Genomic DNA, 144,179 nt, shown 5'->3' on the forward strand with positions numbered 1-144,179 from the left:
ACAGCAGGCTCAGAGAAATCTGTGGAATTTTCCAGGCAAGAATACTGGAATGGATTTCCATTCCCTTCTCCAGGGGGTCTTCCTGATCCAGTGATGGAACCCAGGTCTCCTGCATTGCAGGCAGATTCTTTACTGTCTGAGGCATCAGACTCCGCCTCTAATCAGTTTATTCTGAGTTAAGGAAGATTTCCCTGAGTAAGCTTGACCTAATCAGTTAAGTCCTTTAACAGAGTGGCCAGAGGTGGAAGACTTGAAATAATAAATCCTAACTCTTCATTTTTATCTTTGAGGAAACTACCTGCAATAAATCCTATAATTACAAAGAAACTGTATGAACTATGTAAGTTCAGAAGAATCCCACAGTATTCAGGTGAGACCACTGCCCCAGATGACACCCAGTCTGCAGGCTTATTAGATCTGAAACAGTACCCAGATAAGCAGTACCCAAACTCCTTATATCAAAAGGCTGAGAAATAATAAATGAGTATTACATAATAAGGCTTTCTTATTTCTCCTTGATGTTCTCTATAACTCTACATTCAGTTGGGTATATCTTTCCCTTTCTCCTTTACCTTTCACTTCTCTTCTTTTCTCAGCTATGTCTAAGCCTCCTCAAACAACCATTTTGCCTTCTTGCATTTCTTTTCCTTGGGGATGGTTTTGGTCACCAACTCCTGCACAATGTTCCAAATCTCTGTCCATGGTTCTGCAGGCACTCTGTCTGCCAGATGCTATTTCTTTTCAGCACATCCTGATGATTTAACACTTTGCCTTTATCCTGTAAGGTTTTCAATGCTTTAACATTTATTATTAGTATCCTTAAATGTTAGTGAGTCTCTTTTAAAAATTATTAGATTTTCCAGTTTTATTCTATTCTTATATTATCTGTCAACTGATAATCCCAGTTTTTGTATATTTATTTTGATGTCTTAATCATTTATATTTTTAATATAATCCAACCTTTAGCTTTCTCTTTATTCTGCTTTTTCTGTGCTTTCTCCTTTTTTAGCTATTTATTTATTTTAATTTTTAATAGATTTTTACAAGTTTTAGGTTCCAAGAAAAATGAGTGGAAAATAGTTTCCATATACCCCCTGTCCCCTCAGTTCAGGTTCCCCAACCATCTCCCCCACTAACAACCTGCCCTCCAGAGACTTACATTTGTTATAACTGATGAATCCATGTTGAAATTTCATTGTTACCTATAATCCATAGTTTACATTAGGGTTTACTCTTGACATTACCTATTCTATGAGTTTGGATAAATGTAGAGTAGTATGCATCTACTATTGTAGTATCATACAGAATAATTTCACTGACATAAAAGTCCTCTTTGTTCTGCCTGCCCATCCCTTGCTCCCCCATAACCACTGATCTTTTTACTGTCTCCACAGTTAATTTTTCCAGAATGTTATATAGTTGGAATCACACAGCCTGTAGCCTTTTCAGACTGGCTTCTCTTATTACTAATATGCATTTAAATTTCTTCCGTGTCTTTTCATAGCTTAATAGCTCCCTTCTTTTTAGCACTGAATAATAGTCCATTGACTGGATGTACCACAGTTTGCTTATCTATTCACTGACGGAAGGGCATATTGATTGCTTCCAGGTATTAGCTACATTGGATAAAGCTGCTCTGAACATCAGTTTGAAAGGTTTTTTTGTGGACATTTTCAGCTCCTTTGTGTAAATACTAAGGAATGAAATTGCTGTGTTGTACAGTAAAATGTTTGTCAGGATTGTAGGAACCTGCCAATCACAAAAGATATGGGATATCACAGTGGATATCCCATTTTGGATCCCTTCCAGTTATGACTAAGCATTCCTATTGCTAACATTTGGTGTTGTCAGTTCTGGATTTGGACTAGTCTAATAGATATGTAAGGGATATCACTTAAAAAATATATATATATATATATATATGTTTCCCTGATGTCATGTGATGCAGTTTTAAGAGTTCTTCGTATATCTTAGATAATAGTCCATATCAGATGTGTCTTTTGCAAATCTTTACCCCCAATCTGTGACTTTTCTCATTTTCATCCTCAGTCAGTATATTTCATACAGCAGTTTTTCATTTTAATGATGTAAAATTTATCAATTCTTTCTTTCATGAATCCTTGTCTTTGCTGTTATATCTAAAAAGTTACTCCTTGTGTACAGGTCAAATAGGTTGTATGCTATCTTATAAGAGTTCTTTAGCTTTATGTTTACATCTAAGATGCATTTTGAGTTGACTTTTGGAAAAGGTATAAGATTTATGTCTAAATTCATTTTGTTTTTTACATGAAAAATTTCAGTTTTTCAATCATCATTTTCTGAAAAGACATTTTTTTCCCTCCATTTTTATTGCTGTTGTTCATTTCTCAAAGATTAGTAGACTAGATTTATGCTGTTTTATTCTGGGCTGTCAGTTCCATTGATATATTTGTCTCTTCTTTCACCAATACCACATTGGCTTCATGACTATAGCTTTACAGTAAGTTTTGAAATTGGGCTTTGTCAGCCTCCAAACTCATTCTCCTTTGATATTGTTTTGGCTATTCTGTGTCATTTGCTTATTGTTTATTTTTAGTAATTTATAGCTTTAGTTTTTCTGTACCCATTATTAAATTTTGATTTGAAAATAATATACTACTATTCTCAATCCTACTTGCTTAATTTCCTTTTTTATTAGTTACATTTAAAATCTTACCATACTGGAAAGTTTTTACCAATTAAAAACTCAAACACCTTAAATTTCTTAAGGGAAAAACCTACAACCAAGATCTACCCAACAAGAATCTCATTCAGACTTGATGGAGAAACCAAAATCTATAAAGACAATCAAAACCTAAGAGAATTCAGCACCACCAAAACAGCTTTACAATAAATGCTACAGGAAAGTCTCCAGGTGGGAAGCATAACAGAGGAAAAAAGCCTTCAAAATAAACACAAAACAATTAACAAAATTGTAATAGGAACATACATATCGATAATTACCTTAAATATAATAGATTACATGGTTTGACCAAAAGACACAGACTGGCTGAATGGATGCACAACAGGACCCATATATTTGTATCCTGTTGACAAGAGACCCAATTCAGACCTAGGGACCCATACAGACTGAAAGTGAGGGGGTGGAAAAAGTTATTCCATGCAAACAGATATCAAAAGAAAGTTGGAGTAGCAATACTAATATCAGAAAAAAAATACACTTTAAAATAAAGACCATTACAAGAGGAAAGGAAAAACACTACATAATAATCATGAAATCAACCCAAGAATAAGATATACCAACTGTAAATGTTTAAACACTCAACATAGGGGAAATCAACAGTAACACAATAGTAGTGAGGGACTATATACTTCACTTACACCAATGGATAGATCATCCAAATAGAAATCGAAAAGTAAACACAAGCTATAAATGACATATTATGCCATATAGGCTTAATTGAAATTTATAGGGCATTTCACCTGAAATCTGCAGAATATACTATCTTCTCAAGTGCACATGGACCATTCTCTGGCATGGATCACGTTTTGGGTCACAAATCAAGCATTTGTAAATTTAATAAAGCTATAATTGTATTAAGCATCTTTTTTGACCACAATATTATGAGATTAGAAATGAATTACAGGGTAAAAAAAAGTGAAAAAAAATCCACAAACACATGGAGGCTAAATAACTTGCTACTACATAACCAAGAAACCAGTGAAGAAGTCAAAAAGGAAATAAAAAGACACTTAGAAAAAAAAAAAAAAACAACAAAAACACTATGACCCCAAACCAATGGGATGCAGCAAAAGCAGCAGTAAGATGACTACAATCCTACTTCAAGAAACAAGAAGTCTCAGATAACTGAACCTTAAACTGAAGCAAAAACCCAAAGTTCGTAGCAATAAAGAAAGAAAGAAAGAAAATAAATCATAAAGACCAGAGCAGAAATAACTGAAAAAGAAATGAAGCAATGATAGCAAAGTTTAATAAAACTAAAAGCTGGTCCTTTGACAAGGAAAACAAAGTTGATAAACCTTTAGCCAAACTCGTCCAGAAAAAAAGTGGGAGAACTCAAATCAATAAAATTAGAAATGAAAAAAGGAGAAGTTACAACTGACACTGAAACAAAGAATCTTAAGAGACTACTACAAGCCACTATATGTCAATAAAATACAATATGCAAATAAACCTGGAAGAAATGGACAAATTCTTAGAAAACTACGACCTTCCAAGACTGAACCAAGAAAAAATAAATAAATAAAAAAAATACGGGCAGACCAATCACAAGTAATGTAATTGAAACTGTGATTAAAAATCTTCAAACAAATAAGACTCCAAGAGCAGATGGCGTCACAGACTAATTTTATCAAACCTTCAGAAAAGAGCTAACACCTATCCTTTTCAAAGTCTTCCAAAAAACTGCAAAAAGAGGAACACTCCCAAGTTCACTTAGCAAGGTCACCATCACACTGATACCAAAACTAGGCAAAGATATAGCACACAAAAAGAGAAAATTACAGACCAATATCACTGATGAACACAGATGGAAAAATCTTTAGCAAAATACAAGCAAATCAAATCCAACAACATTAAAGCGATCATACACCATAATGTGGTAGATTTATGCCAGGGATGCAAGAATTCTTCATTATATGCAAATCAATCAATGTGATACACCATATTAATGAACTGAGGAATAAAATTCCATATGATCATCTTGATAGATACAGAAAAGCTTTTGACAAAATTCAACACTGATTTATGATAAAAAGTAACTGAAAACTGGGCAAAGAGGGAACCTGCCTCAACATAATAAAGTCCACATAAGACAAACCCACAGCAAACATCTCATAAATGTTTCTCAAAAACAGAAAGCATTTCCTCTGAGATCAAGAACAAGAAAAGTATGTCCATTCTCAAAACTATTATTCAAAATAGTTTTGGAAGTTCCAGCTACAGCTATCAGAGAAGAAAAATAAAAGGAACCCACACTGGAAAAGAAGTAAAATTGTCATGTTTGCAGAGGACATGATACTGCCCATAGAAAACCCAAGAAGGCAATCAAAAAACTAGAAGAGCTAATCAATGAATTTAGTAGTCACAAGATACAAAATAAATACACAGAAATGTCTTGCATTCCTATACACTAAAACAACAAAGATCAGTAAGAGAAGTTAAGGAAAGAATCCCATAGAAAACTATATGATATGATTTCATCTTTTAAAGAAATCAAAAATGATACAGAGAGATGGAGAAATATACCATGTTCTGAGATTGAAATAATTAATATTGTGAAATTGGCTATACTACCCAAATCAATTTTGGAATTCAATTTTGCAGATTCAATGCAATCCCTATCAAATCTCCAATGGCATTTCTCACAGAAATAGTACAAAACATTTTACAATTTGTATGGAAATACAAAAGACCCTGAATAGCAAAAGCAACCTTGAGAAAAAAACAAAAACAAAAACAAATGGAGCTGAAGGAATCAGACTCCCTGACTTCTGTATTACAAAGCTTCAGTAATCAAGATGGTATGGCACTGGCACAAAAAAGAAATATAGAACAATGTTAGAGGATAGAAACCCAGGAATAAACCTGTGAAGTTATGGTCAAAGGAGTCAAGGATATACAATGGAAAAAAGACAGTCTTCAATAAGTGGTCCTGGGAAAATTGAATATCTACATGGGAAAGAATGAAATTAGAACACTCCCTAACACTATACACAAAAAGTAAACTCAAAATGGACTAAAGACCTAAATGTAAACTCTTAGAGGAAAACAGAACACTGTCTGATAAACCCAAGCAGTATCTTTTTCGACCTGCCTCCGAGAGTAATGAACATACAAACTAAAATTAAAAAAACATGGGACTTACTTACAAGCTTCTGCACAGAAAAGGAAATCATAAACAAGATGAAACAACAACCCTCAGAACAGAGGAAAATATTTGCAAATGAAACAAGTGACAAATGATTAATCTCCAAAATACACAAACAATTCATGAGGCTCAATATCAAAACAACAAAACACTGAAACAAACAAACAAAAAACTGGACAGAAAACCTAAAGAGACATTTTCTCCAAAGAAGACATACAGATGGCTAACAAACACAGGAAATAATGATTAACACCCATAAGTCTTAGAGAAATGTAACTCAAAACTACAATGAGGTATCACCTCACACCTGTCAGAATGGCCATTATCTAGGAATCCACAAACAACAAATGCTGGAGTGGATGTGGAGAAAAGGGAATCCTCTTACATGTTGGTGGGAATTGATACAACCACTATGGTGAACAATATGGAGGTTCCTGAAAAAAAAAATCTAAACTAAACATAGTACTACCATATGACCCAGCAATCCCACTCCTACTATATACCCTGAGTAAACCATAATTTAAAAAGATGCATGCACCTGTTGTTCACTGAAGCACTGTTCGCAATAGTTAGAACATGGAAGCAACCTAAACGTCCAAGAGAGGAATGGATAAAGACGCTGTGGTACATATATACAATGGAATATCATTCAGCCATAAAAAACAAAATAGTGTCATTTGCAGAGACAAAGAGAAAAGATACAGATTGATATAAACAAGGGAATGGCAGGGTTTCTAAGCATATGAACATGTATTTAAGTAGTTAGATTGGGAATGACAGGTAACTTTAGTTAAACCTTGTGACAATGAGAAAAAATATTTTCTACTTATAATAATTGGTTACATCATTTTCTGTATGTATGAGACTGATCCTTTATTGAATCTGTAACTATAAATGATATAGTTATTAGTTATATTAGTAAAAACAAAATGGATGGCAAACTAAGACAGGACATCTAATACCTGAGAAGGTAATAGGATGAAAAGAGGAGGCTCTATGAGAGGAGTTGTGATTGGGAAGGGAATTGGGTTGATAGAAATTAAATCTCTGTATGCTGGATGCCTTTCAGAAAATCATATAGGTTTTTGTTTTTAATAATGCTTCTCAGTTAAAAGATGCTTGTACTAGTGTTCATGAAAAAGATGCCTGAACTTATGTGTGATTTATATCTGTTTGGATTTGATTTGAGACCTAGTAATAATATAGATTTAAGAGTGCTCTTTGGGGCTCAAGTCAAAGAATCAGATCAATGGCAGGCAATGGAGCATTTGGAAGGGGGTAAGTGGGACCAGATCTCTGAGGAAAGGGCAGACAGAGACTGTTGAATATAAAGCAGTTCCAAATAGAAAAGGAATTAGTGTAAGGAAATAAATCATGGTATAGGAAAAGTAATTATGTGCTTTGGAGGCAAACTAACCTAGACATACCAAAGTTTGAGCTACATTTTTATTAGCTTGTGAAATAAGACATTTTGCTTTTTTGTGTCTTATTTGCTTTATAAAATTGAACACACAAACAAGCAATTATGAAATCTACTTCACAGAGTTATTGTAAAAACTATTGGTCTATAGGAGAACAATATGCTTGGCACATAATAAGGACTCAAAATTATAAATTTTTCTTATCCGTAGTCCATATTAATATTAGAAAACCCCAGTGATGAATATATGTAGCCTAAGATATATATCTGTTTCTCTGCCTTTCTTCTTCCACCTGTTATATCTACATATTTAACCATATATTAATATTCATATTTTGATTGTGGAAATTTTCTCAAGTCCTCTACAACAAGTAGCATTTGTTGTTTTTGTTTTTGTTTTTCAGGAGGAATGTGAACCTCTTCGAAACAGTATTTAACATGGTTTTAAACCTTTGTCTATAATATATAGTGTTATTTTTATCTCTGGCCATAAACCTGTGCTCCTACTATGCACATTTGCTTTGTTGTTGTTGTTTGGTCACTAAGTTGTGTGCCGCTCTTTGTGACCCCATGAACCGCAGCATGCCATGCTTCCCTGTCCTTCAAGATTGATCTCCTTGCTGTTTAAGGGACTCTCAAAAGTCTTCTCCAGTAGTTCAAAAGCATTAATTCTTTGGTGTTCCACCTTCTGTTTGGTCCAACTCTGACATCCATGCATGACCACTGGAAAGAGCATAAGTTTGACTATACACACTTTTGTTGGCAGAGTGATGTCTCTGCTTTTAACACACTGTCTAGGCTTGTTATTATATACATAAAATTCATTTATTTATATAAAGCAAACATGAAATACCAAGAATATTTAGGTTTGTGAATCAAATATATTCTTGAATATCACCCCAGGTAAACAACAAATGATCAAATACCTACATCTATTAGTTGGTTTTCAGTTAGAAATTTTACTGACTTAATGTTCAGACTTGGTTACTTTTTTGATTCATCTAATGGAGTAAAATAGAGTAAGAAGTCTTTGCCACTTCAATTTGTTGCATAATTTTTCAAATTAAGATTCTCTTTTAAAAGGGGAATGACATTGTAATTGAATACTATGTTTACTCATTACATAAAGTATGCTGTGGTGTCATTACTAAACTTGCTTTTGATTTTCACAAAGTTGAGCATTTATATAATTATTAATAAAAGCAGACAAAGGAGAGGTAAGAAATGAGAAGTTAGATTTGGTGAGTAATAATTAGTCATTCAAGCTAATACACAAAAGTCAAAAGTACTTATAGAAAACTTATAAAGATTATTTTCTTCTCTATTTAATTGATAATATCTATAAGAGAAGGTTTTAGTTATTAAACTAAGTGAAAAATCATGAATGCAAATTTCTCAGCAAGATAATTTGTAAAGTCAATATCATGCTGAGTAGCAGTAAGTATTACCAGTACATTTGATGTGTATCATGATTCTCCACAAATTACAAAATGGCCTGTCACTTTAATATTTTATTATTAATAACTAGTTAGTATATTTTTAATATAATAACAGTAATGTTTTATATAATGCTGTTTATTCAATACATTATAAACTCATTTATGATTTTTAAAATGTAAAATAATGATGCTAATTGTTTTGCTCATGTATTTATTCTTTAAACATTTATGTGCCTAGTATTGGACCTGGATCCAAGAAGCTCTCAATTTATTGTAAGATATTGACATTGACAAAATTCAATCTACAAACCAAGCTTTTCACGTCATTTGGCTAGGTGGTAGATGTGGTAGACTGAATTGTTGGTTCCATGTCTTTACCTCACATTCTTGCTGCAGATGCGTGATAGGCAGAATGACTTCCTTGCCCTTTACCTTGGCCTTAGCTATATGCTTTGATTTTTGTCAACTAGAGATTAGAAGACTCAACATAAGTGGAGGATTGGAATGTGCATATATGCCTGGACTGTTTTGCTGAGTTCCTGACATACCATGAGAACAACACACTTCATGTCTGTCTCTTTACCTTAAGCTCTGATATGAGACGTGGAGCATATCTGGACTTGAGCTATAGCCTGAAGCCAATCTGACTAGATTCAGTCAAGCACTGTTGATAGCAGCCAGATCCCATCTGACACCTATATCTCTGAGTGAGAAAAACATACATTTGTCATTGTAAGCCATTAACTATTTGAGAGTGTTTGTCATACATCATTATTGTGAAAATAATTTATATAGAGTTTAAGAATTAAGCAAAATAAATAGGAAAACCTTAGTATATACCAAAGATTCTTAACTGAGGAATATTATCTTGATCCCAAGAAGACATTTGGTAGCATCTAAAGACATTTTTGCTTGTCGCAAATTGAGAGGTTAGCTACTGGCACCCAGCCTGAGATATCAATATGCCCAGAATGGTCATTCTTATTTTATAAATTTAAATTAGATATTGAAATAATTCAAACATATAAACTTATAAAAATGTTTAGTTTTTAAATACACAAATATGAATTATTGACTATGGACACAGTATAATGATGTATATATAAAGATTAAAGGCAGCAATTATAGAATCAGATTTTGAATAGATAATTAGAGTGATCTAAGCCTGTCATTAGTTTAACACATATAAATAAATTAAGTCAAATAATACAGTGTTGATGGGGAAGGAGGCTTTAAGGTTAAGTTTTGAGTCAAATTTTCTACCATAGCACTTATTATAAGTGCATTATTTTTGTCTATTTACTGTGTCTTTCTCCTTTATGTCTGACACCCATAGAACTACCGTGTATATTTGTGTTTATTATAAATATTTATATACATACTGTATCACAAAGCCTGGACAATAGCAAGTGCACAAGTTTGTTATTGAATAATTGAATGAATATTTGCCTATATTTCTATTAAATCTTTTTAAAAAGATGTTTAGAAAAAAGATATTTAGGAGTCAGTATGTTAAGTAATGTAAATAATTAATCTACATAATAATTTCATTAAGCACTGACTTGAAAATATTCAGAGAAAATTCATATTTACTTATTTATTGCAGTGTCTGATAGAATGTTTGAAATGATTGCATGTGAACTTTTGTTGAGGTATTTACTGCTTGGAACCATTAGAATTCCTTGTAGGTTGTTATTTTATAACCAATCCTAACCAATTCTAATTTTTTTTCAGTGAAGTATCATAATGAACAAGTATTATTCATCATGAATTTCTCTTGCAAAATTCAGATCAAGGCATATTTTTTCCAGTTTTGTTGGAAAACTAGCATATATCACTATGTAAGTTTAAGATACACAGCACAATGGCTTGACATACATATATTGTAAAATGATTGTGACAACAGGTTCAGCTAACATCCATCTTCTCGTATATATACAAAAAAAAGGAAAGAAAAAGGAAAAAAATCTCATTTTGTTTTTCCTTTCTTATATATCATACAACAATTTTAGCTGTAATCATCACACTGTACATTACATTCCTAGTACATTATGTACTTTATATTCACCTCCCCGCATTCCACCATTCCTCCTCCTCTGACCCCGTGCCTCTGGTAACCAAGAGTCTGACCTCTATTTCTATGATTTTTGTTTTAGACTCCAAATACAAGAGATCATGCAGTATTTGCTTTTATCTGTATTGTTTAGCCTCCATTCGTCTGTGATTTTTATAGTTTTATTTTCTTGTAATTGAGTTCTAATTTCATATCATGGTGGTTCAAAAAGATGCTTGATATGATATCAATTTTCTTAAATCTATAAAGGCTTGATTTGTGACACAAGATGTAATATATCCCAAAAGAAAGTGTCTTTTGACACTTTCAGATGGAATGTCCTGTAAATATCAATTAAGTCTGCTTGGTGTATTATATCATTTAAAGCTTTTGTTTTCTTACTTATTTTCTTCTTATGATGTCCACCAGTGTATGTGGGGTGTTAAAATTCCCCACTATTATTGTGTTACTGTCAATTTCCCCTTTTATGGATGTTAGCATTTATCTTGTGCATTGAGGTGCTGCTACAGTGAGTTCACAGTACTAGGTAGGAGGGCATAAAAACATTCAAACCAGGATCTGTTCTCCTGGGAGGGGACTTAGAGAAATAGGAAGATTATATGAGAAAAGATCAAGTCTAAAGAGTGAGTGCTTCAGGTCTCATTGCACACTCTAGTCCTGGGGTTCTATATTGGGAGGACAACCCCCCTTAGCTGATTGGAAGGATTCTGGACTAACAGGAGGGCCTTGGGAAGCCTAGACTCAACTTTTAAGGAGTATATGTGCATTGGTTTGCCCCCAGGCAGTGCATAAAGTGTGGCTAGAAGACTGCTGAAGTTGCCGCTGAGTTTTGCACTATTGCCTTGGTGCATGCCTCAGTCTGAGCCGAGTGAATACCTCAGCCCTGTTTATTCCACATTGCATTGCAGCACTGGATCTATGGCTGGGAAGAAAGCTTGGCCGTGGAACACAAAGGTAACTTGGTTCAGAGCCAGCCTCTGGGCAGCAGTGGCCATTTTAAGTTCTTTGCAAGCAGCATATCAGATGCACCTCAGAACTCTGATAGCAGCAGGTCAGCACAGCTCATAGACAAATATACAGAGAGAGTCCATGCAGCCCCATCCTGCCCTGAAGAACAGGTCCATAGCAGGGAGAAGCTGGTCAGGGCTGGGAGCTGTGGCCAGCCATGAAGCACAAAGGGGGCTTGGATCCAAACCTTCGTCTGAACAGAGTGAGGGGTAAATATGCTCGTTATGCAAAGGCAGCACATTGGAGACAGCTTGGACTTCAGTCCGTAGCCAACACAAGATGAGAAGCTGCACAGGCTCCCATCCTTCAGTGCTGTCCTCTCCTGGGGCAAGAGTCGTGGTGATAGAAGGGGAGAAAGCACGCGCTTAAAGGGAACAAAGCTAGCCTGGGTCCAATCCTCAGGCCCTCTGCTCCAAAAACTTGGGCTCAGATCCCATACCTGATAGAGTGGTGATAACAGTGAGCAGAGAGAAAGTCCTGCCTCACACCAGGCTCTAGTTCTAGTCCCTTAATCTCTGGCCCCACCTAAACCAAATTTATAGCTGCTAGCTAGCTCACTGTGAAGAAAGACATGATTTGTGTCCTTGTAAAATCTAGCTCTCCCACCAAAGGCACTGGATACACAAAATGTGTTTAGGAAAGCTACAACATAAGGATACTACTTTAAGACAACAATAGATAACTGATTTCACTTAAATTGACAGAGACAGAGAAAGTTACATAAAAGAAAAAGACAGAGGTACTACTTTCAACTGAAAGAGCAAGAGAAAAACCTTGAAATGATAAATAATGGGACAGAAATAAACAAGTTACAAATAAATAATTCAAAGCACTAATAAAAAGAATGTTAACTGAATTAGGGGAAATAATAGATAAATGCTGTGAGACTTTTTAGCAAGGACCTAGAAAATATTTTTAAAAAGACCTAGTCAGAAATGAATAATTTAATAACTGAAATAAAAAACACACTAGAAGGAATGAACACACAAGTTATCTGGAAGATAGAATAATGGAAATTGACCAATCAGGACAACAGAATGAAAAATAAAGTTTAAAAAAAGTGATAACAACACAAATTACCAGTTGCATAACACTAAGCATTCCAAAACTCACTTTATAGGAGTCTCAGAGAAGAGAGAAAGGGAATGGAAAATATTTTTTGATGAAATTATGGCTGAAATTTTCCCAAAACTGAAGGAAAATGATATCCAAGTACAGGAAGCACAGAAAATCCCACACAAGATGAACTCAAATAGCCCCATAGCAAGACATATAATTAAAATGACACAAGTTAAATGTAAGAGTTAATTCTAAAGGAAGCAAGAAAAAACAAAGAGTCATAAACAAGGGAATCCCCAAAAAGCTACCAGTTTCTTTCTCCTACAGAAAGTTTTCAAGGCAGAAGGGAGAGACATGATAATATTCTAAGTGTTGAAAGGGAAAACCCTGAAATCTAGAATATTCTACCTCACAATGTTATCATCTAGAACTGAAGGAGAGATAAAAGAACTTCTCAGACATGCAAAAGCTAGAAGAGTTTACCAAAACTAAATTGACAGTAAAAAAAAATATTAAAGGATCTTCTCTAATTGGAAAGTACGTAATTTTTGCCAAGGAAAATTCCTTCTAGAAAAGATAAATATACAATAATGGCTGAGGTTCAACCAACAAAATAATCTACTACAAAAATACAAAAAAAAATATTTTGAAAGCAACTGTAACTACAATAAATAGTTCAGAAATATATATGAGGATGTAAAATATAACCTGAAAAACATAAAATGTGGAGAAATGGAGTAAATTATATCAATATTTTAGGATATGTCTGAACTTAAATGGCTCCCAGTTTAAGACAAATAGATATACTTATAGGACAACATATATGAACTCATGGCTCATGGTAAACACAAATAAAAAACCTATAATAAGGGACTTCCCTGGTGGTCTGATACTTAAGACTGTGCCTGCCAATGCAGGTGGTATGGGTTTGATCCCTGGTCCAGGACGATTCCACATCTTGTGGCAGGGCAACAAAGAACATGGGCTGCAGCTAGTGAGCCTGTTTGTGTCTGGCAGCAATTAAAGCCCATGTGCCCTAGAGCTTGTGCTCTGCAATAAGTCACCTCAACAAGAAGCCTGTCCCCTGCAAGTAGGCAGTAGCCTCTGCTTGCCAGAACTAAAGAAACCCTGTACACAACAAAAGCAACCAAGACACAGCATAGTAAAACACAAACAAACAAGCAGAAAAGCCCTACAAAAGGTACAGAAAAGCTATGAAAAAAAAATAAGCATACTACTAAAGAAAATAATCTTAACACAAGAGAACAAACAACAGGAAGAATAAATAGATAGAAAAGAAGTATAGAAACAACCAGAAAAAATTTATCAAGTTGCAATAAGTACATACATATCAATAATTACTTAAAATGTCAATGGAATAAATTCTCCAATCAAATGCCATAGGGTGCCTGATTGGATAAAAGAACAAAACCTAGCTATATGCTGTGTGCGAGAGATGAACTTAAGAGCTAAAGACACAGACTGGAAATGAAAGGATTGTAAAAGATAATTCATGCTAATAGAAATGACAAGAAAACTGAGTGGCAATACCAATATCAGACAAAAACGATCTTAAAGCAAAGGCTATAATAAAAGATAAAAAATAATGTATCATGTAAAGGAATCAATTAAAAAAAAAACAGTGTATCACACTTGTTACATATATGCATGCATTAATGAGCATCTAAATATATAAAACAAATATTAAAAAATATAAAAGAAATTGACAATAATACCTTAATATAAGGGACAGTAACATGTCACATGCATAAATGGATAGATCATCCAGACAGAAACCAATAAAGCAACAGGGTTCTTAAATGACACAATACACCAGCTAGATTTAATTGGCATCTGTACGATATTAACATCCAAAACTTGCAGAATACACAGTTATTTTCAAGTGTCCCTGAAATAGTCTCTCAAATAGATCATATACTAGGCCACAAAACAAGTCTAACCAATTTATTAGGGTAGAAATTATACCAAACAGTTTTTCAATCATAATGGCAAAAAATTAGAAACCAACTATACAAAGAAAAATGAGAAAAGAACAAACATATGAAGACTAGGCAACATGTTACTAAATAACCAAAGAGTCAAAGAAGAAACCAATCCAGAAATCAGAAAATAACTTGAGATAAATGAAAGTGAAAACAGAACTTTCCAAAACCTGTAGGAAGCAGCAAAAGTGGATCAAAGAGTTAGGTTTATACTCACAGAGGTCTGGCTCAGGAAATAAGGAAAATCTAAAATAAACAGCCTAACAACCTCCTAGAGTATTTAGAAAAGGAAGAACAGAGCACAAAGTTAGTAAAAGGAAGAAAATAATAGAAATTAGAGAATAAATAAATCAGAGACCAAAAATAATAGAAAAGATCAATGGAACAATATAGCTGCTTTTTTATAGATAAAACTGATAAACTTTAGCTATGCTTACCAAGAAGAAAAGATAGAGGACCCAAATAAAATCAGAAATGAAGGGAAAAAAAATCACAATTGATATCACAGAGATACAAAAACAAATCATAAGAGAACACTATGAATAATTATATGCCAAAAAATTGGATGATCTAGAGAAAATTGATACATTTTTAGAAACACACAACCTGCCAAGAATGAATCAAGAAGATACAATTTGAACAGATAGATCATTAGCAATGATATTTAATTTGTTTAAAAACAAACAAACAGACAAAAAAAACACCTCCCAGCAAATAAATTCTAGGACTGAATGGCTTCACAGGGAAATTATACCAAACATATAATGAGCTTATACATGTTGTTCTCAAAATATTTCAAAAATTCAGAAGGAAAGAACACTCCCAAATTCATTCTACAAGTCCACCATTATCCTGATACCAAAACCAAACAAGACATACAACAAAAAGGAAATTGCAAGCCAAGGTCTTTGAAATATATATTTTTAAAAATCTTTAAAATATATTAGAAAACCAAATCCCACAAGATGCAAAAATGATCATCTACTACAAGCAGGTGAGATTTATTCCATGGATGCAAGAATGGCTCAATATTTGTGAGTCAGTTAATGGGCTACATCATATTAACAAAAGAAAGGATAAAAATCATATAATCATTTCAATAGATACAGCATTTGACAATGTTCAACATGCATTCATGATAAAAATTCACAACAAAGTAGCTATAGAGCAAATATAATATAAAAATAAGTTATTTATGCTAAGCCCATAGTTAGCATAATTTCATTGGTGAAATGTTGAAGCATTTTCTCTGCCAATAAACAAATACATAAACAAAACTAGGATGCCCACAAGCAGCACTTTTATTTAAAATAATATTGGAGGTCCTACTTACATCACTCAGACAGAAAAAGAAAATAAGGCATCCACATTTGAAGAAAATAAGTAAACTGTCACTATTTGCAGATTACACAAGGCTGTATATAGAAAACTTGAAATTCTCTATCAAAAAACCATGAAATATAATAAGTGAATTCAGTAAAGTTGCAGGATACAATATAGAGAAACATCTTGCTTTTCTATAAAACAATAATGAACTAACAAAAATAGAAAAGAAAAAAGCAATTCCATTTAAAAATCATATAAAAATGATGAAATATCCAGGAGCAAACTTAATTGAGGAGATGTAAGACATATACTCTGAAAATTATGAAAGTTGGATAAAGGAAATTGAATATAACACAAAGAAATTAAGAGATATTCAGTTCTCTTGTATTGAAAGAGTTAGTATTGTTAAAATGGCCATACTACCCAAAAGAACACACAGATTTAATGCAACTTTTATCAAAATATTCACAAAACTAGAATGAATACTCCTAAAGTTTATATGGAATAAGGAAACACTCCAAAAAGTCAAAGTAGCTAAGAAAAAGAACAGTCATACTCTTTGACTTCAGACTATAGTGCAGAGCTACAGCCATCAAAACATCATGATACTGGCACAAAAGCATACACACAGATCAACAGAATAGAATAGAGAGCTCAGAAATATGCCTACACAACTATGGTCAAGTAATGTATGACAGAGGAAGCAAGACTATGCAGTGGTGGGTAGACAGTGTCTTTTATAAATATTACTAGGAAAATTAGAAAGCTACATGCAAAAGGATGTGATTAGTACATTTACCTCATATAATATAAAAAATAAACTCAATGCATTAAAGACCTGAAATCATAAAATTTGAAATCATAAAAGATCTGAAATCATAAAATTCCCAGAAGAGAATATAAGCAAAACACTCTTTGACAAAAATGTAACAATATTTTGTGGGTCTGTTTCCTAAAGCAAGGAGCGGAAAAAAAGCAAAATAAACAAATGAGATCTAATTAAAATTAAAAGCTTTTGCACAGCAAAAGAAATAGTCAAAACAGAATGGCAACCTACTGAGTGGGATAAACTATTTACAAATGATATGCTTGACAAAGAGTTAATATTCAAAATCTATAAATAGTTCATATCATTCAGTATTAGAAAAAAAATGACCAAATTAAAACATAGGCATGTGATCCAAATGGGCATTTTTTTTTTTTCAAAGAAGACATACAGACAGCTAACAGGTACGTGAGAAGATGCTCAACATCACTAGTTATTAGAGATGTAAATCAAAGCAACAACCAAATACTCCCCACACTTTTCCAGAAAGTTATCATCAAAAAGCCTATGAATAATGAATGTTTGTGAAGATATGGGGGAAAGAGAACTACTGAACAATCTTATATGTGCTTAGTCGGTTAGTCATGTCTGACTCCTGCAACCCCATAGACTGTAACTTGCCAGGCTCCTCTGTCCATGGGGTTCTTCAGGCAAGATTACTGGAGTGGGTTGCCATTTCCTTCTCCAGGGGATCTTCCTGATCCAGGACTTGATCTTAGGTTTCCTTCTTTGCAGATTATATTCTTTACTGACTGAGTTACAAGGGAAACCTGAATGATCTTAATGAAAAATTAAACTGATGCAGCCACTATGGAAGATATGGAGTTTATTATAAAAACTAGCAATAGAGCTACCACGTGATCCAGCAATTCCACTCTTTGGTACGTAACTAAAGAAACCAAAAGCACTAATTTTAAAACGTGTGCCCAGCAATGTTCACAGCAGCACTACTTATTGTAGCCAAAATAAGGACCAATCCAAGGGCTTGTTGGATTGTATGTGTGTGTGAGTGAGAGAGAGAATACACAGCCAAAAAAATTAATAAAATTCTGCCATTGGCAGCAATACAGATGGACCTACAGAATGTTATACTTGGTGAAATTAGGCAGACAGAAAAATATAAACACCCTATGATATCACTTATGTACAAAATCTAAGAAATAAAACAAAGGAATGTAGGTAGCAAAACAAAAACAGACATACAGATATAGAAAACAAATTAGTGTTAGGCTAACACTTGGAAGAGGGAAGAGGGGTGGGGCAAGATAATGGAATGAAATTAAGAGATACAAAGTACATGCATGAAACAGAGATTCATAAGATATCTGTCCAATAGACAATAAGCAAGAACGATATATTGTACAGTACAGGGAAATAGCCAATTATTTTATAATAACTTTTAATGAATGATCTATTAAAATGCTGAGTTACTATGCTAATAGGTAACTATGCTGAAACTAATATAATATTTTAAATGCACTATACTTTATTAAAATAAAACAAAACAATGCAGGGATTCTTGAACATTTTAGCATATAGACTTCATCCTGAGAAGCCTGGATTTTTAACTGGGTGATACCCAGGTCTTCTAGCCAACATAAACTTTTCCATGTTCCTATATTTTATTTATTTGTTTATTTCCCCATTTATTTTTATTAGTTGGAGGCTAATTACTTTACAATACTGTAGTGGTTTTTGCCATACACTGACATGAATCAGCCATGGATTTACATGCATTCCCCATCCCGAACCCCCCTCCTGTCTCCCTCCCCACCCCATCCCTCTGGGTTTTCCCAATGCACCAGCCCCGAGCACTTGTCTCATGCATCCAACCTGGGCTGGTGATCTGTTTCACCCTTGATAGTATACGTTTCGATGCTGTTCTCTCACAACATCCCACCCTCGCCTTCTCCCACAGAGTCCAAAAGTCTGTTCTATACATCTGTGTCTCTTTTTCTGTTTTGCATATAGGGTTATCATTACTATCTTCCTAAAATCCATATATATGTGTTAATATACTGTATTGGTCTTTATCTTTCTGGCTTACTTCACTCTGTATAATGGGCTCCAGTTTCATCCATCTCATTAGAACTCATTCAAATGAATTCTTTTTAATATCTGAGTAATATTCCATGGTGTATATGTACCACAGCTTCCTTATTCATTCATCTGCTGATGGGCATCTAGGTTGCTTCCATGTCCTGGCTATTACAAACAGTGCTGTGATGAACATTGGGGTACATGTGTCTCTTTCAGATCTGGTTTCCTTGGTGTGTATGCCCAGAAGTGGGATTGCTGGGTCATATGGCAGTTCTATTTCCAGTTTTTTAAGGAATCTCCACACTGTTCTCCATAGCGGCTGTACTAGTTTGCATTCCCACCAACAGTGTAAGAGGGTTCCCTTTTCTCCACACCCTCTCCAGCACTTATTGCTTGTAGACTTTTGGATAGCAGCCATCCTGACTGGCATGTAATGGTATCTCATTGTGGTTTTGATTTGCATTTCTCTGATAATGAATGATGTTGAGAATCTTTTCATGTGTTTGTTGGCCATCTGCATGTCTTCTTTGGAGAAATGTTTAGTTCTTTGGCATATTTTTTGATTGGGTCATTTATTTTTCTGGAATTGAGCTGCAGGAGTTGCTTGTATATTTTTGAGATTAATTCTTTGTCTGTTGCTTTGTTTGTTATTATTTTCTCCCATTCTGAAGGCTGTCTTTTCACCTTGTCCCTAAAATTAAGAACAAGACAAGGGTGCCCACTCTCACCACTACTATTCAACATAGATTTGGAAGTTTTGGCCACAGAAATTAGAGCAGAAAAAGAAATAAAAGGAATCCAGATAGGAAAAGAAGTGAAACTCTCACTGTTTGCAGATGACATGATCCTCTACGTAGAAAACCCTAAAGACTCTACCAGAAAATTACTAGAGCTAATCAATGAATATAGTAAAGTTGCAGGATATAAAATTAACACACAGAAATCCCTTGCATTCCTATACACTAACAATGAGAAAACAGAAAGAGAAATTAAGGAAACAATACCATTCACCATTGCAACAAAAAGAATAAAATACTTAGGAGTATATCTACCTAAAGAAACAAAAGACCTATACATAGAAAACTATAAAACACTGATGAAAGAAATCAAAGAGGACACAAACAGATGGAGAAATATACCATGTTCATGGATTGGAAGAATCAATATTGTCAAAATGACTATACTACCCAAAGTAATCTATAGATTCGATTCAATCCCTCTCAAGCTACCAATGGTATTCTTCACAGAACTGGAACAAATAATTTCACAATTTCTATGGAGATACAAAAAACCTCAAATAGCCAAAGAAATCTTGAGAAAGAAGAATGGAACTGGAGGAATCAACCTGCCTGACTTCAGGCTCTACTACAAAGCCACAGTCATTAAGATAGTATGGTACTGGCACAAAGACAGAAATATAGATCAATGGAACAAAATAGCAAGCCCAGAGATAAATCCACAAACCTATGGACACCTTATCTTCGACAAAGGAGGCAAGGATATATAATGGAAAAAACACAACCTCTTTAACAAGTGATGCTGGGAAAACTGGTCAACCACTTGTAAAAGAATGAAACTAGAACACTTTCTAACATCATACACAAAAATAAACTCAAAATGTATTAAAGATCTAAATGTAAGACTAGAAACTATAAAACTCCTACTCCTAGAGAAGACCATAGGCAAAACACTCTCCGACATAAATCACAGCAGGATCCTCTATGACCCACCTCCCAGAATATTGGAAATAAAAACCAAAATAAACAAATGGGACCTAATGAAACTTAAAAGCTTTTGCACAACAAAGGAAATTATAAGTATGTTCCTATATTTTTAAATTCAATTATTAAAAAAAATTAGTATAAAATCAGTTTGTATCCCTACAGGTAATTTAAACAAAAAAATTGAATATATATATATATATATATATATATATATATATATATATATATATAAATTGAACGTATGTTTTAATTCTTTTATTTTTTCTGGGCTAATTAATTTTTAGACCAAATTACATTAAACTTTTTAATTATAAAGTTTAGATATTGGCTTATGTTCTACAAGTTCTTTTAGGATTTGAAGTAGCTCAACTGGAATTCCATCCCTGTCACTAGCTTTGTTTTTAGCTATGAAAGTGCTACACTCAATATGCCAGCAAATCTAGGAAACTCAGCAGTGGCCATAGGACTGGACAAGGTCAGATTTCATTCCAATCCCAAAGAAAAGCAAGGCCAAAGAATGTTCAAACTACCTCACAATTGTACTCATCTCACACATTAACAAATTAATGCTCAAAATTCTCCAACCTAGGCTTCAACAGTATGTGAACCATGAACTTCCAGATGTTCAAGCTGTATTGAGAAAAGGCAGAGTAACCAGAGATCAAATTGCCAACATCCACTGGATCATCAAAAAAGCAAGAGAGCTCCAGAAAAACATCTACTTCTTTATTGACCACTCCAAAGCCTTTGACTGTGTGGATCACAATAAACTGCAGAAAATTCTGAAAGAGATGGGAATACCAGACCACCTGACCTGTGTCCTGAGAAATCTTTGTGCGTGTCACCAAGCAACAGTTAGAACTGGACATGGAATAACATACTGGTTCCAAATCAGGAAAAGAGTACGTTAAGGCTCTATATTGTCAACCTGTTTATTTAACTATACTCAGAGTACATCATGAGAAATGCCAGGCTGGATGAAGCACAAGCTGTAATCAAGATTGCTGGGAGAAATATCAATAACCTCAGATATGCAATGACACTACCTTTATGACAGAAAGTGAAGAACTAAAGAGCCTCTTGATGAAAGTGAAAGAGGAGAATGAAAAAGTTGGCTTAACACTCAACACTCGAAAGACTAAGATAATGGCATCTGGTCCCATCACTTCATGGCAAATAGATGGGTAAATAATGAAAACAGTGAAAGACTTTATTTTTGGAGGCTCCAAAATCACTGCAGACAGTGACTTCAGCCATAAAATTAAAAGATGCCTGCTCCTTGGAAGAAAAGCTTTGACCAAACCTAGACAGCATATTAAAGAGCAAAGACATTACTTTGCCAACAAAGGTCCATCTTGTCAAAGTTATGGTTTTTTCAGTAGTCATGTATGGATGTAAGAGTTGGACTATGAAGAAAGCTGAGCGCCGAAGAATTGTTGCTTTTGAACTTCGGTGTTAGAGAAGACCCTTGAGAGTCCCTTGGACTGCAAGGAGATCACATCACTCAATCCTAAAGGAAATCAGTCATGAATATTCATTGGAAGGACTGATGCTGAAGCTGAAACTCATACTTTGGCCACCTGATGAGAAAAACCGACTCTTTGGAAAATACCCTGATGCTGGGAAAGATTGAAGGTGAGAGGAGATGAGGATGACAGAGGATGAAATGGTTGAATGGCATCACTGACTCAACGGACATGAGTTTGAGTAGGCTCTGGGAGTTGGTGATGGTCAAGGAAGCCTGGCGTGCTGCAGTCCATGGGGTCGCAAAGAGTCAGACATGATTGAACCACTGAACTGACTGACTACAAGTTCTTAGATAACCTATGCAAAAGGTGAATGAGGATACACAAACTTATGATCATTAATAGAAGAAGCAAGAGTTCCTCAAACCTGAGAAACTTGTATAGTTTAGAGGGAAATTGACACATCCAATGCAACACAGGTACAAAGCAGAACTGAACTACTCTAAATGTTGGGAATTAAAATTAAGCTATTAAATTAGGTTTCAAGTTCCTTTTTAGTATAAACTATAACATATCTTAACATATCATGCCATTCAGTATATAATAATAATCCTTTTGAATTCAAATTAGCTGGCTGAAACATCTCTTCAGTTTTAATCTGGAAGTTAGTGGTAACAGAACTTGAAATAAAATCAACTTGTTTATACTATATGCACTCAATATATGTTTACCTCTATGATTTTCATACATATATTCAAGAAAATAGTTTAAATAGATGTTTTTTACCAATGAGTATCTACGCTGCTGCTCCCTAACTACACTGACCTGAGCCTTCAGAAGATTCTAATAATTACATAACTAAATGCCCTACTTTCAGGAAAGGACCCTGACAAAATATACATTCACAAAACCCCTTTTGTTACCTACAGATACCATAAAGAAAAGTGAGAGTGATGTATAAGCACAGAAGTGTATCATCAGAAGTTAGATGAAGAATGCATTTTCTATCCAACTTTAACTGATGAGAATAAATAACTGGGAAAATGTTATAAAAAATAAAATACCAATATAAGTCTCTGAAAGTAACATGAGGGAAGTATGAGGCTCATTATTCTAAACTCTGTGAGAGAGAACTAGAATAAATCTTGGAAATCATGCATTATGTGGTAACTTTTACAATTTTATGCTTCTTTACACTTTTTATTAATTGAATGAAAACTTCTATTTACTGTGGAGCACTGGGCAATTCTGACAAGCAGTGAAGTATTCTGCTTCTCAAAAGAGTGAATAGTATTTCCCTTAAAAATAGATAGAAATAAAAAAAAAAACTCTATTGCTAGGCTGTTAAATCTTGAACCAAAATTTTAAAAATTATTGTTCTGAATAACCCTTTTAACTTAGAATCATTAAAAACTGGTCGATAGGTTACAACTTCTGATCAGAGGAAGTGGCTGCTAGACAAATACTTCTTAACAATCTGACTAAATTGCAGCATGACATCATGAGTCAGTGTATAAAGTCAGAAAGGGTTTAAAAAACTATCATACTACAGTGAACAAACATACCTGTGGTGACATTTCTAAGTGCAATATCTTCAACCTAAGTAGTGTCCAGCTAGGGTAATAATGTGTCTGACTATAACTGAACAATAGTATACAATTTATATTTAATGTTTAATATTTGTGTACATTTTTACTTCATATCAGCATGGCTTTACAAAATATAATGGATTTTGAGTTTGAGGACATCATCTGTGTTCTAATAAAGAAAAAGTGAAACTCTCATTAGACAATGCATTTAAAGTACTTCAGTGTATTATACTTACAATGTAACTATCAGGGAAAGGCAATATATTATATAGAAAGCAGATTTGCCTTTTGTAAATTTGAATCCAAAATTATAGTTAAAGTATTTTGTTACTTTCAGGGTTTTATAAACCATTGGTGGGCAAACTAAAGCCAATAGGCCAAACCTGATGATCACTCTTTTTTATATAAAAAATAAAAAGTCATTTAAAAACAGTCATGTCCTCTACCACTACTTTCCACCCAATGATGTTGCTGAGTAGCTGAACCAGTATCTGCGTTTGGCTGCTATAACAGACTGGGTTGCAACCCACAGAGTCAGTAGCTTATAAACAACAGAATTTTTTTTTTCTTTCACAGTTCAAGAGGCTAGAAACCAATCTGACTGCCAGCATGGTTAGATGAGGGCTCTCTTCCAGGTCTAGGACCTCACCAGGTCCTTTATCCAAAGTACTCAACTCCTAATAACAACATATTGGGAAATTAGATTTAAGCACACGAATCTCAGAGGAAAACATTCAAATCATAGCAGGCAGAGATGATATTGTCCAACACTGAAAATTTTTACTACCTGTCTCTTTAGAGAAAAAGTCTGCTGACACCTCTTCTAGGCCAGTAGTTATTTGGCCTTCTAGGTAGGCAGTAGTTATTTGATACATATTTTTGACTGTAGAAAATTATAATCATTCTCAAATATTACAGTTTAGCAAATTAATTGTGGTTTCTTAGAATGCTGCAAAGTTATTTGAGATTTAGCTTTTTGTACCTAGTCTACCAAATCAACTTTTGCAACCAAGATAAACATGTAGAAAATAAACAAGTTCAATGAGAAAAAGTCAGTAAAATAGTGTTTGGAACAGAACTGAAGAAATACATAAGGATTATAGGTACAACTTGTGGTAATGAAATAACTGCACAGTTACTAACAGATAAGATTTTGATATCATCAGAATTACTGAATACCAAAACTTACTGATGAGTCCAGTTTTCTGTTAGAGAAAAATGGCAGTATGAGATCACCTAAATGCAATCAATCTAGATGGAACTGAACTTTTGTATTTTCTTTGATTTATTGAGTTATTTGGTCAGTATACATCCGAATGAGAACTTTTACCCAATCAGTGATCTAAGGACTAATATCTACCTTTTTTTCCTCTAATATCTTTCTCAGATGTCCCCAAGATGCATTATGTTAGGAGTCATGCCACGCTGCATGCTCTACGGATAGCAAATCCATCCGTGTTACATCTTCTAAAACTACTGTTAGTTGTGTTTTCAGTTTCTTTTTATATTTCCTTAAGTCTTCTAAGTCAGAGTGATTTGTGCATCGTGTTCTTTAGTCTCTTGCTTCTGCTGTCATCTTCTGTCTTAGTGGCATGCTTATGAGGATGGTGCTATTATTAATCTCACTTGCTTGCATTGTATGGAGTCATTATAATCTCACTGGAAGAAAGAGAACAGAGTGATTCAATTATAATGACTTTTAATGGATGAAGCTCATGCATCATGCTGTTTATCTCTTTTTATTTTTATTTTAACATTTTACTTTTTAAAATGTTTTAAACAAAATTATAAAAAATCAATATAATTTACTCTTTTTTTTTGCAATTATCAGTGTTTTTTGAGGTATGTAATTCTCACATAGATATATCTGTCATATAAAGAATATTAGCATTTCTACTTTAGGTCAGGATTCTAACCAGATTACCCAACTGATTCTCCATAATTACTTAAATGAATAAGCCCAATATGAAAGTCTCAATATTTTTACATTAAAAAGACAAAATGTGTTGCAGTTCACTATGATAAAAAAAAAATTACAGTGAGGGTTCCTTAAAACCCTCTTATGAAAAATATTTTTAATTATAATTTTATCTATTTCTTAAAAATGTAGGCATACAGGACTTTGGTCTCTTCATTAGCTTGGAACTAGCTTAAATAGTCTGAAAGCAGATATTTTGGAAACTGTAATATTTATAAATTTGAGTTCATTTCCAATTTTGAAATGGGGCCAAATTCAACTGTAAGTAAAAAGGTTTCTATCTTACATTTTTGGTTTGTCAAAAAATTAACATGTTTTACTGCTATCACACAGGACTCTGGGCCAGAAAGCTATTTCATTTTTAATCATGCTATTATTTTTCTACTTGGAAAGATGTGAGAGCAGTGAAAATATTCTTGCAACAATCAACCTGTCAGTACATTTTTCTACTGATGAGTTTAGATTACCATTGACACATTGATATGTCTGTATCTGAGTCTGCTTAGTAGCATAGAATTATTACAGTTGTTCTGTTGCCACAGGAAGGTACACATTATGTCCCTTTGCTACAATGGTCCCATCTCAATACACAGAAACTAACTCAGTCTACCTAAATCCAAGGGATGGAGAAAAGGCTCTATGTACTATTAATGTATGGACGTGAGAGTTGGACTGTGAAGAATGCTGAGCACTGAAAAATTGATGCTTTTGAACTGTGATGTTGGAGAAGACTCTTGAGAGTCCCTTGGATTCAGGAGATCCAACCAGTCCATCCCAAAGGAGATCAGTCCTGGGTGTTCATTGGAAGGACTGATGATGAAGCTGAAATTCCAATACTTTGGCCACCTCATGAAAAGAGTTGACTGATTGGAAAAGACCCTGATGCTGGGAGGCATTGGGGGCAGGAGGAGAAGAGGACGACAGAGGATGAGATGGCTGGATGGCATCACTGACTCAATGGGCATGAGTCTGTGTAAACTCTGGCAGTTGGTGATGGACAGGGAGGCCTGGTGTGCTGCGATTCATGGGGTTGCGGAGTCAGACAGACTGAGTGACTGAACTGAACTGAACTATTAATGTAATGCATGTTCTTCCTTGTAGTATGGAGAGGCTCTGAATAGCAAAGGCTAAATACTTTTGTATAAATTAAATTTCTCCCTATAACAAATCTTTACTCTCAGTACCTAGTTGTAATTCAACAGAAATTGGCTAGAAAAGTAGGGCACATTTAACTTTATAGTGATAGGTTATTTTTTAATGGCTTTTTGCGAGGACTTTCTAAAGAAATACATAAGGCTAATGAAGTGAGTAAGTATCATAAATAGAAATGTAATCTTCTCAGGGTACACTGTAATTAATAAGTTATTTGATAAATAACTCAGGAATCCAAATTTGCTGAATGTTAATTCACAGGTTGAAATCATGACATTGGGCATTACCTGTTTCACAGACAATCATTAACCTACGTGTCTCAGAAGTCAGTCGGTCTCCTTGTTGACTATACACAAAGTTAAACGAGTCAATAGTCTTTAATAGTCCTAACTCTTCTGCAGATTGCCCTAGAGATGTTTCCCAAGGAAATGGTTGAACAAATGGAAGTTTCTTAAAAAGACTCATTTGTAAACTTGTATAGTTCTGACCAGTGAAAAATATTTGGTATAGGTTATGTAGTATTATGAACTGAACTGAACTGATGTAGTATTATCTGCCACTGGAAAAGTAAGCAATCAATATATATTGTCAATAATAATTGTTACTAATCATTACCTTAAAAGGCCATCTGAAAGAAGATTTTTATTAAAAAATATCAGTTTTCTATGCTTTGTGTAAATTTTAAATTAGGATGAGAGGACTTCACTTTACATCTTGGTTGAAATATCTTTTTCCATGTTTCAGGTTGGAAAAGGAAGTTTATCTAAAGATCTATGCTTTTAAATGCATATACTATGTCAGGCATAATGTTAACATATTTTCATTATTTTAATTTAAATTTTAGGGTAAAATGAAAACCATTAATGTCTGTCTAAATGAGATTTAAGATGTAGTGTTAATGCAAGGTGAGAAGAAGTTTCTGTTTCTGGTGTTTGCCTTCTCATCTTTGTAAACTGTCTCCTGACTCTAAGTATGTTCACATTTAGCAACTAGTCTTGGTTCCCAGTTCTGTGGAAAATATCAAGCTCTCAGTGCTACATTGGACTGGGGACATAAATCTGGCTTCTATTTAAGAAAAAGTATCTAATGAAGCAAGTCAGGAAACTCAGAAGACAAAGGCAAATGAATATCTAAGAGCACCTATTGTGGCAGGGCTAAGGTGAGGATTTCCGTCATGGGTCACAACCTTGCGGAAAAAGGGACTTGTGCAACTCAGTGAAGCTATGAGCCATGTCATGTAGGGAATCATAAGACAGATGGGTGGTGGTGAAGAGTTATGGCAAAACGTGGTCCACTGGAGGGGGAAATGGTAAACCACTCCAGTATTCTTGCCTGGAGAACTCCATGAACATTATGAAAAAGCAAAAGGATATGACACCATGAAATGAGCCCCTCAGGTCAGAAGGTGTCAAACATGCAACCGGGGAAGAGCAGAGGTCAATTACTAGTAGCTCTAGAAAAAATTAAACAGCCAGGCCAAAGCAGAAACAACATTCAGTTCTAGATATGTCTGGTGGTGAAGGTAAAGTCCAATGCTATAAAGAACAATATCACATTAAAACCTTGAATGATAGGTCCATAAATCAAGGTAAATTGGATGTGATCAAACAGGAGACAGCAACGAAGAACATCAACATCTTAAGAATCAATGAACTAAAAAGGACAGGGATGGGGTAAGTTAATTTGGATGACAATTATATCTATGACTGTGGACAGAATTCCTTAGAAGAAATGGAATAGCCCTCATAGTCAACAAAAAAGTCCAAAATTCATTACTTGGGTACAATCTCAAAAATTACAGAATGATCTTGGTTCATCTCCAAGGCAACCAGAATAACAGGAAAGTTTGGTCTTGGAGTACAAAATGAAGCAAGACAAAACCTTACAGGGTTTTATCAAGAGGACACACTGGTCAGAGCAAACAGCTTTTTGCAGCAACCCAAGAAACAACTCTATATACAGACATCATCAAATGGTCAATACTGGAATCAGATTGATTATATTTTTTGCAGCTGAAGATGGAGAAGCTCTATACAGTCAACAAAAACAAGACCTGGAGCTGACTGTGGCTCAGATCATCAGCTCCTTATTGCAAAATCCAGGCTTAAATTTAAGAAAGTAGGGAAAATCACTAGGCAATTCAGGTGTGACCTAAGTAAAATCCCTTATGATTATACAGTAGAGGTGATGAACAGATTAAAGGGTTTAGATCTGCCTGAAGAACAATGGATAGAGGTTCATAATGGATAGAGGTCACTGTACAGGAGACAGTGACAAAAACCATCCAAAAGAAAAATAAAGGCAAGGAAGCAAAGTGGGTGTCTGAGGCGGCTTTACAAATAGCTGAGGAAAGAGGACAAGTGAAATCCAAGTGAGAAAGGTAAAGATATACCCAAGTGAATGCAGAGTTCCAAAGAATAGCCAGGAGAGATAGGAAGGCATGCTTAAATGAAAAATGCAAAGAAAGAGAGGGAAACAATAGAATGGAAAGACTAGAGATCTCTTCAAGATAATTGGAGATACCAAGGGAACATTTCATGCAAGGCTGGACACAATAAAGGACAGAAATGGTAAGGACCTAAAAGAAGCAGAAGAGATTAAAAAGAGGTGGAAGAATACACAAAAGATCTGTACCGGAAGGGTCTTAATGGCTTGGATAACCAAGGATGGTGTGGTCACTCACTTACACTCAGACATCCTAGAATGTGAAGTAAAGTGGACTTTAGAAATCATTAATACCAACAAAGCTAGTGGCAGTGATGGAATTCCAGTTGATCTAGTTCAAGTCCTAAAAGATGATGCTATGACAGTGCTGCACTCAATATGACAGCAAATTTGGAAAACTCAGCATTGACCACAGGACTGGAAAATATCAGTTTTCATTCAACCCCAAAGAAGGACAATGACAAAAATATTCAAACTACTATACAATTGCATTCATTTCACATGCAAATAAGGTTATGCTCAAAATCCTTCAAGCTAGGCTTGCTTCAGCAGTACATGAACTGATAACTTCTAGATTTACAATTTGAATTTCAAATAGGCAGAAGAACTGTGCACAGATCATATTGTCAACACTCACTGGATCATGGAGAAAGCGAAGAAATTGCGGAAAAATGTCTACTGTTTTATTGACTATGCTAAAGTCTTTGTGTGGCTTACAACAAATTGTGGAAAATTCTTAAGGAGATAGAAGTACTAGACCACTTTACATGGCTCCTGAGAAACCTGCATGTGGGTGAAGAAGTAAGAGTTAGAACTGGACTTGGGAAAATGAACTGGTTCAAAATTCAGAAAGGAGTATGATAAGACTGTATTTTGTCATCCTGCTTATTTAACTTTTGTGCAGAGCACATCACACTAACATCCATACTAACCATACACCATACTAACATCCATTCATCATACTGACATAGCATACATCCATGCTGGGCTAGATGAATCACAAGCTGGAATCAAGATTTCCAGTAAAAATATCAATAATCTCAGGTATGCAGATGATACCACTCTAATGGCACAAAATGAGGAGGAACTCAAGAGCCTATTGATGAGGGTGAGAGAGGAGAGTGAAAACGCTGGCTTAACACTAAAAAAAAAAAACAAAAAAAAACTAAGATCATGGTACCCAGTCCCATCGTGTCATGTCAAATAAAAGGGGAAAATGTGGAAGCAGTGACAAATTTTATTTTCCTGGGCTCCAAAATCAGTGCAGACAGTGACCACAGCCATGAAACTAAAAGATGCTCTCCCTGCTCGGAAGAAAAGCTATGACAAACCTAGTATATTAAAATACATAGACATCACTTCACCAACAAAAGTCCATATATTCAAAGCTATGGTTTTTCCAGTACTCATGTACAGATGTGAGAGCTGGTCCATAAAGACAGCTGAGTATTGAAGAACTGATGCTTTTGAATTGTGCTGAAGACCCTTGTGAGTCCCTTGGACTGCAAGGAAATCAAAGCAGTCAGTTCTTAAGGCAATCAGCCTTGAATATTCATTGGAAGTACTGATGCTGAAATTAAAGCTCCAATACTTTTGGCATCTGATGTGAAGAGCCAGCTCACTGGAAAAGACCCTGATGTTGAGATAGTTTGAAGGGAAAAGGACAAGGGGGCTGCAGAGAATCAGGTGGTTAATTAGCATCATGGAGTCAATGGACATAAATTTGAGCAAACTCCAGGAGATGGTGGAGGAATGAGGAGCCTTGGGTGGTATAGCACATGAGGTAGCAGTCAGAAACAACTTAGCAACTGAACAATCACAATAAAGATGGGGACCAGGGTATTTTCTCTGGGTCCTTAAATCCTATTATGTTGATTATTGACACGTGTACACTCAAAGGTTCACTCAGGTAAAACTATTTCTGATTTTATTTATATGATCTTGAGTTTTTAAGCCTCCTTCATATGCAATTTTCACTGCTTAAGGAGTACAATTAAATATTTAACCATTTGCACTTCCTATATGTAAACCAGATCTTGAAATTTAATATCCTAATTTATATATTTTAAAATTCTATCTCAGTTGTGAAAATCTGTAGCACAACAAGCTTTATTAGACTTTTCATAGGCTGTTTTAATACTATACAAATTTTATTTTCAAAGGATATTTTATCTCCCATAGGATTGCGTGTATCTCTATAGCTTAAAGGGTATTCATATTGTAAGTACCATGTTCAATAACTAATGCCTTGGTATGCCCTCACAGTTAGCTCCTGGAATGAATTTGGGTGAAGTAATACAAAAAAGGTGAAGAAATATAGCACTATTTGAAAAAGATACAGAGATTTTTGTAGCCCATCCTTCAATTGGGATATTAAATAATTTGCCGGAGCCTGCCGGCAAACGAACCGGTCACGGGCACAATCGCCGAAATACCTAAGAAATAAAGACTCAGAAAGATGGGGTTGAGAGGGACGGAGTCAGCTCTCGACTGAAACTGACAACTTTATTGAGGAGTAACATGCTTATATATGCTAACAGGACTCGCTAAATTTAGATCAAGGACATGTATACGTGCAGAATCGCAGACATTAGTCTTCGCTCAGGAATTTTATCTTAACTCTTTAAGACTATCAGAGCAAGGGACTGGCGTCTTAGTAAGATTACAATCAGTTAAAAGATTATCATGATTACAATCAATTAAAGATTATCTAAAGATTACCTAGACATAAACCATACACAGGAGCCTGATAATCTTGTCAGGAAAATGGGTAAAAGGTCGCTACAGCAATTTCCTTGAGGGAGGTGAGAAAGGTCAACCTGCACTTTAATAAATCAGGGGTGGCGGGACAGAGAGGGACCTCTTGATCTCTCTCAGGGCCAAGAAGGAGCCTGAGCAGTCAGGCTGGCTCCCCGCAATAATTCAGATCACTATTAAGAGAGCAGAAACTGTAAGTTTACCCTAGTCAGATGCTGGTTGTGGTAAACTCAATTTGTTGACAGGAAGAAGGTATACTGTTTCACTTTAACATAAAGAAAATCATATTTCCTCTTGTTAAATCAATGAAATGAGCCATTAAATGACATATTTCACGTAAGACTGTGATTGTTTCTTCTGCCTACGGTCTCTCCTCTGTATTTGAAGCTAAATGGTAGAAGCAGCAGGAGGCTAAGGAAAACTGTAGTCAAGGATGTGCTCTGAGCAATCAGTGGACTGCTTTGACTGGTCAGATCAATCAAAACAGCCTGTGCATAGTGAAACACCCGAAAATAATTGTAGAGAGACTGGCAATTTGGGGAGTATAATTGCCAAAATATGTTCTGTTGTTAATTTTATATTTCTTGAAAGGAAAGAGAAGAGAGAATTTGGCTACAAATTTAACCCTCAATCCAGGGAGGGATTAAGATATGCTGTTCTAGCCAGTAATTGAACTCATGAGTCATCAGATTTTTTGCAATCAACTATTGATATATTGCTCTTCAATTTTCACTCAGACTATGGATATCTTTATATTTGTTTTTCTTCACTTTAATAGTTACATTAATATTTCCTTATGTTCCATTTAATTCAATGGAAGTCTTATTAGTTGGAGACAGAAATTAAATCATTGCTGTTTGATCTTCACTTAATTCAGACATAATGATTGTTCAAAATACCTGATAAACTTCCGTTGTGATAATTAAACATTCAAACAATCATGTGAATTGTATTAAACTTTAAATTTATTATAGTTATATGCTTAGTTCCTTACGGTCCTTTTGAGTACTCTTTCCACAACAGACAACTGTTTGGTTGCTGAATTAGTAGACATGCTCTGAAAGTTAATTTCTTTTCAAAGGGAAGAAGATAGCTCAACTTTTGAGCACCAGTGTTACTTTTAGGGCAAGAGTAAGACCAAATTAAAATTGATTTTACATTATGTATCTAATGAAAGGTATATATTTCTAAAGGTTTTTGCTGTAAAACTTGGATGTTCCATTATTATTACTGATAGTTAGATGATAAAGTACTATGTGGTGTTTATCCAAATCCATAACATGACACAGCTCTTTTAAAAATCCCTTTGCTTGTTGCAATACTAGCAGTCAATTTAGTAAATGGTGTGGATACCAACCACTTATTTTTTCTCATCTCATCATCTTTGAAACCCAGAACCTACTTGAGCACAGAGCAAGGTATTTTCTACTGTTAAATTAGGAATATAAAAGTCTGTGACTTGTTTCACATGTAGAAAAAGTGCACCAAATGAAAATGGATGATTGCTGATAGTTTCTTTCTGTTGTTCCCTCCATTAACATTCCTTGAAATAATGTGTGTGATATATCCAGAATGAGAAAAAATCCTGTGGGTCAGGAACTAGTAAACTGTTTAACCAAAAGACTTGAACTAGACAGTTTTTATTTATCATTTGAATTTTAGGTGACAAAGACTCAAATTATTGGTCAATATAGGGATCTCACAATATGGTAGAGATCACGTGATGCCTTTACCAAATCATTATGTTTTACTTTTGGAAAATCAGAGACCATATTTCCCACGCTTGCATCAAGGTAGAGTGTAAGAAAAATTCTAATCAATGGAATAGAGCAGAACTGATCTCCATTCTGTCTTCCATTACAGATGTCTAAATGCAAGAGATCTATTTAAGGACTCTGAGGTCCATGGAAGGTGAACCCCTTGGAACCTAATCACTGAATCACTTTATGAACATCCAGATGGTTCAATGCATGCTTCTTCATAATTATTACCAGAACCATTGAATGTGCATCTTCCAATATGTCATACCTTTATAAGTAGTCTATATTTAATTAAGAGATTAAATTAAACAAAAACAAAGACAACCCCCGTATGCATTTGCATAAAACATAGAATTAATATCACATGCTTATGTACACTTTGAAGTTTATTAGGCAGACAAAATCTTTAGATATTCATTTATTGTACTATAAATTGTAAGTTATGGTATATAACTTATATTAAAGAAATATCTACTAGTCCTCCTTTTGTTATTTACTTATGAGTAAATAATGAGCATATAATGAAAGAGTATATACTATTATTCTTTCTGTTATTTACTTATGACTTACTGTTAGAATTTGTTTTAGGGATGGAACATTCCCCAGATCTTACAACCTCTCACTTCCTCAACTTGCTCACCACTTTATTAAATATCTGATTTTTGTTCTTCTTTGAGTTCCAAACCCAGGCTATAATTAGGAAAGGACAATTGGTACTGTGTCCTAGTTCACCTAAATTTAGAGTGTGCAGGCATGAAAATAATAATTTTAAAGAGTTAGTACCTATTTAGCAAGAATGATTAGCTAAAATAGCAAGTTACCAGATGGCACACATGGTTAATAACATCCATCTGTGAGCCACATCATGAATAACAGAGTTTATTTGAGGGCACATTAGTGCTACTTATACCAATATTAAAATAGATTGTCACACCTCTGATAGGCCATGCTCTACCTGAAGTGTATTGCACACTTGTACCTTGAGTCTAACCCTAGCTCATAGCCCAACCTGATAAGTTTCTGTTCTTGGAGGAGGGAGGAACAAAACATAAGATTTATAGGGACAAGGAAACCATCTTTTCACAACCTCTGTTGGTCCTACTTTGTATTCTTCTTTATGACTACCTATGTTTAAGTCTTATCTCTATTTCTTGCCATCTGCGTGACTTAGACAAGCAAGTTAATGTCTCTGCAGTCAAATCACTCCCTCTTATTCCACATAGAAAATGGGGTTGATGATAATTATATCACCTACCTATGAGGGCAGTTGGAAAGTGGAAATATTCAATTTTAAAGTACTTAGAACAGATTTTTGAACATAATAAGCATCATGTTGATTTGACTGATTTAACATCTGTGACCGGCTTTGTTCTACTTCTAATATTTAAATAGAATAGTTGGCTGTGTGAAATCTGTAATATTTTCTAACAGTGTCATGAGTTAAAAGTTAACTTTTAAATGCGTTCTGCAATATAACAAAAGGCATTAGCATGTGACTAATCTGGTGTAAATTGGCAGAAAAATATAATGTGAGCTGTAATCCAAGTGAAACAAGCTTGGAGATCATGGACTCTATAAATTTATATATACTCCATAATAGAGATGCAGATTTATTTTTATCCTGCTTATGATGTAAGCAATATCCTCTGTCACTACAGTCCATTTGATTTAGTTCCTGCCATGAAATACACTAGAAGCAATGAAAAGTGAGTGGTACCTAGGTGAATTGCCAGAGCCTTCTTCAGGTTTCCAGAATAACTTAAACTTGTGATACAACCAGAAATATCAATATCACCTTGCTTTCAACTACAGAGTATCACCATTGTCATAAAAAGCACAGAGACTGAATGTGCATGCAGGTGGAAAATTTTTCTTTTAAGTTTGGAAGGCTATACTCTATAGCCATTCTCTTTAACTATAAAATAGGCTATTAAAATAAGTCATAAAGCACTCATCAGATTTGAATAAACTTAAAAATATTTACTAAGGGGTATATATTAGAATAGTATTTTAGGTTAGTATTTGTCTTTTACTTGGAAATCACATTTAAAAATTTTTTGACAGCATGTTGCTTTTTGCCTATAAAATATTAAAGTTATTACTTTAATTTTATATGTAAAATCACACATTTTGAACTTTGAAGCTTTCAATGAAGCCTCAATTCTGTAGAACAAAATGAAAAGTAGTCTCTCCTTTCTAAAACAAGTATGGGTCACTGTTCAGTTTGTGATTTCGAGGAGTGATTTCTATTTTCTTACTGTAAATATGAAGTTTATAATTTAAAAACAGCATGAATGAATGGTCTGGGTCCATCTAAGGTACATATTATGTAGAAAGAAAGTATCGGGTCTTAGGTAAAATAAAGGTAAATACACCTGTGAAAGAATGCATGTGTGTGTGTGTGTGTGTGTGTGTGTATTTAAATTTACTATTCAAGTTAAGTAAAAATTATTTCTATAGCTCCTCAACTCCTTTTCACCTTTCTCTTTCTTTACCTAATTTACCTCTATCTTTGCTCTTTCATCATAAAAAGATTATAACTTGGACATATTCATTACAAATGTTTGGTGGCATATTGCTACTGTAACTTTAGCATAAGTGGATGGAAATACACCAAAATGTGTTCTCTATATATCCTAGAGATATTTGTAATTGCTGTATGTGATAAGGCTAGAAAATCATGGAGAAACAGTAAGACGGGATTTGATCTGACTGTGTTTATAAGCAAATTGGTTTTATTTCCTAAAACGTTAAGAGAGAGGTGAAAGGAAAAAAATAAGAAAGCCAACTAAAGTATCTAACTAATATAAAAAAAGTTCTATAATATGGGATGAATATTATAGTCAAATTTAAGGTAGGAGGAAGGATAAAATGCTTTTTTTTAATTCAGTGACCTGGTATAAGTTAGGGGAGTCTAGGTTATAAACAACCCCAACACCTTGCTCACTTAATATAACAAAAGTTGATCACTTACTTCTGCATAGCCTGCTACTGGTTTTTGTGACTCTGCAGGGTACTGCTTTCAAAACATGCTTTCATGGTGACTAAGAAAGAAAAGTCCGTGGAGATAAGCATCAGCTTTGAAATACTCACTTAGAAGTAACACATACCACTTTGTTCCTTGTAAAAGTAGGGCCAAAAATTTTATTAAAGCAAGAAGTTAAAAGGATTTCTTCATAGAAGTCTAACTAAATTTTTTGTGTTTTTGTTGCTGTTGTTGTTCTGTTGCTAAGTTGTGTCCGACTCTTTGCGACCCCAAGGACTGCAATACACCAGACACCCTGACATTAACTATATCACAGAGATTGCTCAAATTTGTGTCCATGAGTCACTATGCTATATAACCATCTCATCCTATGTAATCCACTTTTCCTTCTGCCTTCAATCTTTCCCAGCATGAGGGTCTTTTCAAATGAGTCAGTTCTTTGCATCAGGGGCCAAAGTACTAGTGCTTCAGCTTCAGCATCAGTCCTTCCAATGAATATTCAGGACTGATTTCCTTTAGGAGTGACTGGTTTTGATGTCCTAGCTGTCCAAGGGACTCTCAAAAATCTTCTCCAGCACCACAGTTCAAAAACCCCAATTCTTCATCACTCAACTTTCCTTAAGGTCCAACACTTACTTCCACACATGACTACTGGAAAAACCATAGCCTTGACTAGATGGACGTTTGTCAGCAAAGTGATGTCTTTGCTTTTAGAGATGCTGTCTAGGTTTGTTATAGCTTTCCTTCCAGGAAGCAAGCATCTTTTAGTTTCATGGCTGCAGTGTAAACATTCACAGTGATTTTGGAGGTCCATGTCCAAAAAAATCTGTCATTGTTTCCAAATTTTTCCCCTTCTATTTACCATGAAGTAATGGTACTGGAGGCCATGATCTTAGATTTCTGAATGGTGAATTTCAAGCCAGCTTTTTCACTCTCCTCTTTCACCTTCATCAAGAGGTTCTTTAGTTCCTCTTCACTTTGTGCCATTAGAGTGGTTCAGCTCAGTTCAGCCGCTCAGTTGTGCCCAACTCTTTGTAACCCCATGAACCGCAGCATGCCAGGCTTCTCTGTCCATTGCCAACTCCCGGAGTCCACCCAAACCCATGTCCATTGAGTCAGTGATGCCATCCGGCCATCTTATCCTCTGTTGTCCCCTTCTCCCCCCCACTTCAATCTCTCCGAGCATCAGGGTCTTTTTAAATGAGTCGGCTCTTCATATCAGGTGGCCAAAGTATTGGAGTTTCAGCTTCAACATCAGTCCTTCCAATAAATATTCAGGACTGATATCCTTCAGGATTGACTAGTTGGATCTCCTTGCAGTCCAAGGGACTCTCAAGAGTCTTCTCCAACACCACAGTTCAAAAGCATCAATTTTTTGGCACACAGTTTTCTTTATAGTCCAGCTCTCACATCCATACATGACTACTGGAAAAACCATAGCTTTGACTAGATGGACTTTTGTTGGCTAAGTGTTGTCTCTGCTTTTTAATATGCTGTCTCATTTGGCCATAACTTTTCTTCCAAAGAGCAAGTGTCTTTTAATTTCATGGCTGCAGTCACCATCTGCAGTGATTTTGGAGCCCCAACATGAAAAAGTCTGCCACTGTTTCCATTGTGTCCCCATCTATCTGCCATGAAGTGATGGGACTGGATGCTATGATCTTTGTTTTCTGAATGTTGAGCTTTAAGCCAAGTTTTTCACTCTCCTCTTTCAATGTCATCAAGAGGCTCTTAGTTTTTCTTTGCTTTCTGCCATAAGGGTGGTGTCATTTGCATATCTGAGGTTAATGATATTTCTCCCAGCAATCTTGATTCCAACTTGTGCTTCATCTAGCCCAGCAGAATTTCAGAAAAATATCTACTGCTTTACTGACTATTCCAAAGCCTTTGATTGTGTGGACCACAAAAAAACTCTGGAAAATTCTTCAAGAGATGGGAATACCAGACCATCAGACCTGCCTCTTGAGAAATCTGTGTACAGGTCAGGAAGCAGCAGTTAGAATTGGACATGGAACAATAGACTGGTTCCAAATAGGGAAAAGAGCATGTCAAGGATGTATATTGTCACCCTGCTAATTTAACTTATATGCAGAGTACATCATGAGAAATTATGGGCTGGATGAAGCACAAGTTGGAATCAAGATTGCCAGGAGATATATCAATAACCTCAGATATACAGATGGCACCACAGTTATGGCAGAAAGCGAAGAACTAAAGAGCCTCTTGATGAAAGTGAAAGAGGAGAGTGAAAAAGTTGGCTTAAAGCTTAACATTTAGAAAACTAGAATCATAGCGTCTGGTCCCAGCATGTCATGGCAAATAGATGTGGAAACAGTGGAAACAGTGACAGACTTTATTTTGGGGGGCTCCAAAATCACTGCAGATGGTTATTGCAGCCATGAAATTGAAAGATGCTTGCTCCTGGGAAGAAAAGTTATGACCAAGCTAGACACTATGTTAAAAAGCAGGCATTGCTTTGTCAACAAAGATCCATCTAGTCAAAGCTATGGTTTTTCCAGTAGTAATGTATGGATGAGAGAGCTGGACTATAAAGAAAGCTGAGAGCCAAACAACTGAATCTATTGAACTGTGGTGTTGGAGAAGACCCTTGAGAGTCCATTGGACAGTAAGGAGTTCCAACCAGTCCATCCTAAAGGAAATCAGTCTTCAATATTCATTGGAAGGACTGATGTTGAAACTGAAACTCAAATACTTTGGCTACCTGATGCAAAGAACTGACTCATTGGAAAAGACCTTGATGCTGGGTGAGATTGAAGTGGGGGAGGAGAAGGGGATGACAGAAGATGAGATGGCTGGATGGCATCACTGATTCGATGGACATGAGTTTGAGTAAGCACCAGAAGTTGGTGATGGACAAAGAAGCCTGGCATGCTGCAGTCCATGGCAGTCTCAGAGAGTTAGACACGACTAAGTGACTGAACTGAGCTGAACCACTCTAATGGCACAAAGTGAAGAGGAACTAAAGAACCTCTTGATGAAGGTGAAAGAGGAGAGTGAAAAAGCTGGCTTGAAATTCACCATTCAGAAATCTAAGATCATGGCCTCCAGTACCATCACTTCATGGCAAATAGAAGGGGAAAAATTTGGAAACAATGACAGATTTTTTTTTTTGTGTGTGTGTGTGGTTTGGGGGAGGCTCCAAAATCACTGTGAATGTTTACACTGCAGCCATGAAACTAAAAGATGCTTGCTCCTTGGAAGGAAAGCTATGACAAACCTAGACAGCATCTCTAAAAGCAAAGACATCACTTTGCTGACAAAGGTCCATCTAGTCAAGGCTATGGTTTTTTCCAGTAGTCATATGTGGATGTGAATGTTGAGCTTTAAGGAAAGTTGAATGATGAAGAATTGGGGTTTTTGAAGTGTCATGCTGGAGAAGATTCTTGAGAGTCCCTTGGACTACAAGGATATCAAACCAGTTACTCCTAAAGGAAATCAGTCCTGAATATTCATTGGAAGGACTGATGTTTAAGGTGAAACTCCAAAACTTTGGCTACCTGATGCAAAGAACTGACTCATTTGAAAAGACCCTCATGCTGAGAAAGATAAAGGCAGGAGAAGGGGACAACAGAGGATGAGATGACAGATGGCATCACCGACTCAATGGATGTGAGTCTGAATAAGCTCCGGGAGTTGGTGATGGACAGGGAGGCCTGACATGCTTCAGTCCTGGAGTTGCAAAGATTCGGAGATGACTGAGTAACTGAACTGAACTGAAAAGGGGGGGGGGGGGGAACAAAGAGATTGATTGGAGGCATTCTCCTTTGCTATAAATTTGAGGAAATTTGAGGCCCCTCCAGTGCCTTCTGGAGGCCATGAACCAACTTCATTCATGACTTGTCAGTAATGGGCATGCCTCACACAGTTCGCTGCACTTAGTCACTTGTTAGATCAACCTGCGCTCCCCATATGCACAGGACCGTGAGGGGCATTCTCATGTCCACTGAAATATCTTCCTCACTTATGTTTCTTTGAGATACAAGGCCACATGTTGGAACAATAGAACTGGTAATTAGTTGTTCGGAATTCCACATTCCTAACTTTGTCAACTTGGAGAGATCAGTTTCTTTTTTAAAACGTTCAGATGAGAAACTATCTAAGGCATCGATGAATTTGGTGAACTGCGAAATTTCTCTGCTCAGTTGACAGGGCAATACCTGGAAAAGGGAAAATTAAGCTTTGGATGTTTCATTTAGAATCATTCTTATGTTTATGTTTTCCAGTGGATGGCAGCTCATCATAATCTTTTCCTGATTCCCTACTTACCTTTTTCTTCTCCTATAGAGACTGTGGAGATTAATATTCTCTATCTCAGGTTCCCTTGTAGGCATGGGAGATTTATGAAACAATTCTGGAAAATGAAATATAAAGGGATTATTTTTGAAAAGATTTAGGGCTGGTAAAAAGAAACACATATTCCTAAGTGCTGCCCCTTCCTCTTTCTTTTTGCTCTGAATATAGAAGGCATATCTCAAACTGAAATTGCCAACTTGAACCACAGTGAAAAATATGTTAACAAAAGTCATCATGCAAGGGACAGTATGATGAAAGATAGATCACTGAGAAGCCTAATACACACCCAAGTATTTAGCATTCATACTTCATTCCATACAAATACTTCCCCCTACAAATTCTATCCCTAAAGCGATTTGACTTTGTTCTCAACCAGCTGATATTTCTATATGTATTTAAATTGTTATTCACTACATCCAAAATTACCTTTTAGGTGACTAATTCCTTCAATAAAAAATATATATGCATTTTGAGTACATAGCTAGCTAGTGTGATACATAAATAAGTTAGGGTATTAAAAGCTTATAGAGCTAATGTAATATATTTGTACTTTAGAGGGCCTTTTGGAGAATGGACCTTATCTCTAACACAGTTTTTTAAACTGTTTTTAAAAAAGGAGGCATCATTTAAAAAATGCTTCACTTCCCACCAAGATGTAGTTGTATATTTTGCATTTACGAGGACTCATTCTAGAACCAAAAATATTTATCAGATTTCTGAGGCTTCTATGTTTAAAATAGTTTATTTATATGAGTTTTGCTTGGGTTGAGTACACTGAGTCAGAAATATGTTTTTGAGGGAATTAGAAATGGAAGTAAAAAAAAAACAAATTTCCAGAAGTTGTAGGTGTTATGTTGGAAGTGTTTTGTTTCTCTGATAGAAGACTTTTTTTATTTTTAACTGCAATTCAGGATATTTTTATTTAAAAATTTTAAAACTAACAAAGGACCAATTACACCATCTGTTTTAGTTTCACTCTAATGCAGATTTTCTCTCCATTTCTTTCTCTTTATACAGAAATTCTGTTTGACACCTTGTGCTTAAGTACATGTCTGAGTTAAAAATGTAGTTTGTCTGACTTCCTGTCAAACCAATATTTATTCACAAATATCTGTTTTGTTTCTTCCTTACATAAAATCATATAGCACTTTTCCCATGTGAAGAGTTGGCTAGTTGGTTGAAATATGAGCTGCCAGCTGGAGCTTTTTACAATTTTTAGTATGCCAGCTGCTTTCAGGCTGGACAAATTGTTCCCTGCCTTTAGTTATACTTTTTCTTTCTTTCTTTCTTTTTTTAATAGAGTGTACTCCTTTTGTACTAATTATGAGAAGAGAGGATATTGTATCTAACATTCTGCATTTACATGTTTTAACTGCTCACTTCACGATAACAATAAACTTCTTTTGAAGCTATTATCCTGATGAACAGTTCCTGAGATAAAGGCTAGCCAAATACCTAACATGTGTCTTTTTGTAAGATAAATTTCAAGTGCCTTAGAATAGTTCATTGGAAGTTCTTGTTAAGATGCGACATCTTAAGAAGACAGACATGAAATAGCTGGACAAGTAGGTGAAGATATTTTACTTAAATATTTGCTGGAAAGGTAGACCATGGTATTTACTCATGAAGGTTTATTTTGTGTGGAGTTATTGCTTACGATGGGGCTTCCCAGGCGGTACAGTGGTAAGGAATCCACCTGCCAACGCAAGAGATACAGGAGACAAGGAACAGGTTCAATCTCCTGGGTCAGGAAGATCTCCTGGAGTAAGAAATGGCAACCCACTTCAGTATTCTTGCCTGGAAAATTCCATGGACAGAGGAGTCTGGCAGGTTACAGTCTTTGGGGTTGCGAAGAATTGAATGTGACTGAGCATGTACACATACACTGCTGCAAAACTGCAACCTTTTTACCTGTCCCTGCTGTTATTCTAGGAATATGAAGCTCACACCTGCCTATCTTGATTCAGTTTTGGACGACGATACAGTGAATCAGAATATCACAAGTTATTTGAATATATTTTTGAAAAAAAACTTGACATGTGAATTGTCAGTAAGAAAAGTCTCAGTATATTCAAAGTGTACTAAGTTTTCTTGTCCATTTGTACGTCTTCTGTAACAATGCTTCTGTGGCTGTTATTTAGTGACAGTTGGTACACAAGCTAATTTTAGCAGTGATTAAATAGAAAATTCTTAGTCTTCATATTCACCCAATAAATACCCATTACCTTAAAGAGGCTTACAACTGTATCTATTAGCAATAACACTTCTATTCATTTAAACTGGAAAAAAAAATAAAAAACTAAGATTATATAAACAACCCTGAGTTTGGAAATAAGGATATTACTGAGTAGCAAGTTGAAAATTTTAGAAAAAGATGTTTCTAAATCTTGTATGATTTAGAATATAAAATCTTATACAAATAAGGACACAAAAAATAATGTCCATTTTTGATTATGAAATATTTCTCCAATACATATTATCTAAGTGATCCTTAAAATAATTGAAGAACTATTTCTTTCCCTTTAAATGCAATCTTTTAGCCAAAGAATTTACCACAGGATACAGTATTCACATAGTAATTCATTAATTTTTTTATAGTAATTCAGTAATTCACTCCTGCATTCAGACACATTGCTATGTAAACAGCTATGGACATCAACTGTGTACGTACCCTCAAATAAGTTTTACTTCAAGGTTTTAGTTGTTGCTTACATTGTGTTAATTTAAAAATTGGATAAATGATTGAGGTAGTACTTTGGGGAGTGTATTATTATAGATCGAATTTACCTTATATATACTTCAGATAATTAACTTAAGAGTTGATAGTCTTCTTTATGCTGCTATTCAGAAATTGAGATTAATATGATACTACCTTGAAAATTTCTAAAAATCATGAGAACTGGTTAAGTGGAGGTAAAAAAGAAACTTGCACCTAATGATACTTTATTCTCTCTTTAGAAATTTTAAAATGCAGGATATGTTGTTTGAAACTGTACTGAATCTGGCTGGATGTGTGACAAAAAAAGGTTCGCATTTATTTTGCTAGGAAGGAAAGTATGCTCTGAAGTGATCCACAGTTGCGATGTAACTTTATGACTGTTGTTGCTGTTCTTCAATCGCTCAGGTGTGTCTGACTCTTTGTGATGCAGCACGCCAGACTTCCCTGTCCTTCACCATCTCCCAGAGCTTGGTGAAACTCATGTCCATTGAGTTGGTGATGCCGTCTAACCATCTCATCCTCTGGCATCCCCTTCTCTTCTTGTCCTCAATCTTTCTCAGCATCAGGGTCTTTTCCAGAGAGTCAGGTCTTCGCATCAGGTGGCCAAAGTATTGAAGCTTCAGCTTCAGCATTACTCCTTCCAATGAATATTCAGGATTGATTTCCTTTAGGATGGATGGGTTGGATCTCCTTGCAGTCCAAGGGACTCTCAAGAGTCTTCTCCAACATGACAGTTCAAAAGCATCAATTGTTTGACGCTCATCCTTCTTTACGGTCCAATTCTCATGTCCATACATGGCCACTGGAAAAACCACAGCTTTGACTATATGGACCTCTTTAAGCAAAGTAATGTCACTGCTTTTCAATATGACTCATACAATTATTTATTCCTTACATATACATACATATACATGTATATAATCTAACTGCACTTTCATTTTGATTATTTGGAATTTAATAAAAGTTTATTTATGGAGTATTTTTCTTGATCTAATTAATAGAGTGCAATTGAATGTATTTAAAAAATTGTTATCTAAGCACCCATGTGAAAATTTCTATCTAGACATACATTTAGATATGTTTTATTTTTCCTTCAGTTTTGGATCCATAATATATAAATATCCAACCTGCATGAAAACCAAGACTTTAAGAACTGTTATCAAATATTTGAGCTAGTATTTAAAATTCTGTTGGCAACTATATAACACTAATTGTACTTTTGAATGTTTAGACTTGCAGTGATAAATTGCAGAATACATATTTATTACTAAGACAAAAATGACATTTGCTACCGATTTATAAATGAACAAAGAAAACACTGAGATAAAAGTAAATTGTTATAAATCCTGTTTCCTGCAGACTCAGCATTTGTTGTCACCATTTATCCAAATTCTATTCTTACAAAAAATCATGCATAAACAGAAAAAAAAAACCATAACCCCTGTATCTTGGTTTATAATTCATATATGTTTGATTTAAATATACTTTCAAATTTGTAACTGTTATTGAATAAAAAAGCAGAACATACATCAGCTAGGAAGACACTTTCTCTTAGTTTATCATTTTTAAATTCTTTATATATTGAATAATTGGTCTAGTTAAATAAGCTGCTCTGATATAGAACACTTTTGAGAGACATATAAATTAATTTTAAAGGTATATATAACATATAGATGTATGTTTAAAATGAATTTTCACCAAAGTAAAATATGTATGTGGTAAAAAATAAAATTTCACAAAGGATTTTATGGGAAGAAAAAGGCTGTGTCCTCACAACTCTACCTTTCCTATCTTTCCCCACTCCTATGAGGTAAATTATTTGACATTGTTCTTATTTTATTTCTAATAATTACCTGCATAACTCTTGAAAATATACTTAGTAGTTCCTTACTGATAAATCAAATTCGGAGAGCACATGGTTATATCCTGATTTATATCTAAAAGTTATGTTTAACTTTTACCACCACTTTTCTTATCAGCATTCATATTTATATTTTGAGTTTTCCATTTACTAGGAGAGTAGCTTTAATTAATATAATGAATCTTCTCTGTCTTGTTTCACATACTTTTGACAAGGTTTTTAAGGCTCTACTTTAACAGAAAGTATGTTAGAAACTCTGTCCTTTGCGCTACCATTTCTGACAATCTCAAGTGTCACCTCTTTATACTCTATCTTGCAGCTACAATCAAGACTTTCTGTTCAGGGGACTTCCCTGGTGGTCCAGAGATTAATAATCGCCTTGCACGCAGGGGACGTGGATTCTATCAGTGTCTGGGAAACTAAGATCCCGCATGCCACAGAACAACTAAGCCTACGTGCTCCAACTACTAAGCCTGAGAGCCCTCCCAAGATTCACGACTAGAGAGTCCATGAGATGCAAGGAAAGATCCCATATGATGCAAAAGAGACCCTGAGTGCTGCAACTAAAATCTGACAGCCAAATAAACAAATCAGTAAATATTTTAAAAGATTTTGTTGATACTTTGGTTGATTCTTACATTCAAAATCTAAGATATTATGATTATTCCAATATTGTCAAGAATTTCACTAGCTTGCATCTCCTTCTCACCTAGACATTGTCTTACACCTGAGTCATACTACTGAATATCTATATTCATTTTTTCAAGTTCATTATTTGCTAAAAGAAATGGCATAGTTTCATTATTTATTTATTTTTTTACAAATATTTTTCTGTGTTGCTTGTTTTGATATGGTTTGAGTTTTTAGTTTAATAGTGTGTGTGTGTCTTAATCATCACATCTTCAAGTCAGTTAACTTTTTGTACTGCTAAGCATACTAGATCCTGACCCATGGAACTCTGCATTCTCCTGGTACATTATTCCTGGTACATTCATCCTTTTAGGCTATGCTTGAAAGCACCTATTAGGTGTAAATATTTTAGGCACTTGGGTTATATGAGTAGTTGGATGTCTACTCCATCTCCATTTTAGGACTTCTTTTTAACTGCATTTATAGCTTAGATAATGTTTTTCAAGATTCTGTGACTTCCAACTTAATGATTTTTGTTTCACTTTCCTGGAGAATATGCTGAAGTAAGGATGAGTGTATTGGAGTTCACATTTTTGAATCCAACAATATGTGAATGTGGTTTAATTCCAACCTCACAAATTGATTTGTATCTATGTCTTCTAGCCTCCAAACTTTACTTCAGAAACACCAAGACATTTCTCAGTTGTCTGTCTTCTTACATCAGTTTTTTTTTTTTTTTTTTTTTTTTCTGATGGTTAGTTTGGTAGTACTTTGTAGTGGGCTTATTTTCTCACATTTAGATGGATTTTTAAGATCCTTTATTTAGACATATATTTCAGAAATTTTATGAGACTAAAATTTTCATTCCTTCTTTGCTTTTGAAAGATTTGTTTAGTATTTCTAGTAATTACCATCTTCGAATGGCAACCCACTCCAGTATTCTTGCCTGGAGAATCCCATGGGGAGAGGAGCCTGGTAGGTTACAGCCCATGGGGTTGCAAAGAATTGGACACGACTGAGCGAGTTCACTTTCTTTCTTTTTATTGTATAGTAAGTATCAATTACTTCTGTCTCTTTTACTGCTCTCTCATTCAGGGACTTTCTTTTTTTTTTTATCATATTTTAAATTCTAAGTGTTTATTTTTGTTCTCTGATATTTACTCCTGTTTATTAAGATACTAATATTTTATGTATGTCTTACATTGTCAGAAAGCCTGAAAATAACCTGCAGAGTTTAAAAATATGCTTTCTCTAATCTCCTTAATTATGTTTCCCTAGAGGTCAGTATTTTTATTTGATTTTGATCTTTCTATTCCATGCTACTGATTCTCTAAATAGAGAACCTTTTTTATTTTCTATTTACCTTAGTAGATGGTAGGATTGAGTAGCTGCCATGTGCTTTCTTTATTGCTGTGTAAGAAAATATTTTTTTTTTTCTATACAATCCTAGAAGGAATTATTGAAGATCCTTTATGGGAGAAACTGATGAAATTTCCCAGAGTATGATTAAGATTTAACAGAGAAAGAGGTTAAAGGACTACCAGCTAGAATAGACATATGCATATGAAACAAAAGATGCTGTGTAGAGAATAACAGACAGTACATTCATATTTACTGGATACAGATAGATGTGACATAGGTTCTGAAGTTGGCATTCTGAGCAAGGCCAAGTCATGGGGCCCTTCATCTTATCTAAGTAGATTGGAAAAAATGAGCTCAGTTAGAAAGTCCTATAATTTTCCAGGTGTAAACTGACATGGAGCTGAGCTAATAATTAGTAAAGAAAGATATGAAAAAATTACTGAACTAGGCAATTGGTAGTGAGAGATGTAACTTAGGAGGTTGATAAGGAGTCCAAGCCTAAGGTCTCCTTAAGGAGGAGGTGAACATTCTTTCTTTTTCACATTATTTTGCCTTAGACCTCATTGGCAGTAGTATTTCTTGTTCAAGGACATGCTTTTTGAGCTCAGAATGTATGTTATGCGAGAAGGTCTGGGTAAAACTTCCACAGCCTTGAGCTCTGGGTTAACCCATTCCTTCTGGCTAATCTTATGCTGATATCATCCCAGGATGTATGTTATGAGAAAGGGTCTGGGCTAAATTTTCACAGCCTCGAGATATTTTTTCCTATTCTCAACAGTTAGCACAAAAGTATATAATGCCTTGGTTAAAACTAGCAAGACAGATAATCTTTCTACCCCCTTCTGATGTCTATGACAGAATTTCTTTTCTGTCACTGTCACTTGGATAAAATTTCTGCTACACAAAGCTCTCAATGACTGAGACCATCTTCAGATTGGGAGCTAAATCTTCTCCTTTGGAGATCACAAATCTGGGGAAACACCACAAGCTTTACTCTATCAGTAGTATGTGATGGAAACTGAAAACACACACACACACACACACATTTTGGAGAAAAAAAAATTACTTACAAGAGAAAAAGTGGACCAGTAATAACTTGAGGAGTGTACCTTGGGTATTTGAATAGTTAGTTTTGCTATTGATGATTATTGTCTATTCATTAAAAGAGCTTATTGAGGGTAAAAGATCACTGATTCAAATTTGGACATGTTGCATATGAGGGAACACTGAGGCATTCAGGTGGGATATATATATATAACAAATGCTGAATTTTAGAAGTTTGAAATGTTCTAACAGTAAATGTATATACTTTACATCTTCTCCTGCGAGAACTCCAAAATTGCAACTCACTGCTGAACAACTGTCAAAAGGACAACGTTGGATCCCACTAAAAAAAGACACCACACATTCAAGGACAGAGGAGAAGCCCCAGAAAGATGGCAGGAGGGGTGAAATTGCATTTAGAATCAAAATCCATACCTGCCAGAGATGCTGAGATATGTGCATACCAGGACCCAGAGACTACACAGAGACTGAGCCAGACTGGCCTTTGAGTGCTTGAGTGTCTTCTATGGAGGCATGGGTCAGCAGCAGCCTGATGTGGGGACAGGGGCTCTGGCTGCAGCAGACCTGGGACAAGCAGTGTGTATCATAAGCCCTCTTGGAGGGGGTCGCCATTAGCCCCACCATATAGCTACCAAGCAGATGACCCAAACATTGCAGAACAATTATACCAAAGAAATTCTCACACTGTTAAGAAACTTCTAAGACCTAAAACAGATTCCCAACCTGGGAATTGAGCAAAGAGGAGAATCCTCAGGGAATTTGACTATGGAGGCAAGTAGGATTTGATTATAGATCTTCCACAGGCCTTGGGAAGCAGACTCTTGAAGGGCACAAACAAAACATTGAGCACACCAGGGGGCAAGAGGAAGAAGAAGTGTCACAACAAGATATGGAACCAGACATGCCTGTGAGTGTCCAGGAGTCTGCAGTGAAGCCATGGGTTGAGGTGGGCTGCTATAGGTCCAGGAACACTGAATTCAACAGCGCTGGCCTAAGTTCTTTTGAAGAGGGAGGGAACACAACCCCACGCATCAACAGAAAATTGAATTAAAGGTTTACTGAGCATGGCCTCGCCTATCAGAACAAGATCCAGATTCCCCCACAGTCACTATCTCCTATCAGGGGGCTTCCACAAGCCTCTTTTCAGTATCCATCAGAGGGCAGAAATAATGGAAACCAAAATCACAAAAAACTAACCAAACTAACACATAGATCACAGCCTTGTCTAAGCCAGTATAACTATGAGCCATACCGTGTAGGGCCACCCAAGACGGATGGGTCATGGTGAGAGTTCTGACAAAATGTGGTTCACTGGAGAAGGGGATAGCAAAACACTTCAATATTCTTGCCTTTGAAACCCAAGGACAGTATGAAAAGGAAAAAAGATATAACATTGAAAGATTATCTCCCCAGGTTGGTAGGGGCCCATTATGCTACTGGAGAAGAGTGGAGAAATAACCCCAAAAAGAATGAAGAAATGTGGCCAAAGCAAAAACAATGCCCAGTTGTGGATGTGACTGGCAACGGAAGTAAAGTCCGAAGGTGTAAAGAACAATATTGTGTGGAAACCTAGAATTTTAGGTCCATGAATCAAGGTAAATTCAAAGTGGTCAAACAGGAGATGGCAAGAGTGAATGCTGATATTTTAGGAATCAGTGAACTAAAATGGATTGGAATGGGCAACTTTAATTTAGATGACCAATATATCTACTAATGTGGGCAAGAATCTTTTAGAAAAAATGGAGTAGCCCTCATAACCAACAAAAGAGTCCAAAATGCATACTTGTGTGTAATCTCAAAAATGACAGAATGATCTCTGTTCATTTCCAAGGCAAACCACTCAATATTACAGTAATCCAAGTCTATGCCCCAACACCTAATGCCAAAGAAGCTGAAGTTGAATGGTTCTAAAATGAGAACCTACAAGACCTTCTAGAACTAAAGCGAAAAAAAAAAAAAAAAAAAAAAGATGACCTTTTCATCATATGGGACTAGAATGCAAAAGTAGAAAGTCAAAAGATAACTGCAGTAACAGGCAAGTTTGGCTTTGGAGTAAAGAAGGAAGCAGGGCAAAGGCTAACAGCGTTTTGCCAAGAGAAAAATTAGTATAACAAACTGGTATACACTGGTAAAGCAAACACTGTTTACCAACGACACAAGAGACAATTCTACACATGGACGTCTCCAGATGGTCAATACCAAAATCAGACTGATTATCTTGTCTGCAGCCAAATATGGAGAATCTCTATACAATCACCAAAAACAAGATCAAGAGCCAATTGTGGCTCAGATCATGAACTCATTATTGCAAAATTCAGACTTAAAGAAAGTAGGGAAAACCATTAGACCATTCAGGTATGACCTAAATCAAATCCCTTATGATTATACAGTGGAAGTACCAAATAAATTCAAGTGATTAGATTTGACAGACAAAGTGCCTGAAGAATTATGGACTGAGGTTAGGGACATTGTACAGGAAGCAGTGATCAAGACCATCTCCAAGAAAAATAAATTCAAAAAGGCAAAATTATTGTCTGAGGAGGCCTTACAAATAACTGAGAAAAGAAGAGAAGCTAAAGGCAAAAGAGAAAGGAAAGATATACCCATCTGAATGCAGAGTTCCAAGGAATAGCAAGGAGAAACAAGAGAGCCTTCCTCAGTGATCAATGCAAAGAAATAGGGGGAAAACAACAGAATGGGAAATACCACAAACATCTTCCAGAAAATTAGAGATGCCAGGGGAACATTTCATGTAAACATGGGCACAACAAAGTACAGAGAAGGTATGTATATAACAGAAGAAGAAGATATTAAGAAGAGGTGTCAAGAATACATAAAAAACCTATACAAAAACAAATTTTAATGACCCAAATAACCACAATGATGTGATCACTCATCTAGAGCCAGACATTCTGGAATGAGAAGTCAAGCGGGCCTTAGGAAGCATCACTATCAACAAAGCCGGTGGAGGTGATGGAATTCTAGTTAAGCTATTTCAAATGCTAAGAAATGATGCCATTAAAGTGCTGCACTCATTATGCCAGCAAATTTGGAAAACTCAGCAGTGGCCACAGGACTGGAAAAGGTCAGTTTTCATTCCAACGCCAAAGTCAATGCCAAAGAATGCTCAAACTACCACACAAACACACACTAGTAAAGTAATGCTAAAAATTCTCCAAGCCAGGCTTCAACTGTATGTGGCCCATGAACTTCCAGATGTTCAATCTGTATTTAGAAAAGTCAGAGGAACCAGAAATCAAATTGCTAGCATCTGTTGAATCATTCAAAAAGCAAGAGAGTTCCAGAAAAAAAAAAAAAATCTGCTTTATTGACTATTCTAAAGCCTTTGACTGTGTAGATCACAACAAACTGTGGAAAATTCTGAAAGAGATGGGAATACCAGACCACCTGACCTGCCTCAAGAGAAATTTGTATGCAGGTCAGGAAGCAACAGTTAGAATTGGGCATAGAACAACAGACTGGTTCCAAATTGGAAAAGGAGTACGTCAAGGCTGTATATAGTTACTGTGCTTATTTAACTTATATACAGAGCACATCATGAGAAACGCTGGGCTGGAGGAAGCACAAGCTGCAATCAACATAGCCAGGAGAAATATCAATAGCCTCAGATATGAAGATTACACCACCTTTATTGAAGAAAACGAAGAAGAACTAAAGAGCCTCTTGATGAAAGTGAAAGAAGAGAGTGAAAAAATTGGCTTAAAACTCAACATTCAGAAAATGAAAATCAAGGCATCTGGTCTCATCACTTCATGGCAAATAGACGGGGAAACAGTGGAAACAGTGGTGGGCTTTATTTTTGGGGGCTCCAAAATCAGATGGTGACTGCAGCCATTAAACTAAAAGATGCTTGCTCCTTGGAAGAAAAATAATGACCATGCTAGACAGCATATTAAAAAGCAGACATTACTTTGCCAGCAAAAGTCCATCTAGTCAAAGCTATGGTTTTTCCAGTAATCATGTATAGATGTGAGAGTTGGACTGTAAAGAAAGCTAAACTCCAAATAATTGATGCTTTTGAACTGTGATGTTGGAGAAGACTCTTGAGAGTCTCTTGGACTGCAAGGAGATTCAACCAGTCCATCCTAAAGGATATCAGTCCTGGGTGTTCATTGAAAGGACTGATGTTGAAACTGAAACTCCAATACCTTGTCCACATGATTCGAAGAACTGACTCATTGGAAAAGACTCCGATGCTGGGAAAGATTGAAGGTGGGAGGAAAAGGGGATGACAGAGGATGAGATGACTGGATGGCATCACCGACTCAATGGACATGAATTTGGGTAAACTCCAGGAACTAGTGACAGACAGGGAGCTCGGCATGCTGCAGTCAATGGGGTTGCAAAGAATTGGGCCTGACTGAGCAATTTAACTGAACTGAAAGAAGATCTAAAGAGCCTCTTGATGAATTTGAAAGAGGGGAGTGAAAAAGATGGCTTAAAACTGAACATTCAAGAAACTAAGATTATGGCATCCAGTCCCATGATTTCATGGCAAATAAATGGGTAAACAATGGAATCAGTGAGAGACTTTATTTTCTTGGGCTCCAAAATCACTGCAGATGGTGACTGCAGCCATGAAATTAAAAGAGAGACTTCTTCCTTGAAGAAAAGCTATGAAAAACCTAGACAGCATATTAAAAAGCAGAGACATTACTTTGCCAACAAAAGTGTCTAGTAAAAGCATATATAGGCTTCCCTCAATGATAAAGAATCTGCCTGCAATGCCTGAGACCTGGGTTTGATCCCTGAGTTGGGAAGATTCCCTGGAGAAGGGAATTGCTACCCACTCCAGTGTTCTTGCCTGGAGAATTCCGTGGACAGAGGAGCCTGGAGGGTTACAGTCTATGGGGTTGCAAAGACATGAACGTGACTAAGCTACTAACACTTTCTTTCACTATCATATGCAATATAGAGCATCACGTTTGCCTTCAAGAGGCTAGTGATGCATCTGTAGTGACAGTATAAAAATTATGAAATAATTAGGGAACATTCATGAGAAAAACTGTGAAACTGAATTACACATATAATAGAAGAAAAAGAAAGGGAAAGTAAGTGACAGCTAGAGTAATCAAAAGAAGGCTACAATGAAGCAGGTTGAACTTATTCTGAATCTTAGGAAATACGTAAGATTTAGATAAACAGAAGGTGAATGAAAATCACAATAGAATAATATCCAGAGCCAAGGTTTTAAGGTGTCAAAGGGCAAGGGTCTTGAAGGATGCCAAGGCTTCTGTAGGTAGCTGAAGCCATCAGATCACAATCAAAAGCAACTGCACAAAAATTCAGCAAGAAATAACCAGAGGCACTGTGGCAGATATTCTGACTTTGCAAAGTGAAGAGTAGCAGATCGACCAGATGGGACTACAAAAACCAGAGATAGGGTAGATCTTTTCAAAAATAGACATCAAGCTACTCATTAAATTGAAAAGCAGATCCCATGGTGGTGGCAGGTTTTGAAAAGAATGAGTGAAAAGAAACATAAGCCACAGTTTTGCTTTTCAAAGCTATACTTGTACAGATGGAAAATATCTTCAAATATTAAAGATGAGAGTGCAGGACACAAAACCGAGACCTTCATGTTGCAATTTGAGTTTTCTCTGTGTTTTTACACTTCAAGTCTTAAATGGAATAGCATTTATTATTTCAAATATTATCCTTTGATATTTGATTGTATATTTAACATCTCTGATGTGCTAAAATTTAAAAGTTCACTTTAGATAATAAATCAGAAATAATATTCATGAGAAAACAGTGCTGCTTAAAGTGACTGACGTTTGAAAAATGTACATCTACTCTGCTTATTTACAAAATGTTTGTAGTTACGGCTATTTTATATCTCATAACTTTTCTTGTGGCTTATGAGTCTTATGACTTTTTTCTTTGAAGTTCTTCACTAATTTTGTTATCCCTGTATGGTTGAATTTTATAGTAGGTTATGACTGATTTTGTTGGCACTGCAATTAGATATATGTATGCCTACTTTATGTTATTGATAAGTCACCATAAAGTCTACTGAGAATTTCAAAGTTTCAATAGATTCTGTCACAAGAGATAAGAGTGAATGATTATGTATATACATAGATAAAGAAATAAATGATTATAGCACATATATGTTTTTATGAGATTAATAACCTAATGCTAATGAAATACAAGTAAATTATAATTTTTTGCCAGTCATTTTCTTTTCTCCAAACAGGAAATTATAAAAATATATAAGACTATAAGTTTATTATTTGTTAGAGTGGTCTTCATGAGTGAGCCTTAATTTAAATTAAATGAATATTAGTCCAGAACAGTGAGTAATTAAAGCCTTTATGCCAGAGTGATGAGAGGTCTTAGTTTTATTTGGTCCATACCCACGCTCCAAAGTAAGATGAATAATATTAAAATGTAACAATTAAGAATGTTATAATATATAGTATAGTATATATATATAGTATGTTATAGTATACAGAGTTAGTTAATGCTATACAGAATTAACAAATTTCCCTTTATTTGGATTATTCTAATGATTGAATGAATTATAACTATTATTCAAAAGTGTTTTCTGCTAAAATCATTATAGAAAGCAAACATAACTTTGCTCTTAGAACCTTACTAAGACCAGAAGAAAACTATACAACAACTTCTATCATAATTACAGATAAAATATAAGCCTAAAAAGACATTAACAAACAGAATCCAGAGATATTAGAAAAGAACCCTATAAAATTTGGGTTTCCCTGGCAGTTCAGTGGTAATGAATCTGCCTGCCGATGAAGGAGACAAGGATTCGATATCTGGGTCAGGAAGATCCCCTGGAGAAGGAAATGGCAACCCACTCCATTATTCTTGCCCCCTCATGGACTAAAGAGCCTGGTGAGTGACAGTCCATCGGGTCGCAAAAGAGTCAGACATGACTTATCAACTAGACAACAGCTATATAATTCCTATGCTGACTTTATTCTAATAATGAAGGGTTGTATAATGTTTGGAAATTAATATAACTCACATTAATAGTGTAAATAGAAAAATAACATATGCATAAAACACATTTCATTAAACTCAAAGCAATTTTATGGTAGATATGTTTATTTAATATATAATATTTAAGAATGTTTTATTCTGATAGAGTATCTTAAATAACTATACAGCAAATATGGTATTTTTTTGATGAACTATTGAAAACTTTCCCTTTGAAACTGGCAATGAAACAAGGGTGCCCTCAATTACCACTTTTACTTAGCAAATATTTGGGGTAATACAGCAACCAAAAGCAAAAATGATGATAAAATATAATTGCCTTTATTCTCAGGTGACATGAGAAAATCTCAGAAAATCTAAAATAGGCTAATTATCAGAATTTAAAAGCAACTTTTACAACATTCATAAGTCTATAAAATACCCAATCATATTTTCATATACTGGAAACAGATGAAAATAAAAATAAATTAAAAGATAACATTCTCAATAACAGCAAGATTTTCAGTTACTTATGACATAATCTAATGAACAACACTAAAAAATTCCACATATAAGGAAATGCACATAAAATTACTAAGAACTATCAAATAAGATCTAAACAAATGGAAGGATTTGTTACATTTATTGATTGGAAGATTCAATTTTCAAAAGCTTCCAGTTCTCTCTCTCTCTCTCTCTCTCTCTCTCTATATATATATATATATATATATATATATATATATATATACACACACACACACACACACACACACACACACACACACATTTATTTATAAAGTGAAAAGTGGAGCTGTCAGTTGCCCTGTACTGCCCAACAATTTGTGACTCCATTGACTGTAGTCTGCCAGACTCCTCTGTCTGTTGAATTCTCCAGGCAATAACTCAGGAGTGGGTAGCCGTTCCTTTCTCCGGGGATCTTCCTAACCCTGGGGTTGAACTGGAGCCTCCTGTAGTGGAGGATGATTCTTTCCCACCTGAGCCCCAGGAGAGCCCTGTATACCTATTAAACCCATTGCAATTCTTGTTAAAATATAAAGGTTTTTTCTTTATTTCTTTTTCCCCCCCAAGGGGAATTGATATGTTGGTTCTCAGTTTTAAGGAAAATCAGAGGGGCAAGTGAAGCCAAGATAATTTTTGAAATTGTTGTGCAGTTGTGCAGTCATGTCTGACTCTTAGTGACCCCATGGACTGAAGCATGCCAGGCCTCCCTGTCCTTCACCATCTCCTGGACCTTGCTCAAACTCATGTCCATTGAGTCGGTGATGCCATCCAACCATCTCATTCTCTGTTGTCCCCTTCTCTTCCTACTTCCAATCTTTACCAGCATCAGGGTCTTTTCTAATGAATCAGCTCTTTGCATCAGGTGACCAAAGTATTGGAGCTTCAGCTTTAGCATCAATCCTTCCAATGAATATGCAGAACTTATTTCCTTTAGGACTGATTGCTTTGATCTCCTTGCAGTCCAAGGGAATCTCAAGAGTCTTCTCCAACACCATAATTCAAAAGCATCAATTCTTCAGCATTCAGCCTTCTTTATGGTCCAACTCTCACATCCATTAATAATTTTGTTAGAACAACAAATTGGAGGCTGCCAGTGACATTTGGCATTCCTGGTAGATACATCATTCTAATCTTCACATAGTTTTCTTCTTTATGTCTCTGTGTGTACTTTTCCAATTTTTGTAAGTACACTTACTAAATTAGAGGCCACCAGAACTCTGTATGAAATCATCTTGATCTTTATATTAAATTTATCAGTAAAGACCCTATTTCCAAATAAAGTCACATTCCATCTTCTCTTTTTTACCCCCTGCTCTATGCAGTGGGTGAGATGTTAGTTCCCTGACAAGGGATCAAACACATACCCTCTTCATTGGAAGCATGGGATCTTAACCATGGGGTTGCCAGCAAAGACCTTAAGGTCACATTCTAATGTTCTGAGTATATGTGTACTTTGGGAGGGAAATTATTCAATCCATTATAGTTAGGCTTCAGTAAAGTATTTAAAGAAAAAAAAATTAATATACTATCAAAGTAATATTAGGTTAATACTTACAGGGTATATTAGTTTTAGCTAAATTGTTTTCATGAGACATTAAAATTTTATCTCAGGTCCCTTTTTATCAATAAAATTATATAAACAGGCATATATATGTATCTTCTTATTATATATGTGTGTAATATATACATATATATATTCTTTTTACAAAACATTTCTATCATATTGAAATATATATGAGTGTTCTCCACTTTTTGTGTTATGTTTATTTTCCTTGGCCTTTAATATAATAGATTTACAATTTTTAATCTGACAAAGTGAAAATAACAAAACTAATTTTGTGGATATTGATTGACTTCAAATAACTGTGTATATAAGCTTAAAGCCAGTGATCACAAGATAAGTAGACTGTTAATATATTTTTAATAATTCTACCTTATTATGCTATGGAACTCTGTATGATCTACAAATTTGAAATTTAAAAGTTAAAGAGGCTTTATTTCTCATATTGCAACATTATTTTAAAAAAATCTTCAAACAGATATCAAAGACACTAATCACATAAATGTATAATCACAGAATTCTTACTGATATAACCTTATTTTTAAAATCTAGAGATAGTTTAGGATTTAGTCCTCACTTTTTCACAAACCATTTCCTTTCTGTTTTACATGCAATATAATCATCATGATTTTCTATGTGGCACATTAGAATAAAGAGTTCTATCTTTAATCCATGCAGCTTTTAAAACAATCTCAATTTCTAAATTAAGAAAAGAGTGTTTTAGCATTGCTTGTTTATATGCATACCAAAATATCTTATCTTCATTTTATGATTTTTTTTGTAAGCTCTGGAGATACTAAGGCTAATTTCATCTTTGTTACATTCTTGGATAATCTGTTCTGAGGCTTTGTGTATTGCTGACATACAATGTTCAGATTTTATTTTTCCTTAATGGAGTTTGTTGTTTAGCCTTGCTATCACTAAAGCTTGTTATTGTTTATCCTGCTCATTCAGCTGCAAGGTTCTATCCCTGTCCATCATGCTCTCTAATGCCCAATGTCTGCAGTTTCTTGAAACTTTTTGTTTTTATTTACTGGCATAAGCTCTTTTTCCCCTTTGGGAAGATCATAGCTCATCTTATTAGGATGAACCATTTAAAAATATTCTTTCATGTTCAAAATATAATTTGGCATTTATAGAGAAAGAGAAAGAAAAAAGGGAAGTAAATATTTTAGTAACAATATATTTGAAATTAATTAGCAAAACCAATTAGAAAACAAATTTAGTCAGTATAGAGTTATAGCGTTAGGGAAACAAACATATAAAAAATGTTTTTCAAAATATCCAAAAAATGGTTTTTCTAGTCATCTAGTAGGAGAAGTATTAAGACACAGAACTGTCTCAGAAAATCTACACTCCCATTGGTATGAGGTCCAGTTAATAAAGTATTGTGAAATAGACTTTCTATCATCCCCAAATGCATAGATTAACAAAAATTATTTGATAAAACAGCATGCTTCAGATACACAAAAATCTTCCATTCTACACCATTTGTGTATAATTTAGCAAGTGATAAAAGATAGTCATAAGGTGAATGGCAGATGTTACAGTTATCCCATTCCATATCACCTTGGCACTCGCTATAACAGACATCCAGAAGTTTTGTTACTGCAACAGCCTACACATCTACAACTTATGAATTTCTAATAAGCATTTATCTTGACAGCAGACTAGAAATGCTAGCCAAGTGAATGTCCAGGGAGCATTCCTCATCCATTGACAGACCAGGAGAAGAATTACAGCAGCTTCCTTAGTTTATGGTTGGGACAAAATATATGTACACACATTCAATGTGAGAGCTTCACACTGGCAGCATCAGCATTAGCTAGGAGCTGGTCAGAAGTTCTAGGACCCATGCAAGACCTAACGAGTCAGAATCTCTGGGGAACAAACTTCATAAACTGCTTTAACTAGATCTTCAAATAGCCTTTGTATCTGATAAAATTTGAAAAGCATTAATTTACACAAGGAGTCAGAAAACTTTTCTGTGAAGGGTCATGCATTAATTTCTTATTGCTGTCATAGCAAATTACTACAAACTTACATGGTTTAAAAACAACACACTTTTATTATTTTACAGTTCTGTAAGTCAGAAGTCCAAGACCAGTCTTACTGGGCTAAAGTCAAGATGTTGGTAGGGTCAGTTCTTTTCAGAGGCTCTAGAGGAGAATCTGTTTCTTTGCCTTTGCCAGCTTTAGAGGTTATGTGCTTTCATTGACTGGTAGTCCTTTTACCTTCAAAACCAGCAGTGTAGGGTCTTTATATCTGCTTCACTATTTTTGCTGTCACATGGCCTTCCTCTAACTTCCCTTCATTCCTCTCATTAAGAACACTTGTGATTGCATTGAACACAAAGGATATGAGGATAACCTCCACATCTTAAGATTCCTAAGTTCATCACACTGTAAGGTCCCTTTTGCTAGGTAAAATAGCATATCCACATTTTCTGGGGATTAGGTCATGGACATCTTTGGAGGGAGCATTATTCTGCTTTCCATAAGCCAGATCATAACTATTTTATGTACTGTCTGCCAAGAGGCAAAATTGGGGATATTCTGTAGGTACCTGTATAACAAAAGAAAACTGTCTTCCACATTTTCCAGGGATGGGCCATCCAACACAGACAGTGGGTCTACTTTGGTTCAGTTGAAGAAATCCTGCAAAAGAAGAGCACCTGGGTCAAGAGGGGTACATGGTAGTGGAAAGCAGTAGATACACCATTTTTAGTTTCATTCTCCACCCCAAGAATACTCAGGAATACTCCCTTCTCATCTCACAGAGCTTTGAAAACTCAATTTGGGCAGCTGGACAGAAATAATATTACTTTCTGAGTCCCCAAAATCCAGACTAAGACTCCAATCTTGGTGCCCAAAAATTGCCAATAGAGGAATACCCAATGTAAAGCTGGCAATTGGCACAAGTCCTGTGCATCAATAAAGTGCAGTCACTGGCTGAGGAGGCAGGTACTAGGAGCAGAAGAGAAAGATGGGACAAAGAGAACATCGAGCCAGATCTCCATGGCTTATAGAGCTGGACTGCTGGAGTTGTGCCCCTGAGCGCAGGGAGTATACAAACAGATGGTGTGCCATGTTCTACCCAAGGGCTATAGTTTGCTGATCTCTACTGCACACACTGTCCCCTAGAAATCACATTGGAATTGAGCTCCAATTGCCCACAGCAGTGACCTGTACTCTCTATTCATTGCCTCCCTTTCCAGTCTCACTGCCTATTCCCTCCATGAATGCTTCCTGAGATAACTTCCCAAATAAACTACTTGCATTTAAATCCTTTCTTCAGGAGTATTGATCAGATAACACAACTAGTACATGTTATGATCAGAAATTTTTTTTTTTAAGTCAATTCCATTTGTCAAATGTATACCAATTATAAACTTGAAAATCACATGTATTAATGATATCAGCTTTTTGTAGATAGAAAGATAGGTGCTTTTTTCTCAAATATCTATGTTTTCCCCACTTATTTTCTTATGTGTTTGTTTTTAAAATGGCCCTGTGCATAGATCGGAGAATATGCAAGTGTGCTAAGTCACTTCAGTCATGTCCGACTCTTTGCGACCCCAAGGACTGTAGCTTGCCAGGCTCCTCTGTCCATGGGTTTCTCCAGCAAGAATAGTGGAAGGGTTGCCATGCCCTACTCCAGGGGAGCTTCCTAACCTAGGGGTCAAACTAGCATCACTTAACATCTCCTGTATTGGCAGATGGTTTTTTACCACGAGTGCTACCTGGGAAACCCATCAGTTCAGTTCAGTTCAGTCATTCAGTTGTGTCCAACTCTTTGCAACCCATGGACTGCAGCACACCAGGCTTCCCTGTCCAGCAGAGACACCCATAGGAGACTATAGTAACATTAATAAAGCAAAATCAACGGAGACCTCTAAGTGAAGCAACAAATAGAGGGGAAAAGTATCCACGAATATCAGAAAACTATCAACTATGACCAAAAGACCATTCTGCACTGAAATTTGTGGCTTGACCACTAATGCTTAAAAACTGTTTTAGAAGAATAAGATGATAATCATTTTTTGCTCACTTGGAGGGATATTTTCTAATGATACTAGTAGCCAGTTTTCTGCTGAATGTGTGAACATTGTCTCTTTAGAACAAAGTCAAAATACAAGTTTGGAAGAAAAAAAAAGTTTGCTTTCAACTGGATAAAATGAAGGACCATTTTAAAATCAACTTCATATTTATAAAAATAAAGTATTTTCCTGTCCTAGAGCAAAATAAGTATAAATACCAGAGATGAAATGTCCAAGAAGATAATTCATACATTTCAGTTATGACAATTTGTTTTGAGTAGAAAATAAAAGTCCAAACTTAAGCCAACACTAAAAGTAGTATGTTTTTTCAAAAATATGTAGCTCATGAAACAAGAATTCACATTGTACAAGTTTTAACTAATCAAGCTAACAGTTTTCACAACATATCCTCTTCTAATATCATAATTAGGAAGGAACATTTCATGTAGTGCAATTGTCACCAGCTAGATTCCAGTTTAACTCTAATAGCATCAGTGAGTAATAGGGCATGGAAATGAGTTTTGCAAACTGGCAGCATGAGGAACAGATTCTATATCCTCTCTCTGTTTAGAATGTGATCACTGCCATCTTAGTGCCCCTGCGACTGCTCCATTTCTCAGGTAGAAATAAGCTTAACATGTTTAAATAGTTAACATTTAAAATTAAAAATCCAAGTCTATATAGCGTCAGAGTTTAAGGAAAGTGTACAATAATTCACATTTCGTTTACCTACACACCCTTATATACACATAACTAAAATCACATGAATAAGACCTACCTATTGTGTCAATTAATAGTAAATTTCACATAGACTAAATTTCATAAAGACTAAAATATTGATTCATTCACTTTAAGCTAGTTTATTTTCTCAGATTTTCAGTGTACTTTGTTATATGTAGGTATAAAGATTAAATATTTATATTAAGATAGAAGTCTGCAATATAGGGATTTATGCAGGCATGAACAAAGATACAATGGTGGAAGTAAATATATTTAATAATTGCAATAACTATTGGACATCTGAACAGGATAATTCCCAGCTGGGAAACACTCTTGCTATTTTTCCAACCTGTGCATTCTGAGAGAGGTAGCTTTAATAGCATATCAACTGATAAAATATATTTGAGTATGAAATAAGTGAAATATTGTTTCTATAAATCAAACCATAAAAATTGAAATGTACTAAATTCTTACCTGTGGTGAGTTATTAAAGATTAATATATCTGTGTATCTCAATGGAACAGGAGTTGAATTTCAGAAAACTTGCAGGTGTATAAGATATTTGCATTTTCACAAGGGATCATGAGTAAGAAAATAACTGACAAACACTTCTCTGCTCTAAGGATTTTACGCCCAAGGAATTCTTAATTTCAAAAGGAATCAAACAATGTGTCTTTTTCCACAAGTATGACTGACTTGGTATATTGATGTTTCCTGTAGTTTCTCTATGACTTGTCAGTAATGCATAAACACATGTGTCTTTGCCTACACTTTTGGTGAACAGGCATTTTATTTGTTATTTCCATGATAATCCTTCAAATTATCTAACAAAAGGCTGTCTACACAATGGGTACAGATAATTATTTTAATTTCACTTAACATAATGCTTATCATTACTCAGTTTCTCTACCATTTTGCATAAAGAAATTGTAATTAGAGAAAGCATAGAAGCTATGTTTCTTTTTAAAACATAATTTTTATTCTCTATAGTTTGAAATGGAATTTTAATATATCTACATTATTTTCTATACTACATTTCTATACTACATTTCTCTATCTACATTAACTTCATTTTTTGAGATGTAATTAACTAAAATATCAGTTCAGTTCAATCACTCAGTCATGTCCAACTCTTTGCGATCCCATGGACTGTAGCTTGCCTGGCTTCCCTGTCCATCACCATCTCCAGGAGCTTGCTCAAACCTATGTCCATTGAGTCAGTGATGCCATCCAACCATCTCATCCTCTGCCATCCCCTTTTCTTCCTGCCTTCACTATTTCTCAGCATTAGAGTCTTTTCTAATGAGTCAGTTCTTCACATCAGGTGGCCAAAATATTGGAGCTTCAGCTTCAGCATCTGTCCTTCCAATGAATATTCAGGACTGATTTCTTTTAGAATTAACTGATTTTATCTTCTTACAGTCCCAGGGAACCTTGTACACTATATAATTATACACTATAAATTATAGTAAAATATAGTCTATGTATTTATAGTGTGCAATTTGAAAGGTTGCTCAATGTGTAAAAATGAACATAATCCAGATATTGAAACCACCTCCATAAGGCAAGGGTTTCTTTGTGCCCACTTGGTGATCACAGTCTACTTGCCTACCCTGAATCTTGCCCAGGTAACAATTGATCTTATTTCTGTCATCACTGATTACTTTGAATTTTCTACAATTTTATATACGTTGTATAGTGCATACTCATTTGTGTGTATGTGACTTCTTTTATACAAAATTATTACTTTGAGATGTATCTATGTTGTTGCATGTATCAATAATTCTTAGTTTTTCCCTCCCCTTCTCTTTTTCCCTCCCTCCTGCCTTCCTTTATCAAGTAACACTCCATTGTTAGAATTTAAAGCTATTTGTTCACCCACTCATTTGTGTGTTCGTATTTTGGTTATTATGAGTTCAGAATATTATAAATAAAGTACTCTGAAAAATCTGTGTACCTATTTTGCATAAGCATTTTCTTTTCTCTTATAAGAATACTTTAGTCAGATCACATGGCAGTGTATGTTTAACCCTTTAAGGCTTAAATCTATTTATTTGCTTCTATTTTTCCTTGTGCTGTCTGTTTTCTTTTTCCGCCCTTCTGCCTTAATTGATATTAACTGATTATTTGTGCTTCCATATACTACCTTTGTTGACTGATTAGCTATGAGTTTGGTTATTTTAGCAACCGAATATAAACTCATATTTATAGTACAAGTTTATAGTACATGTTGAAGGTTTATGGTACATACCTTTACATTTTCAAAGCTTCAAGTGATATTATACCACTTCCTTTATAGCATAAAAGCCTTATAATAGAATACTTCCATTTCTTTACTCCTGGCCATTCTGGTTCTGTCCTTATACATTTATTTCCTCAAATGATATAAACTCCATTATGCACTGTTGTTATTTTTATTTAAATAATAAATAACATTTATGTTTTTTCCAATTTTTAAAATAATTGTAAAATAGTATAAAATTTAGCATCTTAGCTGTTTTTAAGTGCAGAATTCACTGATATTAAGTATATTCATATTTTTTTGCAACCATCACCACCACCCAATTTCAGAGCTCTTTCACATTTCAAAAATGAAACTCTATAGTCACCAAACATTAATAACCCGTACCACTTCCCCTTGTTTCTACCAATCGCAACTCTACTTTATGTCTATTCCTATGATTTTGAGTGCTTTATGTACCTCATGTATGTGAAATTATACAGAATTTGTCTTTTTGTGAATGGCATTTCACTTAGCACAATATCCTCAAGCTTCATTCATGGTGTACCATATGTTGACATTTCCTTTCTTTTAAAGCTAAATAATATTCAATTGTATGTATATACCACATTTTGTTATACATTCATCCATCAGTGCATACTTCATTTGCTTCCACATTTTAGCTATACTGAATCATACTCTTAGGGACATGGTTGTACAATTAAATTTGCTTAGGTATATGCCTGGAAGTGATATTGCTGAGTCATAATCTAATTCTATGTTTAATTTGGGAAAAAACCTACTGCTTTCCATACTGGTTGTACAATTTTTTATTTTGACCAATAGAGCACAAGCATTCCGATTTCCTGGAAAATCTCTCATGCACAGTTGAGAAAAATGTGCATTCTATTGTCAGGTAGAGTATTCTATATATGTCTATTAGATCTAGTTTACTTACTTTCTACCTGGCTCATTTTGTCATTGTAAGAGAATTAAAAAGTTTCCAACCATTATGGTAGCCTGTATTCCTCCAAGGTTTCTACCTATTTGCTTCACATATCTTGGACTGTAATAATGTGCACAAATGTTTCTAACTGTTGTTGCTTGCTGTATTGAAACTTTTAAAATATATAATGGCCTTTTCTGAGTTTTATTACATTTTTTCATTTAAAATGTATTTTGTCTGGATATTGCTACAGCTACTCCTATTCTTTTATATATATATATATATATATATATACATATATATATATATATATATATACAAACACATATGTGTGTATATATATATATATATATATATATATATATATATATTATGAAGTATAGTTGGCTTGCAATGTTTTAGTGCACAGCAAGGTAATTCAGTTATACAAACACACATATGTTACTTTTGAAATTGTTTTCCATCATAGGTTATTACAAGATATTGACTATAGTTATATTCACTATAGTTCTCGATGTTATAAAGAATAACTTTGTGGTTTGTTGCATATCTATTTTTTAAGTAGAAATCAGGCATTCTATTCCTACTAATTCAAACAATTGGAATCAAATTCTTGTGACCCCATGGACTGTAGCCTGCCAGGCTCCTCTGTCCATGGGATTTTCCAGTCAAGAATACTGGAGTGGGTTGCCATTTCCTTCTCCAGATAAATTTTTTAGTGAGGGAAAAATTCATTGTTTTTTTTTAAATATATATATATTATATATATGTTATATATAATATAACATATTAATATATGTTAATATATAATATATATATAATATATATATATACATGCAAGAGCTTTTCTACTAGCTTGATAAAGGGTTGAGAAAGAACATCAAAAAATAAAAAAAGAGACACAGAAATTGGAAAGCATTAACTAAATGAAATGTGAGCACTGGATATGAGATAGCAAAAGTGAAACAAACTAGATCAAAGTAAAAGATCCTTATATTAGTTCAGCTGTTTTTAAACATAACTGCTCATTAGAAACATATCTGGAGTTCTGATTTAAAAAAAAAGCAATACCTGGGCATCTGTATTTTTCAAAAAACTTCCAAGATAATTCTGATATGCCTCTGGATTTTAAAAGAGTGATTACAGGGTGTTCTATTAAATAATAGGTTTGGTGATATAGAATTCTACTATTTTTCTGTTGACCAATTATGATGCAATGGTATTAAGTGCATAATAGTTACGTAGTCACAATAGTAAAATATGTTTATCACTTTTCACAATCACTAACCTGACAAAAAATAAAAGATAATTATAATTTCAAGCCATAGTGGGAACATGATTAACTTAACAATATGAAATAATTACATACAATTTGGGAGGGTCAAGCAGGGTAACGTGGTAAGTGGAAGTGCATACATACACGTTTTCATCCACCGAAGACGTCTATGTCTTTTGGTTGGTGCATCTAATCCATTTACATTTAAGGTGTGATCCTATTACCATTTTCTTAAATGTTTTGGGTTTATTTTCTGTAGGTCATTTTTTTTTCTTTTGTTTCCTGCCTAGAAAAGTTCCTTTAGCATTTGTTGTAAAGCTGTAAAGAATTTCTCTTAATTCCCTTATCTTGTCCTTCCCCCCAACCCATCTCCCCCATGGTAACAATTAGTACATTTTTCTATATTTGTAAGTCTGTTTCTGTTTCATTATATTTATCCCCTTTTTCTTATGGATGTAAGTGAAAACATACAGTATTTTTTTCTGACTTGTTTCACTAAGAAAAAGACTCTCCAGATACATCCATGTTGCTGTAAAAAGCAAAATTTCATTCTTATTTATGGCTGAGTAATATTTCATTATGGTGGTAGTTTAGTTGCTAAGTCGTGTCCAACTCTTGTGACCCCATGGACGGCAGCCTGTCAGTCTCCTCTGTCCATGGGATTCTCTAGGTAAGAATACTAGAGTGGGTTGCCATTTCCTTCTCCAAGGAATCTTCCCAACCCAGGAACCCAGAAATCAAACCCAGGTATCCTGCATTGCAGGCAGGTTCATTATACATATATATTATTATGAAGTAAGTCAGAAAAAGATAAATATTGCATGTTTAATTTCCTTTAGTTGTTCATCTGTTGACGAACACTTTGGTTGCTTCCATAATTGGCTATTATAAATATGCCATTATAAACATCAGGTTGTATCTATCTCTTCAAAAGTATTTTCAGTTTCTTCTGATAAATAACAAGGAGTGGAATTTCTAGATCATATGATAGTCACGTTTTTAAATTTTTGCGATACCTTCATACTGTTTTCCACTGTGACCATATCAATCAATACTTACTTCTTGTCTTTTTTGTTTTTTCTTTTGGTCATGCTGCACAACACACAGGATCTTAGTTCCCTTATGAGAGATCAAACCCATGTTGCTTGCAGTGGAAGTGTGGGGTCTTAACTATTGGACTGCCATGGAAGTCCCTTCTTGCCTTTTCAACTACAGAAATTTTGGCAGGTGTGGGGTGCTATCGGATTGTAGTTTTGATCTGCATTCCTGTTTAGATCTTCAATCCACTTGAGATTATTTTAGTACACGATGTAAGAAAATGGCCTAGTTTCTTTCTTTCTTTCCTTCTTTTTTTTTTTTTTTTTTTACAAGTAGCTGTTCAATTTTCCCAACACTACTTCATGAAGAGAATGTTTTTACCCATTGTATGTATTTGCCTCCTTTGTGGTAGATTAATTGACTATATGAATGTGGAATTATTTCAGGGACCTCTATTCTGTTCCATTAATGTATGTGTCTGTTTTTGTGATGGGGCTGTTATATTTTGATTACTATAGTTTCACACTATCGTATGAAGTCAGGCAGGGTGATATCTCCAGGTTTGTTATTTTTCCTCAAGATTATTCTGGCTCTTCAGTGTTTTTTGTGGCTCCATATAAATTTTAGGATTATTTGTTCTAGTTCTGTGAAAAATGTCATGGGTATCTTGACAGACATTTCCATAAATCTGTATATTGCTTTGGGTAATCCAGACTTTTTAACAATATTTATTTTTCCAATCCATAAACATGGTATATATTTTCATTTATTCATTTCAGCTTCAATTTATCAGTGTTTTATAGCTTTCAGAGCACATGTCTTTTACCTCCTCTGTTAAATTTATTCCCAAGAGTTTTATTTTATAAATTATTTTATTTTACTTTTTGATGACACTGTAAATGAGATCATTTTCCTGTTTTTTTCTTGACCCTTCATTTTAATATATAGAAATGCAACAAATTTATGTATATTAGTCTTGTATCTTACAACTGTACTGAATTCATTTCTATATATAGCATCATGTCATCCACAAATAGTGAGTTTCACCTCTTCCATTACAATTTAAATATTGTTAATTTTTTCTCCTTGTGTGATTGTTATGGCTAGAACTTCCAGTACCTTGTTAAATATAAGTGCTTGGACTAGATACCCTTCTCTTATTCATTATGTTAAAGAAAAAGCCTTTAATATTTGTGTATTAGTTTAGCTATGAATCTGTCATAAATGACCTTTATTACACTGAGATATGTTCCCTCTATGGGGCTTCCAAGGTGGCTCAGTGGTAAAGAATCTGCCTGCCAATGCAGGAAACATAAGACACACGGGTTCAGTCTCCGGGTTGGGTAGATCCCTTGGAGGAGGAAATGGCAACACATGCCAGTATTCTTGCCTGGAGAATTCCATGGACAGAGGAGCCTGGCAGGCTGGGAGGCAGGAGCCTGGGATTGCAAAGAATTGAACACGATTGAGCACACACGCTTCTTCCCTCTAAAGCAACTTTGATGACAAATTTTTCCAAGAATCAATGATTAATTTTGTTAAATGCTATTTCCACATCCATTGAGATGATCATCTTATTTTTATCCTTCCTTTTATTAATGTGATATATCACATAGATTTGTAGATATTTAATCATTTTTTTGTATCCCTGGAATAAACCCTACTTGATTGTAATGCTACATTATCATAATGATGATTTTTAGGTAATGATGAATTCAGTTTGCTCAGATTTTTTGAGGATTTCTGTGTCTATCTTCATTAGGGATATTGGCCTATAATTTTATTTTAAAGTCTTTTGTATTTAATATCAAGGTAATGCTGTTTGCAATAGAATGAGTTGGGAAGTATTTCCTCCTCTTCAATTTTTTTTTGGAGTGGCTTAAGAAATATAGGTTATTAACTCTTATCTAAATGTTTGGTAGAATTACCTTGTGAAACTGGTCCTGGACTTTTGTTTGGTGAGAGTTTTTTGATTACTGATTCAATTTCATTACTGGTAACTGGTCTGTTCACGCCATTCCCTTCTGGCCCACAAAATTTCTGCTGAAAAATCAGTTGAAAGTTTTATTAGGTGTTTCCTTGTATGTGGTTCTGTTTTTTCTTGCTATTTCTAAAATTATCCCTTTATTTTTATTTATTTATTTGGCCATTTTAAGTATGTTTTGATGTAGGTCTCTTTACAGTCACCTTGTTTGGGGCTCACTGTCCTACCGGGATCTAAATATTTGCTTTTTTCCTTCAGATTAGGGACATTTTCAGCCATCTACCTTTATCTCTCTTTTCTCTTAATGCAATTGCTAGTATGCCTAATGATGTCCCAGATGTCCCTTTAATTATCCTCATTTTTTTTTCTGTTTTTACTAGCTGATTTCCACTATTCTATTTTCTAAGTTGTTTATGTGTTCCTGTATATCACCTCATCCACTTTAATTCTTTCTAGTGTATTTTTCATTTCAGTTATTATATTCTTCAGCTCTTGTTGTTCTTTTATATTTTATAGTTTTTTGCTGAAGTTCTCACTGTGTTCCTTTATCTTTATCCAAAGTTTATTTTTCTTACTGTTGCTTTGAATTTTTGTCAAGGAAATTATTCATCTCAATTATTTATCTTATTTATTTCATTAGGTGCTTTTTTTTTTTTTTTTTCCTGCTAGAGTTTTATCTTGTTCTGTTGTTTGGAACACATTCCTCTGTTTTCAAACTTGTTTGATGTCCTCTGTGTTTATGAAATTTGGCAAAACAGTTACCTATCCCATTTGTGAAGGTGTTTACTTGTGTGGAAGCATCTCTGTTCAGTCTGTGTGTGCACGGTAGCTTTAGTAGATCTGAAGTGAGCACAAGCTATATCTTTTCTTTGGGTGCGCTAGTAGCCACCACCTTGGTAGGAGGTAGGGCTGGTGTCGGAGGGGCTAGAACCAGAGCCAGGTGCAAGCTAGAGCTTCTCCCAGACTTAGTGGTGGTTGCCAGCCTGTTAAGGGGAAGAACCAGGACCCAAAGGGCTGGAGCAGGGGCCCCGAGGGAATTGGACTTCCCCCTGGAGTGATGATAGTCTCTGCCTTCATTGGGGACATGACTGGGGCCCTAGGGGGCTGGAGCCACACTTTGAGCCAATACTGCTTTCCCCACGTTAACTGTACATGATAGCTGTTCCTGCTTTAGTACTGGGATCAGTGCCTCAGGGGTTTTTAGCTCGCTTTACTTTTCCCCAATGTGAGAGTGCTTGTGTGATGGCAATGGTGAGCTCCCCCTTAGTAGGAGTCTGGTGTGAACTGTGGGGTGCACTGGTGTGGTTCTAGCACCACACCGTTTTCAATCTGCTGCCTCTGCACTGCAACTGGGAGCAAGCAAGTCTGTGAGTATACTCTTCAGGAGAAGAGTTGTTTCATTACAGTTTTTTAGTAAGCCGCACTGGTTTTCAACCCAGTCAAAAGAGCTCTTCTTTTCTGTGCCAGCCCCCAGGGCTGGTGGTGCCTATTGGGAGTTCAAACTCCACATTCCTTAAGGAAGATCATAGAGCCAATATATGTGCCTCCTCTTCTGGGTCAGTTGCTAGGGTGTGGGTCCTGATTAGGTTGCTTTTCTTCCCCTCCTTCCAGGAGCTTCTGTAGTTCTTTCTTTATGGTCTTGGTTATAGAAGCATTGTTCTGATAGCCTTCAGGTCATTCTCAGCAAGAGTTGCTCTATATGTACTTGTAATTTTGATGTGTTTGTGGAGTAAATTAGTTCAGGGTCTTCATATTCCACTATTTTAATTTCCTCATTCCCCTTCAGTGGTTGATGTCACAAAATTACATCTTTAAATGTTGTGAGTCCAAAAATGAAAGTGTTAGTTGTTCAGTCATATCTGACTGTTTGTGACTCGACAGACTGTAGCCCACCAGGCTCCTTTGTCCTTGGGATTTTCCAGGTAAGAATATTGGAGTGGGTTGTCATTCCTTTCTCCAGGGGATCTTCCTGACCTAGGAATTGAACCTAAGTCTCCTGCACTGCAGGCAGATTCTTTACTATCTGAGCCGCCAGGAAAGCTCTGTGAGTCCAAAGTCATAAATTAATATTTTTCAATGCATTATTCTTTGAAATTATATAGAATACAAAAAAGGAGTTATGAACTAAAGTTACAAAGATACTAGCTTTTAGACTAATAGTTGTATTTTTTAAAAAAATGTATTAGTTTCTCAAATTATGTAGAAAACAAAAAATGGAATAACCAACCACCACTGCAAAAATATTAGCTTTTATAATTAACAAAATACTTATGTTTACTGAGATCTTTGTTTCTTCAAAATCTTTGAGTGGCTATCTAGCTTCCTTTCATATAAACCTAAAGGACTTTCAAGGACTTCACTAGCATTCCAATGGTTAAGATTTCATGCTACCAATGCAACGAGTGCCAGTTTAATCTGTGGTCAAGTAACTAAGATCCCACATGTTGTGCAGTGTAGCCAAAAAGAAAAAAAATTAAAAAATAAATCAACCTAAAGGACTTTCTTTAGCACTTAGTTTTTAAAAAAATCTATTTATTCATGGATGTGCTGGGTCTTCGCTTTGTGTGCAGGTTTTTCTCTACTTGGGGCAAGTGAGGACTGCTCTTCCTCACAGTGCTCAGGCTTCTCGTTGCAGAGGAGGGTGTCTGGGCACCTGTGCTTCTGTAGCTTCAGTATGTGGACCTCAATAATTATGGCAGGTGTGTTCTAGAGTGCAGGCTCAGTAGCTGCGGCACAGGGGATTAGTTGCTTTGTGGCATGTGGAATCTTCCAGGACCAGGGATGATTGAACCTATGTCCCCTGAACTGGCATGTGAATTCTTAAACACTGGACACCCAGGGTGGTCTTCTTGCAGAGCAAATATACTAGTAACACTCCTTCAGATTTTATTTATCTGAGAGTGTTTTACTTTCACACTTTGAAGTACAGTTTTGCTGAATATAGTATTCTCAGTTGGTGTATACATTTTTTTCCATATAGAACTTTGACTATATCAGTCCATTTTATTCTGGCCTCCAAAGTTTCTCATGAGAAATTTGCCATTAATATTATTTAGGATTCCTTGTATATGATGAGCTGCTTCCTTCTTGCTAATTTAGAAATTCTCTTTGTGTTTTTTCTTTGACAATTTGATGACAATGTGTCTTGACGTGATCTCTGATTTCATCCTAGGTGATTTGGGTTGAGTTTTTGGATGCTTACATCCACATGTTTTACCAAATATTTGATAGTGTGAGACATTATTTACTCAAATATTCTTTCTCCTTTTCTCTTTCTCCTCCATCTGGGACTCCCATAATGTATATGTTGATCCACTTCACAGTGTGCCATGGTTGTGTTCACTTATCTTTAATCTTTTTTCTGTTTCCCAGACTTGATCATTTTCTTTGTCTTTTTTTCAAGTTCATTGATTCTTTTTTCTCCTTGCTCAAAATCTGCCTTTGCAACTACCTGGTACATTTTACATTCCAGTAATTATACTTTTCAGCTCTAGAATGTCTTTTGGTTTCCTTTTAGGCATTTTATCTCTTTGCTAATATTTCTGTTTTGCTCAAACATATATTTCTTGACTTTCTCCATATATTCCTTTAGTTCTCTGAACATATTTAAACACAGCTGTTTAAAAGAGTTTATCTTAAAGCAGCCATCAGTTCTTTGTTCCAGGCAGGTTTGCTTTTTCCTGTGAACAGACCATATTTCTTTGTTTCTCTGTATGTTGTGTGATTCCTTTTTGCTGAAAATAGCCATTTGAACCTACTAATATGGTAACTCTGGAAATCAGACTCTATCCCTTTCCAAGGCGTGTATGTTTTAGGTTGTTACTGCTATTTTCTATCAGTATGGGCTGTCTCTGCTTCAAAGATCAGCCTGATGTATAAACTTAAAATATTATTGGAGAGCAGAAGAAGATGGCAGATGAATAAGATGGGGAGATTTCCAGACTCACCACAAATACATCAAAACACATCAAGATATGGAACAACCCCTACAAAGCAACTTCTAGGGGACAACAGAAGACCCCAGGGCTCCAGAGGGCAGTCTAAGCTCCCTGGAATGAGGTAGGAGAGAGGATGGAAAAATAAAAATGGAAAAGATGGAGAACTTCTGGACAGGCGCTTGTGCCCTGAGGAAGGGAGGGTATCCTGAGGAAGATTTCCCGCGCATTAGGAAACTTCCTCACATGCAGGCGCAAGGGTGTGCTGCAGAATCTCAGAAAAACAGCAAAGCAGGGACTTAGAAGGCAGAAAACAGAGAAAGCTGCACCTCGCAGCCCATGAAGAGCTCACGGACTGTGGCGGGCTTGGGAAACCAAGAGAAGCCCACAGAAGCCCCAGAGGGCAGACAGCGGGCCCAGGGTGCCAAAAGAGGGCAGATATACAAACCTCTCCAGCTCACACAAGCCTTGTTGTGCAGAGGGCGGGCCTGGCATGCCGAGAGAGATGTGACATAGGAACCTCTCTAGGGCATATAAACCGTGGGGCACAGAGGGCAGGCTGGGGAGCCTAAAGAAGGACACACAAGCCCTGCAACCTAGAGGGTAGGTTGGTGAGCTGAGCAAGCGCACACAAGTCCTGCAACGACGCAGACGGGGGTGGGGGGTGGGGTGCAGGCGGCTGGGACAAGCGCACACAAGCCCTCTAAAGCAGAGGGCAAGCTCAGGCGCCACAGGAAGCCTGCAAAAGGCTCCCTAGCCCACACAAGCCTCTGTGATGAAGAAGGCAAGCTCAGAGGCCACAGGAAGCCTGCAAAAGGCTCCCTAGCCCACACAAGTCTCTGTGAAGCAGAGGGCACGATCAGGGAGCTGAGAAAAGATCCACACAAGCTCCTACCTAGCACGCTTCCAGCTGCTGTACAGGGTGGGACCGGGAAACAGAAGCACCGGTAAAGAGTCCAGAGACAATTAGGGGGCTGCCGGGAGTGAAAATATGCTGAGAGGGCCACTTTGAAAAGGCTGAGGAAACAGATCTGTCTAACACTGCCAAAGCCAGAAGGACCGCCCAAAGACATGCTGAACCCCAAAACCTACTACTAGACACAGAACTGCCCTTCAGGGAGGTGGGATCCTCCCCCAACTAGGAAAACATCACAGGACATGAATCCAACCTCCTGCACTGGAGCACATTCCACAGCCAAGAAAAACTATAACCTTGAAAACCTTCTTCTTTTTTTTTCTTATAAATCACACTGTTTATTCCTCTTGCATATTTCTACCTTCACATTAGTCTTTTCCAGTGCTGTGGAGTTTTCCTTGTTTTTTAAAAAGAAATAATTTTAAGATTTGTTTTTCTTTTTTCTTTTCCACTCTCTTTTTGTGATTTTTTAAATTTTGTTTTTCATATATTCAACTGCTTTTCTTATACTGCTCTACAACCTGTAGCTATTCCTGAATATTTAGAAATCTTTTTCACATATGTCTATTTACCTTTGCTTTTCTATTTTTTCTTTCTCTTTTTTTAACCCTCTTTTCTATCCCTTTTCTCTTTTCTCTCCCCTATCCTCTTTTGTCTTCTCCCTTTTTTCTTTCACTCTTCCTTTTTACACCAAGTAAGTTAAATTGTTGAGCTCTCTTTGCTATATTCCCCAGGTGGCACTCTGCTCAGGCTCAGTTTTCCAGATTGACCATTAGCTAGTTCTGCTTTAAATTGATTGGTATCACTTTTGGTTTTCTTATTCACCATGTCAATCTCCAGTACTCTTTTCCTCTTTTTTTTAGAATGCTTTGGTTATGACTATGTCGTGGAAGTGTGTATATATGTCCCATTATTTCTGTAACTACCTGCGTGATCTGCTCCCACTAGAACACAGGTAGAAGTCACCCCTAACAAGAAGTAAACACAAACCACTTAACCAACCTTTCCCTCCAATGGCAAAAATCAAAAGGATGAAGGAATACAATTCTAAAGCCTGGGAAAAGGAGACCTCAAGTAGAGAAAGTTAGGGGGAAAAAATGAAAAGACAGAGAAATATAGCACAAATGAAAGAACAAGGTAGAAACTCACAAGACCAAATAAGCAAAGAGGAAAGAAGCAATCTAACTGAAAGATAATTCAAAATAATGATAGTAAATATGTTATGAGGACTTGAAACTAGAATGGAAAAAATGAAAGAAATAACACAGTTAATATAGTCACCAAGGACATAGCAGAAATAAAGAATAAGCAAACAGAGATGAATAACATTATCACTGAAATTAAAAATACTCTAGAAGGAGCCAATAGCAGAATAACTGAGGCAGAAGAATGGATAAGTGAGATGGAAGCTAGAATGGTGGAAATAACTGCTGAAGAGCAGAATAAAAGAAAAAAAGAATGAAAATAATTGAGCCTAAGAAACTGTTGGGACAATATTAAATGCACTGTTATTCAAGTTATAGGGGCTCCAGAGGAAGAAGAAAAAAAGAAATGCACTGAGAAATTTTTGAAGAAATTATAGTTGAAAACTTCCCCAACATGGGAAAGGAAACAGTCAGTCAAGTCCAAGAAGCACTGAAGGAGAAATATACCAAGACACACATTAATCAAGCTAACAGAGATTAAGCACAAAGAAAGAATATTAAAAGTAGTACTGGAAAAGCAACAAGTAACATACACAGGGAAATTCAGGCAATTAACAGCAGATCTTTCTCTACATGAGGATTAACAGCAGATCATTCAGCAAAATCTCTGCAGGTCAGAAGGGAATGGTGGGATATATTTAAAGTACTGAAAGAAAAAAGAAAAATCAATAACTATGCCCAGCAAAGATCTCATTCAAAATTGATGGAGAAATCAAAAGCATTACAGACAAGCAAAAGTTAAGAGAATTTATCACCACCAAACCAGCCTTACAACAAATACTAAAGGGACTTATATAGGCAGTAAACACAATAGAAAGGAAAGACCTACAATGACAAACCCCCCAAAATTAAAAAATGCCAATAGGAACATATATATCAATAATTATCTTAAATGTAAATGGATTAAATTTACCACCCAAAATATACAGACTGGTTGAATGGATACAAAAACAAGACCCATACATATGCTGCCTAAAAGAGACCCACTTCAGACCTAGAGACAAATGCACAGAAGTAAAAGGATGGAAAATTATATTCCATGTGAATGGAAACTGAAAGAAAGCCCAAGTGGCAATCCTTATTTCAGACAAAATAGACTTTAAAGTAAATAGTACTATGAGAGAAAGAAGGACACTACATAACAATCAATGAACCAATCCAAAAAGAAGACATAACTATTGTAAATATCTATACACCCAACATAGGAGCACCTCAATACATAAGGCAAACACTAACAGGCATAAGAGGGAAAATCGACAGCAACATCATAATAGCAGGGGACTTTAACACCCCACTTACACCAATGGACACATCATCAAAACAAAGAATCAATAAGAAAACACAAGCCTTAAATGAAATGTTAGACCAAACAGACCTAATTGATAACTTCAGGACTTTTCATCCAAATGCAGAAGAATACACTTTCTTCTCAAGTGTACATGGGCCGTTCTCTGGGATAGACCACATCTTGGGCCACAAATCAAGCCTCAGTAAATTTAAGAAAATTGAAATCATATCAAGTATCTTCTCTAACCACAATGCTATGACACTAGATATTAACTACAGGTAAACAAACAAACAAACAAAAACAAACTCAAAAAGCACAAACTCATGGAGCTTAAACTATACATTACTAAATAACAAAATGGTTACTGAAGAAATAAGAAGGGAAATTAAAGATTCCTAGAAACAAAGGACAATGAAAGTGATGACCCAAAATCTATGAGATTTGGCAAAAGCAGTTCCAAGAGGGAAGTTAATAGCAATACAATCTTACCTCAAGAAGAAAGAAAAACATTGAATAGACAACCTAACTCTACATCTAAAGCAGATGGATAAAGAACAACAACAACAAAAATGCAAAGTCAGCAGAAGGAAAGAAATCATAAAGATCTGAGCAGAAGTAAGTGAAAAAGAAATGAAGGAGACAATAGCAAAGATTAATCAAACTAAAAGCTGGTTCTTTGAGAAGATAAACAAAATTGGCAAAGCACTAGCCAGACTCATCAAAATAAAAATAGAGAACAATCAAGTCAACAAAATTAGAAATTAAAAAGGAGAGCTTACAACAGACAACACAGAAATACACAGGATCATAAAAGACTATTATGAACAACCATATACTAATAAAATGAACAACCTAGAGGAAATGGACAGATTCTTAGAAAAGTTCAACCTCCTAATACTGAACCAGGAAGAAATAGAAATTATGAATAAGCCAAATATGAACACTGAAATTGAAACTATGACAAAAATATTCCAAAATACAAAAGCTAAGGGCTGGATGGTTTCAAAGGGGAATTTTACCCAATATTTAAAGAAGAGCTAATATCTATTTTTCTGAAATTCTTCCAAAAAATTGGAGAGGAAGGAACACTTCCAAACTTATTCTACAAGGCCACAACCACCCTGATAACAAAACCAGGAAAGACAATACATACAAAAAAGAAAATTACAGTCCAATATCACTGATGAAGATAAGATGCAAAAATCCTCAACAACGTTCTAGCAAACAGAATTCAACAACACATTGAAAAGCTCATACACCATGATCAAGTTGGGTTTATTCCAGGGATGCAAGGTTTCTTCAATATACATAAATTAAAATATATATATATATACATATATATATACATAAATCAATCAATGTAATACATGATATTAACAAATTTAGATAAAAACCATATGATTATCTCAATAAATGCAGAAAAAGCCTTCAACAAAATTCAGCATCTATTTATGGTAAAAATGCTTCAAAAAATGGGCATATAAGGAACCTACCTCAACATAGTAAAGGCCATATATGATAAACCCACAGCAACATTATTCTCAATAGTGAAAAAACTAAAAGCATTCCCTCTAAGATGAGGAACAAGACAAGGGTGTCCACTCTCACCACTATTATTCAATATAGTTCTGGAAGTCATAGCTATGGTAATTAGAGAAGAAAAATAAATAAAAGGAATCTGGATTGAAAAAAAAAAAAGTAAAACTCTAACTGTTTGCAGATGGCATGATATTATACATAGGAAACCCCAAAGAAACTATCAGAAAATTACTATAGCTGAACAGTGAATTCAGCAAAGTTGCAAGATACAAAGTCAATACACAGAAATCACTTGCATTCTTATATACTAACAATGAAAACTCAGAAAGAGAAATTAAGGAATCAATCCCATTCACCATTGCAACAAAAATTTAAGGAAAAAAAAAAAAAACAAATCTAAGAATAAGCCTACATAAAGAGACAAAAGAACTATATACAGAGAATTATAAGACACTTTTGAAAGAAGTCAAAGAGGTCAAAGAATCCATCCATAGAAATGAATTTCATGTTCCTGAGTAGGAAGAATCAATATTTTGAAAATGACTTTACTACCAAATGCAATCTACAGATTCAATGTTATCCCTATCAAATTACCAATGCATTTTTCACAGAACTAGAACAAAATTTTTCAAAATTCATATGAAAACACAAAAGATCCCAAATAGTCAAAGTATTCTTGAGAAAGAAGAATGGGCTGGAGGAATCAACCTTCCTGACTTCACACTATACTTCAATGCTACAGTCATCAAGATAGTACAGTATTGACATAAAAAGAGAAATATAGACCAATGGAACAAGATATAAAACCCAGAGTTAAACCTGTGCACCTATGGATTCCTTATTTTTGACAAAGGAGGCTAGAATATACAATGGGGCAGAGATAGCCTCTTCAATACATGGTGCTGAGAAAACTGGACATCTACGTGCAAAAGAATGAAATTAGAACATATCCTATCACCATACAAAAAGACAAACTCAAAATGGATTAAAGACCTAAATGTATGACCAGAAACTATAAAACTCTTAGAGGAAAACATAGGCAGAATACTCAGTGACATATATCAAGGCAAGATCTTCTATGACCCATCTCCTAGAATAATGGAAATAAAAACGGAAATAAACAAGTGAGACCCAATTAAACTTAAAAGCTTTTGCACAGCAAAGGAAATGACAAGCAAAGTGAAAATACAACCCTCAGAATGGGAGAACATAATAACAAATGAAAAAACTGACAAAGAATTAGTTTCCAAAATATACAAGCAGCTCATATAACTCAATACCAGAAAAACAAACAACTCAATCAAAAAATGGGGGAAAAAGCTACACAGACATTTCTCCAAAGAAAACATACAGATGGCTAACAAACACATGAAAAGATGCTCAACATCGCTCATTATTATAAAAATGCATATTAAAACTACAGTGAGATACCACCTCCCACCAGTCAGAATGACAATCATCAAAAAGTCTACAAACAATAAATGCTGGAGAGCGTGTGGAGAAAAGAGAACCCTCTTGCATTGCTGGTGTGAATGTAAGTTGATACAGACACTATAGAAGATGTTATGGAGGTTCCTTTAAAAACTAGGAATAAAACCACCATATGACTCAGCAATTCCACTGCTAGGCATATACCCTGAAGAAACCAAAATTGAAAAGGACACATGTACCCCAATATTCATTGCAGCACTATTTACAATAGCTAGAACATGGAAGCAACCTAGATGCCCATCAACAGATGAACGGATCAAGAAACTGTGGTATGCATATACAATGAAACATTACTCAGCCATAAAAAGAAATGCACTTGAGTCTGTTCTAATGAGGTGGATGAACCTAGAACCTATTATATAGAGTGCAGTCAGAAAGAGAAATATAAATGTTATGTACTGATGCATATATATGGAATCTAGAAAGATGATACTGATGAATTTATTTGCAGGACTTCTCCATAACTCAAATGTTAAAGAATCTGCCTGCAATGCGAGAGACCAGGGTTTGATCCCTGGGTTAGGAATATCCTATGGAGAAGGGAATGGCAAGGAGAATCCCACTGACAGAGAAGCCTGGCCGGCTACAGTCCTTGGGGTCACAAAGAGTCAAACACACCTGAGCCACAAACACACACACAATGAAGAAACAGAGATAGAGAACAGACTATGGACATGGGGGGAGGAGGGGAGGGAGAGGATGAGATATACAGAGACAGTAACATGGAAACTTACAATACCATGTGTAAAATAGATAGCCAATGGGAGTTTGCTGCATAATTCAGGGAACACAAACAGGGGATCTGTGACAAGCTAGAAGGGTGGGATGGAGAGGAAGATGGGAGGGAAGTTCAGGAGGGAGGGGATCTGGGTGTACCTATGGCTGATTCTTATTGATGCTTGACAGAAAACAAAATTTTGTAAAGCAATTATCCTTCAATTAAAAAATAAAGTGGCAAAAATGTGCATGAGTGTTGACTTTCTACTTTTCCCTATATATGAGGTTGCAGCTAAATGCTTTAGTTTTTAACATCTAGCAACCAAATGAGAAAAAAAGAAACACAGAAAGAGATAGAGAAGAAAAGACATGAGCCCCTTACATCCTCTGGAAGTCACTTCAGCTAAAGGGTGAAAAGCCTGGGAAAATAAGAGGGTATGCTACAATGACTATCTGCCTCTGTGTCTGCACTTGCATGAGTAGAAGCAGCAATCATCCAGATCCCTAATATCTGTAGAAAGTGAAAGTTGCTCAGTCATGTCTGACTCTTTGCAATTCCATGGAATTCTCCAGGCCAGAATACTGACTGGGTCTTTATTGCCCCCTCCAGCTGCTATAAACTGCATGTAAACTGTTTCAGGAACATGTGCAGGGCTACCTAACTTGAGCTGGAGGGCGAGAGATGAGTAGTCACTACTGAAATAAGAGCTAGAATTGATTGAAATGAACCACAATTTACCTTTCAAGACTTCCCCTGGAAGTTGTCCTAGAAGAGACTCCAGAGTTTCAAAATAGTTATGTCAGACTGATTCTATGAATGCAAAAATTGTTTTCTACACGAGGAAGCAGATTACTGGTGTCTCTTAATCTGTCATCTTCCCAGAATCCTCTTTGAAACCAGTCAGTTATCATTTAAGGATAATTAAATAATAGCAAAAGATTTTGTATATTTATCTATGTAGAGATAAACCCATGCACCTATGGGTTCCTTATTTGGAGGGAATAAATAAATTAATTTATTAGCTTATTTATTAATAAATAATAAATAAGTTTTATTATTTATTCTAGTTTAGTAATGTCAGTTACTAGATGCTAGTTTATTTTTGTATTAATATGTGCATAGATACACTTGAGATCATTCTTATTCTCTCTGCAGGCACTTTGATAACATTGTGTTGCATGGTGCCTAACGGTGACAAACACTTTTGAGATTTTTAAATATGTTGAAGACTTTATTTTGCCTTTATTTTTTAAAAGCGTATAAATTTGTAAGTAGGCAACTCTCTTCTTTCAGTACTTTGAATGCATTGCTTGCCTATATTTTTGCTGGCAGCATTTGTGATAAGAAATCTGCTGTCATTCTATTGCTGTATTGTGGTACATTTTTTTTCTGATTACTTTTAATTTGTTTGTTTAATACTTGCTTTATGCAATTTGATTATGATAAGATTTGGGGTCATGTCTCTTGTGCTTGGGTTAACTGGAGATTGTGTTTTTCTAGAGTTTATAGATAACCATCAAATTTGGAATATATTCAACCATTATTACTTCAAATATATTTTTATCTGCCTATTATCAAATTTAGAATATATTCAACCATTATTACTTCAAGTATATTTTTATCTGCCTATTTATTTCTCACCTGTTTCCTGAAAACTCAAATTATACATATGTCAAAAGACATCACACAATTTATTTATGCTGCTTCATTCTTTCTAATCAAATTTCACTTTTCCTTGAAGTTTCTTTTTCATGTTCTTCAATTTCATGAATACTTTACTTTGCAATATCGTAGCCAGTGTATCTTTACTTTTGATATTTTAGTTTCTTTCCTCTAAAATTTCAATTTGCACATATTTATATTTTCAATATCTAATTTAAATGTGTAAAAGTTTTACAATATTATCTTTAAAGTCATTGCCCACTCATTCTAACAACTCTGTTAGTTCTGGATCTTTTCACCTTCCTCTTTTACCCTCATCAAGAGGCTCTTTAATTTCTCTTCAGTTTCTGCCATTAGAGTGGTATCATCTGCATATCTGAGGTTACTGCTATTTTTTCTGGTGATTTTGATTCCAACTTGTGAGTTATACAGTCTAGCATTTAGTATGATGTACTCTGCATATAGGTTAAATAAGCGGGGTGACAATATACATCTGTGACGTACTCCTTCCCCAATTTTGAATCAGTCCATTGTTCCATGTTCAGTTCTGACTGTTACTTCTTGACTCGCATACAAGTCTATCAGGAGACAGGTAAGGTGGTCTGGCATTCCCATCTCTTTAAGAATGTTCCACAATTTGTTGTGATCCACACAGCCAAATTGTTTTGTGTAGTCAAAAATGAAGAAGTAGATGTTTTTTTCTGAAATTTCCTTGCTCTGTGTATGATCCAAAGGCTGTTTCAATTTGATTTCTTGTTTCTCTGCCTTTTCCAAATCCAGCTTGTACATCTGAAAGTTCTCAGTTCACATACTGTTGAACCCTAACTAGAAGGATTTTGAGTATTACCTTGATAGCATGTTATATAAACATGATTGTACAGTAATTGGAACATTCTTTGGCATTTCCTTTCTTTGGGATTAGAATAAAAACTGACCTTTTCTGTCCTGTGGCCACTGCTGAGTTTTCAAATTTGATGATATATTGATTGCAGCACTTTAACAGAGCCATCTTTTAGGATTTGAAATAACCTAGCTGGAATTCCATCACCTCTACTAGCTCTGTTCATAACAATGTTTCCTAAGGCCCACCTGACTTCACATTCCTGGAGGTCTGGCTCTACATGAGTGATCACACCATCGTGGTTATCTGGGTCATCAAGACCTTTTCTTTTTGTATAGTTTTGGGATGACAAATATTGCCAGGCAGAGGAAAGAAATCTAGGACATTTGAGAGGGGCTTTAATGGGTCTTCTGGATTTGGAGAGATGGAGATGTATTATCAGTACATTTGTAGCAACATTATGAGAAAATCTTGATTGAAATAAGTCATAGAAAGGAATTGTGATAAAGCCTGGAATTATAAGAAAAATTGCCAATAACAGATTTAGTTAAAAGTTCTAAGGTATGTGATCATAGTACAATTCTCTTTTGAATCATGAGTTAAATATGCTGAGGACTAGGAATTATATCAGTTGATCTCAGAAGGTTACTCTTAATTTTCCTTTTCTGTTAGAAGTGTTCCTTAATATCCAATGAAAATCTCCACCTATTAATTTTATCCCTGTGATTTGTTTTAGTAGGAAGAGGATTATGAAAGACTACAAGAAAACCAAATCAAACAGCGAAAAGAAATTAATAAAACACAACCTTGTTTGAATTTAACAGTTATTTCTGATAGTTTCAAAAGCCTTTGGGGTTTTAAACAAACTAAACTGAAATAGTTCTACAGGCCCATGAAGTAGGGGCTGGCATTATAATCTCTATATTACAGCTGGGAACTTTGAGGCACAAAGCCATTTAAGTGATATGTCCAAGGTCACTGAGCAAGTCACTGGTGAGGCCAAAAATAGAATCCCAATTCTTCAGCTAGTTCTTTGTTCAGGAGACCATATTGGTTCTTTTATTACTCTGAGGATAAAATTTAGCCTTATATCAGAGGCTTTTTTTTTTTTTTTAATATATGCCAACCTAAAAATCAACATTTAAAAAGACCATTCAATTGATATTAAATCAAATCATATTTCATGCTTGAGATTTTCAAGTTACTGTTAGAAAAAGTGTTTTCTTCTTGTTTAAGAGGAAAATATCCATAGGCAGCTTTTCACTGTTATCTCTCAATTCATAAAACTTTTCTCCTGCCCCTAAATATTTAATGGCTCTATTTAACAATGAATATGTTCTGGTTTCTGCACAAGGAAATACAAGCCATAGTAATTGGCTTTGCCTTCAGACAGCTGAGTCAGCAAGAAATCAGGCAGCCTATAGAAACCTTTTAATTTGCTATCAGGTTTTCAGAGTTTCAGGCCATTGAAATGTACTGAAAAAATCTGGAGTCAACTAAACCAAGCAAATTAACCTTACATCTGCTTTATACAACTCTTGAACTTTCAGATTTGTAATTCCTTATCTGTGGCTGCTCAAACAATTTTCTGGTGCATAATGCTGTCTGTGCAATGGTAGGAAAGGAAAGTGGATTATAGTCTATGGTACATATTTGTCTAAAAATACTTGTATTTTTCCAGTTATAAAAAACATTTTTCCCCTCTTGTGGGAATCCTTGAGAGCCAGAAATTATACTTTTGAGCTTTATATCTATACATACAGACTTTGTGGAAAATGATTTTACAAAGTTCAGAGTTGCTAAATATTTCTAAAGAAATATACATTCACATACATATACATACAGAGATATAGTTATCTCTGTATGTGACTGTGTGTGCATGCTAAGTTGCTTCAGTTGCACCCGACTCTTTGCAACCTTATGGATCATAGCCTGACAAGTTCTTCTGTCCATTAGATTCTCCAGGCAAGAATATTAGAGTGGGTTGTCATGCCTTCCTCCAGCAGATCTTCCTGACCCAGGAATGGAACCCATGTCCCTTATGTCTCCTGAACTGGCAGGAGGATTCTTTCCCACTATTGATACCTGGGAAGCCCCTGCATGTGTATGCACATGTACATGTAAGAACTCACCTGTATATATGTTTAGATGAACTGTACACTGTTTTGTATGCAGCTAATAACACATAATAAATTTAATAATATAATACTAAATTATTAGTTTAATAATGTAATAAATGCATAACTTTTATTAATCAACTACCTTGTTCCAGGAATTCTGTGAAGGTCTTTGTATATTATGTTTCATTTATCTTCGTGGCATTATAAAGTGATTATTATTCCAATTTAGTTACTGAGGAAACTGAGACACTAATAGCAGAAGTCAATTGCCCAAATTGATATAACTTTTAAGTGCAAGAGCAGGGTTATAAACACAGAAGACCTAGTTCTCCTACACCATGTGTGAATAAGAATTATTTGTGAACATGTGAGTATAATTAAAAAAAAAAAAAGTAAAGTCTAGAGGTTTTGTCAAAATTCTCTAAATTCATAAACTGAGATGCAGAGAAATGTCTCCCATAGTCTGTACAGCTAGACAGTGTCCAAACCTGGAGTATGACTCAGGTAGTAGCATTCCTCTACAGCTTTCAGAATTAGTATCATTCAGTTCAGTTCAGTTCAGTTTCTCAGTCATGTCCGACTCTTTGCGACCCCATGAATCACAGCATGCCAGGCCTCCCTGTCCATCACAAACTCCCGGAGTTTACTCAAACTCATGCCCATCGAGTCGGTGATGCCATCCAGCCATCTCATCCTTGTCGTCCCCTTCTCCCCCGCCTTTACCAATGAGTCAACTCTTCGCATGAGGTGGCAAAAGTACTGGAGTTTCAGCTTCAGCATCAATCCTTCCAATGAACACACAGGACTGATCTCCTTCAGGATGGGCTGGTTCAATCTCCTTGCAGTCCAAGGGACTCTCAAGAGTCTCCTCCAATACCACAGTTCAAAAGCATCAATTTTTTGGCACTCAGCTTTCCTCACAGTCCAACTCTCACATCCATACATGACCAATGGAAAAACGACAGCCTTGGCTAGGTGGACTTTTGTTGGCAAAGTAATGTCTCTGCTTTTTAACATGCTACCTAGGTTGGTCATAACTTTCCTTCAAAGGAGTAAGTGTCCTTTAATTTCATGGCTGCAATCACCATCTGCAGTTATTTTGGAGCCCCCAAAAATAAAGTCTGACACTGTTTCCACTGTCTCCCCATCTATTTGCCATGAAGTGATGGGATCAGATGCCATGATCTTAGTTTTCTGAATGTTAAGCTTTAAGCCAACTTTTTCACTCTCCTCTTTCACTTTCATCAAGAGGCTTTTTAGTTCCTCTTCACTTTCTGCCATAAGGGTGGTGTCATCTGCATATCTGAGGTTATTGATATTTCTCCCTGCAATCTTGATTCCAGCTTGTGCTTCTTCCAGCCCAGCATTTCTCATGATGTACTCTGCATGTAAGTTAAATAACCAGAGTGACAATATACAGCCTTGACTTGCTCCTTTCCCTATTTGGAACCAGTCTGTTGTTCCATGTCCAGTTCTAACTGTTGCTTCCTGACCTGCATACAGGTTTCTCAAGAGGCAGGTCAGGTGATCTGGTATTCCCATCTCTTTTAGAATTTTCCACAGTTTATTGTGATCCACACAGTCAGAGGCTTTGACATAGTCAATAAAGCAGAAATGGATGTTTTTCTGGAACTCTCTTGCTTTTTCGATGATCCAGCGGATGTTGGCAATTTAATCTCTGGTTCCTCTGCCTTTTCTAAAACCAGCTGGAACAAGTGGAAGTTCATGGTTCACGTATTGCTGAAGCCTGGCTTGGAGAATTTTGAGCATTACCTTACTAGCGTGTGAGATGAGTACAATTGTGCGGTAGTTCGAGCATTCTTTGGCATTGCCTTCTTTGGGATTGGAATGAAAACTGACCGTTTCCAGTCCTGTGACCACTGCTGAGTTTTCCAAATTTGCTGGCATGTTGAGTGCCATTAAATGATGTCATATATTGCAAACTGGGTAAAGTAGGAAATATCTTTTATGATAATTATGCAATAAATACTCCCCCCTTTTTTTTCCTAATGACATTTTCCCAGCTGAGATAATTTTTAAAAATAGGTAAAATATTTTTATTTTTAAAATTTCTGTTGATGTTTATGGAACTTTTTTTTTTTAAGCCACATATAGGTACTCCCATACAGCCTCAGAGTTGGTATTCAACAACTTTTCTCCAACCTCATTTATTATCCAAAATACTTCTCTATACATGTTGTGGAAATACTTTTTGCCAAGACACTTAGATTTCAGAATACTACCTTCAATGGAACATCTTAGTATTTACCTTAGGGGACTTTTTTTTGTTTGTTTTCTTTTTATGCCTTTACTATTCCCTTCCTTCTTTGAGTTTGCATTCGTGTGCTTGCTATCACTTCAGTCAGGTCCAACTCTATGTGGCCCTGTGGACTGTAGCCAGCTAGGCTCCTCAGTCTATGGGATTCTCCAGGCAAGAATATTGGAGTGGGTTGCCGTGCCCTCCTCCAGGGGATCTTACCGATCCAGGGATCAAACCCATGTCTCTTATGTCTTCTACATTGGCAGCAGGAGGTTTTTATTTATTATTTATTTTTATTTTTTTTTACCATGAGTGCCACCTATGAAGCCCCCTCTCTCAGCTTGAAAGTGAAATTGAAGGTCAGTCAGTGGTGTCCAATTCTTTGCGTCCCCATGGACTAGTCCATGGGATTCTCCAGGGCAGAATACTGGAGTGGATAACATTTCCCTTCACCAGGGGATCTTCCAGACCCAGGGATCCAACCCAGGCCTCCTGCATTGCAGGTGGATTCTTTACCAGCTGAGCCACAGGGGAAGCCCTTTAACCCTGTACTATTCAGATTCCAACTGCAACTCTTTAACTCTGCCTTCTCTCATTTCTCTATAAGCAATTCCTTTAAACATATAGATTTATTTTTAATTTTCAGTCCATAGACTCTTTTCTTGCTATATAAACATCCCTTAGGGAAAGGTGATCATATCTCTTATGATAAGTGCACATATTTGAAAGAAGAGAAGGCCAGTGAGCTTCAGATTCCTACTGTCTACTGTATTTTCTCAATTGCCTGCAATTGATGCTACAAAACAAATATGATAGTAAGATGCATAGTGTGTAAAAACTAAGCTGAGAGCTTAAGTCTGGAAGGATCTAGTTATGTGAACATATCTGGCATAAATTTCTAAAGTTGTTCTTTTTTTTTCTTTTATTCAATAACTATCCTCAAGTGGTTCTATGGTAAAAATTTCCTGTTAAAAAGTTCACTAAAAGACCAGATTCAAATGATACTCTGGTCTTAGTTTTTAGACCATTCTTACCTTCCCATTTAAGACTTCAAGTTGCTACAAGTTAAAGCTCATTTTCATGCTCAATAGTAAATTTTTCCCCCTCACTTTTTCAGCATCCAGCACACAGATTAGATTTACTATGGAATATAGAAAAAATGGAATGAATGAGAAAAAAATATGGTCAATCCTTTACATATCTGCTTTTCCTACTTCTTTACATACTAGCTCCTCTTGTTTGTTAAGGCATGGCAAGGAAAAGTTAAAACATACAATCTATCCTTACTTCCCTAAGCAGAACTGGAGTCTTTTCCTTGTTTAGATACAACTGTTTTACCTGCAAGTGCCAAACACCATGATAATAAGGTACTCATTTGTATGCAGCTCCCCTAGGCATTTTTACACTTTCAGTGTTGGCCTTATCTCTTAGCTGTCCTTCAGCTGATGACTTTCATATTACATTCCTCTAATACCTTCTTCCCTTTTTGTTCCTTTCCCCCCTAAATCATCAGGTGTAATGGCAAAGCTACATCCCCCAATTGTATCTGTCCTTGTAGGTTTGCTGAACCTGTTACAAATGATTCTCTATATCCTTAGAGGAGAGGAAGGAGAGGCTCCTGGTTTCCTCTATGTCTTGTAGTCCTCTCTCTCTCTCTCTCTCTCTCTCTCTCTCAAACACATACACACACCCTTTCTCACTTTTCCACTCTCTGCCCCATTTGCACTCCTTCCTATTCTTCTGTTCTGTTAGCACAAGACCATATCAGTAAGTCCTCCTAAGCAAAGGCACAAAGAATGAAAAATGTTTCCCTTACTTCAAGGTTTTACCAATTTTTAGAAAGAAAACTCATAGATCTGCCTTCCATGTCTTCAAAGTGGGAAAGGCTCGCTTTCTATGTGCATGAATGGTCTAAAACATCAATTGCAGTCTTATTTGCCAATCTGCATTCTGTAGTAATTGGTGGGGGTGAGTAGGGTTGCCACACATGCCTTCTGTAGCTTCTGCCTCTCAATAATCCCAGCTTTTTGTGGCTCTGAATTTAGAGTGTGAAGTACTTAAGGTACTTCATTCTCAGCTTAAGCCACAATTATAGAACAGAAAAATCATCAACATCTTGTTCTGTTTTTATTAACAGAATGATAACTCATGGGAGAGAAAGTAATCGTTGCAGAGACCCCAAAGCAGGGAACTCTTGTGGCATTTTAATAAACACTTTGACTTCATTTTTAACACTTAACTGCTGACAGCGTTCAAGCCCAATCACTTCTCCCTTCTGCCCTACAACTGACTAAGCAGGTAAGATAGACTAGGTGTTCCCTCCTTTGGCAAGAGCCCGAAATTCAAACCAGGCAATCCTTAGCCCACTCACATGAACCATCACTCCAACGCTATCCCTTAATCACAATAAAAACCAAACTAGTCTTCTTTTCTCTTGCTCAAGCTTTTGGACCTTGGGAGATGTCCCCGTTTTCAAAAGAAAGTTTCATTATGTGAGTAATAAACAATTCCATCCCTTAATTTTTTTGTAAGAAATCTTTTTTTTTAAATCAAAGTATAACTGACATATAATGTTATATGAGTTTTGGGTTATGACATAAAGATGAGATAAGATGCAAAAAGATGACATAAAGATGCAAAATCATCACCACAATACACACCCCCAGTTGCATGCCCCCAAGGAAGAACAATCTGTACTTGAAGCCGGTTCAGAGAAAAATCCTTCCAATAGGATGTTATGTGGAGCCCAGCCGAGGACATGCCTTGAGGAACATCACGGGCCTACTGGATGCCAATGAGTTCCTGGGGAATAAGGGCATGGTCGCCACTTTTGAGTAAGCCCTCTGTATGCAGGTGATGAAGCTCAGTGTGAGCCACAGTTGTCAGGAAGTCAAGTACTTGGCTGACCTGTCCAACTTGGTAGAGGGTCTGAAGTGACAGTCCGGGCAACCGATTCTCTGGTATAGGGCATCATAGAGTAATCAGGAGAGCACACTGTCTCAGGGATAAGAAGAACCTGACGACCCACGTGAAGGATGTGGGGGATCCGAGTCTGTGTTCCCATCAAGATAAAGAACGCTTTGTCTTGTGCAGTGAGACCTTCAGTGAGGACTCCAACAAGAGAACGTGCTGTTTGTCCAGGTGCCCCAATAAGCGCATAGAGGGGTGGCCCTTCGCTAACTGCCTGCCCAAGGACACTGAACAGGATGAGGTTCCCCCCGCCAGGAGCTCAAAGGGTGGACTCACTACCTGGAGGAGAAATTCCAGGAGGAATGTGGCCGAGATCTACAAGACAAGGTGCTCTGAGCCCCAGGGCCCCTGCACCCCTAGTCCTCACTGATAGCACAAGGGCACAATGCAGTACCTCAGTGAGGTCAAGTACAACTTGATGCTCAGCTTCAAGGGTGCCACCAAGCAGGGGACCACAGCACATGGAGAACCAAGAGTGTTCAGGAGGATCAACAGCATGAGGAGGATCACCTACATGAGGAGATTCAGCAGAGTGATGTGCTATATGTCTGACGTCCACAATATGATGCTGCATGCTGATGTCACAGAGTGTCGAGTGGTGCGGGGCAAGTCCTGCTGATAGCCCAGCCTCAGCCTCTGGAGCCCAACTGTCTGTGGGGACCCCTGTATAGAACAAGAGGTAGTGGCTTCTGCCATGTCCTGAACTGGGAGCAGGGACACGTCTTTGAGGACTCGCAGGTGGCTGGACCCCCCATGTTTGTGGCGAAGGTCTCCGTGCCCGAGAAACAAGTTTTGGTTTCACAGCTGGGCCTTCCAGCAGTACGTGTTTGACTGTGGCAGATCTTGTTCCGAGACCCCTTTGGATAGAACTGGCAGGCAGGGGCTGAGACCCACAAGCACAGAGGCCTGACTGATGGAAGGCACCCAAACACAGAGCTACTTGCTGGGCAAATTGTAGGTGGGACTCAGAGCACCGTGGGCTCTCAGCTGTGATACTGCTATCATCACAAGCCTTTGTGTTCCCTTCACAACACCTTGGGAGGGTCCAGACACAGATTTCTGGAGCTTACTCCATGCCATCACTTAACGGGAACATTTGATGCGATTCCTGTTGATCTTCATTTCAAAATTTCAGAGACAAGAGAAAGGCCCTCAATGCAGGTGTTTATTAAGCCTATGGAGCTGAGGGAATGGATGGGACACTCAACACTTTGACTTTCATTTCCTCAAAGGGAAACTCAGGTCCCTCCTCAAATTTTAAAAAAATAAATGCATTAAAGGTATAATTGCATAATTGGACCATAGGAGATATTCCTCCAGAAAGGGGGTGGGGTGGGGGTGGGAACAGGCAGGTAGACATTCTCTTTCGATAGAATATGTGCCTTGTCACAACATAAATTTGAAGTGATGAACCAACTCTTGGATGAGCCACTGTTACAGCTTCGTGTTACAGCTCAGTTTTATTTAGAAAATAAAGGAAAATACATCCTTGAGGTGTGAGAGCATGGCAACCCAAAAAATGCAAAGAGAAGAGTGAGAGGCAGAAAGAGAGAGAGACATAGACAGAGAAAGAGTGAGCGAGAGAAAGAGAGCCCTCCGGATCTTTGTTTCCTCTTTGTACATGTTTTTTCTCCTTCCCCTGGGCCTGCCCTATGTAAATTGGGCTAGCCAGGAGTGCCGTTTGTTCTATCTGAGGTCCTGACTCCAGTCCTCAGACCTTCCTTTATTCTATTTTTGTGGGCTTTTCCCCTTCCTTGTCTTTTAGCCACCACCATTCTGGAATCCGTTTCCCTATTCTAACTACCTAACATTCCCCCCTCAAGAGATGAGAGGTCCAACTCTTTGGGAATAGGGGCATCGAGGTCTTTCTGGCTACTTCCTATTGAACTGGGATGGCGAGGGGCATTGGGCCTCCCCCTCTTGCTAGTCTCAGGCCTCAGAGTCCTTATAGCAGTGCCCATCTAAGGGTGAGTGATATTTTCTGTGGTCGGCTGAAGTTTTATATATCCTTATTGAACTGGCACTGCATGTTGTAGCTTGTTGACCTGGGAAGAGACGAAAGAGGTTAGACAATTGATAATACATGGAACAGTTATAAGCAGAACCAATATGGTGCTGACAGGGACTGGTAGGGGCACTCAGTTCAGTTCAGTTCAGTTCAGTTGCTGAGTCGTGTCCGACTCTTTGTGACCCCATGAATCGCAACACACCAGGCCTCCCTGTCCATCACCAACCCCCAGAGTTTACTCAAACTCATGTCCATTGAGTCAGTGATGCCATCCAGTCATCTCATCCTCTGTTGTCCCCTTCTCCTCCTGCCCCCAATCCCTCCCAGCATCAGGGTCTTTTCCAATGAGGAGCCAACTCCAAATTCCCATCACCAGGATGGCCCAAGTCCTTTCTTGTTCAGGGATCAGAAGATCTATCTCCTGTCTGTTTTGGAGTACAACTGCTGCCAAGCTCCTTATAGCTATCTTGAGAAATCTTATCCCCAGAAACTAGATTTGGGGGGTGTTCATTATAATGGCACTCATTTGTAGTTCTGAATAGGTATCTGAGATCTCCCAGGGTCTCAAAGGTGTATTGAGTGTCCTCTTCTGTTTTCTTCCATGGCTTGACTCATGAGTAGTGAATTCAGGAGTCATATCTTGGTACTTTGACTGCTGTGGGGATAGAAAGTATTACAGGGTAGGGGCCCTTCCATGTGGGCTGGAGTTGAGCCTTTGGGGACCCATCTTTCCAGACTTTAATTAGGACTTGAGTCCATGGAGCATATAGTGGTGACTTCTTAGAATCTTTTAGGTCTTGGTTGACCCCCCACAAGCATATATCCCATTGGAATTGCCCACTGGCTATGGTAATACCAGATGGTCTGAGCCTCTGGATGTAGGAAGAGGTAATTGACATAAACAAAAGGTCTCCCATATAGCATCTCATAAGGACTAAGACCAACCTATTCCTTAGGGGCAATATGGGTGTGGAGGAGAGCTATTGGTAAAACCTCCTTTCATCCCAGGAAAGTCTCCCAGATTATATTTTTTAATGCTGATTTTAAGAATCGGTTGGCTCTTTCTACTTATCCTGAAGACTGAGACTTCCAGCCACAATGGGAATAATAAGTAATGTCCAATGCTTTAGAGACCCCTTGGGTGACCTTAGAAGTAAATGATGTCCCACTGTCACTTTGTAATGACCTGGGTGGATGAAATCTGAAAATGATTTCATGAAGCAGTTTTTTTTACCACCTCCTCAGTCTTCTCAGTCTGGGTGGGAAAGACTTCAACCCATCCTGTGAATGTGTCTATCATGACTAATACGTATTTATACCCTTGAGAAACTGGCACCTGGGTGAAGTCCATCTGTCAGTCCTCTCCTGGGTAGGTACCACATCATTGGACAGACTGGGCCTGATCCCCTGTCCTGGGGTCTTCAAGCTCCTTGGGAGTTGTTTAATTGGCAAGTGGGACAAGAGAAGACCACTTGCCTTATAGTCCTTTGGAGGCCTGTTCCTGTGAAGGACTTTTCTAGTAATCTTTGGAGAGCCTTTTGGCCTAAATGAGTGGTGGCATGTAAGGAGTTAACCAACTTCCATTGGAGGTTCTCAGGCAGAAAAAGGAGTCCCTCCTTTTAGAACCACCCCATATGATCTTCTTGAAAGCCCTCACTCTTAGCTTTAAGAGTCTCACCTTCAGTATATGAAGGAGTTTCTGGCAAATTAGTCTGTGGAACTAAGGTGGCAACCCCTATTAGGTCACTGTTCTGTAATGCTGTTCTCTTAGCTGCCTGATTGGCTGCTTGGTTCCCTCGTGTCACTTCTGTGCTCCCTTTTTGGTGTCTTTTACAGTGGGAGACTGAAACCTCAGTGGGCAGGTGGGCTGCCTCTAAGAGTTTAAGGATTTGATCACCATGTTTGATTGGGGACCCTGGGGTGGTCAAGTGGCCTCTTTCTTTCCAAATTACAGCACGTGCATGTAGCACCAGAAAGGCATACTTGGAATCAGTGTAAATGGCTGCTCTTTTTCTTTTTCCCATATCTAAAGTTCAAGTCAGGGCTATGAGCTCAGCTAATTGGACTGAAGTACCTGGTGGCAAGGTTTAGTCTCTACAGTCTCAAATTGGAGATGACTACATATCTGGCTTTTTTCCCACTCAAGACAAAGCTGCTTGCATCAGTGTACCAGATTTCCTCAGGTTTGGTCAGAGGATCTTCCAACAATCCCTCTTGGGGTTTTGTTCAGTGGTCCAAGGTTTCTAGGCAAGAGCAAAAGGGGAAAGAGCCCTCAAGGGTAGGCAGGAGCATGGCAGGTTTAAGAGCCTCATAAGAAGATATAGTGAGGCCTGGATTTTCCATCAGCTCTACTTGATATTTTTGAACAGACATCCATAAATGGCCTCTCCCATTTAGGAGCTGTTTTACTTGGTGGCTGGTAAAAATAGTTAGTTTGCCCCCAAAAGAGAGTTTTAAAGCATCTTCTATCAGGACTGCAATAATTGCAAACTGTCAAAGGCACAGAGAGATTTCTTCCCAATAAGGGAGGAGGACAGTCAAGGACCACTAGAAACTGATGGGAAAATATTTGTCCATCCCAGCAACAAAGTGAATCTTTTAGTAATTGTTGTTCCTATAGCACTCAAAATGGTACAGGTTTGGGAGGAGAAGGTTCCGCAGTAGGATGTCAGAACAGAGTAGGTAGCCCGTGTCAACCAAGAAATTCTTGGACCTAACTGCCAAATCCAGTTGCACCTTGGCTCCAGTCCCATGATGGTTATCTGTGACAGGTGGGCTGGCTTGAGTGGACTGCTTCAGTCCTGTTGAGCCATTGTGAGGGAAGGCTTGGTGCTTGACCCTGAGGCTCTTGGGTCTTCAGGGCAGAGCACTGCCCAATGTCCCAGTTGTCGGCATTTATAGCAAGCCATTTTAGGAGACTTGGCATAGTTTAGACAGGCCACGCCTGTCTACAGATTAGGCATTTGCCTCGTGACTTGTCCTTCATGGACTCGGGGTTTGCCATAGGGCTTCCCTGGAGGGTGGCCAGCATCTGGGCATGCCTTGTCTCTTTCCTTTTCTCCCTTTCCTGAGCCTTGGCCTCTCTCTCCTGTTCTCTGTTATAAAAGGTATTGGTGGCTGTGTGGACCATTTCACCTAAAGAGGCAGCAGGGTCCTGCTGCTGTAGGTGTTGTAACTTTATCCTGATGTCTGATGCACATTGGGACAGGAATTTGTCCTTTAAAATCACCTGTCCCTCGTAAGAGTCTAAGTCCAGATTGTTAAACTTTTGGAGGGCCTCTTTTAGCCTTTCTAGAATGGCAATGGGATTCTCGTTGGGCTCCTGAGTTGTTGCTAAGACCCAGGTATAGCTGATTACTTTTTGCTGGACTGCTTTCAGTCCTGCCTTCACACAGATCAGAAGATGATCCCTTTCCCAGATGTGCTTAGGGTCATTATAACTCCAATTAGGATCTAAGGAGGGGACTGCAGCTTCCCCTACTGGGTATTTATTGCTTGACACGTGAAGCCCCATTGCATAACTTCAGGCTCCCTTTAAGAACCTGGTATGTTCAGGGTCAAATAGAGTTTGACTAAATATAACCATGATGTTCTTCCTCGTCAAGTCAAAGGCCAAAGTAATGTGTTGGAATGTATCTGTTTCATTGCTTGGGTCATCAGTATTGCTTCCCAGATCTTGCTTGGTCTGTCTTAATTCTAAGAGGGAGAAGGGCTTATGGACCCAGGTTGGTCTGAATTCTCCATTTTTGACTTGGCTTTTGTGGAGGGGATGCTCCCAGATATGGAGGCAGGTTTGGATACAAGGAAGGAGCACCAGGCAACTTGGGAGCTGTGGGAGGTGAGGCTTCACAAGGGGGGTGGGGGTGTTTCCTTCTCTTGCTTGTCTGTGCCTCACACCATTTGCCTACTGGGCTCACTTTTGGGTCATACAACAGCCCCATACTTAAGACAGAGCTCCTTCATATCTGTTAGCTGGAAGAAAATTTGGACATAGGGGATCTCTGTCCATTTCCCCTGTCTTTTGCAGAATAAGCCTAGCTGCAGGATGGTATTGTAATTTAAACTCCCATACTCAGGCCAGTGTTCCTCGTCCCCCAGAGGATACCATGGCCACTCAGTGGCACAAAAGAATTTTAAGCAACTTCTCCTTAGAGTTAAAGGATTGACCAGCTTCTAGTTATCAAGGATGCATCTCAAGGGCGTCTGCCAGGAAGTGGATTGGTTATTTCCCATCTCAAAGACAGTCAAGACAGAGAGGAAAAGAAAAAGAAAAAACAACAACAACAACAACAACTAATAAGCCTCCTTCAGTTTCTATGGGTGGACTTCCTTAGTGGCGACTCTTTTTGAGACTTATCCTACCCACTACTGTTGCAACCTGTGAGCCAGGCGTCCCTGGGCCAGGGTGCAGATCCCCAGGCAAGCTGAGGCATGACAGCCTCCTGGAGATCCAATCCCCAGGCAGGTTGAGGCAGGTTGGCCTCCTGAGAATTGGGTCCTTGGGCAGGTCAAGGTGTGACCACCTCCTGGGACCCCTGGACTGGCAGATCCCTGAGCAGGTTGAGGCATGACCTTTTGAGGACCAGATCCCTAGGCAGGTTGAGGCGGGATCGACCTCCTGGGATCCCTGGGCTGGAGTTGGGTGTCCCTGTGGTCTCCACTGTGACCAGTGCTGGGTAGGATTAAGGGGTTGTAATTTTAACTTGTTGCCAATTTGTTCACCACAGATGGGAATAAATATCATGATGTAAAGTAATACAGGTCTGTGCCCTGAGAGTGGGAACCTGGTGAAACAGTCATAGGCCTTATCCTCTTACTGCTCTAAGGGATTGTAAATCACTGATTTCCTCCCCCAGTCCTCCATAAGAGCAGCTTAAGGTGTTTCCAATGGTAAACATTTCATTGTCATAGACCAACTTTAGGTATTAATAGAAATAATGACAAAGGAGTGGGTTATCTGGCCCTGTTAGGGGCACTAAGTGTACCTTAATAATAAGAGGGGTGGAACAATGTTGCCCACAAGGAGGCAGGGTCCTAGTTGTAGGAGTGAGTAATTGGCTTAAGAACAAGTTGGTAAGAGGCAACAGACCAGGTGTTCCATAAAAGTGGAGTGGAAATTTGATCCCGAGGTATGTTTGTAACTTTAGGAGAAGGATGGTAAGAGTTTGGGCCGAAAAGGCCTGCTCCCAAAGTGGCAAACATTATCCCTGGAAGCCCAGTTGCTTTTGAAGAGATGCCAACAGATGGACTTCTAGCAGGTATTGTGCACCTGTCTCTCACCCTAGCAGGTTAACTGAGAGATGCTGGTGTTGCACATGTTGTAGGAAGCATGGGAGATGAAGGTCTGAACATCTAGAGGGCTTGGATACTATACAATATTTCCCTCAGTATTTTACAGTTGTCCCTCCAGAAGACTGTAGAGGCAACACTGTGGGTCCAGACAGGGCTTAGGAAAAGAGCATGAAGCAAGAGGGAAGGGAGCAGGGCACAGCTTTTGAAAGAATGAGATAGCGCAAGGGCATAACATAAACTTATTAAAATCAAATGGGTCCAAGGTGACAAGTCATATTCAACTAAACCTTGATCCCCAATCTATAAGCTAAATGACACACCCAGAGGTGGCAGGACAGTTCCAAGGCACTGTCAAAAGATGGAGGAGTGGGTGGTTCTCCAATGGTGGGGATGACCCTCCCACTAATTAGCATATGAAGTCACCCAAAATTCTCACAAAACCTAGCCACACCGTATCCCATGGCCAAAACACTTGCCCTCTGCACTGGTCCACAGCCTGTGGAGTGTGTTTCTCTCTGAATCCTAACAAATTCACCTCTTACCTGTCACTGTGTCTCTCACTGGATTTTTGCAATGAGACATCAGAGTCTGAGCTTCATTAGGTCCTGAAGCCAGGCATTTTGGGTTTTGGCCTGACTCAAGACCTGGGAGATAGGAGCTAAAGGATGGGAGGAAAAAGCAGTGGTGAAAACGTGCCAAGAAATCCATTTCACAGCCTTTCAGAAAATCTGCTAAATACCTGACCTGTGCTCACAGTTTTCATTGGCCTGATCCTTGACACAAAGGACAGAAGAACCCCCGCCGGCTTGGGTACAATTATTGGGGCTCAGCAGGTAGTGAAGCCTTTGGGACATACCAAGGAGTAGCCTCTCCAGAGTACCCCAGTTGCACCCACTGATGCTTGTCTGTTCACAGGGGGTGGGGTGGGGGTGTGGTTTGAGGAAACAAAGATGAGAGATTGTAAAGGAATTAAGATTTTGTTAGGCATATGTCCCTCCAGCCATACAAGTGAGGACCTCCTACCTTTTCTGGAGGTCTTCTGGAATCAGAGACTGAGCCAAATGAGCTTTCTGCTGACTTCATTTTTTGCTGTCCTGGTTTCCAGCATGCTGGGCTTCTTGTGACTTTCCCTGCACTGGGTTTTCTTCGTGTTCAGCTCCCACTGTGGGAGATGTTGCCGAGTTGGGCTTCTGCTGTGCTTGGACTCCTCTTTGCGGGGGCCGTGCTGAGGTTGTTTCAGCCAGGTTAAATCCAAGTGTGACTTGGAGTGTTTACTTTCCTCGGTTCTGTCTCATCATGACAAAACTTTGAAGTGACGGACCAGCTCTTGGATGTAACAGTGTTACAGTTCCATGTTACAGCTCAGTTTTATTTAGGAAAGAGAGGAAAATACAGCCTCAAGGCATGAGGGTGTGACGACCCAAAAGATATGAAAAGAATTGAGAGAGAGAAAGAGAGAGAGACAGAGAGTGAAAGACAGGGCAAGTGAGAAAGAGAGAGAGCCCTTGGCCCTTTGTCTCCTCTTTTTATATGTTTTTTCTCCTCCCCCTGGGCTATGTAAATTGAGCTAGCTGGGAGTGCTCTTTGTTCTACCTGAGGTCCTCACTCCAGTCCTCAGATCTTCCTTTATTCTATTTTTTGTGGGCTTTTCTCTTCTTTGTCTTTTAGCCACCACCATTCTAGACTCCCTTTTCCTATTCTAACTACCTAACAGTTCTAACATAAGTCATAACTGACACTAGGCTCAAAGAAGTGACTCTTACCTGTGACCATGACTGTGTATCTCAGCCTGGCACTCACTGCCATCCTACTGAGTGCTTAAGGGAAAGACTGATATTCTGTGCAATGTGTAGGCCAATCAGTGGTTTCCCAGGTGGAGGAAGAGTAGTCATTATGTAACATGATGAGGGCCACACTCCTAAAACAGTTGCTTTGCTTTAACTCTTAAAAATGCCTTTGCCTGTATTGCTAAAATATTCTTATACTCCAGGATATAGGGGGAAAAACACCCATTTCCCCTAGTGACACAGCTAAGGGAAGGAGATATTCAAACTTGATCTCAGTTGAGGATTCTTAATGCCAATAAAGTTACTATTGCCATAGGAGATGCCTCTAACCCTGTAAGACTGGTCTGCAACTCTCTGGAGGAAGACACTTGTAAGTATGTATAGAATGTAGAGGACTCCCTTGAAGTATATACAGTAACTGCCAAGAAAAACAAAAAGCTGAAACAGAGGTCCATGGTGTTTTACTAGAAATCTAAAGTTTACTACAAAAACAAGCAAACAAACAAGCCTGAAACATGTAGGTAAAAGAGTGCCAATTAAATTTTATGTCTCTGCAACATAGGTTCTAAGCTAAGCTTAGTGAAAGTGAAATTGCTCAGTTGTATCCCACTCTTTGTGATCCCATGGACTGAGCTGGCTAGGCTCCTCTGTCCATTGGATTCTCCAGACAAGAATATTAGAGTGGGTTGCCATTCCTTTCTCCAGGGGATCTTCCCAAACTAGGGATCAAACCCAGATCTCCTGCATTGCAGGCAGATTCTTTTAAGTTATGCTAACATTTGCTCAAATGCACCAATTGGAAACATTTCAATTATCTGGGGATCCCACTTAACTTAATAAGCAAGGTATCCCTCTACTCTTAGAGAAGTTGTAAGATATAAAATAGAAGGGGGATGAAAAAAAAGTAAGCTTCTCCCTAACTATCAGAATTATCACCTGCTTAATTTCCCACAGTGAGAGTACCCATTACCCTGAAACACCCCAGATTGGGCATGGGTTTCCTGAACCAACCAGTAATATCAATAAATTAAAATTAAATGAAGTCTTTGGTACTAACATTCATACTTTTAACCTTACATTGCAGAATGTTTCTACATTCGGGGCTTTAGAAACAGATTACTGAGTAATGTACTTTTTTTTGCTCCACCTCTTCCATTCCATCTCCACTAACAAACTCAAAATGACAAAAAAATAAGCAGGGAAACAGGCCATGAATGGGAGGGCCAAGGTAGATGAAGTGTGAAAGGGTCATGTCTTTAGTGACTTGAGTCATCTTTTAATATCATCATTTCAGCCTTAGAGTGTTATGCCCAATGTCCAAATCCCCAAGCGGGAAGAGAGAAGGCCTCCAAGACAATGCAACTCGCAAAAAGGGAAGTTTATTGCTGACTCGAGTCAGGGCTCCCGCTGCATCCAACGCAGTGGTGCGGGGTCAGAGAGCCCCGAGCCCAAGCTGTTATACAAATTTATAGGGTGAGCATAAGCAGTTGGTAGCTGGCTTAAGCGGATTGGTTACATGTTTGCAAAGCAATTTTATTGGTCTAAACTTCCACGGGCTTTTTTCAAACTTGGTCATTTGCAGGCTTTTCAGCTTTCCCCTGATAGGTTCCCTTTTTCTTACTGGGCACATGTTGATTGGCTGGCTCCAGGTGGCCTGATGGGGGTAGGGAATCTTACCATTTCAGGGGAAGCCGAAACTTAGGTTCAAGCCGTCTGTCATGGTGTTAGCCCTGGCAGCCTCACAAGAGGACCTCATCCTTTCTCTTTTCATAATACAGTTGTCCCTCAGTATCTGGAGGGGATTGTTTACAGGACCCGTGTGGATGCTAAAATCCACAGATTCTTGAGTCCCTTGTATTGAATGGCATAGTATCTGCATATAACCTACACACTTCCTTCTATATATTTGAAATCATTTCTAGATTACTTATAATACCTAATACATTGTAAATGCTATGTAAATATTTGTAGATGCAATGTAAATGCTGTGTAAATAGTTGAAGGCACATGGCAAATTCAAGTTTTACCTTTGGGAACTTTCTGGAATTTTTTTCTTTTTTTTTTCTCTTCAAACTGTGGTTGATTGAATACATAGATGTGAAACCCCCCAGTGACCATAATTTGAGGAAGTCCGGATTTGGATGATGCTTGGATTTGGTGAGAATATTTGAGGTGTCTGGAGGGATTTGATGTAGATAGGAAAGGGGGAGGGTAAGAATTTCTAAGAATGTCAGGGAAATAAAAGATTCTTGTTTAAATTTATCTTTACAAAGGGTAATTCCTTAATGAGAGGCCTGAGGCTATTCTAATTGTCTACTAGGACAAAGAGCAGGTTACAGCATTTGGGGAAGTTTCTGTTTTTGTTCAGCTGGCCTGTCTATGATCCAGCTCTTTTTATCCTCAACCATTTGAGACTTGGCTTGATGAATTTACAGTGAAAAACACTTACTTAAAAAAAAAAATTACAGTGGTAAAACTAAGTACAAAAGAAACAGCTGACAGCAGAGTAAGATTCGCTTTAAATAAAGTTGCATATTTTCACGAGACTGTCTGCTTCAAGATCTGAGAATTAAGATATTAAATTATCCTTCTTAAGTCACTGTTTTTTGATGCAATAAGCAGTAGAGCAAACTTTAAAGTATGCTTTCAGTTTTACAAATGGTGTTTGTAAAATTAAATATATATATATATATATCTCTTATTAATATTGTTTCTGTGTTCTTAATAGAACACATGGACATGGTTTGATTGTCAGTTACTCAAAGATGTTTAATTAATGTCTATTGCATTTCTATTATAGCAAAAGAAAAAAAAGAGAGAGAGAAAGGAGGTAAGGTTAGAAGAAGAGGAATATTTAGGAAAATAAAACATACAATATAAGGACTATGATCTATAGTCTCAAAATACTTTTAAGCTCTCTCTGTTTCCCCAGAGAGGCTGAATATACACAGATTGTAGCTTGTGTGCTTTGCTCACAGTCATCATATTTTAATAAAATTGGTGATTCATTATGTCTTTGGCATGTCTGTGAACATATTAAAAGACAGATACTATTGATTTATTTTGTCTTTCATCCCCACTTTGTGCTGCTAAATGATGAAATCAGTCAAGATTTGATAAAATAAGTGTTTAGTCAATATGAGCTAATGAGGAAATACGCCTATTAAATGGAAATATAATAGTGTGTAAAAAAAAGAGAAAATAAAAATAGTTTACATAGATATTTATTTTGAAGCCATTAAATATATCTTCCTTGATAAGATGTAAATATGATACCCAGGTCATCTTGAGTTGGAGAAGCCTCAGTCCTTCATAGGTGAGATGCCAGCCTTGAACTAGGCTCTGAGGAACAGCTGGTGTTTGGGGGGACAAGCCAGATTATATTGGTGCCTATAAGTTCAGGGCAGAGGGACATGTGGTTGGAAATTATTTAATCTGAAGATATTGACACCACCCTCTAAAGAATAACAGGATGTGTTCAGGAATAAAAAGATTTGGCAAGGTTCTTGTTTAAAGTTATAAAACAGGCATTAACAATTGATCTGGCAGTTGAAACAATCTGAAGCTTCATCTTAACATTTGAATTTGCATCTTGAGCCCAGATGCCTTTGCAGAAACAGCTTTAAAATTTATGTATGTCTTCACATAAGTACCTTGCAATCCAAAGTGTATCCTATTTTTCTTCTTTGCTGTTGTTGCTAAAATGCACTGTCCTTTTATTAGTTGTTTGGACTGAAATGTTAAAATCAGTGACAGTTACCTTCACTTCATCTCTGAGTATAGTGAGTTTTCAAGATCTAGCAAGCCTTCTCTTTCAGTAGCTGGTGTTCACTATCTCATGGTAAAACTAGCTCTGGCCAGACTAAGACACAAAGTAGTGCATCTCATAGTTAAAATCTTGGTGACATGTAGATTTTAGTTCAGGAGTTCTAAGGTGTGTCTTGGAATTCTTCATTTCTGAGAAACTTGTAAGTTTGTTAGTGCTTCTGAGACAGGACCACATGTTGAGAAGTAAGGCTGTAGAAGTCTTATTGGTGTCCCTACTTCTGCAATCCATATGTTACTCCAAATTAAAAAAAAAAAAAAAATCCAGGAAATAAAATCTAATGGCATAGAATAAAATTCCACTTTTTCTCATATTAAAGAACACATTCCTTGGAAATTGCAGAATTCAAATTCAAATTCACACTTACTCTATTGAATAGTTTAAGTCAGTTATCACTTGATGAGTCTCTGTAAGAGCACCCTGTTTGGTACTCTATCTTCTTCCCACAAAACTTTGCTGAAACCTATGTGACCAGTATTAAATAAACTAACATGAGTCTGATGCTAATAAAAAAAAAAAAACAAAAAACAAACAAACAAAAACCAGATACAGAACTTAGAATGTTTCTTCCTTTTGGTTGCAAACAAGTTAATTAGATGTCAAAGTTCTCCATCAACTGACTTCATCTAAAATTACTGAAGCAGTATTAACTAATTTTCTAACCTGAACTTTTTTTTTTTTCCATCTAGGTTAGTCTCCAGACTACTTCTGAAAAAATGTAAAGCTTACTGCATGTTCATTTATTCACTCATTTATGTACCACCAAAATACACTGACTCTTTACTTTCTTGGGCATTATTTTAGTCTCTTCAGCTATACTGTACAAAAGATACAGTTCTTGTTCCTGTGGGATTCAAAGTTCAGCAGGAAAATGGAAATATTTTTTTAATACACAGGTGAATTATTGAAGCAATGTTCGATGCTGTAAAGAGCAAAATTGCATAGGAACCTGCAATGTTAGGTCCATGAATAAAGGCAAATTGACAGTGGTCAAACAGGAGATGGCAAGAGAGAACGTCGACATTTTAGGAATCAGGGAACTAAAATGGACTGGAATGTGTTAATTTAACTCAGATGTTCATTATATCTACTACTGTGGGCAAGAATTCCTTAGAAGAAATGGAGTAGCCATCATAGTCAACAAAAGAGTATGAAATGCAGTAGTTGGATGCAGTCTCAAAAATGACAGGATGATCTCTGTTCGTTTCCAAGGAAAACCATTCAAAATCATGGTAATCCAAGTCTATACCCTGACCACTAATACTGAAGAGGCTGAAGTTGCACAGTCCTATGAAGACCTACAAGACCTTCTAGAACTAACATCAAAAAAGATGTCCCTTTCTTTATAGGGGATGGGAATGCAAAAGTAGGAAGTCAAGAAACACGTGGAGTGACAGGCAAATTTGGCCTTGGAGTACAGGATGAAGCAGTGTAAAGGCGAATAGAGGTTTGCCAAGAGAACACACTGGTCATAGCGAACACACTCTTCCAACAGCACAAGAGAAGACTCTACACATGGACATCACCACATGGCCAATACCAAAATGAGATTGATTCTATTCTTTGCAGCCAAAGGTGGAGAAGCTCTATACAGTCAGCAAAAACAAGACGGGAGATGATTGTAGCTCAGATCATGAACTCATTATTGCCAAATTCACACTGAAATTAAAAAAAAAGTAGGGCAAGCCACTAGACCATTCAGATATGACCTAAATCAAATCCCTAACGATTATATAGTGGAAGTGAGAAATAGATTTAAGGGACTAGATCTGATGGACAGAGTGCCTGATGAACTATGGATGGAGGTTTGTGACATTGTATAGGAGACAGAGATCAAGATCATCCCCAAGAAAAAGAAATGCAAAAGGGCAAAATGGCTATCTGAGGAGTCCTTGCAAATACCTGTGAAAAGAAAATAAGTGAAAAGCAAAGGAGAAAAGAAAATATATCCATTTGAGTGCAAAGTTCCAAAGAATAGCATGGAGAGATAAGAAAGTCTTCCTCAATGATCAATTCAAAGAAATAGAGGACAACAATAGAGTGGGAAAGACTATATATCTCTTCAAGAAAATTAAAGTTACCAAGGGAACATTTCATGCAAAGATGGGCTCAATAAAGTACAGAAATGGTAGGGACCAAACAGAAGCAGAAGATATTAAGAAGAGATGGCAAGAATACACAGAAGAACTGTACAAAAAAGATCTTCATGACCAAAATAATCACGAAGGTGTGATCACTCAGCTAGACCCTGATATCCTGGAATGTGAAGTCAAGTGGGCCTCAGGAAGCATAACTATGAACAATGTTAGTGGAGGTGATGGAATTCCAGTTGAGCTATTTCAAATCCTCAAAGATGATGGAGTTAATGTGCTGCATTCAATATACCAGCAAATTTGGAAAACTCAGCAGTGGCCACAGGACTAGAAAGGTCAGTTTTCATTCCAATCCTTAAGAAAGGCAATGCCAAAGAATGATCAAACTACCTCACAATTGCACTCTTCTCACATGCTAGTAATAATCCTCAAAATTCTTCAACCCAGGCTTCAACAATACATGAACTGTGAACTTCCAGATGTTCAAGCTGGTTTTAGAAAAGGCAGAGGAACCAGAGATCAAATTGCCAACCCGATTTGGATTACCAAAAATGCAAGAGAGTTCCAGGAAAACATCTATTTCTGCTTTATTGACTATGCTAAAGCCTTTGACTGTGTGGATCACAATAAACTTTGGAAAATTCTTAAAAAGATGGTAATACCAGACTACCTGACCTGCCCCTTGAAAAATCTGTATGCATGCCAGGAAGAAACAGTTAGAACTGTATATGGAACACCAGACTGGTTCCAAATGGGGAAAGGAGTACCTCAAAGCTACATATTAACTAACTTATATGCAGAGTACACTTGGAAACACTGGGCTGGAGGAAGCACAAGCTGGAATCAAGTTTTCCAGGAGAAATATCAATAACCTCAGATATGCATATGACACCACCTTATGGCAGAAAGTGAAGAAGAACTAGAGAGCCTCTTGATGAAGTGAAAGAGGAGAATGAAAAAGTTCACTTATACCTCAACATTCAGAACACTAAGATCAAGGCATCTGGTCCCATCACTTCATGGCAAATAGATGGGGAAACAGTGGAAACAGTGACGGATTTTATATTTTTGGGCTCTAAAATCACTGCAGGGTGACTGTAGCCATGAAATTAAAAGACTCTTGCTCCTTGGAAGGCAAGTTATGACCATGCTAGACAGCATATTAAGAAGCAGAGACATTACTTTGTCAACAAAGGTCCGTCTAGTCAAAGCTATGGTTTTTCCAGTAGTCATGTATGGATGTGAGAGTTGGACTACAAAGAAAGCTGAGCACCAAAGAATTGATGCTTTTGAACTGTGGTGTTAGAGAAGACTCTTGAGAGTCCCTTGGACTGCAAGGAGATCCAACCAGTCCATCCTAAAGGAAATCAATCCTGAATATTCATTGGAAGGACTGATTTTGAAGATGAAACTCCAATACTTTGGCCACCTGATGCGAAGAGGTAACTCATTTGTAAACACCATGATGCTGGGAAAGAGTGAAGGCAAGAGGAGAATTGATGACAGAGGAGGAGGTGGTTGGATGGTATCACTGATTCAGTGGACATGATTTTGAGTAGTCTCCGGGATTTGGTGATGGACAGGGAGTCATAGCGAGCAGCAGGCCATGGGGTCGCAAAGAGCTGGACCCAAATGAGCAACTGAACTGAACTGAACTGAACTTATTGTGATTTGTTTTTCAGAATTCAGAGAGATTTTTAATGAGTAGAAGCTACTGTAATCAGGGTTAATTCATGTTTCAGGCATTCTTGAAGAAGAGACCTTAAATTAAAATATGAAGAATAAGCAGGATTTAGGTAGGTGAAAGGTGAAGAGACTATGTGTGGCAGGCTGCAGATGAAAAGAATCTGGGAATATTCAACAAAATGAATGCTGATGTAGTTAAATTAGGGAATGTAGTTCAGATGACATGGAAGTTTACAGAGATTTGGTTACAAACCAGGTCATACAGGGGATGAAGGCCATATACAAAATCTTTTCTAAGTCTTTCATCACACTCTGACAACCACTTGTACTGCACTAGTTTTGCTCAGGTTTCTGTGCTAATTCTTCTTATTCTCCAAGTCCCATTACCTGGAACTGAATTATAATAGGAAATATTTATTAAATGCTTATCATTTGCCAATCCCAGTAGAAGTGTTTTGCATGAAGAATCTGCTTTGTTTCCCAGCTTCATTATACACATTGGATTTCTTTTTCTTTTTCAAGAAACTCATCTGTAGAGAGAATGAAGTTATCCAAGATTATATATGCCAGAGTCAGGTTGCAAATTCAGGCTGATCCAAAGATTGTTAAAGTATCAGGTGATACTGACTCTTTTAAAAGATTTTTATTCCATTAGCCTCTTCTGTCTTTCTAAAATTCACCTGAAACTGTAGGGCTCTTAGTTATTCAAATATATGTGGTCCCAGTGCAAATCACATGGAGAAGGCAATGATGACCCACTCCAGTACTCTTGCGTGGAAAATCCCATGGATGGAGGAGCCTGGCAGGCTGCAGTCCATGGGGTCGCTAAGAGTCGGACAGGACTGAGCGACTTCACTTTCACTTTTCACTTTCATGCATTGGAGAAGGAAATGGCAACCCACTCCAGTATTCTTGCCTGGAGGATCCCAAGGACAGAGGAAACTAGTGGGCTGGAGTCTATGGGGACGCACTGAGTCAGACGTGACTGAAGCAACTTAGCAGCAGCAGCAGTAGTGCAAACCACAAATTGGCATTAATTTCTGCCATGCAGACATTTATGGAAAGAATTCTGAGATCAACAACTTTGTCTAGCATAGATCTAGGTCTACAGAAGGCATCCTGTTAATATTTTGGAGTAAATGTCTCAGTGACCACATTTCAGTTGAAATCTATGGTTTAAATTTACGGTGGCCTTCCAAAGGTACAGTTTCCCTGAGTCACTTCAAATTATGTTGGGACACAAGGAAGGTAGCAAATATTCTAAATGTTGCAAAATTCATAGTGTTGCCCCAGGAACCTTACTACACCTCCCAGAGGAGGAAAAAGATACCCAAGAATAGTAGCCCTTTATTTAATACAAATGTCCAAGTGCAGTTTTCCACTGGGGACATGCAATAAGCTTAGTAATCAGTAGAACTCAGACTGATAAAAATCCTGGATTCCAGCATGCCCAAGTATTCAATAATAATGCCAATTAATCTTACATCCATTTTGAACTGGGGTAATGGCATTTAGGTCCAAGCTTGCATAAAATAAAAGTAATTTTTGTAAAATTCTGTGTCCTTGTTACATATCAGTAGCAGTTAAGTTCAGTCACTCAGTCGTGTCTGAATCTTTGTGACCCCATGAAATGCAGCACGCCAGGCCTCCCTGTCCATCACCAACTCCCAGAGTCCACCCAACCCCATGTCCATTGAGTCGGTGATGCCATAAACCATCTTATCCTCTGTCGTCCCTTTCGCCTCCTGCCCTCAATCTATCCCAGCATCAAGGTCTTTTCAAATGAGCCAGCTCTTCACATCAGGTGGCCAAAGTATTGGAGTTTCAGCTTCAACATCTGTTCTTCCAATGAACACCCAGAACTAATCTCCTTTAGGATGGACTGGTTGGATCTGCTTGAAGTAAAACGGACTCTCAAGACTCTTCTCCAACACCATAATTCAAAAGAATCAATTCTTCAGAGCTCAGCTTTCTTTATAATCCAACTCTCACATCCATACATGGCCACTGGAAAAACCATAGCCTTGATCAGACAGACCCTTGTTGGCAAAGTAATGTCTCTGCTTTTTAATATGCTGTCTAGGGTGGTCATAACTTTCCTTCCAAGAGTAAGCATCTTCTAATTTCATGGTTGCAATCACCATTTACAGTGATTTTGGAACGCAGAGAAATAAAGTCAGCCACTGTTTCCCCATCTATTTGCCATGAAGTGATGGGACCAGATGCCATGATCTTAGTTTTCTGAATGTTAAGCTTTAAGCCAACTTTTTCACTCTCCTCTTTCACTTTCATCAAGAGACTCTTTAGTTCATCTTCACTTTCTGCCATAAGGATGGTGTCATCTGCATAACTGAGGTTATTGATAATTTCTCCCAGAAATCTTGATTCCAGCTTCTGCTTCCTCCAACGCAGCATTTCTCATGATGTATTCTGCATATAACTTACATAAGCAGGGTGACAATATACAGCCTTGACATACTCCTTTCCCAATTTGGAACAAGTCTGTTGTTCCCTGTCCAGTTATAACTGTTGCTTCCTGACTTGCATACAGATTTCTCAAAAGGCAGATCAGGTGGTCTGGTATTCCCATCTCTTTCAGAATTTTCCAGAGTGTATTGAGATCCACACAGTCAAAACCTTTGGCATAGTCAATAAAGCATAAATAGATATTTTTCTGGAACTCTCTTGCTTTCTCGGTGATCCAGTGGATGTTGGCAGTTTGATCTCTGATTCCTTTGCCTTTTCTAAAACCAGCTTCAACATCTGGAAGTTCACGGTTCACGTATTGCTGAAGCCTGGTTGGAGAATTTTAAGCATCACTTTATTAGTGTGTGAGATGAGTGCAATTGTGTTGCAGTTTGAGCATTCTTTAGCATTGCCTTACTTTGGAATCGAAATGAAAACTGACCTTTTCCAGTCCTGTTGCCACTGCTGAGTTTTCCAAATTTGCTGGCATATTGAGTGCAGCACATTAACTCCATCAACTTTGAGGATTTGAAATAGCTCAACTGGAATTCCATCACCTCCACTAGCATTGTTCATAGTGATGCCTCCTGAGGCCCACTTGACTTCACATTCTAGGATGTCTGGCTCTAGGTGAGTGATGAAACCATTGTGATCATCTGGCTCATGAAGGTTTTTTTGTATAGTTCTTCTGTGTATTCTTGCCATCTCTTCTTACTATCTTCTGCTTCTGTTAGGTCTCACCATTTCTGTCCTTTATTGAGCCCATCTTTGCATGAAATGTTCCCTTGGTATCTCTAATTTTCTTGAAGTGTTCTCTAGTCTTCGCCAATCTCTTGTTTTACTCTATTTCTTTTCATTGATCACTGAGGAAGGCTTTCTTATCTCTCCTTGCTATTCTTTGGAACTCTTCATTTAAATGGGTATATCTTTCCTTTTCTCCTTTGCTTTTCACTTCCTTCTTTTCACAGCTATTTGTAAGGCCTCCTCATACAGCCAAGTTGCTTTTTTGCATTTCTTTTTCTTGGGGATGGTCTTGATCTCTGTCTCCTGTACAATGTCACGAACCTCCATCCATAGTTCATCTGGCACTCTGTCTATCAGACCTAGTCCTTTAAATCTATTTCTCAATTCTACTGTACAATCATAAGGGATTTGATTTAGGTCATACCTGAATGGTCTAGTGGTTTTCTCCACTTTCTTCAATTTAAGTCTGAGTTTGGCAATAAGGAGTTCATGATCTGAGCCACAGTCAGCTCCCAGTCTTGTTTTTGCTGACTGTGTAGAGCTTCTCCATCTTTGGCTGTGAAGAATATGATCAATCCGATTTCAGTGTCAACCATCTGATGGTGTCCATGTGTAGAGTCTGCTTTTGTGTTGTTGGAAGCGGGTGTTTGCTATGACCAGTGCGTTCTCCTGGAAGAACTCTTTTAGCCTTTGCCCTGCTTCATTCCATACTCCAAGGCCAAATTTACCTGTTACTCCACTTATTTCTTCCTACTTTTGCATTCCCATCCCCTATAAATAAAAGTACATCTTTTTTGACGTTAGTTCTAGAAGGTCTTGTAGGTCTTCATAGAACTGTTCAACTTCACCTTCTTCAGCGTTACTGGTTGGGGTATAGACTTGGATTACTGTGATATTGAATGGTTTTCCTTGGAAACGAACAGAGATCATTCTGTCGTTTTTGAGATTTCATCCAAGTACTGCATTTCAGACTCTTTTGTTAACTATGATGGCTACTCCATTTCCTCTAAGTGATTCCTCCCCTCAGTAGTCAATATAACAGTCATCTGAATTAAATTCACCCATTCCAGTCCATCTTAGTTTGCTGATTCCTATAATGTCTATGTTCACTCTTGTCATCTCCTGTTGGACCACTTCCAATTTGTCTTGATTCATGGACCTAACATTTCAGGTTCGTATGCAATATTGCTCTTTGCAGCATCGAAACTTGCTTCTATCACCAGTCCCTTCCACAACTTTGTGTTGTTTTTATCTTTGGCTCCATCTCTTCATTCTTTCTGGAATTATTTCTCCACTTATCTCCAATAGCATACTGGCCACCTACCGACCTGGGGAGTTCATCTTTTAGTGTCCTATCTTTTTGCCTTTTCATACTGTTCATGGGGTTCTCAAGGCAAGAATACTGAAATGGTTTGCCATTCCCTTCTCCAGCAGATCACATTCTGTCAGACCTCTCCACCGTGACCCGTCCGTCTTGGGTGGCCCCGTATGGCATGGCTTAGTTTCATTGAGTTAGACAAGGCTGTGGTCCTGTGATCAGATTGGCCTGTTGTCTGTGATTGTGGTTTCAGTCTATCTGCCCTCTGATGCCCTTTTTCAGTGCCTACCGTCTTACTTGGGTTTCTCTTACCTTTGATGTGGTATCAAGGGAGAAACTAGGATATGGTATCAAGGGAATATCAAGGGAGAATCTATTATGTATGTTAACCTTATCTTAAATAAAAGAGCTGTTGAAAATTAATAATTAAAAATCATGTTTATGAGAGTAGGAGAATGATTTAACTATGAGTTAATATCTATAGACTCTCAAATTGAGATTTCTCTTCCATTCTTTGAATGGCTTGCAAGCAAGGGAGCTTTATTAACAGAAGCACAGGGCATAACTTGTCCTATGTCCTATTAACTGGCATTCAGTGAATATGAGGAGAAAGGCTCATAATTTGTTGAAAATCATGGTTCTCTGAACTAAGATGGTGCTAATTTGTATCAAGTGAGGAATAGTAAATAGAAGAAATTTTAACATTTTGTGTACCAAGAATGACTTTCCATTAAATAGAACTGCCCTGAGTATTGGGTCTGTGCATTGATGCATACTTATATAAAATTGCTTCATTTTTAGTATATGTGTTTGTGGATGATATTCTGGTCTTTTGCATTTCTTTTGTCTTTTATATTTAAGTATCTAATTGCTCACTTTTCCTTTTATAATTTCCAAAATATAGATTATATACATTTAAATATTAGGAAAATAGTATCAGTCTTCTTTCATAAAGAAAAATAGAAAATAGATGCTGTTTAATGTTTTAGAATTTATGATTGCATTATATTAGTAACACAGTCTGAAAGCTGTATTACTTGCAAGGTACAAAGGTCAGAGTATCATGTTTGTTGCTCTCAACCATTAAACTGCTTTGCCTGCAGCTATTAAGATAATACATAACAGTCTAAGGAACTGGACATGCATACATACCTGGATGGTTGCTATTGTTTTTATGCACTTCTGCTATGAGTTAAGACTTGTTTAGCTGTCTATTTGAATCTCACATATGGCTCCTTTTGTATGGCTATTGCATCATCTATTCTTTCTTGGAAAGTTACAGTTATATTTAAAACTTTTCTGAATCCAGCCTCTTTGGTTAACTTTCCTTCTGTCCTCTGTGTTATACTCTTTCCCCTCTATCTAGAGAAACAAGGTCAAGGCATGTTCTCGGATGCCTATTCATTAACAGCTCTGCAGGTGATGCTCCTAGAGAGGTCTGATGTGTTGTGTGATGTTCTCACACAAACTATGTTAATTTTTGATCAGTGATTATGAGTTTTAATTGTGTTTAGGTAACTGGAGGTTTGTTAAATAGGCCTCACTTTGAAATGCTAAGTTGGAGCAGTGAATCTTAAAACCAAGAAATCCCCCAACTTCTTATGTTTTATTTTTGCATATTAATTCCTGAAGAGGAAAAAGTGGTAGATTGATAAGCTTTTATGCAAGACTACAAATGTGAATATGTGAATATGTACATAACTCTGCAATTTTTTCTTTTAATGGCGTGATTGTATTTTTCTTCCTTGTCTTATAAACTCAACCTTTAAAAATAGAGTTACAGGAGGGATGGAGAGAAGTGGGAAGGAGCATATATCTTAAGCCAAATTTGCTTATCTGGTATGATCCAAAATTTGGGTTCAGATTAAGGCAGTTTGACTTCCAAGCCACTGTACAAGTTAGACTGCTCAGAAACTCTGTTTAATCTAAATATAGGACATTGCAGTGGAAGTAAACATTTTTTTTTTTTTTTTTTTTTACCTTGAAGGTCTTCATTTTGTTTTCAGCATTTAGATGTTTGGCATCAAAATTCTTAGTGGTTATTTGTCAGTCTTTTATTAGTACTTTTATAGTTCCTTCTTGTTGCTATCTGCCTTTACAGCCAGATTATGCACAGAAAATCACCTCTTCTGCCTCTCCACTTCATTGCAAAATCTTCTTTTCTGTGCTTCTTGGAAGAAGAGAAAGGAAAAGCTACTGCTTTTTCTTGAGAAAAAAAAAATCATGCCTCTTCCTTTTCATATTTCTTCCTCACTTTACTCTATTATCTTCTTTAGGAAGAATTGATGAATCCTTTGATAAATAATTTTTTTCCCCCTAAGACCCTATTGCTATTTGAAATGGTTTGAGAACAGTGGCTTAATAGCAAAGAAAAATTCTTTAGTAATGTGTTTCTATAATTTCTCTATCTTTTGATTATGATTTCTATCTCTGAAGTTGATTTTGACCACTTAAAGTCCTAATGCCTAATTTTTATATTAATTTAATAGTACAAACATCAAAGCTACAATAGAGTATATAGTGAACAGTCAGTTATCTTCAAACCTCTGTTTCCCACCCAACCTGTGATTTAAATTGTTTTCAATAAAAAAGTTGTATGTGCCCTCTAATGTCTCTCAAAAATATTTATTCTCTCTCCAAACTATATTAGGGATTTATTTTGTAATGACTGTGTTAAGGGAAGCATGCTGACTGAAACCGCCCACCCTGGCCAGGCACCATAGTAACCATTTGCATGAATTGTTTTACAACAGGAGGTCCTGGTAAGGAACAGGGAACTAATAAACCACCACCAACTGGAAGAGTTCAGGAAAAGTCAAAAGCAGACACACCAGTCTGACCAACTCCCAGAATCTTTCTGGCATCCATCTTGGATGAACAAGGCGTGCGCTACTAAGAAGGACTCTGAATCAGAATGATTGGCTACAGACAACCCAGAAACGAGTCCCATTACCATAAAACCCGAGACTGTGAGCCAAGTGGCAGAGCTCTTCTCCTGGGTTCCCTTACCCTCCTGCTCTCCACCCAGGCTCCCTTTCCCAATAAAATCTCTTGTTTTGTCAGCACATGTGTATCCTAGGACAATTCATTTCCGAGGGCAAGACAAGAGACAAGAGCCCAGTTTCAGGCCCTGGGAGGGGTCTTCCTGCAACAATTGTATTCAATTACGTGTGTGGTTTGATCAGAATATAATTCCATCAGATCTCAGCCTAGTTCCATTGTAAGATAAGTTTTCTTCAAAATCTAATGCCCTAAAATTTCTGAATAATAAGGGTTAAATTTAAGTGTATCAACCACTCTTTTTATCTCCTTAAGGTAGTCTAGACTGAGCTACTTTAGAGTTTATTTCTAATTCCAGAGTTGTATTCAGTAGGAAATTACCAAATTAGTTCAAAAGAATGGGTCAGGAGGTCAGGACCAGTCAAGGTGTTAATATATTAACAATTTTACCAGGCAAGTTGCCAGTATTCGGATTCCTTAGGCAGGACTGATAGAGACTCTTTGGAGTTCCAAGGTAAAATACTTGAATACATGAGTTATGTCAAGATTCTAAAAAGCTGCTTGACTTTTAATCTCATGTCACCAGAAGTTGGATAGGTTTCAGACGAATGATAGTGATCAAAAACGGGTGATTTTGAAGTAGAATTAGAGCATAAAGGATCTTTCCTTCCATTTGAGAGATGACTGGGTGGTGTAAAGCTGGAATATGCAAAAACTGTATATTTCAAGGGCTGTCTTTCCCCTAAACAATATATTTTGTTAAGGTAAGTATTCTTACTACCTGTGTTTTTACCAAACCTAACATAGTCGGTGGCCCCAGGCTTTAGCTTGGTGTAAGGTAAGGATTGAACTTGAGAAACTGCAGCCGTATCCAAAGATTTAGTTTCTTATAGACTAATTTTGGCTTTGGCTTCTGCATGAACTGGAACTATCTCTTTGAGAGATACCAGGGCTAGATGAGGCTTCCACATATGACAGGGCAGTCTCATTAGGGCACTCCATTTCTTTTCCAGAAATTAGAAATTCAGTCTGCAAGTGTGTGAACTACTATTGGGGGGGGGGGGGAGCAGGGATGTTGGGGAGGGGGGGGTGGTGGGAAGATCTTTAAAGAAAACTGAGATTCTAATTTACAAAAGCATTATTGTCACCTCTGTGCATAACTATTTGGCCTGAAAATGAGCTCAGGTCTGCATATTAAGGCCTTACCATTCATATGTATGGTTCTAAACACTGAAGAGATTTAAAAGAAAAGGCATAATTCTTGACCTCAGGTTTTAAAAAATTTGGATTCTTGTTCTTGATAACTCCCTGACTGGGGCTTGACATTAAGTTTATGCCCTAAGTGAAAAAGAAAGGAAAGGAGGAGGGAGGGACAAGGGAAGGAAAGGAAAGGAAAAGGAAGGAATAAAAACAGTAACAGATACATCCATTACAGATCTGAAAGTTTTGTGCTTCTATTAAAAACTGGATATAATTTTCCCAGTTCAGATCTGTTTAACTTTGAGCATAACATAAAGAAATTCTCTGGTTATTTTGTGATGAATTTGCTAGGAAAATGCATCATTTTCTTGCACAGTAAAATTTTAACTTTGGAGAGTGTACTGGCAATTTAGAGAAGCAGCAACTCATTAAAATCTTTTTTTTTTAATAGAATTACCATATACTTGAGATAATATGATAGATTATCATCTTCAGTAGTATTTTAAGTAAGTTATGTGACCAAAAAATATCAGTAAGGTTTATTCTCTGAGACCATAAGAAAACCAAGTCAATATCCCCATAGCTACATCATATTGATCATTCATTTGATTTAGGGAGGGAGAAGACAAATATGTTAGTGAAAGAGAGACAAATGAGTAGTATGCCTGGCCAATTCCTGACTCATTTACAAAGGAAGTTAATGCAACTCTCTTACTCATTTATGGGAAATATGATAGATCTAATTGTATAATTTATGCTTTCTCTCAGACATTGTGCACCCACTAATTGTCTCTTTTCCTTTTTCTTCTCTACTTTTTGCTCAGATATTTGGCAATTATTATACTTTTTGCAGATTTTTCTTTTTAGGATGTTACTATTAGCCTTTTGCTGTGTCTAAACAGCATACCTATGAAGAAGATCTCTATTTTAGCCTTAGTATTTGGGAATTACTTGAGAGGTAATATGAGGGAAAATTAAGCATTCACCCACATATGTCACTGAAGTTTTAACATTTTACTGAAAATTGCATAATCAGTGCCTACCACTATATTTTGCCTCATCGTGCTAAAAATAGCAAATTGGTTGCTTTAAATGAATTTTTCTTTATCTTAGAGTTTTGATGAAATAAATTATTTTAAGTGATGTTAATTTTGACTGGAATTGTAAATCATAGTTTTCTAAGTTAAATACACTTTAAAACTTTAGTTTTACATTTCACTATCTATGCATAATATTCTGAAGTTTCTGGTATGAACAAACAAACACACACACAAAGTTCTAAAAAAATTATAGATGTCAAACATGTGCTTAAAAGACATGTGTAAATTAGTTTAAGATTAACTTCCTTTGAAATGCATTTATTTTTAAAATTTAATGTGAATAATGCTTAGCCTGAATGTGTGTTGTGTTTTACTCAGTACAAACATTCAGATTATCATATTAAGCTGAACTTAATTCTTGTAACTTGGAAAGAATATGCAAACATATTTCCTAAATTTGAAATAAATGCTCTGTTAACACAAATTTCTAAGAAACTCTATGCAGTATAGTTTATATTTTTGTTCAAGGTAATTTAGACTAGTGCTTCTCAAACTCCATTATACATGTATGAATTTGATAAAAGTAGAATGTAACTCAGTCTTTGTGGGATAGGGCCTGAAATTCTGTCTGTCTAAGGAGCTTCTATGTATTACTGGCATTGATGTTCCCTGAACCATGTTTTAACAAGCAAGAATCTAGCTCACAGACCATATGGGAAATGTGTATCTGAGCTTTTAGGTTAAAATTTCAAGAAAAATACTTTTTTTTTTCATGATCTAATATATAACTGTGAAGACTGTGAAGTGAAGTCAAGTCACTCAGGCATGTCTGACTCTTTGCAACCCCATGGACTGTAGCCTACCAGGGTGCTCTGTCCATGGGACTTTCCAGGCAAGAGTACTGGTGTGTGTGGTCATTTCCTTCTCCAGGGGATCTTCCCGACCCACGGATTGAACCCAGGTCTCCCTCATTGTAGGCAGACGCTTTAACATCTGAGACACCAGGGAAGTCCAATATATAATTATATATTCTAAATCCTCCCTTCTAGACTGCTGTTCAGAAAGCTCTAGAGGTGGTATCCTCTGAAGGGGTATAGGCAACATACACACATGGGATTAATAACTTCTATCTCTGCTTAATTTGTTTTTTTGGCTTTGAAAAATATAGGGTTAATCTGATCCTGGGTTTTGGATTTAAGAGGTAGTTGACTAGTTTAATTAAAATTGCTGTCAGCCAGAGGCACAGGTTTCAACTTCAACTAACTATATTTAAGCAATCATAAACATTGAGAGTCACAGTAATGGTTCCAGCCAAATTAGAAATGGAGTTTTACAGTATCTCAACAAGACTAAACTTGATAGGGGATACAAGGAATTTGCTTTGACAGAATAAGCTTTGGAATTTTATGTTTGTAGTTTAGCACAATTATAATCATTCTTATACTCAAAGAAAATTGTTTTAATGGATGTGTTAAGTATAAAGTGAAAATTAATGTGTATAAGTTTTGCATTTTCTGCTTTGCCATTTGATTTTCTAACGAAGAGACAAAACATGCATAGTTTTTCATATAAGGATTCTTAATAAAAATGGTCAGAATTTTCTTCCATGATAGCTAACAAGAAGGCAATATATTTAATAAATTTATATTTAATTATAGTAATTTACATTTGTTCATTGGTCAGTTTAATGAAGACATACTTGGTCATTTTACTAAAATTCTCAAGCCTGTTCTGTGAATCAAAGTGAGACACACAGTTTGTTCTAATTAATCATTTAAGCAATGGATTTGCTTATAAATAATATGACTGAATTTAAAGATATCCTATATATTATATATATATATATAATTATATATATATTATATACAATCATGTACAAACATATTTAAAATATATTGTATGAGAAATGTTTAAAATATGGACAGAAGCATTGCTACTTGGAACTATAGCTAGGTCTCACTCAAGATTTTTTTTTTTCAAAATAATACCTCTTTGAGAGATTAACAATGGAATGAACAGTAGAGCAGAGAAGAAATGTGCAAATTACTGGCCTACTTTCCAGGCCTATGTGACTTAACTGTTGCCTGAGTAAATATACTAACATTGCTGGGAAAAAAATGAATGTTCTTGTGGAGAGTTGGTCAGTGACAAACTCTTAGATAAAGGAGAGTAACTGGGATAAACTTTAGTAGCACTCACCCATGTCTCTTGAATGGAATCTTAATAACATGAAGACTCTGTACACATATCCTTTCTCCCCACTTCTATTCCCACTCCTCTTCCATCCATCCTCCTGTTCATGAGGCAGGCTTAACTGTGAGATAGATGATGATTCTCCTGTTTGTTTTCACTGAACATTTGATGTACCTGATTCTTTTCTTTTGATTCTTTTCAAAAAAGGGCATTTGTATTAGTTTCCCCTTAAAAGTTTACTAAAAGCACAAGCTGGAACCAAGATTGCCAGGAGAAATATCAATAATCTCAGATAGGCAGGTGGCACCACACTAATTGCAGAAAGTCAAGAGGAACTAAAGAACCTCTTAATGAAAGTGAAGGAGGAGAGTGAAAAAGCTGGCTTAAAACTCAACATTCAAAAAACTGAGATCATGGCATCAGGTCCCATCACTTCATGGAAAATAGATATGAAAATAAGTGACAGACTTTGTTTCCTTGTGCTCCAAAATCACTGTGGACAGTGACTGCAGCCATGAAACTAAAAGACACTTGCTCCTTGGGGGGGAAAAAAAAAATCTATGATGAACCTAGACAGCATATTAAAAGCAGAGGCATTACTCTGCCAACAAAAGTCCAACTGGTCAAAGTTATGGTTTTTCTACTAGTCCTGTACACATGTGAGAGTTGGACCATAATGAAGGCTGAGTGCCAGTGAATCCATGCTTTTGAACTGTGGTGTTGGAGAAGACTCTTGAGAGTCCTTGGACAGCAAGAAGATCAAACCAGTCAGTCCTCGAGGAAATCAATCCTGAATGCTCATTGAAAGGGTTGATATTGAAGCTGCAGCTCCAATACTTTGGCCCCCTGATGTGAAGTGCTGACTCATTGGAAAAGACCCTGATGTTGGTAAAGATTGAGGCAGGAGGAGAAGAAGGCGACAGAGAATGAGATGGTTGGGTGTCATCACTGGCTGAATGGACATGAGTTTGAGAAATCTCCAGGAGATAGTGAAGGACAGGGAAGCCTGGCATGATGCAGTCTATGTGGTCACAAAGAATCAGACATGATGGAATGACTGAACAACAACCAAAAGCAAAATATATCACAGTTCACATGGACTTGAGGATTTCATGTCTTGTGATAGCTCTTACTTTTTATTATGAAATAACAATAGGTATTACAGTGCTTCACATGTAAATACCAGGTTAGATGTTAGCTTTTGAATACCTGGATGTAACTGAACATGTAAAGGGTCTTTGAATTTCTTTTTCAAATTGTGCCATACACACACACACACACACACACACATACATGTAATATATGTAAAGTATATATTTCTATAATACATCTTCCATTTTAATAAATACGAAGTTAAAAAGACTGTCTCACTGCTGGCTTTGTGTAATTAGAAGTCATCAATTAAGAGATTATTTTTAAGGGGCATCCAGGATATCTTTTACTCTATTATGAAAATAGCTAAAATAATTGGAAAGTTTAAGATATAAAATTTTAATTCATGCACAAAATGCTTTCTACATTTTGGTTTCTTTCCCTAAACACTATTAAAAACTAAAATTGTATCCTGCTTTACAAGACACAAGTTAATGAAGAGACAAGTTGATATAACTAAAGTTTATCAAAAAAATATATGTGTCCAATATATGTGGTGGGCTAATAAAATCACATTTTATATTAGGTTTTAATATAATCTGGAAAACTTAAATAAATTCGAATTAAATTACCTGGGAACACAATGACACAAGAAAGTAGGGCTAATATATTCAGTGATGAAGGTACACCCAGTGAAGGTCTATACAGTCATTAACTATTAAGATTTGGGAAACTTTAAAAAAAAATACCTTGTTATATTTCTCCTGTTTTTGTTGTTGTTGTTGTTGCTGTTTTTAATTTACAGAGTGCGTCCCTATTCTGTTGAAAAATAATTGGGCACATTAAAAAAAAGTTTGTAGACAACTTGTGCTCACAAAGTCTGTCACCACTGAAAGTGAATGGGTGATAAAATTGGGAGATACTCTTAGATTTCATAACAGCTAACAGACTGTGATGCGAAAAAATTGCACTTGTGGTAAGATGGAAGGGGTCATTTGGTTAAAAGTGGAAAACAAACATTAAAGAATGATAGCCCAAAGGAGGGTTTAAGAACCCATTGCATTCTATAAACAGAACGATAGACTTTCTACTTTTATACATACGTCTTGTTAGCTTGGTCAATATCTGGTCCTGAGACATGGACACACCTTGTATGTTCTGACAAAATCAAGTTTAGGTATCTACAGTACTGAGGGGGCAGACCTTTGACTAAAACAAATTTGCTAAAGTAATGAATACCACTCCAGAGGGCCCCTCCTAATAGTCACAGGAAACATAACCTCTATGTGTTACTGTATTGGTTGAATTCTTATTTGAAATTTAGGTGTTCACTTTCCAAGGATACCATTGATATGGAGATATATTGACTCCTTTGAATATAAAGTATGGCATATTACATTTTACTTATGAATAATGCTATATATTATAATGAAATGCAGTTGAACCAAAGAATTGAAATTTCAATGATTGCCAGGTGAAATATTTTAAATACAGATACAAACTGATGACTGACACTTAGAAGAATTCACTGATTCTTAAACTTATGAGGGCAGTTTAGAGAGTTTATTCTGCAGGTTCAAGACAGTTGCAGTAAACATAAGTATACATAACTAGAAACGTGACAGAAGGTACTTGATTGGGACTGTTGAAACAAAGAAACAAGTGGAAATTGAGATAAGGTAAAATGGAATTAGATATAACCTTGTATTTTAAAAAGTATCAGTTCAGTTCAGTCTCTCAGTCATGTCCGACTCTTTGTGACTCCATGATTCGCAGCACGCCAGGCCTCCCTGTCCATCACAAACTCCCAAAGTTTACCCAAACTCATGCCCGTTGAGTCAGTGATGCCATCCAGCCATCTCATCCTCTATCGTCCCCTTCTCCTCCTGCCCCCAATCCCTCCCAGCATCAGGGTACTTTCCAATGAGTCAACTCTTCGCATGAGGTGGCCAAAGTATTGGAGTTTCCGCTTCAGCATCAGTCCTTCCAATGAATACCCAGGACTTATCTCCTTCAGGATGGACTGGTTGGATCTCCTTGCAGTCCAAGAGACTCTCAAGAGTCTTCTCCAACACCACAGTTCAAAAGCATTAATTTTTCGGCGCTCAGCTTTCTTCAGAGTCCGAATGTCACATCCATACATCACTAGTGGAAAAGCCATAGCCTTGACTAGATGGACCTTTGTTGGCAAAGTAATGTCTCTGCTTTTAATATGCTATCTAGGTTGGTCATAACTTTCCTTCCAAAGAATAAGCGTCTTTTAATTTCATGGCTGCAATCACCATCTGCAGTGATTTTGGAGGCCCAAAAAGTAAAAGTCTGACACTGTTTCCACTGTCTCCCCTTCTATTTCCCATGAGGTGATGGGACCAAATGCCATGATCTTAGTTTTCTGAAAGTTTAGCTTTAAGCCAGCTTTTTCACTTTCCTCTTTCACTTTCATCAAGAGGCTTTTTAGTTCCTCTTCATTTTCTGCCATAAGGGTGGTGTCATCTGCATATCTGAGGTTATTGATATTTCTCCAGGCAATCTTGATTCCAGCTTCTGCTTCATCCAGCCCAGCGCTTATCATGATGTACTCTGCATAGAAGTTAAATAAGCAGGGTGACAATATACAGCCTTGACGTACTCCTTTTCCTATTTGGAACCAGTCTGTTGTTCCATGTCCAGTTCTAACTGTTGCTTCCTGACCTGCATTCAGGTGTCTCAAGAGGCAGGTCAGGTGGTCTGGTATTACCATCTCCTTCAGAGTTTTCCACAGTTTATTGTGATCCACACAGTCGAAGGCTTTGGCATGGTCAATCAAGAAGAAATAGATGTTTTTCTGGAACTCTCTTGCTTTTTTGATGATCCAGCAGATATTGGCAATTTGATCTCTGGTTCCTCTGCCTTTTCTAAAACCAACTTGAACATCTGGAAGTTCTTGGTTCACGTATTGCTGAAGTCTGGCTTGGAGAATTTTGAGCATTACTTTACTAGCGTATGAGATGAGTGCAATTGTGCGGTAGTTTGAGCATTCTTTGGGATTGCCTTTCTTAGGGGTTGGAATGAAAATGGACCTTTTCCAGTCCTGTGGCCACTGCTGAGTTTTCCAAATTTGCTGGCATATTGAGTGCATTTTCACAGCATCATCTTTCAGGATTTGAATAGCTCAACTGGAATTCCATCACATCCACTAGCTTTGTTCATAGTGATGCTTTCTAAGGCCCACTTGACTTCACATTCCAGGATGTCTGGCTCTAGGTGAGTGATGACACCATTGTGATTATCTGGGTCGTGAAGATATTTTTTGTGCGGTTCTTCTGTGTATTCTTGCTACCCCTTCTTAATATCTTCTGCTTCTGTTAGGTCCATACCATTTCTGTCCTTTATTGAGCCCATTTTTGCATGAAATGTTCCCTTGGTACCTCTAATTTTCTTGAAGAGATCTCTAGTCTTTCCCATTCTGTTGTTTTCCTCTATTTCTTTGCATTGATAGCTGAGGAAGGCTTTCTTATCTCTCCTGGCTATTCTTTGGAACTCTGCATTCAAATGGGAATATCTTTCCTTTTCTCCTTTGCTTTTAGCTTCTCTTCATTTCAAAGCTATTTGTAAGGCCTCCTAAGTATATATTTGTGTAAATATATATATGTGTGTATACATACATATGCATTGTAAAAATACATAGCACACCTTTTGTATTACATTATTGGGAAAATCTTCATATATCAATTATATATATATATTTTTTTTTTTTTCAGGAACCAAACTTTCAAGAAAAATGCTCTGAAGTATGGCCAGTAATGAAAAAAAGTATTGAACTGGCCAAAGAGTTCCTTTGTTTTTTTAAGTAAAAATAAAATACACATTTTTCATTTTCACCAAGAACTTTATTGAACAACACATTCACTACTGTTTTGTTCAACACAGTACTGTTTTGTTTCAGTACTTTCTGCCATTTTTCATGCAACTTCATAATTCCTTCCCAAAACTTTATCTTTTTGAGCAGAGAACTGTTCCAGGTATCTTTTACAGTCTTCTAGGAAATTGATTTTTTTTTCCCATTAAGAGAATATTTTATTACTGAAAGAAGTATACATCCGAAGAAACAGTGTCTGGTGAATATGGCAGATGAATCAGAACCTCTCAGGCAAGCTGTAACAGTTTTTGCCTGGTCAACAAATAAACGTGTGGTCTTGGTTTATCCTGATGGAAGATTATGTGTTTTCTGTTGACTAATTCAAGATGTTTTTCATCCAGTGCTGCCTTTGAGTGAGTGTGTGGGTGTTCAGTCACTTCAGTCGTGTCTAACTCTTTGCCACCCAAGGACTGTAACCTGCCAGATTCCTCTGCCCATGGAATTCTCCAGGCAAGAGTACTGGAGAGAGTTGCCATGCCCTCCTCCAGGGGAAACTTCCTGACGGAGGTATTGAACTCATGTCTCCTGCGGCTCCTGCATTGTAGGCAAAATCTTTACCATTAAGACACCAGGGAAGCCCAGTGCTGCCTTTAGTTGGTTTAATTGGGAGCAGTACTTGTTGGAATTAATCCTTTTATTTTCTGGAGGACCTCATAATAGAGTATTCCCTTACAATATCACCATCAACCTTCTTTGGTTGAAGACCTGCCTTTAATATGGTTGCTGGTCGTTCATTTCACTTGTCCCACAATCTCTTCCGTTCCACATTGTGGTGTAGGATCCACCTTTCTTTTGCCCATCACGACTTGATTTAAGAATGGAACATTTTCATTATGTTTCGGTAAAGAATTGTATGCATAAATACAGTAAAGAAGTTTTTTTTTTTTTTAATTTATATTTCCACATGTGGAACCCAAACATCAAAGTCATTAACATAATCAAGCTGATGCAAGTGACTTTTCAATGCTTGATTTGAATATTTTGACTATGTTGGCTATCTTCTTCATGTTACAGTGATTCAGTTCAGTTCAGTTCAGTCGCTTAGTCGTGTCCGACTCTTTGCGACCCCATGATTCGCAGCATGCCAGACGTCCCTGTCCGTCACCAACTCCCGGAGATTACTCAAACTCATGTCCGTCAAGTCGGTGATGCCATCCAGCCATCTCATCCTCTGTCGTCCCCTTCTCCTCCTGCCCCCAATCCCTCCCAGCATCAGAGTCTTTTCCAAAGAGTCAACTCTTCGCATGAGGTGGCCAAAGTATTGGAGTTTCAGCTTCAACATCAGTCCTTCCAATGAACACCCAGGACTGATCTCCTTTAGGATGGACTGGTTGGATCTCCTTGCAGTCCAAGGGACTCTTAAGAATCTTCTCCAACACCACATTCTCAACTAAATTCTTGATCTGACAGCTGTAAACTTCAACTGGTCTACCCAGCCATGGAGCATTGTCCAGCGAGAAATCTCCAGTACAAAACTTCACAAACTACTTCTGACAAGTTCAATCAATCATAGCGCTTTCTCCATACACTGAACAATTTTTTTTTTAATTTCAGTTGTGTTTTTATCCTTCTTCAAATAATAAAGCATAATATGCTTCTGTCATCAACTCTAAAATGGCAACACAAGAAAATCAAAAATTTTGAAAAGTTTTTAATGCATACTGATGAGACAGTCACAATCAGTTCACTTCAGTTTAGCCACTCAGTTGTGTCCACTCCTTGTGACCCCATGAGCTGAAGCACTCCAGGCTTTCCTGCCCATCACCAACTCCCGAAGTCTCCCAAATTCATACCCATTGGGTAGGTGACGCCATTCAACGATCTCATCCTCTGTTCTCCCTTTCTCCTCCTGCCGTCAATCTTTCCCAGCATCAGGGTTTTTTCAAACGAGTCAGTTCTATGCATCAGTTGGCCAAAGTATTGGAGTTTCAGCTTCAGCATCAGTCCTTCCAATGAACATTCAGGACTGATTTCCTTTAGAATGGACTGGTTAGATCTCCTTGCAGTCCAAGGGACTTTCAAGAGTCTTCTCCAATACCAGAGTTCAAAAGCATCAATTCTTTGGTGCTCAGCTTTCTTTATAGTCCAAATCTAACATCCATACATGATTATTACAAAAACCATAGATTTGATTAGACAGACCTTTTTTGGCAAAATAATGTCTTTGATTTTTAATATGCTGTCTAAGTTGGTCATAGTTTTCTTCCAAGGGCCAAGCTTCTTTTAATTTCATGGCTGCAGTCACCATCTTCAGTGATTTTGAAGCCCCCAAAATAAAGTCTGTCATTGTTTCCATTGTTTCCTCATCTGTTTGCCATGAAGTGATGGGGCCAAATTTAGTTATCTGAACATTGACTTTTAATCCAACTTTTTTACCCTCCTCTTTCACTTTCATCAAGAGGCTCTGTAGTTTTTCTTAACTTTCTGCAATAAGGGTGGTGTCATCTGCATATCTGAGGTTATTGATATTTCTCCCAGCAATCTTGATTCCAGCTTCTGCTTCATCCAGCCCAACATGTCACATGATGGACTCTGCCTGTAGCTCAAATAAGCAGGGTGACATATACAGTCTTGACATACTCCTTTCCTTATTTGGAACCAGTCTGTTGTTCCATGTCCAGTTCTAACTGCTGCTTCTTGAACTGCATACAGGTTTCTCAGGAGGCAGGTCAGATGGTCTGGTATTCCCATCTCTTTAAGAATTTTCCAGTTTGTTGTGATCCACACAGTCAAAGGCTTTGGCATAGTCAATAAAGCAGAAGCAGATGTTTTCCTGGAACTCTCTTGCTTTTTTGATGATTCAATGGATGTTGGCAATTTGAACTCTGGTTACTCTGCCTTTTCTAAATCCAGCCTGAACATCTGGAAGTTCACAGTTTACATACTGTTGAAACCTGGCTTAGAGGATTTTTAGCCTTACTTTGCTAGTGTATGAGATGAGTTCAGTTGTGTGGTAGTTTGAACATTCTTTGGCATTTCTTTTCTTTGGGTTTGGAATGAAAACAGACCCTTTCCAGTCCTGTGACCACTGCTGAGTTTTCCAAATTTGCTGGCATATTGAGTGCAGATCTTTCACAGCCTCATCTGTTAGGGTTTGAAATAGCTCAACTGGAATTCCATCATCTCCACTAGCTTTGTTTGTAGTGATGCTTTCTAAGACACATTTGACTTCACATTCCAGGATGTCTGGCTCTAGGTGAGTGATCACACCATCATGGTTATCTGGGTCATGAAGATCTTTTTTGTACAGTCCTTCTGTGTATTCTTGCCACCTCTTCTTAATATCTTGTGCTTCTGTTAGATCCCTATCATTGCTGTCCTTTATTGAGCCCATCTTTGCATGGAATGTTCCCTTGGTGTCTCTAATTTTCTTGCAGAGATCTCTATTCTTTTCCATTCTATTGTTTTCTTCTATTTCTTTGTACTGATCCCTGAGGAAGGCTTTTTTTTATCTCTCCTCACTATTCTTTGGAACTCTGCATTCAAATGGGAATCTCTTTCCTTTTCTCCTTTGCTTTTCACTTCTCTTGTTTTCACAGCTATTTGTAAGGCCTCCTCAGACAACCATTTTGCCTTTTTGCATTTCTTTTTCTTGGGGATAGTCCTGATCACTGCCTCCTATACAATGTCACAAATTCTGTCCATAGTTTTTCACACAGTCTGTCTATCAGATCTAAACCCTGAATCTATTTGTCACTTCCACTGTATAATTGTTAAGGGATTTGACTTAGGTCTTACCTGAATGGTCTAGTGGCTTTCCCTACTTTCTTCAATTAAAGTCTGAATTTCGTGGTAAGGAATTCATGATCTGACTCACTATCTAACAAAATTGTTTCAAATGAAGTTAAATCTAGTAAGCACTACTATAGCCATCTTATGAGGAAAAGAAAAAAGAAAAAATCTTTGGCCAACCTAATAAAATATTTTAAGTCAGGCAAGAAAGTGTAATCATTATGCTTACACACTTTTGTTCCATTTGTTAATCCAGATGTTCATTTAAATCCCATATTCTGAGGGAAATCAGAGGACTCACATTTTTGCTAGGGAAGCAAAGTAGACAATATTTGTCTTTCCTTCTTTCTACCCTATGTCAGCACCCTCTGATCACATCTCTGGGAAACTTCCATTTCTAAGTTTTACTGAGAAATATTAACCCTATCTGGAAAGCATTTTAGAGAAGATGCAGTGCAGCACCATATGTTCTAGAATATGCCAACCTTAGCCAAAAAAGGAAAAAAAGAGAAAGCAAACAGATTCATCTGCCATAATATGCTGCATCTTTAATGCATTATTCTTATGCTAAAATAGTTGAAAGGAAGCTCTCCACTTTATGTCTCAAGAATCTTTTGCTCTGATTTCAGCACTGTGCTAAGAAAAAGTATGTATGAAGCAACCCCTGAAGAGCATTACCCCTTCGGGAGCATCTGGGGATGGCACATATCTTGTGGTCAGTTCGCTGTACCAGGTAATAGAGGTGGAAGAGATTAAGTAAAAGATGAGTTCAAAGCAACAACAACAACTGAGTTTTTACATTAACATGGAAAATCTTGTAGTAAATGAATATCAATGACCAAGGCAGTTAGGATGGGTGACTTTGGGAGAGGACTGGGCTGGTCAGCTCTTAGTGATAACAGCAGTGACAGCAACAGTAAGAATAATACTGGTTGCATCCATTTTTGAAACTCATATCTGGAATATATTAGCTTTTTAATATTACAACTTATAATTCATACCAGAGCTTCCTGGTGGCTCAATGGGAAAGAATTTACCTGTCAATGCAGGAGACACAAGTTTAATCCCTGAGTCAGGAAGGTCTCATGGAGAAAGAAATGGAAATCCACTTCAGAGTTAATTTTATCTGGGAAATCCCATGGACAAAGAAGGATGGGGGGCTACAGTCCATAGGGTGGCAAAAAAGTTGGACACAACTTAGCAGCTAAACAACAATTCTCACTAGAAACATACAAGCTAAATATTATCACTTACAGTTTAGAAATAAGAAAGCTGGGCATCAAATAAATTTAGTAATTTTCCAAATACACAGAGTCATGGTCAGATTAAATAAGTAACATATTTCTGATTTGAGCCCAACTGAGTCAGGTTACAAAGCCTTTTCTGTTTGTTTTAGTTATAGTCTCTAGTACCATAACAACCAGAGCATAGCTGAAATTTATCATTTTATTTTAGGCATAAATTTAAGTTGACTGTACCAAAATTGGTATATTATGGAATGCTTTGACACATAAAACCTTAAGAGAAATTCAAACTATTTAATTATCATATCCCAAATACTTATATAAAGAAATGCAATCATAAACAGTAAAGAAAAATGCTGTGGAATGTCAGCAAGAAAGCTAAGAAGCTACAATACAAATAAATATTTGATAAGACAGTTTCAGATTTTGAACATTCCATGATGCTGTTTATTAAGTTTCAAACTAAAATTACATTTACACAATTAAACATTCCTTAGTAATTTTCAGAGGCTTCCCAGGAGGCTCAGTGGTAAAGAATCTGCCTGCTGTTGCAGGAGATGCAGGACACACAGGCTTGATCCCTGGGTTGAGAAGACCCCCTGGAGGAGGAAATTACAGCCCACTCCAGTATTCTTGTCTGGATAATTCCATGGACAGAAGAGCCTGGTGGACTGAAGTCCATGGGGTCTCAAAGAGTTGGACATGATAGATTGAGCACACAGGCTTGCAAATAACTTTAGTGAGTCTGTGTCACATTTTTTATACTTTCATGTCATAATGTAAAGATATGATTTCTTAGAATGGTAGAGTACTGAAATATTTAATAACACAGAATCTGGATTCTGACTGCCTGAATCCAAATTAGGACATTGCCACCAGCAACAAATAAACTACTTGTCCAAACCTCAGTTTTTCCTTTTAATGAATGGGGTGTAACAACACTATTTCACTTATAAAATGGTTTTGAGAATTTGATAGAGTAAATACTTGCTCCTGTAATTAGCACATAGTAAATGCTCATTGAAATTTCATCATTTTTTATAATCATATTTCAACATACTTATATGCTTTGTTCAGTCTAAGTCATGTCCAACTCTTTGTGACCCCATGGACTGTAGCATTCCAGGCTTCCCTGTCCTTCACTATCTCCTGGAGATTGCCCAGATTCATGTCCGTTGAGTCAGTGGTGCTATCTAACCATCTCATCCTCTGCTACCCCCTTCTCCTTTTGCCTTCAATCTTTCCCTTTCCCAGCATCAGGATCTTTTCAAGTGAGTTGGCTCCTTGCATCAGATGCCAAAGTACCAGAGCTTCAGCTTCAGCATCAGTCTGAATATATATCAGCGAATATACAGGATTTTCTTTAGGAATAACTGGCTGGATCTCTTTGATGTCCAAGGGACCCTCAAGTATCTTCTCCAGGAACGCAGTTCAAAAGCATCAGTTATTTGGTTCTTAGCCTTCTTTATGGTCCAGATCTCATATCTGTGTATTACTACTGGATAAACCATAGCTTTGACTATAAGGACCTTTGTTGGCAAAGTGATGTCATTGAATACAACTCCTGTATTTATACTTACAACATAATCTTCTGCCCTTCTGAGTTCTTTACTTTTTTTTTTGCTTGATCTTAGCACAAAATATTCTTTCATTTCTTTCTCTTCTACCTGGAATCATTTTTCTCTTTTTTTTTTTTTTAACTCTGTAGGTACCTGGTCATACTGTACCAGACTCAAGTGCAGCTTCTTACCAGTGTCTTTCCCATATTGTCCATATGCTGCCTGAATTTTGGTTTCTTTTCCTCTCTGTATACAATATTGTACTTACTTAAATTAGAAAACTAAAATCTTGTCAGGTTGGAAAAATAGCTTGTAAGGATTTTTTTTTTTTCTTCTTCATTGTTTTAAGGCCAGTGATAAGAAAGTGTTTAGCCTCTTTCCCAGAGTCCTTTGCAACAGGTAAAAAAAAATAGGTCACCAAAACAATAGATTGAGGAGATAGATGATGGGAAGCATTTTTTCTGAGCTCTACTTAGTGCTGTAATTTATTTTTTTTTTAATTTATTTTTATTAGTTGGAGGCTAGTTACTTTACAATATTGTAGTGATTTTTGTCATACATTGACATGTTTCAAGAGAACAGCATCAAAACATGTACATTATCTAGGGTGAAACAGATCACCAGCCCAGGATAGGTGCATGAGACAAGTGCTCGGGCCTGGTGCACTGGGAAGACCCAGAGGGATCGGGTGGAGAGGGAGGTGGGAGGGGCATTGGGATTGGGAATACATGTAATTTATTTTTAAACAATGCCTACCATATCAAAATTGAGATGACTCATTTTTAATTAATTTGCCAAGATTCTCTGAGAAATTTGAAGTATACTTTCTTAATATGTCTTATTTATATCATTATCTGTATCCTTCAGCCATGTGAAGAAAGGATGGAAAACTGGCATAAATGAGGACAGGCCAAGTTGATGTCCCTCAGAAAAATTCTTAAGACAAATTTACACTAACAGCCGCATTTCCAGAGTATACAGCAAATAAATTTACTATGTAGTTCAAATTCATGCTTTTTGTTAAATCTTTTTTATGGTATTGTATTTTTAAGGAAATTGTACCATGTAAGAGTTAGTATTTTATAAAATGCAATCAAATGTAATGTCTATAAGACATAAATATGAAAATAGAATCAAAACAAAAAGAGACCTTTAATTAGAGTGGTGGTGATAGAAGTCATTGTACAGAATTGGAAGGTCTCTTTTAATCCCACATGAACTGACATAATTATTAATGCTTTGAAAAATGGCAAATGAGATGAAATTATTTTCCAATTTCTTAGTACTGAATAGAGAGACAGCAGTAAGTATGATAAGCAAAAATGAAATTGTCAACATCTGTTTTAATAGTTTTTCAAGCCTTACATTATGGAATGCACTCTTGGGGCTGTGTCTTTCCGTGGCAGATCAGTGTCATATGGAACCAGGTATTTAGGTATGTAAACTTACTATCTGACATTGACAATGAAATCCTGAGAGTGCTGTTTAAACTTCTTGCAACACACTATTTTGTGAACTGAGATACAAGAAGTCCTACTAATTTAACAGCACCATTCTAATGATGTGTTTGTATCTTGAATGCCCAATTCATCATCTAATCACTATTTTTACTTTTCACCTAGCTGGAAAATTTCCGTGAGAGTTATGTAGCATTTATCTAGAAACATTCTTTAGTTTCTAGTGTCTTCTGTCAATGTCAGAAATGATCACTTGTTTACTGATGGTGGTGAACTTATTAATATAGTTCTGTTGACTTAAAAAATATATATAACTAGGTTAAATAAGCAAAATTGTGAAGTCATTATAGTTTTTACCCATTAAAAAAAAAAACTATAGGTAAAAACTATAATGGATTCCCTGGTGGCTCAGAGGGTAAAGTGTCTGCCCACAATGCAGGAGACCTGGTTTCGATCCCTGGATCAGGAATATCCCTGAGGAAGGAAGTGTCAGGGGAAGGAAATGGCAACGCACTCCAGTACTCTTGCCTATAAAATTCCATGGTTGGAGGAGCCTGGAAGTCAGACACGACTGAGCAACTTCACTTTATAGTTACTATCATTAGCACCACACATCTCCCAGATTTATTTCTTCAGGCTCAACTGCCATTTTATGCTTTTGCCCTCCAAGAAAACTAAAATATTTGTAGTGTTGAAGTTTCTCCTGTTGTGGAAGATAGAAGATACACCTCAAATACACATGTTCTTTTTTTAATGTCACTACTAATTCTCGGCCTTTGTTCCTCAGTACATGATTACCAAAGAGTTTCTCAGTGTCTTATGTCTGTAGCTCTTCTCTCACACTGGTATTCCATCTCCAGGTAAGAAATATGATTATGACTCATTGCTAGTATATTTCCAAAGGAAATTATATATATATATATATATATGTATATATACATAATTTATATATATATTTATATATATAAAGGAAATTAATTACAAAGGAAATTATGTATATATATATAATATTTTTCTATCAATGTTTATGTTTCATTTTATTTTTGTGCAACCATTTTTAATCCCATCACCACCTAATTTCTTCTCTTCTTGATTACTTTTGTTATCAATGCTGATGTCACATGACAGATATTGGAAGATGATAAATGCTGGAGTTCTTTTAGTGTAACATTTTGCTAATTCACATATTAGTTGGATATTTAATTGTTAAAAATTGACTAAAGATTTTCTGTATACAATATGATCCTAATGACAAAAAGCTAAATTTAATTTTTGACACTGTCTGGGTAAGTTTTCAAAGTTGGCAAGTCTTTACTAACTAGAGGAACTCATAATTTTAATTAGCATACTCCTCTGAGATTTTACTCCACTCTACCTCATTCCACCTTTCTTTGTATTTTTATTTTTTTAGAATGGTAAACTGAGATATTTGTTCATTGGTTTGTCAGTTTTTATTCATAATGTCTACAGTCTCATGTCACTAATCATATTTCTTTAATTCAATAAATATGTACCCTTACAGCAACTGGTAGATTTGAAAGTATTCAAAATCATTTTTTGTGATTTCCTAGATTTATAAATAACATGATTATCATGTTAAATTGCTAAGTACCATGGTTCCATAGCTAAAATGTTAAAATCTTATAATTTTTCTGTGTGCTTTCATTCACTTTTGTTTTTTTGATTCTGTTAAACTGTAGTGTAAAATGTGAATTTATTAGGATATCATGTATATTGATTATATTTTTACTAAAATATAGATATGCTATCTTGTCTCTTTTACTTTTGTCTCATAAAGCAAGACACAATTTTATCTTTTGATTATTTAGGAAGAGAAACCAACTAAAAAAAGCATTTTGTGTATAGCTATTTCCCTAGTAGTGTAAAAGATACTCGAGATGCTTCTTATAAAAATAGCCTCTAAATTGGTAACTTCTCATTATACAAATAAAGCCAGTACTGAGACAAGTCTTTTTAATTTCCTGTTTATGAAGATGGAAGATATATTATTAGAAAGAGAGGTAAGATAAAATAAGTATTCAAAAACAAGATGTGCATCCTTTTACAATATCTACCATTTAAGTGAGAAATTTTATAATGCCCAGTTAAAATACACAGTGCTGACTGACAGTGCTGCCTGGCATTGCTAAGTATGTATTGACTATGTTAGGATTGTCTTAATGGATGGGATAAACAAATTCCAAATTCATTAGTGTAATCCAAGAATTTTATTTCTAGTTCATGCCAATCCATTTCAGACTTTCTTGATCAGGTACATTGTGGGCAGCCTTGTCTAGGCAGTGATCTCAGAATCTAGGCTCTTTCTCTCATGAGACTCCCCTTTCTCTGTCTTTTCTGTTCAGTAGTTTGAGTAGGGAGGATTCATGAAAGAGGGTGAGAGATATTAAATGGTACAGTATGCCTGTGGCACAAATCATTTTCACCAAAATTTCACCAAGCCAAAATTACCTTCCAGCTCTCATCTATAAACATGAAGACTGGGAAAGGTAGTAATTTTGCTTACCCAAGTGGAATATTAAAAAAAAAAATACATAAATAAATAACATAATGGGAAGGTGACTGATTTTTGCATATGAAGATGTTAATTGATATGTAAGTTATTTAACTAGCTATTTCTCAGAAACTTTAGAATATATGCTGATATAGTCTCATCCATATCACTAATGAGCTAGCTTAACTGCCAGCCTTTTCAAGAAGGCAGCCCGTGGGGACCAGTGCAGCTCCCCAAGACGATAGCATCTGAGGATGATTTGGGGCCACATTACAGGGAGTGGTTACAGTGAAAGCTGAATTTTTGGCTCCAAAATTCTCCTGCCATGTTACAACTGTACAGGAGGGTGGTGAATCCCATGATGAGTTTTTGCTCACCTGAAAGTAGAACTTTTAAACTCTGAGCATACTGGTGATGAAATAAACTTATTTTCATAAGCTGCTCATTATTAAGTGTTCAAATATAATGTTTTAAGGAAAATCCAAACATTGGAAGATGCATTGGGCAAGGTGACCTTTAGGTCTCCTTTCATCCCTGAAAGTCCCCATGATCCATTGATTCAGTTATAACTCACTGGGGCCCTTATTTAAAGAAAATTTATTTTGCTATCGGGTTTCCCTGGTGGCTCAGATGGTAAAACGTCTGCCTGCAATGCGGGAGACCTGGGTTTGATCCTTGGGTTAGGAAGATCCCCTGGAAAAGGAAATGGCAACCCACTCTAGTACTCTTGCCTGGAAAATTCCAAGGATGGAGGAGCCTGGTAGGCTACAGTCCATGGGGTCGCAAAGAGTCGGACACGACTGAGTGACTCCACTTCATTCCATAATTAGCTGGCAGGACTAATTTAGTCCAATAAATATTTTTTTAAAAATTTACTGTGTATGGCATCTTGTACTGCATGTAGAAAGTACAGATGCTGTCCCTAATCTTTAAGAGTGAAACCAGAGAAACCTGCAAACTGATTCATCACTGTATGGTAGGGAAGGCCCTGTGATAGAGGATAGAAAAGAGGATCAAGGAGAGGAAAGCAAGAAAGGATTACATAGAAAGGAATGTTTAGCTTGGATTTGTATGGTGAATGAGATCAAATGACAAGAAAACACTCTTGTATTCAAAATTTAAGATTTAATTTAGGGTGATATACTGGATTCAGCCCTATATGCTTCAACTTTTCTATATTAGATCTCAACTTTGACCCTTGGAGTACATGATGATGACACCACAGCCAAACAAAATCGTCCAGCACTGTTTTCAGGATTTAGATGCTTTGAAGAATTGATTCCAAAATATTATAAAACATTACTGGCTTTCTGCTATTTATGTAAAGAAACATCATGTTTACTTTGTCCAGTGTTTCCCAGCCAGTATGGTTGACCAGTAGTTGATGAAGATTGCGTGATCTTTTCTTAGACAAAGCTATCTTTTCCCAATATTACCTCAGACTTCCTGGAAAAAAAAAAATCTAACCAGTTTTCTGATCTTTGCTGGTTGAGAGCACTGTAAAACACTTATTTAAGAGACCCAGGCTTGGTGGCCAGAGATAATGACTTGGAGCATATCCATTCCACAGGTGTCCTCTTCCACTTTCTTAGTTTTGCAAGATAGTAAGTCTCATCTTATTCATAATTCAGAAACACTTATTGATTACTTGCTCAGTTCTAGGCATAAATACTAAGCAAGACAGACATGTCCCGACTGCTTAGAACTGAGCAAGTAATCAGTGTAAAACACTTATTTAAGAGACCCAGGCTTGGTGGCCAGAGATAATGACTTGGAGCATATCCATTCCACAGGTGTCCTCTTCCACTTTCTTAGTTTTGCAAGTGCCGAAATCTGGGTAAGTAGTGAGTATATATAAAGAGATTAATACAGCAGAATTGATATCTGGAAACTTAAAGCAATAGGGAAATTAAAGGTTATCCAATAAGTTGTTTTCTAGTAGATCTGAAGGAAAATAAGAGACTTGTTTTATAATATACTTCAAAATTATTCTTATATGAATCAAAGATTAAATTGTGAAAAGGAAAAGAAAAAAAACCTAGAAAAAGGCTACTAATTATTAAATTATTAAATGAGTAAAATAAATTAAAAAATAAAATATGAACATGTTTGATAATATAAATGTCAGCATTATAAAATTCAAAATGTAAACTGGGAAATAGTATTTGCAATAATATTTTCAAAACAAAGGAGAGAGAAAATAAAGATAAATGGCCCTTTAGAATGAAATGAGCAATGATGAAGAAAAATCACAAAATATATAAAAATTTCCAGAAAGTTAAAAAAAAAGTCAAATATCATTTAATAATGGAAAAAATGAGATTGTCATCTCTTAAATGAATACACTTATTTTGTTTTTTTTTGCATCTATTTTAATAGATAGATTTGTCCCAGGCTGGATGAAGCTTGCATTTAATTATTATTTTAATGGGAGAAGAAATTAGTGTAAATTTCTTGGTGGGCATTTGATATCATTTATCAAGAGCACTTAAAATGTTGAGACCCTTTGACTAGTAATTCCACTTCTTAGAATTTATGGTATAAAAATTTGAGGTGCTCATGAAGATATATTTCATATATTTACTGCAACAAGTGTAAAACAATAAGCTATAAACAATTTAAGTGTTCAACAATTACAGCAATTATATCGTGGTTCATCAAATAATTTCAAAATTGTAGCAAAATCATATTCTCAAAATAAAAATTTTGCCTCAGTTAAATGGTATCATCTTATTTTTCTCCTCACTGGTTGTTTGAAGTTCGTTGAAGCCACTTTTAACCAATAGTTCAAATAAATGCAATAATTTCATTACTTTGTGCATTTTATAAGGCTTTATTTCTGGGTTATTACGTTTTTGCTTTTGTACAGCTTGCATTCTAGAGGTTGAGACATAAGCAAATTACTCCAGGTGAAAATATATTATGGAAAGCAAATCATAAGAAATAGAATAGACAGGGGACAAAAGGCAGGAGTCAAGATGGCAGAATAGGAGGATGCAGAATTTGCCTCTCTTTACAAGTATATCAAGCATACATCGACAAATGGAGCAGTTCTCATGAAGCACCCTCTAAACACTAGTGGAAGACCTCAGACAAAATCCCCATACAACTGGATAGTATGAAAGAAAAAAAGAGGAAAGGGGAAGGGACCAGTACCCCTGGTGGGGAATTGATGTGAGCAGAGGTTCCCACACTCAGAAAAGCCCACTCATAGTGGAGAAATCAGGTAGGACAGAAAGGGACCTTTGGGAGATAAGAGGAAACCAGTCTGTGGAAGACAGGACAAAGAAAGAATTTCACACATAGTGCATACCACTGCCTTGCACACCCCAGCTTGACTTGTGTGTCTTCACGTGCAGAGGAGGGCCGGGAGCTAGATAATGGATGAAGCAGTTGAAAAGGCACTAATATCCAAAATATACAATTAGCTCATGCAGCTTAATATGAAATAAATAGATAAATAAATAAATAAATAAATAAATAAATAAAAAATTTGCCTGTTCCTCGGTCCCAGACCAAATTACAGGGAGGGAACACAGCCCCACCCATCAGCAGAAAATTGGATTAAAGATTTTTACTGAGCATGACCCTGCCTTGCGCACTAGGGCAAGATCCTGTTTCCCCCACAGCCAGTCCCTCCCATCAGGAAACTTCCATTAAGTCTGCTATCTTCATCCATCAAAAGGCAGACAGAATGGAAACCATAATCACAGAAAGCTAACCAAATTGATTACATGGATAACAGCCTTGTATAGCTCAATGAAACAGTGAGTCATGCCATGTAGGGCCACTTACAATGAGCGGGTCATGGTGGAGAGTTCTGACAAAATGCGGCCCACTGGAGAACGGAATTGCAAACCATTTCAGCATTCTTGCCTTGAGAACTTCATGTGTGTGCTTAGTCACCCAGTCGTGTCTGACTGTCTGTGACCCCATGGACTGTAGCCCACCTACAGAGGATCCCAGGCTCTTCTGTACATGGGGATTTTCCAGACAAGAATACTGGAGTGGGTTGCCTTCCCCTCCTTCAGGGGATCTTCCCAACCCCAGGGATCATAACCAGGTCTCCCACATTGCAGGCAGATTCTTTACAATCTTAGCCCTGAAGGAAGCCCATGAATACTGGAACGGGTAGCATATCCCTTCTCTGGGGGCTCTTCCCAACCCAGGATTTGAACCCAGGTCTCCCACATTGCAGGTGGATTCCTTACCATCTGAGCCACAATAAGAACCCCATGAATAGTATGAAAAGGCAGAAAGATATGACACTGAAAGATGAACTCCCCAGGTTGGTAGGTGCCCAATACACTACAGGAGAAGAGTGGAGAAATAGCTCCAGAAGGAATGAAGAGGTTGAGTCAAAGTGGAAACAACACCCAGTTGTGGAGCTGTCTGGTGGTGAAAATAAAGTCCAATGCAGTAGATAAGATATTGCATAGGAACCTGGAATGTTAGGTCCATGAATCAAAAAGGAAATTGGAAGTGGTCAAACAGGAAACGACAAGAGTGAACATTGACATTTTAGGAATCAGTGAACTAAAATGGACCGAAGTGGGAGAATGTATATCAGAAGACAATTATACCTACTATTGTGGGCAAGAATCCCTAAGAAGAAATGGAATAGCCATCATAGTCAACAAAAGAGTGCAAAATGCAGTACTTGGATATGATCTCAAAAATGACAGAATTACTCTGTTTCCAAAGCAAACCATTCAATATCACAGTAATCCAAGCCTATGCCATAATCACTAATGCCAAAGAAGCTGAAGTTAAACAGTTCTGTAAAGACCTACAAGACCTTCAAGAACTAATACCAACAAAAAGATGTCTTTTTCATCATAGGGGACTGGAATGCAAAATTGAAAGTCAGGAGATACCTGGAGTAACAGGCAAGCTTGGCCTTGGAGTACAAAATGAGGCAGGGCAAAGGCTAACAGAGTTTTGCCAAAAGAACACACTGGTCATAACAAACACCCTCTTCCAACAACACGAGAGATGGCTCTACACACGGACATATCCAGATGGTCAATACCAAAATCAGACTGATTATATTCTTTGTAGCCAAAATTGGAGAAGCTCTATACAGTCAGGAAAACAAACAAACAAACAAACAAATAAAAAGATCAGATCATGAACTTATTACCAAAGTCAGACTTAAATTGAAGAAAGTAGGGAAAACCACTACATCATTCAGGTATGACCTAAATCAAACCCTTTACAATTATACAGTGCAAATGATAAATAGATTCAAGGGATTAATTCTAATTGGCAGAGTGCCTGAAAAACTATGTAAGCAGGTTTGTAACATTGTATAGGAGGGCGCGATCAAAACCATCCCCAAGAGGAAGCAATGGAAAAAGGCAAAATGGTTGTCTGAGGAGGCCTTATGAATAGCTGAGAAAAGAAGAGAAGTGAGAGGCAAAGGAGAAAAATGCAGAGTTCCAAAAATAACAAGGAGAGATAAGAAAGCCTTCCTAAGTTATCAGTGGAAAAAAAAAAAATAGAGGAAAACAATAGGATGGGAAAGACTAGAGATCTCTTCAAGAAAATTAGAGATACCAAGGGAACATTTCAGCAAAATGGGTATAAAAAGGGACAGAAATAGTATAGACTCAATAGAAGCAAAAGATATCAAGAAGAGGTGCCAAGCATATACAGAAAAATGCTACAAAAAGATCTTGATGACCCAGATAACTATGATGGTGTGATCATTCACCTAGAGCCAGATATCCTGGAGTGCCAAGTCAAGTGGGCCTTGAAGCATCACTATGTCAAGCAATCAAGGAAGCATCACTATGAACAAAGCTAATGGAGGTGATGGAATTCCAGTTGAACTGTATCAAATCCAAAAAGATGCTGTGTAAGTGCTGCACTCAATATGCCAGCAAATTTGGAAAACTCAGCAGTGGCCACAGGACTGGAAAAGGTCAGTTTTCATTCCAATCTCAAATAGAGGCAGTGACAAAAAATGTTCAAACTATCACACAATTGCACTCATCTCACACACTAGCAAAGTAATGCTCAAAATTCTCCAGACTAGGCTTCAACAGTATGTAAACTGAAAATTTCCAGATGTTCGAGCTGGGTTTAGAAAAGGCAGAGGAAGCAGAGATCAAATTGCTAACATTTGTTGGATCAGTGAAAAAGCAAGAGGATATCAGAAAACCATCTACTTCTTCTTCATTGACTATGTCAAAGCCTTTGACTGTGTGGATCACAACAAGTTGTGGAAAATTCTTCAAGAGATGGGAATACCAGACCACCTTACCTGTCTTCTGAGAAACCTGTATGCAGGTCAAGAAGCAGCAGTTAGAACCACACATGGAATAAGAGATTGGTTCCAAATTGGGAGAGAAGTGCATCAAGGCTGTATATTGTCACCCTGCTTATTAAACTTCTATGCAGAATGCATCATGGGCAATGTCGGGCTGGAAAAAGCACAAGCTGAAATCACGTTTGCTGGGGTAGATATCAATAACCTCAGATATTCAGATGACACCACCCTTATGGCAGAAAGTGTATAGGAACTAAAGAGCCTCTTGATGAAGGTGAAAGAGGAGAGTGAAAAACTTTCTTAGAACTCAGCATTCAAAAAATGATCATGGCATCCTCTCCCATCCCTTCATAGCAAATAGATGGGGAAACAATGGAAACAGTGAGACTTTATTTTCTTGGGCTCCAAAATAACTGCAGATAGTGACTGCAACCATGAAACTAAAAGACACTTGTTCCTTGGAAGAAGAGCTATGACAAACCTAGACAGCATATTCAAAAGCAGAGACATTGCCAACAAAGGTTCATGTAATCAAAGGTATGGTTTTTCCAGTAGTCGTGTATGGATGTGAGAGTTGAACCAAAAAGAAGGCTGAGCATCGAACAATTGATGCTTTGAAACTATGGCTTTGGAGAAGACTCATGGGCTTGCATTGGACAACAAGGAGATCAAACCAATCAGTCCTCAAGGAAATCAATCCTGAATATTCACTGGAATTACTGATGCTGAAATGAAACTCCAATATTTTCACCACCTCATGCAAAGAGCTGACACATTAGAATAGACTCTGATGCTGGGAAAGATGAAGGCAGGAAGAGAAGAGGACAGAGAGGATGAGATGGTTGGATGGCATCACTGACATGAATTTGAGCAAGCTCCAGGAGATGGTGAAGCACAGGATGGCCTGGTGTGTTGCAGTCTGTGGGGTCACAAAGAGTCAGACAGGATTTTGTGATTGAACGACAACAAAATCATTAAATGGTTGGAATACCTAAATAGACATTTGTCCAAAGAAAACATACACATTGCCAAGAAGCAGATGAAAAGGGCTCAACATCACTAATTATTAAAGAAATACAAATCAAGACTACAGCCCACAAACAATGTATGCTGGAGAGGGTGTGAAGAAAATGCAACCCTCTTATACTCATGAAGTGAATATAAATTTGATACAGCTCCTATGGAGAAAAGTATGGAGGTTTCTTAAAACTCTAAAAACATAACTACTATATGACCCAGAAATCCCACTGCTCAGTATATACCCAGATGAAAAGCATATTTCAAAAATACGTGCACCCTAATATTCATTGTAGCACTATTTACAATAGCCAGGACATGGAAATAGCCTAAATGTCCATCAGCAGAGGAATGAATAAAGAAGATATGATGCACATATGCAATGGGATATTACTTAGTCATAAACAGGAATGAAATTGTGCAATTTAAGGATACATGGATATACCCAGAACCTTATACAGTGAAGTAATTCAGAAAGAGAAAATTAAATTTCATGTTGTATTAGTTTTATGTGGAATCTAAAAAAGAAAAGGAAACTAATGTACTTATTTATAAAACAGAAATAAAGATACCAATGTAGAGAACAGATGCATGGATACCAGGAGGCAGGGGAAGAGGAGGTGGGATGAATTGGGACAATGGGATTGACATATATACATTAATGGGTATAAGATTGATAACTAATAAAAATCTATTTTATAGCACAGGGAACTCCTCTGAGTACTCCATGGTGACCTAATTGTGAGAGAAATCCAAAAAATAAAAGATATATATATATATAGCCAATTCACTTTGTTGAAGAGCAGAAACTAACACAACACTGTAAAATAACTATACTCTAATAAACACTAATTTTTTTAAAAGGGGCATAAAATAGACAGAACTTGGGAGTGTGTGTTATTTTACATATAGTTTTCAGGGAAAGTCTCTGATAAGGTGAAATTTAAGCAGAGAAATGGAGGTGGTGGAGAAATGAGTCATGCTGATATCCTGTGATAGATAGTCCAAGGGAAGCAACAGCATTGCGAGGGCCCTAAGTCAGGACCAGGAAAAATCTGGAAGCCAGTGAGAGTTGAGTGGTGTTAAATTGGAAATGAGGATTAAGAGATGGGGTTGGGTGTGGGAGAGGGGCCTGTATCTATAGAGTTCTGGGTTTTTATGTTTTCTTCCTTTCTTCATTCATTTCTTTCCTCCCTTTCTTCCTTATCTCCTCCCTTCTTTCCCCTTCCTTCTTTCTTTTCTCCTTTCAGTATGGGAAACCATCAGAGCATCTCATCAGACAATTGACTATAAATGGTTAAGCTTGTAAAGGAGTGTTCTGACTGCTGTGTAAAAACAATAATCTGTCAACCAGATGCATGTTGATTTCATGTAGTCAAAGTAAAGATGACTTGCGACTGTAAGAGTGATCAGTGACAAACTGCTGATGGGTTGATAGAGATGAAGACTTAAGAGTGACCATTGGGTTTGACAACATGGCAGTCATTTGTGATTTGATAAGATTAGTTAGGGGAAACTTCTGGAAGAAACCTGGACTAGAGAGAATGGGAGTTGAAAAAATACAGACAGTAAGGAGAGACAAGTAGTTAGACACATTTTATAAAAAGAGAGAAGTTGTCGTGTCTAGAGAGACATGGGAAAAGAGTTTTT

General features: G+C 36.8%; 1 long non-coding RNA gene across 1 annotated transcript; it reads right to left on the reverse strand.

Moving 5' to 3' along the window:
* Positions 1-36,910: 36,910 nt before the first annotated feature.
* Positions 36,911-91,628, reverse strand: LOC110144434 (uncharacterized). The gene is made up of 4 exons (XR_011483527.1): positions 91,486-91,628; positions 60,488-60,579; positions 41,210-41,294; positions 36,911-36,980 (listed from the first exon to the last, which is right to left on the reverse strand). It is a non-coding gene; the product is annotated as an uncharacterized lncRNA (long non-coding RNA).
* Between the last annotated feature and the right edge of the window lie 52,551 nt (positions 91,629-144,179).

Source organism: Odocoileus virginianus, chromosome 25, assembly GCF_023699985.2.
Source record: "Odocoileus virginianus isolate 20LAN1187 ecotype Illinois chromosome 25, Ovbor_1.2, whole genome shotgun sequence".
NCBI lineage: Eukaryota > Metazoa > Chordata > Mammalia > Artiodactyla > Cervidae > Odocoileus > Odocoileus virginianus.